The 135693-nt window shown below is 39.4% G+C and overlaps 1 protein-coding gene across 1 annotated transcript; it reads right to left on the bottom strand.

Moving 5' to 3' along the window:
* Window positions 1–16146: 16146 nt before the first annotated feature.
* On the bottom strand, window positions 16147–91242 carry mvb12bb (multivesicular body subunit 12Bb). The gene is made up of 10 exons (XM_079827431.1): window positions 91145–91242; window positions 79978–80093; window positions 71341–71448; window positions 68298–68394; window positions 67052–67181; window positions 64380–64487; window positions 50224–50318; window positions 22212–22270; window positions 21730–21789; window positions 16147–17123 (listed from the first exon to the last, which is right to left on the bottom strand). Exons 2-10 carry the CDS (start codon window positions 80086–80088, stop codon window positions 17067–17069), a joined length of 825 nt encoding a protein of 274 aa, XP_079683557.1. The 5' UTR covers window positions 80089–80093; window positions 91145–91242; the 3' UTR covers window positions 16147–17066.
* Window positions 91243–135693: the final 44451 nt, after the last annotated feature.

Genomic DNA, 135693 nt, shown 5'->3' with positions numbered 1-135693 from the left:
ATTTGATAGTTTTTATGATTACACATGGACCAATCTAAGAATAATATAAGAATTTACAGTATATTAAATAAAATATACACAAAACATATATATATATATATATATATATATATATATATATATATATATATATATATATATATATATATATATATATATATATATGTAACACACGATAGATAGATTTATGATTTAAGCTACAAGGTCTGACCACAGACCTATATATCAATGAACAGGAAGTATGTCAATACTAATGAAGTTATTAGAGCACCCCCACCTGGATCTGGACACAAGGGTCTTTGACCCGCTGCACTTTAATTTACAAACTTTTAATGGCATTTAGCTGCTTCGTTTTTTCATCTCACAAATATGATTCCCATGTACAAAATTAAACCTAAAACCAACTGACCGGTCATCAAATCAGCTTGAACCTTCAACCAAACATAATTAAGAAAAGTTTAAAAATCAGTCCTGTTCTCCGTGTGGGTTTACTCGGGGCAAGAGGAGGGAAAACAGCTCTCTGGGGGAGTGTTGGGAGTAACAAGAAAACAAGCTCCTTCTACAAAATCCCTCTCTGTAGTTGTCAGTGTTTTCCCCCTGGACCACTTTCTGAATCATAAACATCTTAACAGGGCCGGCCTCCCCCGGGAGCCCCTGAGAGTTTCCTACAAGCAGGCTCAGGAGCTGCGCTCTTATTGCATCCAGGTGGCCATGGTAAAAAGCGCTGGCCTACCATAAATGTCCCATAAAATGCAAGTGGCACCTCCAGAGGTGGATAGGGTCACTGCACCTGTCTGTGGACTGAGACTCGATGTTTCCTCTTCCGACTCCAATCTCACGCTCCCTCACTCCTGTTCTGACACTTGGTTTCTCTCTTTTATTGCCTCGTATTGGCTATCATGATTCGATAATATAATCATTATATATAATATTATATTATAAAATTACGTTATATTTACCTGAAATAATATAAAAATATATAACTTCTGTTACCCAAAGTTTTTATTCTAAAAGAACTAAACTATTATAATATAATTTTACATAATATATGAATATAATATTATTTAAATGGAATTTCAGGTTCAAATTCAATTAGTCTATATTTAGACGTGGACGAATTTAAAACTATTACTGCCATTATAATGTTTGGATTAGCCAGAACATTTTTAATATAACTCTGAAAGAAGAATGTCATACACCTCGGATGACTTGAGGGTGAGTAAATCATGGGCTAATTTTCATTTTTGGGTGAACTATCCCTTTAATGCAACGATATCAGAAGTTACCGTAATTAAATTAAGGGTAACACTTTAGTTTATGATGCAATCCTCACTATTAACTAGTTGCTTATTAGCATGCATATTACTATGATATTGGCTGTTTATTAATACTTATAAAGCACATATTAATGCTTATTCTGCATGACCATATTCTACATGCCTTAATCCTACCCAATACCTAACTTACTAACTATTAATAAACAGTAATTAGGAGTTTATGGAGGCAAAATCATATTAATAGTGAGAATTGGAGCTTTATCTAAAGTTTGACCAAATTAAGGATAATCCCTTACTTTACTTTTTCAAGGGAAAAATAATTACAGTAATTCATTACTCATGCATTACACCCAACACTGATTACTAAAAAAGTAACTATAAATTATGCATAATTACATGCAAATAACCCTAAATCAACCCTAATCCTAACCCTATAGTAAATTAATATTACACTTAAATGTATAATTACACAGACACCTTAAAATAAAGTGTAACCATAATTTAATTCACATCTACAATATTTTATTAAATAACATGCCTTTTAAAATAAAAAGTATACTAAACGTTTTGTTTATTTTATTTTTATATTACACAAAATATACACGCACATTTTTGGATAGGCATAGGTAAGGAATGAGACGTTTTGTGTTGCTGGCCCCCGAAATAACACTATTTGTATTGTGTATCAAATGATAAGCATCTACATTTTTTGGTGTTTTATAGCATATTGCTAAATCTGTAGCATGTGTCCAGTGGTGATTGGTCCATTGGGGGACCTGCATCCTTCTGGACAGGTTTAATTGGCCTTCATGCCTGGACATGGGGCCACGTTGCTTTGATCTCACTTAAAAGGAGCTAATTGATCTCTGTGTTCAAGCCATTTTGTGGTGTCCCATGGGGGAGAAAAGAGTGAACAAAAGAAACAAAGCTTCATTTTTTTTTAAGGAAATGAAAATTCAGAGGCTGAGGGAAAATGATTGGACTTTTTCTAGAGGAGAATGATGAAAAAGAATGGGTAAAAACATCAAATAGCATGTCTTGAAAGTTAAACTTTCAGACTTAGACACAGGTGGGATGGTAAGTGTGTGGGACAGCACAGCGGAGTGAACAAAAAAGAGAGAGCGAGAGAGATCACCTCACGCCTGGGCCCATTGCTCCTCAATTACTCTAATGTGACTCATATGGCCGAGGTATTCTGACAGAGAGAGAGAAAGAACCCGTGCACTTGCCTTGCTCTTTGATATCACTCTTTGCTCTGTGCCAGATCCAGACGTGACGGTTTTACGTTCCCCCCCTTGAGTCCAGTTTGAGCTTGTTAAAGGAGAAGTGCAGCGAAGACCACACGTTTCAATCTTCCTCCACGCTTCTCCTGCAACGCCATGCTCTCTTAACCTTTGATGATGTCATCAACACAGAAAAGCATGAAAATAAATGTACAGATGCTTTATGACTTGTCACAATAACCCTTGTTAAAAGTGATCGGTAAATGAGGAGTCTACGGATGTGTGTGTTGAGCAACGAAGTCCACGGCAATCATTCAGCGCTCGATCCTTACATAACTAACTTTCTGTCAAATCTTAGCCATTCAATGTTATTATAAACACTTTTTTATTTGGACAGGAAATGATGGGGGGAGAGAAAGAGAGAGAGAATGGGGAAATAGTCGCCATAAGCCACGGCTTTAACATTAGAAATAAGTTCATGCAAAAAAGTCGATAAAGAGTTTTTCCACATTGTTTTTGTATGTATAGAAAAATGTATACATAAAATATCTATCTTTATCTTTTATTTATGTTATACACAAAATGGGATTTGGGGTTTTATGGGGACTCTCCATTGACATAATGATTTTTATACTGTACAAAACTTTCATTCTATCCCCTAGATAGAATATAATAGAATTTAATAGAATAAAACTTACATAAAATATTCAGCATTTTTACATAAAAAAACAAACAAACAAAAAAAAAAAAACACATTTAGTATGATTTATAAACTGTTTTCCTTGTGGGGACCAAATGTTGTCCCTACAACATCATTTTCTCTTTGAACTCATCAAAGAATCCTGAAAAATATGAAAACTAAATAAAAAAATGAAAATAAAAAAACAGTTTTCAACATTGATAATGATTTCTGAAGGATCTTGTGACTCTTAAAACTGGAGTAATGGCTACTAAAAATTCAGCTTTGCCATCACAGTTACAAATTACGTACATTAAATCATAATAATATTTCACAATATTCCTGTCTTTACTGTATTTTTTATCAAATAAATGCAGCCTGGATGAGCACAGGGAACTTAAAAAAACAGTTACAAAAGTAACAATGAGCAATACATTTGTATATTGACCTTTGTTAAAGTTATAATAAAAATACAACTGTTCGTTGTTCATGTTAGCATGGTTCATTTAATATTATTAAAAGATACAACTTTTGATTTTAATAATGTATTAGTAAATTATAAAATGAACATTAAGATTAATAAATGCTTTAAAATTAATTTTTTCAATGCTAATTAACTAATGTAGTTACATTAACTATTAACAAATGGAACCTTACTGTAAAGTAATATTACTGACCTCAAACTTTTGTCTTTTGAACAGTAGTAACATATACAATTGAAAATCTTGGGGCATTTAGTAAGATCTTATATAATTATTTAAAACATTTAATATTTTTATGCTTTGAATGAAAATGACTACAACAACAGAAGTACTTTTTTAGGGTCAGGTCAGGTAGAAATAGCTCTTTAACGGCACATTTCTCTTTACATCTTTTGAATGTGTGCACCTGCAATTTGAAACATGAGTTAAGCCATGTTTATTTTCAGCTACACACTGACCGCATTCATCCAAACAGTGCATTGCTTTTATGATACACATCAGATTGCATGTTTCTTGAGAACCCACAAACGCGGCCTTACTACTAGAGCGCTACACACTACAAGAAGAGCTACACGATCACATGAATGTCTAATGCATATGCTAGTGCACTGCATGGAGAGTCCAACCTGTGTTTTATCAAAGGTTTAAACTCTGTAAATTTAATTATGTGTAGGTTCCTCCTCAGAGACCCTGTCCATCCGAAGGCATGAAAGACCCATCACGGGATTCCAGCTTACTCTCATGGACAAGTTTCCATGTATTCGCCTGTGTCTTACTTTGTGTGTGAGTGTCTGTGAAAAGAAAAGAGAGACTAACAAGGTTAAGTCCACGTGCCCAGCGATGGATGGCTCCCTCTGCTCTTCTCTACATTGGAAGCAGATGACTATATCAGCGGCCTACAAAAACACAGTCCTGTCCGTTCATGCACACCGAGTCTTGGTCTGACAAACCTCTCATCTCTTTCTCTCTCCGTCTTCTATAAAATAGAGAAATACAGATAGATACAGAGAGAACAAGAAACAGAAACAAACCAATTTCTCACCCTGAATGTGCTCATTGATCAACTAGACCTATATATAAGGAGTTTGTTTTCTAATTACAAGCATAAATATAGACTAGCCGAGAATAGTTCCCCTCTATATTTCATGCCAAACCATTCCCTTCAAACACACATGGATTAATCACACTAAAGGCTCTGACCAATGAGAGAGCCAGTCCTTTTCATTTTACAGTGCGGTCTCAGGATATTATTATTATTTTCCCTATCATAAAGCCATTGCACGGCTGAAAGTAAAACCATGTGAGGTGGTTGTTTGAAGAGGCAGTGATGCTGTGGGTGGGAGTTGTGGTTCTGAGAGAGACCCCATATTCAGCCCCATCTGGAGGCGAGGGTCCATGGTGAGGCAACTGTTGACTGGATTTGCCCTGCAATACGAGTGTTACATTTTCACCATAGAAAAAGGAAAACATTTTTTTGTCACGGGATCATTGACATCATAATGATGAGTACATTAAGTTATTACTTATCATCACTAGTACTCTGCAACATTGTAAACAACACTGATACATAGTTAGCCAAACATATTCGAGAAAATGTGAGATTCTTAAACGTACAGAAGCAAATCGTTGCTGCTGCGGAAAACTTGTATCCCCATATTTTGTCATTTTTATTTATTTTCATGAATCATTTCTACTGGTCAGCCTTCACACCTTTCTGTGGGTTTTGTAAAAACATAACCAATCAAAAGTATTAAAAAGAGCTTGTGACTAAACCTAGTAACTCCATTGGCTCCTTAAACTGTTGGTCAAAACCAAGCGGCAACCTCCCGCTGTTTCTCTTGAAGCCAATACGGAAGTGACATATCGTCGTTGCCCGATGAAACTCACATATGTCCAAAACGGTTACTTTTCAGGAAGTGAAAAAAACACTGTATTTCAAAAGCAGTTGAATGTAGCGTTGTCATACTTGGTACGGCATCTTTACATGTAACCATACTCTTGCCAGTGTAATGATATAATCCACATTTGACCAAAATTGAGTTTAAATGGACATACATGCATATTTTACAGTAACGGTGGTCGATACGCGTTCTTCCGATCATTAATTAGAATGGCCAAGTCGCGTTTCATATTGACAGAGGAATACGTGCTGGACATTCTCAGCCTCTGGCAAGCGGTGATAGCAGTATGAGTGAGGCATGTTCTAGTGACAATCATGACAGTAGTATTACAGGCTATAATTTGATCAGTTTGACTACGAAAAAAAAAGTTTGAATCTTATCAATGAGACCGAGTTTATTTACATACTAGCAAGCAAACTAATCTGTGAAGAGCTAGATTAGAACTAAACTGTGGAGAGCTTCAACGTCGTACTTTCGGCTATCCAGTGCTGAGCTTCGATGAAACTTCACGAGACCGGCGAGATGCTTCCACAGGGCGGGAGATACGCGGCGTGATTGACAGCTTTGACACCAAATGGATATACGTGAAAATCAGATGACATGATTTCACAACTTTTCATTGGCCATTTAGATATGTGAAGCATACTGTATACGGAAATGAACCTGGACATTCAATCCGTCGAAAAATCTCAAAATCGGCAAAATGGACATGGTTTTCATCGGACAGCGACGATATACTACAATTCATCGACTGGCCGATAGAGACAGGCTCCAGAAGGGAGCAGAATCTCATTCAGCCCCATGTTAAAATGGCGAACTTTACAGCAGATTAAAACATGTTTACAGCCTGGTACAAATAGTGGTTTTGGTCCATACGGCTAATTCTGCCCTTCATGACAACTGTGAGGGGGGTGAATTTTTTTATAACTCATTCGTTTACATTATATAAAGCATTCAAGTTCTGCATAATTAAGGGCGTGTCCACTTCGAGTGACAGGTGGATAGCCATTTATCTGCTGTCTGTTAGTCATCGCGTCACTTCAGCTCCGCCCACGTTCCACCTTTTTGCCCATTTTCTGTTATGAGTGACGCAGGATGACGCGCTGCCAAGATGGCAATGGCCATCTCGTCCATACTTTGCGCTTCAGAACGGCTCATCAGAATCCTATGGTTGACGTCACGGACACTAGCCTACTTCCATATTTTTTTGGTCAAAACCTAACTCCACTCCGCATCTATCGTGAATTAACTGCCGCACGCAGACTGTCTCTGCTTGTTTATGGTGCAAGAGTAAATAATAAAGAACTGTTTGTAGAGCATTTTCTTTACTCAAGTAACACTACACTGTATAAAGACCAGTGATGGGAATAACGGCGTTACAGATAAACGGCGTTACTAACGGAATTATTTTTTTCAGTAACGAGTAATCAAACGAATTACTGTTTCTCCCGTTACAACGCCGTTAGCGTTACTGAGGGAAAAAAATGCGGCGTTAGTCGCGTTACTATAATTGAGCTCACAGAAGCGCTTTTCATCCGAACAGGCTCTCTGTCAGTCGGACCTGCAACGTGTGTGCGTGTGCGCGCGCACCAGCCATGCGTGTTGGGGGTGGGTTGGGTGGTACACATAACTGATGATGATTGGTGGGTGGAAGACAAGGTTGAAGTTGATAGGTTGAGTTCACACCTATTTTTTTCACGGTCTATGGTTCACAGACACACACACACACACACACCTATGACGCACACGCATATGCACATTCAGCGATGGTCCAACGACTTCAAAGGTAGCTTTTCGCAAATCGCAAAAAATAAAAACCCAGGTGATAACGTGAGCTCCACTACCAAAGGAAAGTATAGTAGCCTACTGATAATATTTACACAATATTTGTCTCTCACATTGTCCCACAGCAACATTACAATAGTGCACATTAATGTACAATGTTTTATAATAATAATTTATTCGATTTAGTGTCCAATTCATTCATTTAACATATCTAATATTGGGGGCATCCAAGTTATTTGACATATTTGAACATTTGGAAAGAAAAAAAAAGTAACGCAGTAATTACTTTCCCTGGTAATTAGTTACTTTTATAATGATGTAACTCAGTTACTAACTCAGTTACTATTTGTAAGAAGTAACTAGTAACTATAACTAATTACTTTTTTAAAGTAACGTGCCCAACACTGATAAAGACTAATGTTTTATGTAGGCCTATTTGGTGAGTGGATAAGAGTGTCTTAGTCTAGCATTTGCCATCGAGTCATAGCCAGTCCTGTCACTGTTAGAGCCTGTGCGAAACACTTTGTCTTTAATAACATGAGATGTTGGCCAAATTACAGAAAAAAACTGTAAGTTGGTGAAAATGTAATGCGATGCACTTACTGTCTCAGATGCAGCCGTTCTAATGACTGACAAAACACGCATGTCCGAAATTCGCTGATAAAAAACATCTTAACTACATTTGATCTTGATTTTGGTCAAATGTTAATAATATAATGACACATGCAAGTGTCTGACTATATACACTCACCTAAAGGATTATTAGGAACACCTGTTCAATTTCTCATTAATGCAATTATCTAATCAACCAATCACATGGCAGTTGCTTCAATGCATTTAGGGGTGTGGTCCTGGTCAAGACAATCTCCTGAACTCCAAACTGAATGTCAGAATGGGAAAGAAAGTTGATTTAAGCAATTTTGAGCATGGCATGGTTGTTGGTGCCAGACGGGCCAGTCTGAGTATTTCACAATCTACTCAGTTATTGGGATTTTCACGCACAACCCTTTCTAGGGTTTACAAAGAATGGTGTGAAAAGGGAAAAACATCCAGTATGCGGCAGTCCTGTGGGCGAAAATGCCTTGTTGATGCTAGAGGTCAGAGGAGAATGGGCCGACTGATTCAAGCTGATAGAAGAGCAACTTTGACTGAAATAACCACTTGTTACAACCGAGGTATGCAGCAAAGCATTTGTGAAGCCACAACATGCACAACCTTGAGGCGGATGGGCTACAACAGCAGAAGACCCCACCAGGTACCACTCATCTCCACTACAAATAGGAAAAGAGGCTACAATTTACTCGAGCTCACCAAAATTGGACAGTTGAAGACTGGAAAAATGTTGCCTGGTCTGATGAGTCTCGATTTCTGTTGAGAAATTCAGATGGTAGATTCAGAATTCGGCGTAAACAGAATGAGAACATGGATCCATCATGCCTTGTTACCACTGTGCAGGCTAGTGGTGGTGGTGGTGTAATGGTGTGGGGGATGTTTTCTTGGCACACTTTGGGCCCCTTAGTGCCAATTGGGCATCGTTTAAATGCCACGGCCTACCTGAGCATTGTTTCTGACCATGTCCATCCCTTTATGACCATCATGTACCCATCCTCTGATGGCTACTTCCAGCAGGATAATGCACCATGTCACAAAGCTCGAATCATTTCAAAATGGCCCCCACAGTCACCAGATCTCAACCCAATAGAGCATCTTTGGGATGTGGTGGAACGGGTGCTTCATACCCTGGATGTGCATCCCACAAATCTCCATCAACTGCAAGATGCTATCCTATCAATATGGGTCAACATTTCTAAAGAATGCTTTCAGCACCTTGTTAAATCAATGCCACGTAGAATTAAATGCCACATAGAATTAAGGCAGTTCTGAAGGCGAAAGGGTTTCAAACACAGTATTAGTATGGTGTTCCTAAAAATCCTTTAGGTGAGTGTATAAAGCCACAATATCAACTTTGAAAACGCTGTTTAATTATTTAAAGAAAAAAATTCCTGAAAAGTTTTTGGAGATACAAGGTTTCCGCCCGACAGCGACAAAATATAGCCTGATTAATTCTGCAGGTCATAGAGAAGGTTAAAAAAGGTTATGATAAACTAAATTATAGGGATGCACCAATACCCTTTTTTAACATCTTAAACTCTGCAGACCCTGTACAGGATACATTGTTATGGATACATGCATCACTTTGGCATTTGTTTTACACAAAGTAACTTATTTACACTAAATTACTCTGGGACCATTTCCACCTGGATTTGGCCTACCCCAATTGAAAAGCTTCCCATATACACACAGTGGTCTAAATACAAAATATTGGTGTCATTTTACAGGAAACCCTTTGAAGTTACATAAACCACTGCTAAAAGTGATAAACATGTAAGTATATGATGTCTGTCTGAAAAAAAGAGAAAAGAAAAATGTTTGTCTGTATCATGTTGTATGTATGGGATGGAGACATACAACATGATACAGACAAACATCTTTTTACAGCTCAGACATCATATACTTACATGTTTATCACTTTTAGCAGTGGTTTATGTAACTTCAAAGGGTTTCCTGTAAAATGACACCATAAAGATTGTCCCTAATCAACAGGCCAATCAGGACCTGAATAAAAGCACACATCACGCAACCACTATTTGTCTGGTCTCCAATACGGCTTACCTGCTCTACTTACCAGTGAAATCTCCTTTTGATACTCCAGCTGTTGTTTGGAACATTATACTTACCTGATCCTACTCCGCCAACAGGTGTGTGCTCTCTCGACTCTTTGCGCACCAGTCACCACCACTATTTGTCAGTATTCATCTGCTCATTATTCTGACTGCTTCATTACTCACTTTGTTAATTCTGCATATCATCTCTATCCCGACCATGAATACTGACCCTGTGGAGCTCCCAATCTCTCTCACACTCACTCTCACACTCACTCACACTCACTCACACTCACTCTCACACTCACTCTCACACACACTCACTCACACACACATCAGCAAGTGCAATGCAAAGTGTTGAATGCAGTGGTTTAAAGCACGCTGTGACTGGACTCTTGAGCAGTGGAGACTGTTCACCGTTCTCTGGAGTGAGGAATCACGCTTCTCTGTCTGGCAATCCGATTAACAAATTTGGGTTTGGCATTTGCCAGGAGAATGGTACTTGCCTGACTGCATTGTGCCAAGTGTTAAGTTTGGTGGAGGGGGGGATTATGGTGTGGGGTTGTTTTTCAGGGGTTGGGTATGGCCCCTTAGTTCCAGTGAAAGAAACTCTTTATGCTTCAACATACCAAGACATTTTGGACAATTTCATGCTCCCAAATTTGTGGGAACAGTTTGGGGATGGCCCTTTCATGTTACAACATGACTAAGCACCAGTGCACAAAGCAAGGTCCATAAAGACATGGATGAGCGAGTTTGGTGTGGAGGAACTTGACTGGCCTACACAGAGTCCTGACCTCAACCCAATAGAACACCTTTGGGATAAATTAGAGCGAAGACTGCGAGCCAGGCCTTCTCGTCCAGCATCAGTGCCTGACCTCACAAATGTGCTTCTAGAAGAATGGTCAAAATTCCCATAAACACACTCCTAAACCTTGTGGAAAGCCTTCCCAGAAGAGTTGAATCTGTTATAGCTGCAAAGGGTGCGCTAACTCCATATTGAAATCTACGGATTAAGAATGGGAGGTCATTAAAGTTCATGTGCATGTAAAGGCAGGCGTCCCAAAACGTACGTGTGTGCGAGTAAAGTCCTGTAAGTTGTGAGGTAGGGCCTTCATTGATCAGAGTTGTTTGTTCAGCACATCCCACAGATGCTCGATTGGATTGAGATTTGAGGAATTTGGAGGTTAAGTCAACACCTTAAACTCGTTGTGCTCCTCAAACCATTCCTGATCCATTTTTGCTTTGTGGCAGGGCACATTATCCTGCTGAAAGAGGCCACAGCCACCAGGATCCGTTTCCAAGAAAGGGTGTACATCGTCTGCAACAATGCTTAGATCGTACGTGTCAAAGTAACATCCATGTGAATGACAGGACTCAAGGTTTCCCAGCAGAACATTGCCCAAAGCATCACACTGCCTCCACTGGCTTGCTTTCTTCCCATAGTGCATCCTGGTGCCATGTGTTCCACAGGTAAGCGACGCACACACACCTGGCCTTAAATAATGGTTAAATAATGATGTGATTTGAAACAGGTGATGTCAACAGGTGATTGTAATTATGATTTGGTACAAAAGCAGCATCCAAGAAAGGTCTTATCCTTTAGGAGCAAAGATGGGCCGAGGGTCGCCAGTTTGCCAACAAATACGTGAGAAAATTATTGAAATGTTTAAAAACAATGTTCCTCAAAGAAAGATAGGAAGAGATTTGGATATTTCACATTCAACAGGGCATAACATAATTAAAAGATTCAAGGAATCTGGAGGAATTTCAGTGCGTAAAGGACAAGGGCGCAAGCCTAAGCTGAACAACAGTGATTTCCGATCACTCAGGCGGCACTGCATCAAGAATCGTCATTCATCTATAAGCGATATCACCACATGGGCTCAGGACTACTTTGGCAAACCTTTGTCAAGTACCACAATACGTAGTTACATCCACAAATCGTCCCCTTGGAATTATAAGGTTCTATCTGCGTTCTGAGCAGTTTTGAGATATTGAGCTTCAAAGTTTTTGCATTACATATAGGAAAATGTATATGGGGAACAAGTTTCTTTCAAACATGAAAATAACAGGGACCCTAAATGTATTCTAAATATACAATATCAAAATCCTCTCAAAATTGTAAATGGGGATTTTTGGAATGGGTCAAATACAGATAGAACCTTCTAATTCTAAAAAAACACTTTTCGCTTAGAATTATAAGGTTCTATCTGCCAAACCATTATTTGAACATTAAATATACAAAATAATGTTGTAACAATGTCTCAACATGTGTTGGAATGTAAAATTTTATCCTTTCTTATGACATTTATTTCATATTTTTAGCACTTCCATGTATTTAGGACATTTCAAATTAAGCTAGGCAGGTCTAAATATTTTGTCCAGTGCAGATGTAAATTTTTGGTACCAATTTGGTGGGTAATTAAACACATTATTGCAGAAATTGTTCATCTTTCTTTTATTTAGACAGAAAGCAGCTACTGTAATACATCTGAGCAGGATTTTATTCCACCTAAAGTGGGCCAGGTAAAATGTCTTTCTCTCTAGACATCAGTATGGCTGAAATAACATGCTAACGTTTATTGTTGTAATTAAGACCCCGTCAATTAAACTTTTTACTATTTGACCTTTAAGGCTTAATATTGTAAAAATTAAGACATTTTAAGACTTTAAAAACTGCAAGAAAACAGACATGCTTCAGCCTGTCAAGGAAAAAGCCGGCGACACAACCTATAAAGTTGATCCTGATTGGTCCTCTTCTGTGCATTCGAAGTGCTGATTGGCTCACGCAGATAGAACCTTATAGAGCCAAGTCAGAGTTCGACTTTGTAGATAGAACCTTTTTGTTTTTCAATAAAAAGTCCCAAAATGTACACAACTTTAAAAAAAAAACATCACATAATGTAAATAAGTTGTCACAGAATAAGAATATGTGAATAACTCAATTTTGACAAAAACGTCAGATAGAACCTTATAATTCCAAGGGGACGAAATGCCAGTTAAAACTGTACTGTGCCAAAAGGAAGCCCTATGTTAACAGTGTCCAGAAGCGCCGTTGACTTCTCTGGGCTCGGAGGCATCTGGGATGGACCATCACACAGTGGAAACGTGTACTGTGGTCAGATGAATCAGTATTTCAGGTATTTTTTGGGAGGAATGGACGCTTAGTGCTCCGGACCAAAAAGAAAAGGATCATCCAGACTGTTACCAGCAACAAGTCCAAAAGCCAGGGTCTGTTATGGTATGGGGTTGTGTCAGTGCCCTTGGCAAAGGTAACTTGCACTTCTGTGAAGGCACCATTAATGCTGAAAAGTACATAGAGATTTTGGAGCATAATATGCTGCCTTCAAGAAGACATCTTTTCCAGGGACATGCATATTTCAACAAGACAATGCAAAACCACATTCTGCACACATTACAAAGTCCTGGCTGCGGAGGAAGAGGGTACGGGTACTTGACTGGCCTGCCTGCAGTCCCGATCTGTCTCCAATAGAGAATGTGTGGCACATTTTGAAGCGCAAAATGCGACAACGAAGACCCCGTACTGTTGCCCTGCACCTTAAGACTTGTTTGCAGGAAGAATGGGACAAAATTATGCCTGAAACACTTCATCACTTGGTGTCTTCAGTCCCTAAACGTCTTTTAAGTGTTGTGAAAAGGAATGGCAACATTACAAAGTGGTAAATGCTTTACTGTCCCAACTTTTTTTGAAATGTGTTGCAGGTCTGAATGACAGGAAAGGATGCATATTTACAAATGACATGAAGTTGACCAGACAAAACATGAAATATTTTTTGTTCATATTGTCTGCAATGAAATAAAAGTCAAAGTAAATTTAGAAATCACTTCTTTTTTTTTTTTTTTTGCGTTTTCCATACTGTCCCAACTTTTTCTGATTTGGGGTTGTAATATATAACAAATGCTTAATACAAAAACTAATTAAACTAATTGCTCATGTGTAATGGACAATTATATAAATATAAAATATACTGTATATATTTATAATAAATCATTGCTATAGCCAGACGATTTTGTCTTTAAAAATCTGTAGTGACCTTTAATTTGGAGCAAGAGAAACTGGGGCAGTGGCTTTAGAGCATCACACGTGTGTCACTTTGCTCACAGCTCATTGGTCCAATTTCGGTTTGAGATCTCTTAACCTGCGTCCCAATGTCCATACTATACATCCTAAATAGTATGTGATATTAGAATAAGTGTGTCCTAAAGCATAATATGTTGAAAAGACAAAAGAGTATGTCAAAAGTCTCCAGATGGTCTAATATTTCCAGTAAATTTTCGGAGTGTAGATCCGTTCACACTATAAAGCCTAATATTGCCCACAACCCATTGCGCTTTGGAGGAGGAACTACAGAACTACAAATTAGAAAAAAAAGTGTTGGACTACAAAACATGGCGGACATGCGTGACTGATGTTGAGAGGTTAAGATAAAGATTTGAGTGACTAAAAGACCTAATCAGTTTAACCTGATTAAAAATATTTATTTAATGTTATATTTCATCTGCGACAACAATATGATATACAAATGGTATAAAGATCCGTTTGGCCATTAACTTTTAAATGCATCCTTATGCATTAATTTGAGGAGAGTTCTCCACATGAAGGACCCACTACTGCATTTCTCTCCGATATGGTAGGAAATTAAATGGAAAACAGGATAGGCCAGTTTATGGTAGCAGGAATGCATGTCAGGATGCGACAGAGCTGAACCGTTAGACACAATTGTATGACATAGCCTAATAGTGTGTCCCAAAGCTTGTCTGCTCTTTTGTTACACACTCAAATGTACTTTTTCTTTACAAAAAGAGCATGTACTTTTAAGTCGGCGATTTGGGACGCAGCATAACACAGTTATGGCTATGAACACAGCTAAAAGCAGAGCCACTTTCATGGTGCCTAAAACTCAGGGTTGGCACTAACTAAACTGAAACACAACCTAAACTGGCTTCATGGTAGGCCCCTGGTCACAGATGTGACAGCGAGACATGCACCAACAATTTGTCCTCTGATATGTTGTGTGAATTGCAATATTTTATGTGCAGCTGTGCTATTGCTCTACTAATTCAAGCTTCACACTTCTGCTCTTTGTAGAATCAGTGAAGATTGACCACCAGGTGCAGTGAATATATAGTTGTGAATCCTCTGCGAATGGACTAGTCTTTCAGTTTCATTGACCCACTTTATATACATTTTATATAAAAAAACATTTTGCGGATACTTCTATTAATATTAAGGTCCTTTATGTCAAACAGTGGGGTCTTCGAGTCCAAAAGCTTGAGAACACTGCTCCAGATGTACAGTACACTCTAAAAAAAAAAAGGTTCTATATGGCACCAAAAATGGTTCTTGGCGCGTAATCATAGGGGAACCTTTTTTAGTGCTATATAGCACCAATTTTGGTGCTTCAGTGGTTCTTCAGCGGTTCTTCAGAGGTGCTATATAACACCTTAGTCAAAGAACCGGTGAAGAACCTCTGAAGAACCGCTGAAGAACCACTGAAGCACCAAAATTGGTGCTATATAGCACTAAAAAACGTTCCCCTATGATTACGCGCCAAGAACCATTTTTGGTGCCATATAGAACCTTTTTTTTTTAGAGTGTACTTACCTGACATGTCTTAGTTAGTGGATGAGTTAACTGGGAAACTAAATGTTCTACCTGCTCAAAGGAGTGTGAAGTGAGTTGACGGGAAGGACAGCTGTGAGACCGTCCTGTCTCAGCAGCTCATGATGTCTAAACGGGCCAGTGAGACAGAACCTGTGCTCTGGTGCACCGCCTGTGTGTCTCCTACAGTGTGTTACTAAAATCATCAACACACCAGTGACTCCGTCGCCCACACACTCTAGGAACCCCTATTAGTTTGCCTGGGGAAAAGAGCAAGACTGACAGGAACAAAGACAGCAAAAAATGCATCTGTGGTCACAAATAAGAAAAAAGCGTCTGGGAGAGATCAAAGTCATTAACATGATTTTTTTCTGTAAAATTAAACACAAAGGCGGGGCTCTCTGGGATTAATGGAGGTTGATGGGCTGTAATGTGGTGCCAAGAGATGTCATTGTACTTGTTGAGCTGTTCCATTAAAAAAAAGAAGACATTTTTTAGATGACTGTTATTGCAAACTACTATATTTCAAATGTACCTCAAGTTAATGAGACAGAAAACAAATTCTAGGATGAAGGCTCATAAGTGTGTGGTTAGTTGTCTCTTTTAACTGAATATTTAATATATAAACATTAAGAAAAAAAAGAAAAGAAAAACACATCTTAAATTATGTCTCGATGAGTATGTTGAGGTGCAAAGTACAAATGCAAATACTTTTTAAAATGAGTTTTCAATGCAACTTAAGTTAAGTCAACATAACTTGCATGCAGTTTTTTTTTTAGAGTGTATTCGTGTCCAATTTGACTTACTCTCCTTTAAAAGAAAAAAAATTCAAGTTTGCAGCCCCTTTAATTTGAAACAGTATACTGTATTATTTAAAATCAGGAAAAAAAAAGTTGATCATGTAAAGTCTTTATATGGCACGGCCCAGGGATGGAGAGAAGTTTTCTGCAAATAAAACTGAATGATTCACAATAAGACCAGGAACACAAAAAAGAAAAGTTTTTCTTTTGCGTACAGACAACGTTGTCAAAACTATCCCCATTCACACGGATCCGCGAAAACGACTAAAAACGCTGTATTACGCTGCCAGGCCAGTATATGCCGATGCCGTTTTGTAAAGAAACACTAGGTGCCTATAGACTGAACATGTAATACACATGCGCAAGACGTCACCGTTTTCAAATTCGTGTTTTTGAGATGATAAATGATATCAATAACTTGCACTTGGCCCCCCAAATGCAGCTGTCGTGTAAATTAATGGCCAAACCACATTAAAAGTTGTCCGTTTTTAGTTGAAAATGGTGTAGAGAAAACGGCCCCTAGGTGTGTATAAACCCTGATCTTTGGATTGTTGAGTGACATAATGTGGGCTCACTAAGCTGTTTGATTCCTTATTATCAGTGTTACTGGTGAATCTTCACTCTCTAGAGTCACTGGGTCCATGGGAAGGCTGCAGCGCTGTTTTCAGTGTTGAAACAATAGTTGTACTGTAAAACAAACAGAAAAAAAGAGATATGACTTTGGCAATTCAAAAGCAATGTTGACCATGCTATCTACAATGATAACGATATTGTGTGCGTGTTGCATTGTACTGTTTATTCCTTTTCTAGACTGAATGAAGCATAAAAGTCACCATTGCATAATTCCATCTAATATCAACTGTAACACTTTTTACTGGTATTGCCCCCTCTTACAGATCAAATTTGTCTTTACCCAGTAAATGCTGCTAAATGGCGCCCCCTTGTGTACGTGACCAAAAACACAGCCACTGAATCACGAAGGCAAACTAATGAAAATTGGGAATTACACTATATAAAAGTATGCTATATTAATCACATCTAAAACCTTATTTCACGGTGTCATTGTTACAGTGTGATTATATATTTAAGTACTGAGTGATATGAATTAACTACATGCACTTACAATAGGGTTATGGTAGGATTAGGGTTTGGTTGAGGGTAAATTGTATGTAATTATGCATAATTTACTGTTATTACTATGGTAAGTACATGTCATATGTAACAAGGCACTGTAAAATAAAGTGCTACCAACAAAAAACATCAAATAAAGGCATAATTTAATGCTTTTACTTAAAAAAAAATGGAAAATAATGCCCTTGTAAGATGTTATTCAGAGTCGCAGCACTAGGTGATGCTGGAGGATCACGCAACAACATTGTTCTTCTGTTCAGAAATCTCTCTTTCTCTCCTTTTCATCTACCTGAAGCAAAACTGCAAGTTCCACCAACATGTCACACGCCGCTTAGTTATAATAAAAAGTCACACACAACACCTAAGTAATAAATAAGCAAGTATGTGTGTGTGTGTGTGTGTGCGCGCGCGCATGTATAAATGATGGATGGAAAGGAATGGGCTGTTATCACAGAGTGCATGTATCACTGCCTGCCATTTTTACACAAGCCCGTGACAGGACAGTGACATGCGGAACATGGGCGGCAGCCTCCGAGATGAGCAGATCTTCATTTCCTGTTCCTGCTCAGAGCAGGTGAAAATATGTGACATGTTGTCTTCATTAATTCCCCCTTCATTTAAATATCTCCCCGTCTGCTCTCTGGGTGTCCTCTCAGTCTCTTTCTCCCTCACATGACCATATGTACAGTCACACACACATTATAGCATGTTATAGGTCTGGTTTAAAGATCACATATTGTGCATCTTTATAGTCCATGTTTTATCATATATTCTAGGTAGCTGAAAACACGCACACACATATACACACACACACACCCTGAATCATTAGCCTCCCTTCAATAACATTTTTCAGCTGTGCAAACTACATAAAGACGTCAGCTCAAATCACTAACTAATTAACACTTAAAAAGACACAAATTAGATATGCGTGGCTAAAAGCAATTATAATCTCTACGAGTTTTGCAAATCATTTGGGAAATGAAAAGAATGCGTAATTGCTGGAACCAACATCTTCAACAAAAAAATGGCTCAAGTGATGCTTGTTAGGGAGCGGTCTTATCGACGGACCCGATTGTGATTACGACGCTTTTCCGCAATTACATGTGCATATGTTTAATGTCACAAAATGCCTCTTTTTAATGAATGTGTTTTTAATAGAATTAGCAATCAGTCAATTACGATGTGCATCAAGGCCCCGAGCAGAGAAGTTATCATCCGGAGACTAATGAAGGAATACGTGCAGATTCCTACTGGAAATATGTATTCAGCTCCTGGCCTATAAATGCAACTGAATTATATTATATGCTCACTTAAAACTACAATTTTTCTAACATTTTACATTACAGAATCCATGTAAAATAATTACTACAGTAATAACAATTACAATTTGTGATCACAAATAGCACTACAAAATAATATGTGTACTTAAAGTGTACTGAAGAATGAACTGGTTAATATAAGGTAACTACATGGGTTAAGGTTGGGTTTAGGGGGTTAGTACCTAGTTATTACTCAGTTATTGCAATTACTATAATAAGTATTATGTACATGGGGAAAATGACTGTAAAACTAAGGCTGTAAATATTATTTAGTAATAGGTAAGTACATACACAGAGCTATAAAATAAAATAAAAAATACAAATAATACAACTTTTTTGTCACTTCATTGAAGCTGCGTACTCTATAAACACAATTATTAACATAATTCTTTCTTTTTTTGAGCTCACTTACACCACATACTGAAGAAGAAATCAATAGAAAAATCACATTAAATGTACACACACACACACACACACACACACACACACACACACACACACACACACACACACACACACACACACACACACACACACACACACACACACACACACACACACACACACACACACACACACACACACACACACACACACACACACACACACACACACACACACATACACAAACACATTTATACATTTATTCATGTATATATTGATATGTATGTATGAATATACGTGTGTGTGTGTGTGTGTAGCCTATATATGCACATACACACCACACATATATTCATACATACATATCAATATATATGTGTATATATATATATATATATATATATATATATATATATATATATATATATATATATATATATATATAAATATATATGTGTGTGTATGTGTATGTATATACACTCTTTTTTTAGTTTAGTTAGTTTATAACGTTTTATGCACATTATTTTATGCATTATATATATATGTATATATATATTTTTATATTTTTTTTATTATAATATTTTAATACATATTCATACATACATATCAATATGTATCACTGTATAAAAAAGAAATTATATATATCATTTCTTTTTTTAGTTTTGCTAAAAATGTTATATTATACATTTGTGTGTGTAGGTGTGTGCATATATATACTGTATACACACACACACACACACACACACACACACACACACACACACACACACACACACACACACACACACACACACACACACACACACACACACACACACACACACACACACACACACACACACACACACAAATGTTTATACAATATAACATAAAATAATGAACATAAAACTAAAAAAAAAAAACATTTGAAATTAATAAAATAATAATAATAATAATTTATTTCCTTTTTTTTTTTTAATGTCACAGGGTCATACACAAGCAATATATGACCAACAGTGACTGATTCGGAGCAGGAGCATCCCGGCTTGCAATTTTGACAGGGTGGCAGGGAAACCGCGTTCCAGGTCGAAGATGCGGCTGAAGAACAATAGCTGTGGATGCTCTCACACTGATTCTAATTATCAGGGCAGCGCTCCGTCTCCGTCGCCGTCAGCCCTCGCTTCTCCATTAATCTTGTGCTGTCGCCCACCTCACTAAACCCAGTGCTGTTACACTATCTCTGCTTTACTTCATCTGCGGAGCCTGCGTTAGGCTGTAATTAATGAATCCCCCCTCCCCTCGTGCTGGGTCTGCTGCTTCTAATCACAGCCTGCTTCGAGGAGAGATGCGCCATGAAAAGTGTTGATGGGGAGGGGGGTCAATGTGATAGTAAATATGTATAACTAAACAAAGAGAAACTGCCATTTTAAAACAAAATCCTGTTGTTTTCACATAATTTATTCTAGATATTCTGTAATGACTTGTAATGAAATGAAAGCCATTATCAGTCTTGCGTATCACCAAGTTCATTTTTTGGTTTGTTTTTAACAAAAATTCCCACCTATATTGCATTATTGCTGTTACTATTATTAATTTTTTTTTTTTTTTTACAATAATAATAATATTAATAATACTTTTTTGTCACTTCATTGCAGCTGCCTACACTTTCAAAATTGTCATGCAATTTTTGGAGCACACTTGCACCACATCAACATAGGAAATCAATAGGAAAATGACCAGCACATTTTCATTAAAAAATATAATAATAATAATTACTGATAATATTTATAATACAAAAAAATTACAACAACAACAACAACAATAATAATAATTAATAATAATAATAATAATAATAAACTTCATTGTCACTTAATTGCAGCTGCTACTCTATTAAGATAGATAATTATTAACATTACCCTAATTATTAACATAATTAATTATCTTTTTTTTTGGAGCTGACTTACACCACATAGCGAAGAAGAAATCCATAGGAAAATGACCTAAAATGTATTATTATTTGTATTATTGTTAATAATAATAATAATAAAAAATAAAAATAATAATAATAATAAACTTCATTGTCACTTCATTGTAGCTGCCTTCTCTATTAAGATAGATAATTATTAACATTACCCTAATTATAAACATAACTAATTATATTTATTTTTTGGAGCTGACTTGCACCACATACTGAAGAAGAAATCAATAGGAAAATTACCTAAACTGTATTATTATAATTAATAATAATAATTGTATTAATAATCCCAATAATATTGCTAAATATCAATGTATAGTCAAAACATTGTCTGCTTAGTTAGCAGTATATTGTCAGCTGATTAATTTCATCAAAAGACTGAGAGAACATCCAAAAAAGGGGTACAACACAAATGTAAAACTACATAAAACAATGTGCGCATATGTATATATATATGTTAGCTGAACTATCTGAGCACCGCAGTCTACCTGAGCATATTTGAACTTACTTCCTCCTCAATCTCTCGTGGTGATTTGATGGCAATGTTCAAGAAATGGACTGGCTCTATCTGGAAAAACAAAACAAAAACAAAAACAATGACATATGAAAACAGTCAGAGGAAACATTATGGTGGTGCACTGCTCATGGTTAAGTAAGCATGATTAAGATCTTTAATCCTCATTCTCTCTCTAACAATAAGAACAGAGCTCTTGTGACAGGGGCCAAATGGCCCTCTGTCAGCCAGCTCTGTCTGTCTGTGTGCATTCATCAGCTGCAGATCCATTACAGTAGCACTGCATCTGAGTGGGATGAGTTTGGTAGCATAAGTAGCACAGCGACAGACATCAGGATCAGCCCAACAAGACTAGCTCAATCAATGGGGCTGCACCTATCTGTTTGTCCAACCAATGAAGTGTTTAGGAAACTTGTTTGAAAAATGTAACTATTTATTATGATTATTCTTCATTATTTTCCTTTTAAAGAACTTACTTCTTCTCTGGTTGTGGAGGTAGATTTTTTGGTGATCATAAAGGGTATATCATCCATAGCTGGAAAGAGAGAACAATATATATTAAGTGATAATGAAGTGTTTATTACTGCAAAACCAACTCCAACAGGATGATTAGGACTCCACCGTGAAGTAGAGTGGTTTTGTATCATCTTCAAGAGGTTTATGTATTAAAAACGATTGCATAACGGCAACTTATTACAAAACATAAATAACTGGACATCCCTGCAGGAACCAGCCTAAGCTGGTTGGCTGGTCTTAGCAGATTTAAGATGGTCAAGCTCAGAGATGGGCACTTCCAGTCCTGGAGGGCCACTGTCCTGCAGAGTTTAGCTCCAACCCTTATCAAACACACCTGAACCAGCCAATCAATGTCTTCAGGATTACTAGAAGGCTACAGGCAGGTGAGTTTGATCGGGGTTGGAGCTAAACTCTGCAGGACAGTGGCCCTCCAGGACTGGAAGTGCCCACCCCTGTATCAAGCTGGTCTCCCAGCCTGACCAGCTAAGACCAGCCTTACCAAACCAGCCTGCTAAACCAGATATGACCAGGCTGGAAGACCAGCCAAACAGCTTTTTTTTTTTTCTCAGTAGGGATGAAACCTTTGAAACAATTATTTCATCACAGATGAACAAGATTGTGGAGACATGAAAGAGAGACATGAAGCTAGTACAGTTCAGGAAATTGTTTGCCGGTGAAATACACATTTTAACGTTCATTGTACAAAAATAATTGACATGATTGGATGGACCAATCAGAGAGCAGTATAATAAAATACCAAATACTAATAATGATAATAATAAAAACCAGTAATATTCCAAACAAACACTTTCAATATTGGGTTCTGTTCTCTATGTTCTGAAAATGCATTTGACTTAATCTAATGGTCGCAAATAGTAGGAGACTGAAAGTTCCCGAATCCCCTCGGAAACTCGCTCAGACAAAGCGAGATGAAAGCCTTTTTTATCCTCCACTGTATTTGAGTGCCCCCCCCCACCACCACCACTCGCTCTCCTCCCTCTTTCCCTGTTAATTACTCTTGATTATTCCTGATCCTGTCTTGTCAGGGAGACGTTCGACTCCAAAAACAAAGCCCCACTCGCACACGTCGAAAGAAAAAGGGGAAAGAGAGAGACAAAACATTCGCCGGATATCAATTTGCATGAAAATGAGCCAGAGTGTTCGGCTCTCGGAGAGAAAGCGAGAGCGAGAAAGAAAGAGAGAGGTGGATTGAAAGAGGACTTGCCAAGAGTGCGGTGGTATAATTAGCATTCTACCAAACAAACGAGCTTCAACAGAGCTATAATTAAGCAGGCCTGTAATTAAGTGTATGCCCTTTATCATAATGATCATGGTTAAAGCGCCTTTGATGGCTGCCAGTGGGTTATTAACGGCGTAACCCTGCGCCACACGGCGCCCACGCAAGAATCAGGGTGTCACGACTGTCAGGCTAAAGAGCGCCCCTTTGTTTATCAAATACATTAGAGCCCAAATTAACACAGGGTGACACGAGCGCACAATAGCTCCCATTGACTGAACTGAAGAAAAATGTCCGTCCCCTCAAAAAAAAAATCGGAAAGTGCCCAAGTTTGCTCATGGAAAACATATTGAGTATGGCATCTAACAGCAGCGCTATATATTTACAACAGCACATGGGATCTGCTGGAATGGAAGGAGGAAACCAGAGGACTTCATCTCATAAGTTACCTGGAGGTCGACACTGTAACATTTGCTGCTAAAGGCAGAAGGAATACCTTAAACTGTCATACGGTTTCATTACCTTGGCAAAAGCTGAATGCTTCTTTGTCCTCAACTCTTCCACAACATGTCCATTATTCTTAATGAATATCTGAACACATATAAGATGTCTTGGGGAAAAGGTGAACATGTTATAAATGGTGACAAAGTCCCCCAATCATGAGCTCAGTCCACCCTGGCAAAGGTTGGTACTGCATAATTCACGTAGCCTACTATTTGTATTTAATTAAGTGATGCTTTTTTGTATTAATTTATTCGAAAATAAAATAAAATGCAGTTCGTACATAAAATTACTTATATCTTAAATACCCCTCTTCTATGATGGGCATCATGGGCAAAATCATGGGCAAAAAGTTTTTCCACAAAGTCATGTGAAGCAACCAAAGCCCCGTTTCCACCGAAATTACCCAGAACAATTTATCCCAGGAACTCTTTTTCCCCCATGACCTGCTGCTGTCTGCGTTTCCATCGCGGTCTAAAGTAACGTGAAGATTAGTTTGTGACTTAGGACTGCACGTGACTTTCCAGAGCCCACTGGATTTTGTTCTCCGCATAAAAGCTTAATAAAGCCTGAACCTCGTCGTCGGTCCATCGGCCGTATTTTTTAAACTCCATTGTTGATTCGAATAGTAAACAACTCTTACTGCACGAAATAAAATGCTGCGTGAACTCAAAATCAGCATGTTTAGCGCCCAAGTCCCACCCACAAAAGTTCCTGAACTTTGAAAAAGTACTACTTCGCGAGCAGGGCCGTTTTGAGGGGAACATTTTTACCCGGATCTTTATTTAGACCCCGGTTCCTGCGGTCGAAACACACCAAGTACCACCCCAAAGTCCCTAGTTCCTGGGGAAAGTTCCCGTGGTGGAAACGTGGCTCAACATACAATAAACCACAAAATAAAAAAACATAATGTCAAAAACATTAGGACCTATGTTTGGTTTTCATGTTTTATGGGGACTTTCCATTGACACAATGAGTTTTATACAGTGCAAACTGTATATTTTATACCCTAACACTAAATCTATCCCTAAACTTTCGGAATAAGATTTCTGATATTGCCATCTTTGTGAGCAACCACCCACAAACACACCCATACACACACACAAACTAACTGAATCACACACACTTTAGCTGGGGGAAAAAAAACTTTTACTTTGTTACACCACATGACATTTCCAACTTTTTTGAAAATGGTAAAAAACGACAAACACGTGTAGATATCTGAGAAATCTACTTTTTACAGTTTTTACTGTTTTAAACTAGAATTTTAAAATATTTTCTTCATTCTGCATATCATTCACATTACATGGTACTTACCATGGTATCATGCCCAAAACACCCAGGGTTGTGCCATGGTACTTTTTTAATGCCAACCATATGGCTCACCCTAAGAAACATAAAACCTTTAAAGCTAAAGGAGGGCCTTGCTCATTCTGAATTATTATACAAGCTCTAAAATCAAGAGAATGATATACAAGGTTAAACTACTTCACCATAGCTATCAACGACCTACTCGAATAGCTCCTTCGGGCTTCCGTATGGATATATATTTTAACACCGTTTTGGATACTACCTTTACGGCCATTAGACAGGCCTAGGGGAATGTATCACTCGGCTCTAGAATGGACTATTGAACAACAAAGAGCTTCAAGAGGTCATTTTACCAGCAGGGCTCGGGTAATTGAAAGGAGGATGATAACGACTTGTTTCGGTCCATAAAAACAAGTGAATAAACATGTGCTAAAGCTTCACTGAACAACAGCGTGGAGGGAGAGAGCAAGGCAGGCAGGGATTGCATTTGAATCAACGTATAGTTGCTAGGAAGGCTTTGATGAATCGGGAATGCGTTGGATGGATGAAGGGGGGACTCGAAGGCCGCTGCATTCCCTTTTATTGTTCAAGCATTGCGTTTTCAATCGAGTCGGGCTTAGTATCCGCCCGCCATTCATACTGGGCCCATACTAATACACACAAGCACACGCTTTATGCACACGCTCATGGCCTGATGGTAAGATTTGGGGGCGATTGTGAGGAAAGAAAAATGGATGTGAGTTTGGGGTCATGTTGGGGAGGAGGAGTATTAAGGTAATGTTTGTCCAGACTGCTGCTGCCTGGACTGAAGTCGTAAAGGTAAAGAATGGTGCCTGGCAGATTCTACTCAAATAGGTTAGACCACAGGCAGCCTGATATATACACTCCTCTGGAAGAGCATAACTGAGATTATGGAAGCAGCTTGAAATGTCTGTAGGTACAAAAGCACCAAAACGCCAGTGTTCAGGAAATATACCCCTATAAATGCAGTGTTTTTATCAAGATTATGATCTATAACGATTTTTTTGGGGCCCATCTAGCCAATTCCCAGTAAGTACAACAGGAATCAAACCCATGACCTTGGATTTGCCCCATTACAAGCACATTTCTCTACTAGCTGAGCTACAGGACCACACTGTGACCAAAACACCTTGTGCAGGTAGAACAGAGCTCATTGATCTTTACAAGGTTGATGGACACAGATGTGCAGTTCAATGTTGCATGATATCTGTTTATTCAAAACAAATACTACAATAGGGATTTTCTGTCTGCCAATACTTGACGTGTGATTACACCTGGTACACAGGTACCATCGTGTCATTAATTGCTGATTAGATTAGTGAGTTCAGCACTGGGATCGGTTAGAGTGAGTGAATGATGAGGGTGTGCTGAAGTGAGTATGAGTGTGGCTATGAGGATCATTGCCTTATTAATAGCAGTGTCAGGTGTTGTGAAAAATTTCGGCATTGTCATCCCCACAGCCCCCGAACCCTGACGGATGGTTGCTGCAGGCAGAGAAGACTTCCCTTACATGCTTCTATGAGCTCTAATCCTTCACACTTCCATTGTTGGATGCACTGTCACACAGGACTTCCGCCAGCCACGCTCGCCACACCGACACGCACACACATCAGATTTATACGTAAGCTAATGCTAAAAGACTGACAGATGGAGGACTCGGTCAGCCAGTACAGCACAGTTCATGAAACAAAAAATAATTTCTTCCCCAGAGGAGGGGAGTGTGCAAAAGAGAAATTCTGTGAGTTTGAATTCTGTAGGGTACAGAGACCAAAACAGACACTTTGTAAACAGGTCAAAGGAAAGACCAAGTTCATTTTCATTTCAATTTCAATATGGTAAAATATGAAGTCTGATGGGGAGTGGAGTGATGCTACACTGAACCAAGGTGTCTGAGGCATGTGTTGAAACATGCTGTACAAAGGCTGATGCAGTGCGATGCCGTAGGGTATAAGAAGGGCACCTGAGAACACGTCATCAGCTTCTTTGTCTTCAGGAAGTCGCTTCCTTGAGTGTTGAAGATAGCAGTGTGTGAAGAAAGGATCGAAGGTAAGCACAATAATGGCCAGAAGACAATTCAAGCGTGTATTCCTCCGTGAATGTGTCTCTTAAAGCCTGGCGAGGGTCGCGAGCTGTGCGTTATTTGACTGGGAGTGAATGAATGTTCAGCCCTCGAGGGTGCGGGATGAATTCATTACAATGATTTCTCACTGAGAAAAAGCCACGCCAAGCCGCTGAGCTCCACGTTTGCAGAGGTAGCACACAGGCTAGAGTCGTGGGAATCTCAGATGGAGCTGGTAGAGGAGAGTGAGGGAGTTCCCCTCACCTCTCCCGCCGGCTCCATTGTCTTCGTGCCAAAAGCGGAAGCCCTATCAGTGGTTTCTTCTGCAGATTCTGATATAATAGATGTGGTGTCAGTAGAAATGGATATATTTAATATATGTGACCCTGGACCACAAAACCAGTCATTAGTCGCACAGGTATATTTGTGGCAATAGCTAACAATACATTGTAAGGGTGAAAATTATTGATTTTTCTTTTATGCCAAAAATCTATAGGATATTAAGTGAAGATGTTCCATGAAGATATTTTGTACATTTCCTACCGTAAATATATAAAACATTTATTATTAGTAGTAATATACTTTGCTAAGGACTTCATTTGGACAACTTTAAAGGCGATTTTCTCAATATTTAGATTTTTTTGCACCCTCAGATTCCAGATTTTCAAATAGTTCCCCTTCGAGGGAACTCGAACTGCGTCATCGTGACGACACTTTGGGGAACGCCCCTCGCGTAAAGCGTCTGAAGAAACTGTAAAATCAGCCCAATCCGATTGGTGTTGCGTGATGACGTCGTATGTGACGGCATACCCGGAAGATACAAAGAGACGTCTGAACGAAACAGAGATAGCTTTTTTGCTCTTCAGCGTTAGCGCTCTGTGTTACCAGTCTGAGAGTATTTGGTGTTGTTATCTACCAACGTTGTTTCACAAGCATACAGGGCTCGCGAATTCCATGGCCGGTCCCGTGCTGTTGAGGCAGCACGGTTGATCTATCATGGACTCGCAGATGGGTCTGTCAGGGGAACTTGAGAAGTGCTTATGCATCTTCTCCTTCCCGGTGACAGCTCCATTGTTCTCCTTCCCCGCGTGGAAGCCCGCGCTGCGGCTTCTTCCCCCGGGGTGGAGGACCCGATGCGTGAGCTGTCTGATTCTGAGGAATTAGATGGGCTCCGTATCGAGGCTCGCCTTTCCTAATGCAGATTCAACCTCGAGTTTCCGAGGCGGCGCGCAGGTTTGGGTCTGTTATTAGAGTGATACAACGTGACACGGTGAGAAGGGATACTGTGGGTGCGAGGCATGCAGTCAGCTCCTGAGGGGGCGGGCTGTTTTCATTCAGAAATATCTCGACGCGTACTGCCGTGCGCCTTCGGGTGTTTCAGCCTCGCGCCCGTTTGGCTTTTTTCTCGAGGGATGAAAGCCAGTTGTATTATAACGGCTTGAACCGCGTTGCTGAGGCAACGTGTGGTTTACGAGCCGTATATAATACAATTAAGCAGTATTGTCTGATAATTGTGGCTGCGTTTTATTCTGAGGAATTAAATGAAATATGATCTGACTTTGAGGAGTTAGATATTCAGCCTATTATTCAGACCATGTTCACCGTATTTGTGAAATGTGATACTGTTTGGCTTTCTTCTCGAGGGAGGAAGGCCAATTGTATTATAACTGCTTGAGCCGCGTTGCTGAGGCAACGTGTGATTTTCGAGCCGTATATAATATAATCGAACAGTATTCGCTTTCACCTTACTATGGCTGCATTTAATTCCGAGGAATTAAATTAAAATATTATCTGACTATAGGAGTTAGATGTATTTTTTACTCAGCCTATCATTCGGACCAGGTTGCACGGTTGGGTGATTATGATGACATTTAATTCTGAGGAATTGAGTGTCATGTTATCTGACTTTGTTAAGTTAGATATTTAATCAGTCTGTCGCCCAAGCGTGTTTGACTTGTCTGGATATCCATCTAAGATTGGAGGTTGCGGCCCTGTCGAGCTGCTCCCTTAGATGAGGCCCCTGCTGGCCGGCCCCCTCTCCCGGGTAGGAGCGATCGAGGTCGCCTCCCCTGAGGAGCTTTTGGGAATCGATGTTGTGCTCCCGCCGTCTAGTACGTTTCGGGCCACATCGTTTCTCAGCGCACGCGCGCTGCACCAGCCGCCTCTAGCAAGACCTGCGGCGGTCCAGCAAACGCGTACGCACACCGAAAATCTTCCTCGATTTCGCCCTGCCGGTTAGCCGCTTCAGGGGGTCGGGGAGGAGGCTCGGTTGACACCCGAGGCCGGCCTCGAGAGGCTGGTTCCCTTAGCAGATTATCTCGGCGCATGGTTATGCCTCCGAATATATCTGCATGGGCCCTGCGTACTGTAGAACGGGTTACAGGCCGCAGTTCAGTTCCCTCCCCCGAAGTCTAACGGGGTGGTCTGAATTGTGGTCGGCCCAGAGCAGGTGCGGGTAATGGAACAGGAAGTACACTCCCTGTCGGTTAAGGAGGCTTTGAACGTATTCCTCCGCCAGTCAGGGAGTCCGGGTCCTACAGCCGGTACTTCATAGTTCCTAAGAAGGATGGCCAGTTGCGTCCAACTTTAGATCGGAGGTACTTGGATCGTTCTCCGAGGAGATTCAGATTCAAGATGCTTGAGTGTCGTGGTTCAGATCCAGTCTGAGGACTGCTCTGTCACGGTGGATCTAAAGAGGACACATACTTCCATGTTCCATCCTTCTGTGTCACGGGGGATTCCTGAGGTTCGCTTTCGGGGGCGAAGCGTATCATTATCAGGTTCCTCCATTCGGGCATCACTGTACAGCAGTTTAGGACTGCTGGGACTTGCGGCAGCTGCGTCCAACAGAATTTCTCTTGGCCTGCTGCACGAGACCCCTACAGTGGTGGCTGGGAACCAGGGAGGTTTTCCTTGAGGGGAAGACCATTCTGTATGATCAGGGTAACGCGCAGATGCCTTCGTTCCCTCGTCATATGGAAGAGACCTTGGTTCCTGTCCCGGGGGCCAGTGCTGGGAGCATCATGTTGCCGGGAAACCGTTTCAACCAACGCATCCCTCACTGGTTGGGACACGGTCATGGAAGGCCGCTTTTTCAGAGGTCTGTGGGAGACCCGGCATTCTTCCTGGCACATCTACTGCCAGGAAATGCTGGCGGTCTACGAAGCTCTGAGGAGCTTCCTCCCGGACCTCCGCGGCCACCATGTCCTGATGCGGAAGTGAACCAGGGGGCTTTCCTTGAGGGGAAATTAATTCTGTATGATCAGGGTAACGCGCAGATGCCTTTGTTCCCTCGTCATATGGAAGAGACCTTGGTTCCTGTCCCGGGGGCCGGTGCTGGGAGCATCATGTTGTCGGGAAACCGTTTCAACAGACGCATCCCTCACTGGTTGGGACACGGTCATGGAAGGCCGCTTTTTCAGAGGTCTGTGGGAGACCCGGCATTTTCCTGGCACATCAACTGCCTGGAAATGCTGGTGGTCTACAAAGCTCTGAGGAGCTTTCTCCCGGACCTCCGCGGCCACCATGTCCTGATACGATCCGACAATATGTCGGCAGTATCGTATCTAAACCACCAGGGGGGCCTGAGGTCGCGCCCTCTTTGCAGACTGGCGCATCAGGTTCTCCTGTGGTCCCAGGGGAGGTTGTCATCCCTCAGGGCGATGTACATCCCCGGGGACCAAAACTAGGGAGCAGACATCCTGTCGAGGCAGGGGCTGAGGCCCGGGGAATGGCGACTGTGGCTATGTGCGAGCGGTTGGGCCCGGTGGAAGTGGATCTATTCGCGTCTCAAGAGATGTCCCACTGCCCGCTGTGGTTCTCCCTCACTCATCCGGCCCTGCTGGGGCTGGATGCCATGGCACAGATGTGGCCGAGGCTTCGTCTGTACGCTTTTCCCCCGATCACTCTGCTCCCGGGAGTACTGGAGCGTGTCCGCCGGGAGGGCATCAGCCTTCTCTTAGTAGCACCCCGGTGGCCCACTTTAGTATGGTTCTCCGACATCATCTACCTGCGGGACGGTCCCCCATGGCAGGTCTCTCTGAGGAGGGACCTGCTATCTCAGGCCGAGGGCACGATTTAAGCCTACCCCCGGCCAGAGGTGTGGGGTCTCTGGGTCTGGCCCTTGAGGGGGCCCAGTACCTAGTAGAGGGCCTGTCGGCGGGTGTCGTAGAGACCCTACTCAGCTCCAGAGCTCCTTCCAGCAGGAGGTTGTACAGCCTGAAGTGGAATATTTTCCACTTGGCGTAGAGAGCGGGAGGTGAACCCAGTTATCTGCCCGGTGGCTTCAGTGCTGGAGTTCCGTCAAGACCGCTTCTCCGCCGGTCTTTCCCCGTCCACACTTAAGGCGTATGTGGCTGCCATTTGGGCTTTCCACGCACCTCTAAGTGATGGGCCGTTGGGAAGGCACTATCTGGTTGTACGATTCCTCCGTGGGGTTCGGAGGATGAGGCCTGTGGCTCATTCCAGGGTCCCAACCTGGGACCTGGCGGTGGTGCTCGAGGGTTTGGCTGAGGCCCCCTTTGAGCCGCCGGAGTCGGCTGAGGCGAGAATACTGACCTTCAAGGTGGCTTTTTTCCTTGCTATCACTTCTCTGAGGAGAGTGGGGGACCTCCAGGCCTTGGCTATCACGCCGACTTGCCTGGAGTTTGCCCCTGGCATGGTTAAAGCCATCTTGCATCCCAGCCAGGGCTACGTGCCCAAGGTGCCATCTAAACAGGGCAAGGTCAGTGGTTCTCCAGGCATTCCATCCTCCACCTCACGTGACGGCGGAAGAGAGCAGACTTCACCTCCTCTGCCCCGTGCGGGCATTGAGGATTTATCTGGAGAAGTCTGCTCAGTGGAGAAAGTCAGACCAGCTGTTGGTGTGTTTTGGTTCACCCAAGAAAGGGCTGTCTGCGTCAAAGCAGACGATTAGTAACTGGATTGTCCAGGCTATAGCCATGGCTTATCGGGTGCGCAACCTGCCTTCACCCTTAGCCGTGAGGGCCCATTCTACCAGGAGCATGGCCTCCTCAGTAGCCCTCCTTTCTGGGGCCTCTATGCTAGACATCTGCGAGGCAGCTGGGTGGGCCACTCCTCACACCTTCATTCGTTTTTATAGTCTGCATCTCCCTGAGACGCCTGGCGCGAGAGTGCTCGCCCCCTAGTTGTGCCTGGTTCCAGCTTCACACTGGGGTGGGTATGATTGGTGCGGGATAGTTGGTACTCGTTCCCCAAAGTGTCGTCACGATGACGCAGTTCGAGTTCCCTCGAAGGGGAACGTCTCGGGTTATGACTATAACCCTTGTTCCCCGAGAAGGGGAACGAGACACTGCGTCTCGTCTCCACCCAATCATCAGAGCGCTCGCTTCATCGCAAAGAACGCTATCTCTGTTTCGTTCAGACGTCTCTTTGTATCTTCCGGGTATGCCGTCACATACGACGTCATCACGCAACACCAATTGGATTGGGCTGATTTTACAGTTTCTTCAGACGCTTTACGCGAGGGGCGTTCCCCAAAGTGTCGTCACGATGACGCAGTGTCTCGTTCCCCTTCTCGGGGAACAAGGGTTATAGTCATAACCCGAGACGTTTTCATATCCTAACAAACCATACATCAATGGAAAGCTAATTCATTTAGCTTTCATGTTCATTTTCAAAAAATTTACACTTATGACTTGACCGCTGAATACGATGAGCTGGTGAAAATTATGACTCATGCTACAGCCAGACTGGGTTTAAACTTGTCTGGCTCGAAGTGCAAGACTGTGGAAGGTTGTTTAGGCTCTGTTTACACCTGGTATTAAGTTGCATTTTGGTCGATCGGATCACAAAGAGACATATTCCCATTTACACCTGGTGTTTAAATCCGTTTCTCTTTTGTCCACTTTAAACGACTTCTGTCCTGATTTCTTATACAAAATAAGCTTGCGCAATTAACATATGAATGTGTCCGAAGACAACTGAAAAACATACAGAGAGCATCAGCTTTTGTTTCTGCTTTGACGGCCACAAGACCACGCCGAACGCTGTGAGTGTGTGTTAGAAATCAGGAATGGTGAGAGAACATTGCGTCTTCAAACCAAACTTGGGTCTACAGCCAACAAGGTTTAAATGTTTACGCATTAAGTCAGTAGGTGGAGAGTAGTAGGTTTTTGTGGCTGTTTGAACACATTCAACCACATGAGCATCTACACTATGAAAGCATTCCAGTCTAATGTGTTTTCGAATAGCTCTGGTGGTTGAAAGTGGACAAGCTCAAAATGTTTTAGACCAAGTTTACACCTGTATTTAGCGTCGTCCACTTGTGATCGTTCGACCAAAATACATCCAGGTGTAAACAATGCCTTAGATGAACGATATCTGAGGAGTCATAAGTGTGCAGCTCCGGTGAGCCTTCCCCTTCTCCCAGACCTGTCCACTGAGGTGTCAGGTTTATGGAGACATCCATACTCTGCCCGCATGGTCCATTTGGCTTCGAGTTATTCGAATCTGAGCGAGCAGGATTATGGGTCTTGGGTGGAAAGGAATTTAACAAATTACCTTTCTCCAGGGACATCCTCATCCCCGAAGGCTCCCGTTTTGCCATGTAAACCATGTCAGAGGACATCGAGGTTAGTGGGCAGAGCATATGAGGAAGCTGGGCAGACTGGTGGAACTCTGCACACTATGTAGGTTTCAAAGACCTGAATCAGGTGGAGTGTTTATATCCTAAAAGCCCGGGTATACTTCGGCCGTCCACGTTCGTGCACCATCCGCATGGCGTAATTTTCGTCATTCGGAAGGCTCGCGGCCGCCCGCGCACCCCGTTCGCGCGCAGCCCAAATTTCGAGACCGCGCGGACGGTCCGCATGCAACAGCGCATGTGCCAGCAGTACAGAAGAGTCCACTAGGTGGCAATACGCACTAGCATATACACAGTGTTCAGCCGTCGAAGAAGAGTGTGTAAAGACCGGTTTAAAAACAACACGCTTGAACAAAAAAGAGAGAATGTTTGATTCTTCAGTGTTTCTTCCAAACTATGTTGCAATGGTGGATGCACTACAGTTCTTCTCCGATCATGCCCAGTGAATGTCCCGCTGATGACAGGACTCAGTGCTGCCATCCGATGTCTGGTAGAGCATAGACACCTGTTTACTGCGCATGTGTCGAACACGATCATCCGTGCGCATCCGTTGTGTAGTATACTTTGAAAGACGCGCGGACAGGGCTGCGCGCGTGACGCGTCCGGGCGCGGTAAGTGAAGTATACCAGGGGCTTTAGGCAGAACTGCGTTTGGCCACAGATCTAGCTCTCCGTGCCACCAAGCAGGTGAGCCGCACTATTGGCCGGTCGATGGCTGCTATAGTGGAGATAGAGAGACATCTCTGGCTAAATTTGTCAGGGATCAAGGAGTCAGATAATGCTGTCCTACTTAATACCCCTGTCTCATTCTTAGGGTTGTTTGGTACTGCAGATGAAACTAAGGTGGACAGGTTTAAGGCCTGTTCACACCGGGACGATTTTCGCGCGCGTTTATCACCAACGTTTAACGCCTCATGACTAAACAAAGGGCGCCAATGTGAGTGTGCACACCGACGTGCAAAACGGCAGGCGTAAAAGCGTCAATTAAAAGAAAACGCCGCGGGTTCGTTTTTTATTTTGATGCGGCGTGTTAAAACCTGGCCGACCAATGAGATCAGCACTTTTGTTCACGTGCCTGGAGCTGCTGAAGTTACAGTAAAACAGGACTTGTATATATATATATATATGAATAATACTCACAGTTAACGTTGGTCAAAATAAAATATAGATAGATAGATACATAGATAGATAGATAGATAGATAGATAGATAGATAGATAGATAGATAGATAGATAGATAGATAGATAGATAGATAGATAGATAGATAGATAGATAGATAGATAGATAGATAGATAGATAGATAGATAGATAGATAGATAGATGATAGACAGACAGACAGACAGACAGACAGACAGACAGAGATAGATAGATAGATAGATAGATAGATAGATAGATAGATAGATAGATAGATAGATAGATAGATAGATAGATAGATAGATAGATAGATAGATAGATAGATAGATAGATAGATAGATAGATAGATAGATAGATAGATGGTGAATGATAAAGCTCATTCAGATTGATAAAAATATATAAAATAAATAGTGATAAATATAAAAGCTTATAAAATTGTATAATTTGTGCATTTATTTTTCAATTATAAATATTTTAAAAATGTTTAATAAGATGAATTTATATTATTATAATTATATATTAACAACAAGAAACAACACACATTTTATTATTAGTATTAGTAGTAGATTAATTACATTAATATAGACTTTCCCTTGTCATGTACTGTTATATTTAAACATTTTAAAATGTTACTATTATTATTATATAACAATATTTATATATGTATATTTGTGTTGTGTATCCTGAGTGAGGAACTATGTATAATTTGTATTCTATGTTGTAAAGGTGTAAGACTTAAAATCATTATTTTTCCTATATTCAGGCAATAAGTAATTAATGCTCTTTCCATACAACTATTCAGTCCTTCCCATAACTTTACCTTTTCACTCCATAACACGCATTTAATCTCCACACACCCACAGCTCACACTGACAACATCCAGCCAAACCACAGGAGAGCAACAGCCGACTGCGGTCTGAGTCACTGCAGCAGCAGGTCATGCATAAAGGACAATAGTGCAAGTGGATGTGAAAACTGGAGAAGTTGATAGGAAGGGAGGGTTCCCCAGTGGGTGTGAGCAGCAGATTAGACACAATGAATGATACACGGGATAAGTAGAAGGATCAGGGGTAAGATGGGACGCTTAAACCCTATGGATATCCCAAAAGCTCTCTCATCACACAGACTGTCTTCCAGCAGCTAACCTTCTTGCTTTTAAAGAAAAATTGTGCCTGCCGCCTGAAGACATCTTAGAGACATATTGTCGTTTATTTTGTCGCCCGGGTTTGCCATCTGTGCCATTCCAATAGAGGCTGCTGCCTAGTGAAGCCAGAGCCTGGGCGAGGAGGTCTGCCCAAGCCCCTCCAAGGCCCAGCCTGGTCATTAGTCAAATTGCCTAATGAGAGAGAATACAAATGGCCCCCTGCCCTGACAGGAGGAGTTTTGGAAGTGTCAGCGCTCCTGACCCGTGCTATGAGAACAGATGATGGCTCGCTGCTATTTTCAGCACCTTTTAATGACTCTGTCGTGGCCCTTGCCATTCCTCCTCTTTTTGTCGGATTTTCTTCTTTTATTCATTTTCCATCTTGACTTTGTATTATTGTGCATCATACTCATGCAGAAAAGATTAAAGTGAGCAGAATCAATATTTCCCTTTAGAGCAACATGGTGCCAGAACTTGCAGAACAGAAAAACTAAAAACAAATGAAATGTAGGTAAGAAGTACAACAACATAAGCTATTCTTTTGTTGTAAGACTTTTTGCTGTCATTACATACTCACGTACTCATGTCGTTTCATACCAATTTGAGCTTCTTTCTTCAGTGTAACACATTTTGAATAAACATTCAGGTTGTTGTTGTCCATGCTTTTACAACAAACATGGCCTGAGGCTTCAAACTTTAAAAAGTACACTAAAATCCTATATAGAAGTCTTATAGCTTTGTGAGAGAAACTGGAAAATCTTCCACTCCATTGGGCCGTTAACAGTTGAAAGAAAAGAAGAGTGGCCAGGATATTCTTAAAAATTCCCCTTTTGTAATGAATGGAAAGTTCTGCAGGTTTAAAACGAAACGAGGTGGAGTATGCATGAAAAGTGAATGATCGAAAGGGAGAGATTGGAGAGATAAAGGGGTGGAGGAGATGCATTAAGTTTATTTAGAAGAGAATTGTTATTTTTCCATCTGGGTGACAAGTGGCTCTTGAAATCTGGCGGTGGGTTGGGTGCCAGTAGACATCACCCACTGGGCACTGATCTATCCGTCTTCCAGAGTGAAAGAAGAGCCAACTGCTCTAACTGAATCCTGGCAATAAGCACACAGTTCAGAAATGCTTTAATGTAATGTAATCCCAGCACCTATCACTTTCAATTCCACAAGAGTGGTCAAGAAACATAAGCTCTAGATACAAAATAATATCCAAGAATGTTTTTTTTCCCTCCAAGCAATAATAAAGAGTGCATATTTACATAGAGAGAAGTACTAAATAATAAAGTATGCTTTTACAGGATGCTTACATGGTTTTGGTGTCCAGTTTTCCAAGCACCCCAGTCTATTTGAAAAGTTGGTGTGAACACGATCTGCCCTAACTTACAGAAGTGAATCGCTAATGATGTATAATGTGCGTCTTTGCATGCACCTGGACACACAAATCATAGAATAATGATTTTTCACAGCTTCTTATCTCAGAATAAATTGTCTTCAAAGAGCAAGACAAGTATTAAAAATAAATACAATAAGTGAGTAAACATAGAAAGTAAATATTAAAAAAGCAATATATAAAAAAACACAATAAAAACAAAAAACAATAACATAAAACAGACAAAAAACACAATAAAAACAAAAACAATATAAAAAAACTATAAAATAAAACAGACAAAAATAAAAACAAAATAAAAAACACAAAAACAAATTAAAATAACACAAAAAGTAAAGACAATAAAATAAAAACAGCACAATATGCAATAAAATAGAATTAAAATGTAAATAAAATAGACAACAGACAGTAAAAAACACAATCCAAAATGCAAAATAAAAATATCAACAACTATATATATATATATATTTATATAGTTTATATAGTTTATATATATATACTTTTTTCAAACAATTAATCTCGATTAATCACATCCAAAATAAAAGTTTGTTTACATAATATATTGTGTGTGTAATGTGTATAATTATTATGTAGATATACCATGTATATGTACCAATATATATATATATTGTATGCAAATATTTCTGAAATATATACATGTATGTGTGTGTATTCAAATATACATAATAATTATACACAGTAAACACACAATATACACAGTAAACACAAACTTTTGTTTTGGATGCGATTAATCGAATTGATCTGATTTGGACCAAGTGGTCTATGGATTAGTCAAGTGCACTGGAGAGATTAGTACTAGCTCTGGCATATGAGAGGTCTAGTGGTGCTGTAATTCTAGCATAGTGATCTGAGGTTGTTTTGAGACTCTGAGTAAATGAGCTCGGCCTCTCCAGAGCATGCATGAGGGGCAGAGCTGGCAACGGACCCGCCGCTAAATTGCGTGTGCCGGATGGGCCGCAGCAGAAGGCACAATTACATCAAATCCCCTCTTAATTAGCGGTTCTGTGGGTATGCTAACTCACCATGCTGGAGCAGGAGGTAGGGCGTGCTTGGAAAAGGATGTTAAACCATAAAAGAAAGAGAAGCAAATTAAGGCAAGAAAGTGGTGATAGGGTCACGCAATAGGGTCAGTGCCCGTATTTGTGGGTTGCAGTCAGAGTGAAAGCTATTTTGAGCTGAGCTAGCATCCCATACCTCCACTTAAGTTACACTAGCACTCTACAGTAGACAATCACTGGCATGGAGCCTCAATAGATCCCCTCAGAGCTGGGGAGTGTTATTAAGTTTTCCATGTTGGCGGCTGCAGGGCGATGTAAAGTGGCACCTCGGCCTGGTGAGTAATGATGTGTGCCAGGACTCAGGCAGGAGGGATGACAGCATGAGAGGCCTCGTTGGCAGCCACTGGTGCAGCCATTGGACCATTCATCATCTCTTTAAACCAATCTACCAATGCCGCACCGCCATTCCTCATTAATTATGTTAAGCATCGTAGCATTACGTTCGCAATGACATGAGGCTCAGTAGACACTGCCGCTCAGATGTGTCATTGAGAGATGAGAATATGTGCAAAAGGTTTGACAGCTGCAGTTTGGCCTAACAAACGGTGCAGCTACAAAACTGAAGCCAATTATGCTTACGAAACAATATCCATATGTCTATATATCCACTTTAGGAACTATAAAGTGCATAGAACACTGATGAATATAAACAAAACAAACAAACAAAAACATCAAAATAAAATAAAAATAAAATTTACAATATCCCAAATGTTTCCAACTATTTGTAAATCATGAGAAAATTGCTATTTTAACCAAGGAACCGGGACGTGTGAGGGAGTCGCCTGTTAATTACGTCATATCTGCGTTACCCTCAGTTTCCGGTTTTATTTAGCAGAAACGCTTTACTCTAACTGCAGTGTGCAACAAGTGTCATAGCAGCCGCCGAGCAAATGCACAGAGTAACGTCATAACATTCAACACACTCAAATGTATCTAATATGATAAACAGAGCTGCGTTTCCTCATACTCATGACCGGAAAAGCAGAAGTGGCGCCGGTGACTGTGACATAATAAAGGTCCCGCTGTTCATGAGGCGTGTGTTGTGTTCATCTCATTAACAATCGCTCCAGCTGCCTTGCTCAGCTCCTCAACACTCGGTCCTGCTCTGCTTCATACTACAGTAAAGTTAAAAATCACATCCATGAACATGATTTCTGCCCGAGTCCTATCCCGATTCTTTTCCACCGGCTGTGAGGTGAAGACCACATGTCCCAAGATTCGGCGACCTCTAGCGGATGGAAAAGTTACATAGTGGACCTTTAAGTCTGTTCATTTAAAAAAAAAAATTTTTTTACTACCAAGTAAAGGTTAGTTTAGATTGTAAAATGTCATGTGGTATGACTCAAAAGTAAAAATTATAATCTAGAATAATAGAAAAATATATAGGGATGCACCGAATGTTCGGCAACTGAAATTATTCGGCCGAAAATAGCCAAAATTGCACTTATAATAAGTTAAAAGACAGAATAAATTTTACAGAACAATGAGGATTTTGATGACGCGATCAAATATAGCAACCAGCACGTATGAGAGAGGCGCGCACGATTCTAAATGCAGCAATTCAGCACATGTCGGAAGTGTGGAAGCATCAAGCCTTATTTATACTTTCGTCTGGCTCCGCAGCGCGAGCCTCCGCTGACTGTGCGCGTGCCTCGTCCGCTTGGCACTCTCATTTTTGCCGTGCGCACCCTCGCTGACACGTCAAGTATAAACAAGGCAAGAAGGCTTTAAAGGGTTCGAGAAAGATGCAGAAATGGCCGTTTGCAGACACTGTTCTGCTGAATTGTCTAAGCACCCTCAAATGCAAGCAAGAGCACCCTCAGTTGATACTATAATAATATATTGGCAAATGCTCCAGTGCATATTTGTGTCTGTAGAACGACAAATGTATCCATTTACTACATATTTCTGCAGCGGTGACATAGTTGTTGATCTATTGTACACAATGGATTGGCCAATATGTTTTAAGTTAGTCAGACTCCACTCACTGCTCAAACCACCAGAGTTTTTATTCAGTGCTGAGTTATACAGGCTTGCAAAACCTCTCATGAACAAACAACAAAAAATGTATTATGATTTGATTATGATACCTGTAGGCATAATAGGCCAAAGATAAGATAAGATAAGATGGCCAAATAAAAATATTTTTATTTTACTTTTTTATTTTTTTATATTGTGGTTTGTTTGTATAATGTCTGCTGGAATGCTAAAAATGTTCAGTGTTAAATAAATATTTTTAAATTGTAGTTTTATAAAAATAACAAATAAAAATTTAGAAAGCAAGACAAAATAGTAAAAAAGCTCATTTATGCAATGGTTAAAAAAATTGGCAAAATAAATGGAGAAAAATAGAAAGAACGCATTCAGTATTCGGCTTCGGCCTTCGGCCAAGTGTTTTATTATTATTCGGCTTCGGCCAAGAATTTTCATTTCGGTGCATCCCTAAAAATAAACACATAAATAAATACATACAGTCCATGGCTATGACACCAAACAATAAAGAATGACCATCAATTTTGATAACACATAAAATGGCATGCTGACTACATTTATTTTGAGAGCATGGGTGTGGAAATTTGGCCAGTGTTTTAGAGAATAAACTCTTCATTCAGCTGTAGATGAGGCTCTTAATATATTTTGAGACAAAGCAGACAGCACACTTTCAAAACAGCCTTTGGGGGGCCCACTTCCCCCTTATCAGAAATGGCTCCATTCCCCGGAATCTCATTGAGAGTTTAAATCGCACTATGTATTAGGGGCTCGTTAATAACCAACTTAACGAGTCCACAGACCCATTAAAAGATCTTTAAGAGCATATTTGATCATAAATCTCCTTAACCTATATTTAATGGCTGGATTTCGAGGGAAATATTTTTATCAAGTTCTAATTAGATGTGCGATAACAAAGACTGCTGAACATGAGGGCAATGGGAAGGCTAGACAGGCCCATCTATTGAGGGCGGCCATGTTTGATAGGCTGGAGACTAATGAAGGAACAGATCTTATTCTGGGCTGGGAGATGGACGGCTGAGGAATGATACCCCGGACTGTGATTAGGCCCACAGGCACGTGGTTCTCATTAGTCTTACGATTGACTTAAATCTCCAAGAAACTTACAGGCACATTTAGAAAATAGAAGAGCACATTTATATTTGTAGCATGGATAGAAAAGAAAAAGACTAAATATTTTTCCATTGGTAATGATAAAAAGGGGATGTTAATGGAATATTAATTGTAATGATTAATGAATGAATGAATGAATGAATGAATGAATGAATGAATACATATCACATCAGTGTCTTGTGTACTTCAAATAAGCTGGGTTATTGTGTACAGCAATACTCTGTCAATTATTGTTGGATGGATGAAAAGTAAGCCAAGTAAACCTAAAAGTTAAAATTTTCATCGACCCTACAAAATTAAAATGAATAGGGTAAAACTAACATGTAAATGTAGAAGTATATGTACTCAGACAATAATTATTCGGTAACAGTTTAGAATAAGGTTTCATTAGTTAACTATTTTAGTTAACAAGAACTAAGAATGAACAATACTTCTAAAGAATTTATTCATCTTAGTTAATGTTAAATTCAACATTTACTAATACATTATTCAAATCAAAAGTTGTATTTGTTAATGTTAGTTAATTCACTGTGAACTAACATGAACAAACAATGAACGACTGTATTTTATGAACTAACATTAACAAAGATTAATAAATACACAAAAAAAATGCATTGCTCATTGTTAGTTCCTGTTAGTTAATACATTAAAAGGGATAGTTCACCCAAATATACACCTTGGATGACTTGATGGTGAGTAAATCATGGGCTAATTTTCATTTTTGGGTGAACTAACCCTTTAACTAATGTTAACAAATTAGACCTTATTGTAAAGTGTTACCAATTATTCGAAGGTGCCAGTTGCCAGCATCAAAAAAGTATATAAACTCATTAATATAGTAAAAAGTGCACATTACTAGATCACGCTACATAAGCTACATGGAACTTTCCCCAGGAACTAGGAACTTTGGGGTGGAACTCGGTGTGTTTCTACCGCAGGGGCCAGGGTCTAAAGTTCCAGGTAAAAATGTCCCCCTCAGAAAGTCCCTACTCACAAGGTAATACTTTTTCAAAGTTCAGGAACTTTCATGGGTGGGACTCAGGCGCAGAACATGCTTATTGGTTCATGGAGCATTTTGATTGGTTGACTCCACGCAGCATTTTATTTCAACCACCATTTTTAAAAGTCTGCTGCGGTGTGTACAGTAAGAGTTGTGTGCTATTCGAATCAACAATGGAGTTTAAAAAATACGGCCGATGGACCGACGACAGGGTTCAGGATTTATTACGCTTATATCCGGAGGAGGAAATCTAGCAGGAACTGGAAATTCGTGCGCAGTCCTCCGTCCCCTGACAAATTTGCCTGATCTTCACGGTACTTTAGACCGCGATGGAAACACAGATGCAAACAGGTCTGGGCGGGAAAAAGTTCCTGGGACAAATTGAGAATTTTCATCTCTCTCTGGCTATACATGTAACAGGCCTTGAAAAGGTCGAAGACCCTTGGTCTCCCCCTAAAGGAAGACGGAGTGTAAAGATTCTTAAATCTGGATTAATCCAAAAAACAAACATTTGGAAGCAACATCAGTCACACGTTTAGTGGTATATGTTATCATGCACACAAGCCAAGCAAGTTGTAAACCGACTACATTTTCCCCAGGCTCCCTCTACGTAGGCCACGGGAATAAATCATTAATGGCTTTTTTGGAAAAGAAGCTGCATGCAGTCTTTCATGCCCTGTCGCCAACCTGAAGTCCTTGGCTCCCTTTCAGAACGGTTTTATTGCCCCGAAATTGCACGGCTTAAATCGTGTACCCATCGAAAGTAAAACACAGCTGTAAATCTGGTCAATGTCTATTCCCCTCCTAGTCCCCCCACCACCACCCATCAAATATCCATACACAATTCATTTAGGGCAATTTAGTTGATGCTAAACAGAATCAAGGTGAACTTTCAATGGGCCCTCAGCTATGAGAGAGGAGGAGCAGAAAAATGGTGGCCTAGCTTTGGGGGGTTTTAATCAACTAGCTCCTCAAGGCTAGCCATCCAGCCATGGAGCAGCCGCACTTAGCAGATGAGTTTTTGTGTCGCTAGCCCGAGTGCGTGTTCTCTAATCCTTCAGCCTAAAGTGTTTTGGTATTGTAAAATATGGCCACACGGGTGGAGAGAGCTGCTGGGCTACACAAGATTAGAGTCACGATTAAAAGCCTATGGGATCCTCCTCGACTGCCAAGCGCTAGCTGGAGCGCTAGTCACGGCGCAGTCTGCACCCGGAGATAAGATGGAACTTTTGTTTGAAACCTGATGAGAGGCTTCCTAATGAAAGTGCTGGCCCAAAAATAATCTTTTTTCTCTGTGTTAGTCAATCAAAAAAACAGTGTGGTCGGGGATGGCAAAAAAAAGAAGAAAAAAGTGGGGAAAAAGAGAAGTCATTTTGCATAATCAGTGGGCACCATCTGGAACAATTAACGAAATTCCACAGAACTCGGAGGATCAGTCATATTGGCTTATTAAAGATCCTGAATTATAGGAGCAATAAATCCGTGGAAAAATGAAGCGTACCCCGGCCTGTCATCACTATTTTAACTTCAAATACGCACAAATATTCGATAAGGCTGAAAGAAGAGATTAATATATGCAAATTAAGTCAAGCATTTTAAACCCCCCCCCCCAACAACTGTCTGCCATTTTTTTCCTGTCTCTTATTACGAGCCTTTATGTTTTATTCATACACCAGCTCACCTGTCATTTCATAAGCTCTAATATTATGGGGGTATTATTAAAGTGCGTAAAGTGGCGCTTTAATTGGAAAGCTCTGTTGCATTTTCCAATTATTTGGAGCAAATTAAAAGCAGATGCACATACTTTAATAAGGGGACTAATATCAGTTCCGGAAAATCAAAAATCATCGGCACTTGCTGTGATATTTTGCAAAAGGTAATACTGAAACACTTTTCATCTCTCTCTCCAATCACCTCTTAACTGATCTCCCTTTAATGCACTAAGGAATAATTGATTGGCATTATATATTATATTTAATAAAAGGCGTTGTCATCCTTTTTTGATTAACGTAATAGATATGTTAATGCAAGTTAACTAGAGGATATTGGATATCTTATTACGAGTATTTCCTATTTTTTATAGACATGGATGAAAATAAAAAAAGTGGCAAAAGTCAAGCTTCTAACCACATATGATACTTACAAAAGACATTATCAATACAATGTTCCCATTTAGAGAATCACACACCGCTCATTTCTGAGACTAAGTATTACTTCATTAATACTCCCCAAAAAAGAATGTATTCAAATCCGTCACCTCACAGATGTTGCAAACGGACTCTTTTTCACACTGATTCCTTCGCTAATTAGGAAATATTTCTTTCAACCCATCAAGCTAAATGAAAAATAAATGACACCAAAAATCTGCTCAGCTTCAAAGAGGCGGTGGTGAAACAAAGTAAGAGGTTGAGAAGTCTAGAAAGACCCAACTTGTTAAAACGAGCGTGGACTGTCAAGTGTATGAAGGTTGCCAAATCTATGTGAATGAGTTTTTAATACTCTGGTAATAAATGTCAAAGCACCTCCACCTCAAATCCACACATAATGTGGCTGACGATGACAGATTCCCCGACATGTCGAGTCTCCTACGCTGGGATAGTCTTTAATGCGCTGGTCCTTTTTTTTTTTTTTGCATGTGTGTGTTTTGTTGGGAAGTGACGGAAGGTTTAATCAAGAAAGCAGGCAATTCATCAATCCTGAAAAGGCTGGTGTTAAGAGCCTGACAGAGCGCACATGGTTTTAGCCCAGCTCGAACCTGGCCAGCTGTCAACATCCACACACATACATATATGCGCATATGCGTGCATGCGGAGTCCCCGACGATTAAGGTAAATCCAGCTGTCTGTTCGAAACCCCACATTTGCTCCTCAGGTCATGACTCAATTAATGAAGAAATTCAAATAAGATTCTAAACAACAACAAAATCAATAATAATAGTGGATGTATATAAAAAAAAAACTATAATTATTCAAAATATTTATTCTAATAAATAAATTATATAATGTATAATTTTATATAAAATATATCCAATTATAATATATAGTTACAATTAAATCTTATAAAATATTTTGTATAATACTAGATGAGGCTAAAGGCGCACCAGGGTAAAAGCCACATTTGACTTTATTCTTTTTTAAATCAATAGATGGCACAAAAATTCAGCTCAGAACATTTCTTAACAACCGCTTTGGATGAGGCACATGGAAATTTGGCTGATCCTTGATGCGATTGCGGACTGCAACACAAAGATGATTCTGCGGTAAATGTAATATTTTTTTTTAATTCTGTTGATTTATGTAGCAAATGAGAATCTATAAAATGATTGACTATCTTTTGAGACAAAGGTCTTCTTAATGATTTTCATTTTTGTTCAAGTAATTAAAGCAACAGATTATCAATAACGGAAGAATATGTAAAAGTTTGGTATTTGGGGTTAAAAGGCACAATAATTAACATGATAATAAACAGCTGGCTGATGATATGGTAGATTCAGATGGTAAATATCATATATCAAGTTGGGTGTCCGCCTCAGAAATAAACCATATGATGAAATCATCATATTTTAAAAAAATATGATGTTAATCATATCATATAATAAAATATTATTTGTTACAACTGTAAAGCTATATTAATATAATTTTGTTTCTGTACTTTTATTAGTCAAAATAAACTGAAATAGAACACACTTTGCTAAAGTGATTGGTTTGAACAAGTATTAACTTAGACATCACATTATTTTAGATAGTACTTTGTGCCTTTTGCCCCATGCTTGCCCTTATAAGATCTTTAAATAACAAACAAACAAACAAACAAACAAATAAACCACTTTTATGATGTATTTTCACACAAAATCTGTTGCTCCAATGCTTAATAAAAACACAAAATCTACATTCATACACTATGGAAGTAGTGAAAACAAGCAAATTTTTCTTAAGCTGCGCCTTTAGCCCCGTTGTACCCGTCCTTCGGATGAGACGTTAAACCGAGGTCCTGACTCTCTGTGGTCATTAAAAATCCCAGGATGTCCTTCGATAAAGAGTAGGGGTGTAACCCCGGCATCCTGGCCAAAAAAAATTGTGCCCATTGGCCCCTGGCCTCCTAATCATCCCCATATATACATACGATTGGTATCATTCCTCAGTCTCCTCTCCACCAATCAGCTGGTGTGTGGTGGGCGTACTGGCGCAATATGGCTGCCGTCGCATCATCCAGGTGGATGCTGCACATTGGTGGTGGTTGAGGAGATTCCCCCCTTCTATGTAAAAGCGCTTTGAGTGAGTGCCTAGAAAAGCGCTATATAAATGTAATTAATTATTATTATTATTATTGTAAAAGATGTTAATGATTTTAACAGTAAATGCTATGGTAAAAAAGTGTTAATTGGTTAACAGGACACTTCCTTAAACGGTGAATAACTGTAATACATCTAACCTTACATTTAATGCAATTTTCCAGTTAAATACTGTTACATTTATAAGTAATTATATAATTTACAGCAAAACAATAAAACTTAAATTGACATTTACAGAATTCCCCGTATGACACTTCACATTTTATACTTCACAAATAACAGTTTCTTAGTTTTGTTATGTAGGCTACATTAGGGTTTTATGTTTAAAAAAAAGTGGTAAAGCTTATGGAAAACTGTTGACCAGTGTTCTGTACATAATATAGCATAAAACAAAATAAGACCCAACTTTGGGTCAATCTGTTGTCACATTAAAGGGTTAGCTCACCCAAAAATGAAAATTCTGTCATTAATTACTTTCCCTCATGTCGTTCGACACCCGTAAGACCTCCATTCAGCTTCGGAACACAACTGAAGATATTTTAGTTGAAATCCGATGGCTCGGAAAGGCCTCCATTGGCACAATGCACTGTACACTCTCAAGACCCTTAAAAGGTACTAAAGACGTCGTTACAAAGTCCATCTCACTTCAGTGGTTCTACAACACATTTTATGAATCGACGAGAATAGTTTTTGTGCACAAAAAAAACCTAAATAACGACTTATATAGTGATGACCGATTTCAAAACACTGCATCATGAAAAAACTCATTCAACGGTTTGGAACGCCAAAGTCACGTGATTTCAGCAGTTTGGCGGTTTGACACGCGATCCGAATCATGAATCGATTCACTGATTCATAACGCTTCGAAGCTTCATGATGCAATGTTTTGAAATCGGTTGAAGTTTGAAGTCGAACGACATGAGGGTAAGTAATTAATGACAGAATTTTCATTTTTGGGTGAACTAACCCTTTAAGTATGCGACTCTCATCATTTTGGTGGTTGTCAGTGTATTACAAAGGTACAAACCAGATATAAGTACTTCAATATGCTGGTATATTAACATTATATCAGTTAATGAAATACGGTTTCTTATTGTAAATTTAAGATAAATCTGCTAAAGCTAAAATATTGCTACCATATTTTTTAACTGTAAATTACGGTAACATAAATTTCAGAGATTTTTTTACAGTGTACACATACACCAACACACACACAAACACACACACACACACACACACACACACACACACACACACACACACACACACACACACACACACACACACACACACACACACACACACACACACACACACACACACACACACACACACACACACACACACGTATATCTTATTTATCTATAAGATATTTGCCTAAAAATCTACATTGTCAGAGCTGTGGCATTGTGGTTTGTGTAAATGCTCCAGAAATGTTGATTCACACTCCCTCTCTACTATTTTCCATTCAATAAAAATACCAAAATATCCACTCTATAACTAGACCACATACTGAACTCGTCTGTAAACATAGTTACTGACGGTTACAGAGACGTTGCTAAAGGAGGATCAATAGAACACACTACTTGTGGTGACAGAGTGATGATTGGTGGCAGAGCGTGTGTCTGCCTGTCAGTCAAATTGCATTACCATGGCGACAGGGAACCAGAATGCATCAGCCTTCGTGCTGACAGAACCTTTCCCTTCTCTTTGGCCTCACTTGAGAACAAGTCAATCTTCTGTCACTTTAACCACGTCAAAGGCAAGTGGCAGAGTTTAATGTGTCAGTCACTTATTTTAACCACTGAAACCTTGATATGATCAGCGCGCCTGTAATCATGCAATTACAGTATGCATAAAATCTATAGGTCGGTGTTAAAATAAAAAATGCACTCTTTTTTCTTTTAGAACGGACACACAGTTCAATCAAGTTCTATTTTTTCCCTCCAGATCTCCATGTGGAGACATAAGTGGAATTTTCCTCACATTAAGCTACTAAAACAAAAATTTGAAAAACAAAATCACATTGACAGGTGCAGTTAGTGATATAGAATATGAACTGCACAGTTTAGCATTAATACATGTAACTGAATAACCTTATTCCCATAAGGATATGCACATGTATACAAATGTATATATATATATATATATATATATATATATATATATATATATATATATATATATATATATATATATATATATATATATATATATATATATATATATATATATATATATATATATATATATATATATATATATATATATCAATCAAAAAAATATGTATATGTATTACTTAAAGCCTTTATGTATAATGGATTATAAAAGGTATTCATAATGTATGTTATAATGCATTATATATTTCCATAAATAACTGAAATCAAAGTTAAAATGCATTATAATAATATGTGCAGATTCCACGTTACAGCTGAGATTGGTTGTTGGTCATGTATTTTAATGCATTCTACTTTCTAAAGGCGTAACATAAGTATTAATATATAATAACAGTGGTTACAATTATTCATGAGACCATACAATGCATTATAATGTGAATTACAAGGCATTATTCATGCATTAAAAATACTTTTATAATGCATTATAAAAAAAAGTGTTACCGAAATATCTGTGGCTGGTAAATTCACACCACAGGTGTGACCAAATGCTACTTTTGGACCTGGATGTACCTCAGTACAGGAATTTATTCATCTGTACTATAGATTGGCTCATCCTCACCACATGGTGTCTCTCTCCAGCCAGAAAAAAGCACACAAGCATGCCTTCACAGCCCAAACTCAGAGTTATATTTTGGACTTGAAAGACAGGTCTGCAGGATGGAGATGGTCAGTGGGATTTCCTGAAGCACCCAAATCTCATTCTCCTAATGTTTGCATAGAAGTGCACACGTCACGGTGTGACTGTGTCGTTTTCACCCAAATTTTAGCAATAATCCTAGGGATGTCATGTCAAAAGTTAATTCCAGTCAATGGAAGGTTGTGTCTGTAAACTCCAACAAAGTGTTGACACAATGAATGTTGAACTCTCGAGATAAGATAAGTTACATTGTAGAGGGACTGACCTGATTTGGTGTAGATGTTGTAGATTTGGTGTTCATAATCTGGCCTGACGATGTTCTTTTTAGTAGGACTGGAGACCGGAGACTCAGGGAATTGTCTAGGAAAGAGAGGCAAAACTCAATAACAATGAGCAAAGATAGGAAATAATGAAATCATGATTCTAGAAGGAGATCTCACAAACGTTTTGCTTTCTAGAATTTCAGTGTTCACTGATAGGACTGTTTATTTGCACATGCTGCCTGTGGAATTATAAAGGAATTTTGTAAGTCAGGCAACAACGCAAACACATCCCGCAAAATCTGTCATGAATGCAATTTACACAGTGCAGTTCAAAGTGTCTTCAAAGTGCTAAGTTGTGAACAATGCATCAAACTGCTGAGATCTGGCATACTTTACTGGGACTACATCACTGCAACACTGCAATTCACACCTTAATCAGCTCTTTAAAAAGCTCTTTAAAGTGCTATAATATAAATATATTATCAATGTAACAGGAATCATTGATGGTGGGTCGCCATCTTTAACTACTGTGAATCACTGACTCCATCTGATCATTAACCTCCCATTTTCTCTCCCATGTCTGTGGCTCTTAGGTGCCTGTGAGCGGTTGTCATGGAGTCATGGTAATAAGAAGGGTTTCCTAAGCCAGTATTGTATAAGACACACACACACACACACACACACACACACACACACACACACAACCACGTTGGATGAATCTACGCCTAAAAACCTATCACATATTTCGGATATTGCCATCTTTGTGCAGACATTTTGTCCTCATAACGTAGAGTTTACCAGGACCACTCACAAACACACACTAGTGATGGGAAGTCTAATTCTTTTCTGCGAACTGGTTCTCTCGGACAGTTCGTTTCAATGAACCGGTTCAAAAACCGATTCTCCAGTTTGCTAACATAATCACACAATGATGTCACATATACGCAATTCTATTATTAAAGCACCAAATAATGATGTGAAACGTGGATGCTTTACATGTCTAAAGCATATAGTGAATAAACTAGTCCTTAATCAACTCACCTTTTTACATAAAGAGAAACCATAAAACATTTATTTCGCCCCTCAAGTTAACTGCTCATTCCCGCATATGTTCGCATCAGCAGCTCATTGGTTCTTTGCGGACATGCCCAAGTCAGAACTATTTCCTCTAGTTCGGTGTACTCGAGAACTGTTGTAACTATTAACCGACTCGAGAGAGAACTGCAATGTACTGCTGTAGACTCGAGAACTGTTGTAACTATTAACCGACTCGAGAGAGAACTGCAATGTACTGCTGAAGACTCGAGAACTACTACCATCGGAACACTGTTATATTTCCAATACCTTTTATTTGTTATACTTTATGCGGTAACACTTTATTTTACAGTGTCCTTGTTACATATGCTACATGTACTTACCATAGTAATAACAACTAAGCATGCAACTAATCCTTAACCAAACCCTAATCCCACCCTAACCTTATACTAAGTACATGTTTTTAATTACTATTACTCAGTACTTAAATATACACCGATCAGGCATACCATTTGGCATAACATAACAAGTGAAGTGAATAACACGGATTATCTCTTCATCACGGCACCTGTTAGTGGGTGGGATATATTAGGCAGCAAGTGAACATTTTGTCCTCAATGTTTATGTGTTAGAAGCAGGAAAAATTGGGCAAATGTAAGGATTTGAGCAAGTTTCACAAGGGCCAAATTGTGATGATTAGACGAGTGGGTCAGAGCATCTCCAAAACTGCAGCTCTTGTGGGGTGTTCCCGGTCTGCAGTGGTCAGTATCTATCAAAAGTGGTCCAAGGAAGGAACAGTGGTGAACCAGCGACAGGGCGGCCAAGGCTCCTTGATGAATGCGGGGAGCAAAGGCTGGCCCGTGTGATCCGATCAAACAAATGAGCTACTGTAGCTCAAATTGCTCAAGAAGTCAATGCTGGTTCTGATAGAAAGGTGTCAGAATACACAGTTCATCGCAGTTTGTTGCGAATGGGAACAAACAAGTTAGATCCATGGAGGCCCCACCTCGGAACTTACAGGACTTAAAAGATCTGCTGCTAACATCTTGGAGCCAGATACCACAGCACACCTTCAGGGGTCTAGTGGAGTCCACACCTTGACGGGTCAGGGCTGTTTTGGCAGCAAAAAGGGGACCAACACAATATTAGGTCATAATGTTATGCCTGATCAGTGTATAATTACACTGTAACAATGACACCTTAAAGGGGCACTTCAGCGGTGGGAAGATGAATGTGTATTTAAACTGGGTCATTTATGTAGTAGAAATGTGAAATTATTTTTGAATTTGGTGCCTTCTAGACCGAGAAAAGACGATGTATTTTTGTCTCATGTGGATGAAAGACAACAACTCCCAGAATGCACTTGCTTCACTGCCCTACGAGGCCACTCCCAAAGACACGGCTACTGGTTATCACTTGCCCACCATGACACCGCCCCACCATCGTTTTGATATTCATAGTAATAAAACAATTTCGTTCAGTTAGAGAACAGACACTACAATTAAAAACTGAACGTGTCTTTTCAATAAAGTGTGAGTGAGCCGAACGAAAGTCACGACACAAATGCAGATTTCATTCGTCACGAGAGCGAAGAGTTGAGCAGAGCTGATGTAAGCGCGGCAGTCATTCACGGCGCGTGTCCAGCCTGCCGCATTATCAGATCATGCCTATGGAAGCTTAAAGCTACACTGTGTAACTTTTTAGTTTATTCTTAGCTAAAAACACTTAGTTCTTTCAAAAATATATGTGCTCATTAATGTATATTTACTTCTTCCAAGTAATAAAGTATTCTCGAAAGTTTATAATATGCCACTGAAAATACATACGGGTAAGGGGTTCGACTGCGGGTCGCCATGTTGCCCCTCCATCTTGAAAGTACATTAGCCAAAGAGGGACATACCCGTAAATTCAAGCTTCGCCTTTCGCGTTTTAACACTCAATGGCATCGTGTCGAATATGGACGAGGTCGAACTGGAAGCCATGTTAATCTTGGACTAAATCGGCCACCGTAGGAGTTAAAACGAAATCGGAATTGAGAGGAACAGAAACTAAAATTCTCTGGATGGTCATATACCTTTGCACCACTAGATGGGGGAAAATATCACACAGTGTAGCTTTAACTTTCATAGGAATTAATATTAAAGTTGAAACACTCACTTTGCTCCGCACTGCTCAGTTATGAATGCCCGAGCCGAGCGGCAGCGGCTATGCGCATTTACATTCTGTGAGTGAGATTCCACCCATATGGGCGGGTTGATAACATGCGGAACAGCTCCCTCTACTGGCTGTAGTCTATAGCCTCTGGCCAGAAAATCCTCTGATGACGCAAAATGACGATATTTGCGTCATCGGAGGATTTTTTCCAGAAATGTCTCAGGGACATGAGGGGGGAAAGTACGATAATTCGAAAAAACTACTGGGTTTCTACTGATACAAAGCTTAATGCTAAATTGCTGAAGTAACCCTTTAAAGTAAAGTGTAACCCTTTATGTTTTTCAGCACATCAGTAATACACAGTTAGCATCTCTCTCTCTCTCTCTCTCTCTCTCTCTCTCTCTCTCTATCTCTCTCACCTCATCAGTCCAAGAAATGTGTCTGTGGTTAGGTTACTAGAGTCACCCTGCGTGAACAGCTAAAGTGTTGGACTTTTTCATTTTCTTGGAGTATCACACTGGATTCCTTTTATACCATAGGAGTGCCAATGAATATAATAATGTTATGGTAACAATGCTAAAAACATTCTGCAAACCAAACTATCTGATCAAAATCCAACCAACAATTCACAATAATAAAATGTGATGAATATAACTATGTAAATAACAACAGTAGTAGTAGTAGTAATAATAAATAATATTTATAAATAATAATAATAATATAATTATTAATAATAATAATAATACTAAAAATAAAAAAATATTATTATTATTAATTAAATATTTTATATTTTATAATACAATGCTTGTATTTAAATATACTAAATAGACTAAACTAAATCTAAAATACTTTAAATTTTAAAATGAACAACACTACTACTACTACTACAACTACTACAAAAACAACATTTATAACATATTCTACATATACTATATTCTACATTAAGACAAAAAAAAAAAAAAAACCTTTTGCATATAAACTAAAGAAGCCTCTGCTGGTCTCAAGTCAAACTGCTTAACCATATCAAAGTTTTGGGGAAGAGCAAAAATAGCGTGCGCTGCACTTCATGGACAGTTTGAACTTGCTCTCCTCATCAATCAGGCGCTGGTGAATTACACTCTCTGACTCACTCACGGGAATCAATAAATTCAGTGCCGCGCTGCCTGAGTCTCTCTGCATCAGGAGCGCTGCATAATTCTGCTTTAGACATGCTTTGAAGACCAAATGAGCATCTCCAACAGGTTACAGGATGCATCAGATGCATTAAAGTCAGACGGAGTCATGTTTGGAAGAAGATTAGGAGCAAAGTGACACCGCCAAGGGGAGTAAGATGTCATTTAGGCGGCGGGAGAATCTAGAGTTTGAGAGTAAGTTAGGAAGCTAAGTGCAGAAGTGGATGTTGGAAAAGCTTCTGAAATGTGATATCAATGCAAAGCAGGAGATGCCTAGATGTTGAAAATGGAGGAGGGATATTTCTGAAATAACTAGATGAAATGGTTGAAGTGCCTGGGCCGGGCAAAGTATATGCAAATGCAAATCTGGTTGGTTACTTTGTGGTAGAAATCCGCTATGCAAAGGCAAATGCCAAATTAGCAAAACACAGTCATCTATCGTTTCTGGAAACACTTTTTTTTTTTTAAGTCAAACACTCTGTCCACCAGAGATCAACTGTACATATTCATCCGAATAAATGAATGGAAATTGTGGGTCAGCTCAAGTTTTCAACTCACGGGTAAACTGAAGACAGGTCTGCCGTGAGTGGCTACTCTGCATTTCTATCAGGTGTGATGAGATAAATAAATGCAGTAATTTCTATCAGGGGCAATAAAACATGCTTCCTGACAGCCTGTGGTATTTATGAACTGAAGCCTGCAACTCAGATTTATTTCTCTCGATGGGGCCGACTTCTCCCTGTTCATCTGCATCAGCATTTGCCCGTGTTCAATTCGGCCCAATGGTGAATTTTTAAAAGGTTGGCATCAATCTTGTGGAACCGATTGCCACATTTAATGAAGACTTCCCTTCGTTTGCAAAGGTTGACTCGAACGCAGGGGGGAGAGAAAGCCGGGGACATGGCTCTACGCGCATCCAGACATTTCACAAACAGCCATAAACTGAAAGGAGATGGTCCGGATGCTCTTTCGTCGAAACTGGCCTCAACTACCCCAGCCACTGGAGCAAGCCAAAACAATAGCGAATGATACAGAGCGATACAGAAAATGGAAATGAGATATATTCAGTGAAAAGCCTGTTTACGACACACAAATCTATTTGGACGTAAAACATCACCAATTTGATAAGGTCAAAAAAGAGATAAGAGTTGGTATTTAGAAAAGTGACCATCTTAAGATTATCTAACATCTTGTATGTTTAAAATATGGTATTTATATAGAGCAACTTATTGTGCCAGTGTTAAAGCACCCATCTCCAAAACTTTTTGTCTCTGAGCCACCTCTCAAAAAGTGAAATAAAATGTATGCTTGAATCAATATAAGTTGCAGGAGCAAGCGTTTTCCTATCTTCAGAGCTGTCAAACAGTCTAACCATACTCAATCCCAATTCTCTGCTTTTAACATTTTAGGGTACATTGGGTTCGGGTAGCATATGGCATATCAATTACACATCTAATTCTTAAAATATAAACATGGCTACATAATCAACGGCAGCGCGAGGCTTGCATTACGTTGGCCACTGGAGTTTTGAGTACAATTAATCATCATTCAAACCCATCAGAGCCACAGTGACACAAATCCCAATTTTGAATATCTAATTATACCATAATACCTCCCAGAATTAAAACAGAACTGGGATTAGGATGTAAACAATTGCAACATTTAGCTTGCACACAACAACATGCCTTTAAAAGAAAGGGAGAAAGCCTCAAACGGTTTCTGTATCTTATGACATTTTAGATGTTCAACACTCTCCACTTAGATCTGGGGATGCCAACGAGGCCAAGAAAGACCGGAGTCTGAAGACAGACGAAGGTCTCGAGACACAAACAGAGGACAGCTGATGGTCGATTCCTAATGAGGCCAAATGGAAGACAAGTGGACACAAAGACAAGCGCTCAAGAATATCACAATGCCTGGTAGGTGGAGGAAGAGGCTTGACTTGGGATGAAGGACTGGACAAATTAGAGGAGACAGGCACATACGAGCCGCGTAGGTAGACTAAAAGACTGAATTGTGCTCAGACTAACACTAATGATGAAACACAATTTCATGTGCTTTAAAACTGTTGCATGAACCAGGGCTGCCACAGTGTTTACAGGCAGAGCAAAATTACAGCCCGGAAAATTTCGAGGAGGCTCGTAAAGGAGCCAATTAGTCAGAGTAATCTCAATATCAAAAGCCCAATCCCACATGCAGGAATCTCCACGGGTGGCTGATGAGAAACTCAAGAAGGCATCAGCGTAGAAGCGGAAGCACGAGTCCGTCTCGGGGAGGAGACGTCTAGAACATCTGTCACACTGTGGACAAATTTGCCAAAGCCTTCGGTGAGGCAAAGACTGGGATACAAACTATATATAAAAATAATACGCCGCGAACTGAGAGGAATCTGGAAGCCGGTGTTTTGACACTCATCCGAGATCCTCGATGACAACACCTCAGCGCTCGCTCCGAGCAGGCAGCCCACACAACCTACGGCTTGTAGACAGCTGCTTTCTGCAGTGGCGGCTTTCCCGCTTGTCATTACCCCACTTAAAGTTCCATGTCAGTTGTGGAGAAGGAAGAATCTTGAAGAATTCCGCAGCGGAATATGGGAGTGTAGAATCTCTAAAGAGCCACAGATCTTTGCTGATGATTCTATTGTTTGTGGCACTGCTCAGTTTGAGTTTACTTGATGTGTATGGAAATTTGCACGCTTTTTAGGGCTTTCCAGGAAAGGGAACACAGAAAAGTGTCTGGAAAACACATTTGAGGATGGTGTCACAACAGATCTTGTAGAGGGCCTGCCTTCCACGAGAACTGGTAGATCAGCCATTGTTAGGAGAGCTGATGTTGAGTAGGTGACACGGAGGTCACCGAAACCAACAAAGAGCGGAAACATTGACACCCGTCCATCAGTTCTACTTTTACGCTGCATTATTATTATTTTTTTTATTATCACCTTTGTCTTTGCTTTTTTTTTTTAGATCACAACTTTAATTTTTGTAATCTTGGCAATAGATGAGTTAACTAAAATAAAATACACTTTTACTTGAGATCTTTAATTATAAAATTAACTTTTTTTTTAAATGGAATAAAATAAAATACAATTTTAATAGTAGACCCAATAGCAGTGTTTAATACACAGGCCAGTTTACAACTAAAAGATACAATCAATAAATGATATACTGATCGTGTACTAATGGTTTGTTCAACATTTGTTCATGATTAACCATTGTTTATTGAGATAATGATACTAAATCTATGTATAGTCATGTTTTGTTCATCATTAACTCATAACTTATAAGTGACTTATAACTGAATGTTATTATAAAGTGTTACCACCTTTTTGAAGTAATGTTTTAAAGTTCTTGCAAAGCTGCCAGTGTGGCTGTATATTTACTGACCTCTAGTAGTGAATCAGTGGAGTGAATCATGGGACAGCATAAAAAATATCCCCCTGCTCACAATGGGGAATATGCTTGACCTTTACATTTATATTGTTCAGCTTTTGGATATAAAAACTTTCCCTGCCTTACTGTATATGGCCCTATCATTCAGAAAGAAATGCCTGAAACCTTGATTCTATGAAGAAAAAGAGAAACCGAAATATTAGCACAAGGCAACTTTATGTTCTCTGACAATCTAGAGGTCAGATATCAGAGCGAGAGATGACACTTTTATCAGGACGACAAATGGCACCAAAGAGGGAAGAAAAAGATCTGCTGTAGACTTTAAAGAGCTCACCCTGAAGAACAACAGCCCTGAAATCTATGGTTCGGGAACTGGATTGACTGGGCCTAGTTTGAATGAAATGGGGGTCACAAAGTTGACACCAGTCAATTTGATGCCAGATATAATATTCAGAGTACAATGCTATCACCTAAAGAATAAGACTATCAGTAATAATACAATGTTGCACATTTTATGTTCATAAGCATTATAATAAATTAGAGGTCGACCGATTCATCGGTTTGGAACAATCGGTTATCGGCAAAAATCCATTTGTAACATTAGGTTAATAAATGCAGTGGAAGTATTGTTCATTGTTAGTATGTTAATTTCAACATTAAATTGAGTTTGAATTTTTATTTTTATCTGTTAACCTTGGTTAATGCACAACAAACTAACATGAATGATCAAGGTACAGTTGTATTGCTCATATTAATACATGCTGTAAAAATGTATATTGCATAATGCTTGTAGTTCATGTAAGCTAATAGATCCTTGTCAAATGGGACTTGCAAAGTGTTACCTATGAAATTTACATGCATGTTTCTAGGTTATAGCCAAAGAAACACATTTGACCTGTAATATTTTAATGTTTAAATATTTTGTTGAAGAATTTGTTCTGTTAGAACTTCTCATTTTAAAATATTAATATTCATATTTATATTTGTTTTTAATTTAGCACATTTTCATGGATCAGTACTGCTTTTTATTTTATTCATTGTAATAAAGTTCATCACTGTTTTACTTGTTATGTTTTTGTAATCCAGTATCCATTTTAAAAACTATCGGTTGATTTATCGATATGCATTTAATCTCAATGAAAAAGTGGAGAAATGGGGGGAAAAACACATTCATGGAAATGCTTTGAAATTTCAAACAGGCAGCAAGGGAAACTGAGATTTGAACAACTTTACACTCAGTAGTCTGCAAACACAGTGATTAGTGTCCTTGTAGCCTGAGGCAAAAAGGTTTATTTGCAGAACCACCAGAATTCAAAGTTAAAGGGGTCATTAAACATTTATTCCTTATTGACTATGTTTAAAACATCTTTCCTATAACTGTAAAAGGCATTTAAATTTGAGGGCGTCTTAAAAGAGTCATACAAAACAGTAAACATTGATGGGCCCGCAGAGTTTGTGTGAAATGAGGCGAGAGCAGCATTAAACCTTGTAATGCGACACGTGCACCCAGGCTTCCTATTCTAAAGCCACTATTATGCCAATTTTGAAAACATATTCTCATGCTTTTAATACCATTTTTGGTTCATCACAGAGGGGAAAAAGTATATTACATATTTGATTTTGAATAAATTAAATAAAATCCTAAAAATACCAATCAAATCATTTGGTGGACTATATTTAACACATTTTTAATGACTTTGGCTTACTTAGGTATTATTTATTAATTATTGCTGTCAAATCTATTAATTATGTATAATTTTAGGTATTTTGTTATGTGCTTTTGTCGTTGTCATTGCACTGATGTTGGACAAAAGGCCTGGATGGCAGTCTTCGCTCTAATTCATCATAAAGGTGTTCTATCGGGTTGAGGTCAGGACTCTGTGCAGGCCAGTCAAGTTCCTCTACACCAAACTCACTCATCCACGTATTTATGGACATTGCTTTGTGCACTGGTGCGCAGTCATGTTGGAACAGGAAGGGGCCATCCCCAAACTGTTCCCACAAAGCTGGGAGCATGAAACTGTCCAAAATGTCTTGGTATGCTGAAGCATTAAGAGTTTCTTTCACTGGAACTAAGGGGCCAAGCCCAACCCCTGAAAAACAACCCCAGACCATAATGCCCCCTCCACCAAACTTTACACTTGGCACAATGCAGTCAGGCAAGTACTGCCAAACCCATCGGATTGCCAGACAGAGAAGGGTGTTTCGTCACTCAAGTCCAGTGGCGGTGTGCTTTACGCCACTGCATCCAACGCTTAGCATTGCGCTTGGTGATGTAAGGATTGGATGCAGCTGCTCGGCCATGGAAACCCATTCCATGAATCTCTCTATGCACTGTTCTTGAGCTAATCTGAAGCCACACAAAGTTTGACAAGGCACCATTTATAATTATTGTAAGGTAAGTTTTTTATCTACTATCATCTACTTAAATTTTTTTTTGCTTTGTTTCAATTATCGAAAATAACTAAATTAATAATAAAAAAAAAAATAGTTTTAGTTTACCATAACAACATTGTGTCACAGCCTTGAACATGATTTGCTACATTCTATTGTTAGCCAGAAGTGGTATTAAACTTTTAGAAAGGACTATAAATTAACTCAAAGCTAATGGACATGGACTAAAAGCCACAAAAGTGTTAATCTGTAGCAAATACGTACAATTCAAGTGGAAGCTAGCCGGAAAACATCTTCAATAAAGCACCTGGTTACCTCTTGTGCCTTTTAACCAAGTTCTTTTTCACAGATTCACAGATTGCAGTTGGACATTCACACAGACTTAAGAGCATGAAAAGTAATAACACCAAAGTGCACAGTCTGTGATCACAGCAGGTATCGGAGTGGGGAGGCGTGGATCCTCGCTTGGAGGTACAATTTATTATTCTCCAACTTGAAAAGTGGCTTCAAAAGAGTGAAGAATTAACAGGGTGAGACGGAAGTGTGTGAAAGTGTGGGACTGGATGTAGGATGACTCAGAGACATCAAACGCTTCTTCCCTATAGCTGCCCCTTCCAAAAAAATACACAGCACAAAGGGCTTTATTCAAGCCACAAATCCACGTTATAGGTTTCAGAGGTTGGTCTTGTGCAAAGGTTCAAAGAGCAAAACTTCAGACAATATTTCAAGTGGAGCCCACTGTAAAATCTTATGCTCATCGCTGGATGAAAGCAAACAATGATCACAGAGAATTTATGTGAGAATTGGCATAAAAGTCAGATTCAACACCATATTTAATTTGAAGTGAACAAAACTGAAGGAAAAAGATAAAGTTCTTTAAATGTTGTACAGAACTGTTGGCTAACTGTGTGTTTGATCATTCACCTGACGATACACTGAAAATGTGTTTTGTTCACTGAAATTTGTAGAAAGACAAAAGTCAGAGTTCAGAGCCCTCCCCTCGGACAGCACGTCTCATTTTTTGTAAGAGTGAACTCGTGAATTACAGATGCAATGGAAATGAAATACAGATGAAATACAGATGCATTACTCCAGTCTTCTGTCTAGACAGAAAATATGTTGAAATATTTTTTTTTTCATTTACAATAAAAATTAGGGATGGGCAACAGTGGTCGAGTAATCGAGTACTCGAACGTAACAGCGATCATCGATCATGAGAACGATGATCGCCCTGACTTTAAAAAAAAATATTTGTCTCTTTTTTATTGGTTATTGCGTCATTTTGCGCGGTACCGGAGGTCTGATTGGTTAGCGTTATACAGCACGCCTCCTGACCGCGGCGAAATAAAGTGAAACTGAGGCGTGCAGCACTGCAGTGATGTCTGGAATCACTGTGATCATTAAATGGTTAGTGCAAGATGTGCAGCGCCAATGAGAACACGATGGAAATAGAATGCTGTAAACTGTGCTTAGTTCCCCATGTATCAGCTGATCCATAGAGAAACTAGCGAGAACACTCAGACTAGCGCGTGAAGTTCATGTGCGCATTCGCGTCCTTTTCTGCAGATGCACGTTGTAAGATTACTTTTATGTTGTCTATATCTGATTAATCTAATATAAGAAGCGTTTGGTTGAGCTTAATAAGCTAGCAAAGCGCAACGCTCAAACGCATATTTCATGCTCGACATGATGGTTTAGAGACAGTCATATTCTTTTAGATAGGCTATTTCTTTCTCAGAATCTTTGATATTAGTAATGCAGCAGTGCTATACTGTTCTCATATTTTTTAACAGTAGGCTAGACCTAGTTTATTTAAAGTTGTTTTTCGTTATGAGTTTGAAAACGCGCAGTGATGTCTGTAAACGCTTCGATCATGAATAATACAATTAAGTGCATTATGTGCAGAGTCAATCTGTCAAAGCATTATAATGAGAACACGATTTTAATAAAATGTTGTTTCTGTGTGCTTTCGTTGTCCGTGTATCAGCGTTGTTAAGGGAAGAGCGAATACAAAATGTTCCGTTTCAAACCCTTCGCCTGTCAAATCTAGCACGCTGAAGTTCACGTGCGCATTCACGTCCTTTTGTGTTGATTTAGGCCTATGTCGTAATAGGTTCATAATAATCTTCATATTAAAATTGATATAGGGTGCGTTTGGTTGAGTTTATTAACCAGCTAGCAAGCTCTGCAGGGTGGTGTTATTTCACAGTTTCAGCTCAAAGGCAATGCTCGATATTACTGTCCATGGAGCGGACCTGTTTACATTTCACTGCCAGTTGTATATTGTGTATATAACTGTGTATGTGACAAATAAAACTCTTGAATCTTGAATCTACTGACTAGATTATTTGAGACGGTGATTTTATAAAGATGTTTGTTTTTCAAAGACATTAATGCATCATAATCTAGCAGTTATTTTTTGTTTTATATGTTCATGTTTTCATATACCTGTTTTCATGTCACGTTTGTATTTGTCAACAACCATTTTCATAACAGTATTTTCATTATCTCAATGACGGACATGCCCCGCCCCCTGCACATGCCCCGCCCCCGAGTACTCGAGTACTCGTTTTTGAGACCTACCGATGATCGAAATGAGAAATTGACAAAAATGCCCATCCCTAATAAAAATAGCAAAGTTGCATGTACAAAATACAATCATATTGTACAATTACTTTCAAATATATATGAATTCAGTTTAAAGCACTTTCATAATTGAATAATAAAAAAGAAAAATGTGCATCGCCTTCTTGCTCTACCCAAAGTGATTTGAACGCACTGACTGACATCACAAATATAACTTCACAACTTGTACAACAAACTTCCCAGGAGGATTTGAGTGCACCAAAAGGCTCTTTGAAAGGAATGGCGTACAAAATTATGCTGCTTTTCCAGCATAAATACAAATAAAGATACGTTTAAAATGGCAGATGAGGGGATTATTATGAATAAACACATACTTCAGTCAATACCTAAAAGTATCAAGGGTTTCAAAGTTACCAAATATTTGTGTGTGCTATGCATTTATTGTGCATTAATTAAGCATATTTTTATGTTTATTGCTATCTCACTGATATAGCTTAGCAACATGCTAACAACAAAATGTATTGAAATCAATTAATCAGTCCAATTTGTGTGGCGAACAGAGTTGCTGCCTATGTAGGGTGTTCCAGATCAGTCACTTTCGGTTCCATGGTTCTTTAGATGATGACTAGGTTTTAGAACAGATCGAATGAGTTGTCAACTTACTGACCAACAACTAAAACTTCTGAAGTAGAAAATACTAAACAGACTATATCATCTCTCAAATCCCCATAATTTGTTCAGTAGCAAGCTCTTGAGGTAAAAGCACTGAACTGGCAACCTTGTTGTCAAGGTACTGACATATAAAGTGGCTAAAGCTTGCAGAAATAAAACTCCATCTAAGCTTTATGTGCACTATGACTCCAGTGCCAGGACCCTCGTGGCCTTCTGGCGTGCTCAAATCTAGCACTTTCAGTTGGCACCATCCACATGCCCCCAACAACCTCTCTGCTCTACTAACCATTGAAGGGGAGCAGTGATTGTTTATTTACTATTTACAGAGGAAAAACCCCACTACTTCCTGCTCATAAATAATTGACATGTTTGAGTTGGATGAGGTACAAAGTCACACTCCCTCTCTGTCTTCTTCCCTTCAGGCTGTGTGTTTATGTGCATGGCTGCTGGGCAGACTGTGTGTTTGTGTTGTGTGTCAGAGCAGACAACAGACTGAGCTCTCCTCATGGCAGTCTTTCTGCTTTTTTGTCCGTGCTGGACTCCAGGTTATCAATGAAAACACACTGAGTTATCTTATGCTCCATTCTGTTAAACTCGAAAAGGTGGAATTTCCAACTTCCTACACACATAGAAACTTAATTTTACAGATTGTTGGAATATCCCACATCCGATGAGACCCAATGACAATGAACAAATTCTCCTCATGTGTTAAAATAGGCTATACAGTATATGTATTCTTGTGAAGTGTCTTACCTGACAACACCATGAGCAGTTGTAGAGGAAGAGGTTGTTTTGTGCACTGTGTCCTGCGACTTAGTGACTTTTCCCAGCTGATACCAAATCCCCAAATTATTCAGCTCTCTGTGGACAAACCCAGATTGTTTCATAATCAAGAACATTTCAAAATTATTTCAAGTCTCAGAATAGAATTAAACAGAATTGTATTGATAACAATGGAATGTATACAGGCTTTGTCTTGGCGGACTAGATGTGCTATACTGCTGCTGGCATGAGTGAAGGCTACTGCCAAAACATACACATAAATGGTGGCACTAATAAACAAGAAAATTATGGAGAACCCCCAGAGCAGATTTAGGCAGGTGGTGCTGGGGAAGGTGGGGATCTAGGAAAACTCCCATGGCGCAGTGCAGATTTGAGCCGGATCAGGGCGGAAATAAATAGGTTAAATTGAGCAAAAATATGGATTGGCCAAAGCAGCTGGCTTTAGGAGAATTATCAGATAAGCAGTAGAGTCGAGAGTGAGGCGTACTGACTACGAGCTGACTGACAAGACGATGGCGGAAGATTTGGTTTCAAAGCAAAATGTAAAAGCACCTATTTGGCAATATTTTGGATTTAATAGGGAACCTGTAAACATTAATGAGGCAATCTGTAAACTTTGCCCGATGAAGGTGGCAACAGAATTCAGAATTCCGGCTTACCTCCGGAGGTAACACTTCTATTTTACCCACGCATCTTCAAGCGCACCCCAAGAATGAGGCTGCCGTGCTTATTCGTTTAGTTAATAAAGCCGTCTTATTCCTTTTGTTAACCCGTAGAGGTCAAAATACTCTGTTGATTTTGGTCATACAGGCAAGTGTTATACATCATTATAAAATTTTAAGTTTCTATTTTTATTTGTGTACACCCACAATAAAAACAAAATGTTGTGCTTTTTGCAAAATAAAGAAAACAAAAATGATGCGCGTTCTGCCGCCTCTCTCAATAAAATACATTCTGATACTTGTCAGAAAATTAACTGTAACTTAGTGAATACTTGTCACACAAACACGAGACATATGTCTAAAGAAACGTTGAAATGTCAGGTTTTAAATAATGTAAATCAATCCAAAAACAAATATTCTGTTTATGTAATCTGTTTGAAAAGAGAGAGATGTCAGTTGTTCGCAAGCGGCTCATTATCTGCTAATGCGGTCATGCCCACGGAGAGAGTGTTCTTTTCAAAGGCAAATTCTGACGCGGTCTATGTGCGTATCCCAGCCTGCATCAACTCCAAAAAACATCATGTTTAGTGAGATTCATGTAGGCTTCTTTACATCGTTTTGAGACGCGGTGAGGAATAATCCTGGAATAATTTACCTCAGAAGAAAAGCTGTTTAATTTCTAAGAGCAACGGATCCAGTCAAGGATTGTGAGGTAAGTTTATTCTGTTAGTGTCTGGGAATATTAAACCGCAAACGACAGTTTAAATATGAAGCCTGCATGTCTCTGTGTGACGTATTAAACTGCAGATTATAATACAGCTCTATAACATAACAAATACGCTACATAAATTGTCATAGATGTGGGACTGTTTAAACAAGATTTCTTTTGCCTGTTTTGGACAGATTATGAAGTGTTTACTGTAAAATAGCCTAGTGTCACATCAATAGAGCTTTTGTTCACAAAATTCTGCTCAAAAAATACAGTACCAGTCAAAAGTTTGGACACATTACTATTCGAATGAATGTTTTTGAAAGAAGTATATTGTGCTCATAAAGCATGCATTTATTTGACAAAAAAAAATAAAATTAAATAATGGTTTTCTATTTTAATATACTATAAAATAGTAAAATATTTTTTTTTGTGTCTTCTTCATCTGTGTTTTGATCAGGAGATTCTGTACTCATTTAGAAGATGTGTAATAGTGCCCCTTAGCATATAACAGTGAAAACACTGAAATGCCGGAAAATTCTGTTTGGCAGGGAAGCGTTTCTCACAAATAACGGAAAATTCTGTGTTTGCAGAGGAAAGAGTTAATGTTAGGTGTGATTAATCATGATTAATTCCAGAAACGTGTGATTAATTTGTTATTTTTTTATTGATTTACAGCCCTATATATATATATATATATATATATATATATATATATATATACTGATCAAATAAATGCAGCATTGATGAGCATAATAGAGTTCAAAAACATGTTACTGACTGATTTGTTACCCAAACTTTTGAGCAGCAGTGTATAAACCTGCTGTGTGAGCCCCAAAGCCAAAATACTTGCTCAGTCTATATGGTATGAAACATATAAAATTCCCATTCAAACACTAACATTTGTAAGAGATATCAGGGGTGGCTTTAAAAGCTGTTGGAAAAGCAGCACCAGTAAAGCAAGTGCCCATAATGCCTGTAGCAGGCCGCAGGCACTGAGGGGCACTAGAGGAAACAGGAGCCGGTCAAAAAGCAAAAAAAAAAAAAAACACAGACACACCAGAAGAACAATCCTATTCAGTAAAAAAAAAAAGACGATTCAGACAGCATAATAAACATGGCTCCAGGATATTTACTTTTACTTTTTTTTACCATCAGAGGGAATAGTGACCAAAACATCTACATCAAACACACACAAATAATTATCAAAAAAAACATGTCATGTTTGTGATATCAACTGACTCAATTTATCCAAATATAAGATATCTTACCCTATAAATGTATAATTAGCTAGGCTGTGCTTTGATTTCCCCTGTATAACCACATCGCATATAGCCATATCGGTGCTGTTCCTGGGGACCAACTTCACACACAGCCTCTCCTTCCTTAAAGCCTGCTCCTCTGAGAGAGAAAGAGATATAACAGTCATAACATAAACAGTCCTAATTATGTCTTTCATTTATCAGCAGTCGAACTACATTTACACCAGAGTCCAAATGTGCCTTTATATGCCACAGTCCCATAGACCCATAACTAAAACCTACATTACGCAAACATATTGCCTGACCTATTTGTCCTTGGGAAGCCTTATAAACAATGACACCACAATCTAACTACATATTATATATATAAACTACCTATTTCCTAACAGTTTATTCAGACAGACAAGCTAAATATATATATGCATTAATATTTGAACACCTTATAAATGCAACGTATATGTGCCTTCAGCCTCAAAACATCATATAAGTATATGAAAGCCCATCATAATTGCATAAAAATGTCTTTGGGTGCTAGAGGGGAATCTTCTGTGTCAAGTGTGTAAGAAGGATATAAGGGACTTGACTGAGAGTGAAATGGCAATATAGTGGCTGAGGCATCTATTAAACATGGTTTTACTACAATAAAGTGGCACATTAAAACCAGCGCCCAATGAGACTCCATCTTCTTTTTAGTCGTTCCTCCAGAACCCGCTACCAGACTCGGCCATATTACTCCTGAGCCCATCCCATTCGTTTTGAGGCGGCGCTGGGGCGAGGGCCGTGTAAATGCAATAATAATGAAAATAATAAACATGCTGCCCTCACTCCCAATGCCAAAATAATATTGCGGCGTTCTCAAAGGCGCGGTGAGAGGAGAAGAGAGAAGACGAGAAGGGGAGAAATACATAGCACTCAAAAAGCACTAAAGCATCAAGGGAATGCATTTCATTAATATTAGATAACCACCATCCACTCCCGCTCTGCACAAATAAATACATAAATAAATAAGCACATCATAAAGAAAAGCTGGGTTCTGGCAGAGATAAACAATGACTCATCGTTCTCTTCTCCACCTACCTTCGGGGCAAAATGTTTATTTTACTCTCTCGCACTATCATAAATTAAGCTAAACCTGAGCCCATGAAACATTCACATTCACAACCTCTGGAGAAGCGCTCCCTCAGGATGACTACAGAGAAGAGAGAAAGAAGGAAAGCAAAAAAGAAAAAGTCTATTTTTGAAGGAAACTGCTTACGGGTATCCGTGGTGTCTTGGATCGGAGTGAAGCCCTCTGGCAAACAGTCCTTCAAGTCAATCAACTTCATGTCCACGGCCACGTTGCATAATTGCTTCTGCCACAAAATTTAGTGATATAATAAGGATTATATGAGTTTAAACCATTATAAAAATGAGCCTGTTCAATAAAAGCACTTCGCAGGGTTAAAATTACGTCTGGAAGCGGGCAGCTTTCAATTATGCATGATTCGTACCTACAATGAAAGGCCGCTGTAGTATTTTGCAGACGCACACACACACCATTTTTTTGAATCGCTGCCCTCTTTTAAGCATGCGATCACCTGTGTGCTAGCCATCATCTTCAGACATGGCAGCCCAGCGCTAGGGCCAGTCGGTGGCAGGCCAAATTGCTTGTGCTTCAGAACAGGGAGTACTTGAAAACAATCAGGAGCTGTTTAGTTGACATTTTCAAGCATGACTTTTTCCCTCAGCCTTCCAAGCCTGGACTCATTATGGTTCCATTTTTCGCAGTAATAAATAGCAATAATCCAGCAAAAGCCCTGAAAGAGTGCAGCTAGCATACCGTGACGTGATGAGTCCGACATTCTGGATGGCGTCGCTACTATTACCCGGCAGTTATTACCACTACAGACCATTTTTATTCATAGTTCTGACTTGAGGGTACGAATATGGATGAATGCTATTACTATGCATGAGACATGTTTTTCTTTTTTTCTTTTTAACACTTTTTTTTTTTTAATAAAAGACACGGGAGAGATTTTTTCCCATCAGGACCTGACAAAGGGCCATCTACCTCCAACCCTGAGTATGATAAATCACAAACTGTTTACTTCCCACCACATAATTCACTGGCTAATTCTGTAGAATCTGTTTTTGTCATAGACAATTACAGTGGGGGCCACTTTGACTGACAGACAAAATAGCCTTTGTTGATGGCGCTGCCATGTTTTATTAGCGTCAGGGACTTCAAAACAGTGCAGACACACATTTTAAGACTTCATGCTGGAGAGGTGGCAGAGGGGACTGATGTGCTACATACTAAAACTGCAGATCTCATTTAACTTGATCAACAGGCAGGAATTGTCCTGGGTAAACCAGCCACAGTGGATTGCAATGTCATCTCTGAAACTCGTAATATGGAGCTTAGAAGATGTACAGTCGTTTTCCTGCAATGATAACAATATAGCATCTTAAAAAGTAGGGTGGGACTTGAATTCACAAAACGAATGCGAGTTTGCTAAAGCGATGGCCCTGTTTCCACCTGGTCGGGACACATTCTACAAATGTCAAATGTTAATATCAGCAGGAAATCACTATCTGGCTGTTGGTTAACACCATTATTGGGGGTAAGTAATGCATGTTATGTAATCAGATTACTTTTTCAAGTAACTATTAAAATAACACAATGTCTTTGCTGCTGACCTTTGATGATCCAATTTAACCATACGAATAAGCAAAAATTACTTTAACATCACATTTTTCTTTTTTTTTTTATTATTGCTGAAGTAAGAGTGTTGGGCTGCATCCAACATCGCATACTTCCCAACTATATAGTAGGCAAAAAATGGTATGTGAATTTGTTAAAGACCCCTTAATATGATGATCATAATTGCAAAACACATGCTGCTATTGAGGTGGGATACAGGTTAGGGACAGGTTTGGTTGTATGGGTAGTGTAAGGGTAGGTTAAGGTGTAAGGGAAGGGTCGGCAGTATAATAATAGATGTATTTACAGAAATGAATTAGGGTTGTAATTACATGCAGGTATTTTTAAAAGTATAAGTACAAGGTAAAAACATGTATGTACACAACAAGTGCATTTTATCAAATGATTAATTGAAACGTTAGTACATACCAGGTAAAGACACCTAATATAAATTGGAGCTATATATTTTATAGACATATAAATTAATTTTGTTTAAGATAGTTTGTTCCTTGTGGCCCCTGGACATCTGTCTGAAAACCCTTGGAATAGAGAAGAAAACAAACAACAAGATTTTGATACATGAAATGAAAACGTTTTAAAATTATTCCTTCATTAATCAGTGAAAGGGATTTTGTGGCAACAGTGCGCATTAAAGGAAAAAGCAGATGCACTGGTGAGATGCAACACTGAATAACAATGACCCACCAAAACAAGCCTATTAGCCACAGCCTATTTTTGTCATCCTCACAAACACTACAAGCAAACCTATCAGCAGGTTAAACCCAATTATGAACGCAAGCTAAGTTTCTTTCAATACATAATTTTAAGGGATTTTAATCCTAGACAGAGATAAAGTATAGAATGAAGACATGCTACGCCTTGCCTTTGGAGGAACAATAAAGGTAGGGCAACTCAACTTTGCATTGTTCACCTTAAATGAAGACCGATAACCTAAACAGCATGACTGGGCCACCTGTTTCACTTTCGAGACAGATACCTGCACATAAAAAGACACTCATTCTCAATTTAGCTCAGCTGAATAGGACGGAAATGTTCAAATAGTTCCAATTCACAGAGGAATATTTTAAAATAGGTGCACCTTTAGCAGGCATATTGGGTGGCTGTTTGATGTGTCATATTTCATAAGCAAGAATCCCCAAAACCAAAAGTTTGACATTTTTTGGATGCTTTCTCCATCTTTGATGAATAGCTAGGAGGTATTCAAACTGTCTATTGGGACCAGGTTAATTGAACCAAATTAAACCATAAACTACTATCGTGGAGAGTTGCGTTTATGAATAATCATAAACCAAATTCCTTTGGGAGAGCTGGAGATCATCAACAAATTTTCAAATGCAAGCATGCATCACACATCAAGTGAGAAAAAAAACAACCTCAAACCATTCTAAATGCAGAGTAGTATTTGCATTCGGTTTAGATACTTCACTTTAAAGGACGGAGCCTATTTTGAAGGAGTTTGTGATCAAAGATCTGCGCACAACCCTAATGAGGGATGGACTGAAGCAAACGGGGCAAACGCACTTTATGACGGCGTGTGAAAAAACTGGAGAAAAACTTGCAATGAGCATGTTAAAACATACACGTTTTCACTTACATTTTTGGACGTGGCAGCTCGGGTGAAGCAGAGATAGCGTGTGACCTTGGATTTGAATATGCTGTCCTTCCACAGGTTGGCGTCGAAGCCATCTGTTGTTTGTGCAACCTACGTGAAAAGAAAAAAAAAATACACGGAGAGGAGAATGTGAGATCGAGTTAATGTATGGACGATGTGCGTGTTTCCTTTTTTGCCCTACTTGGCTTAATTAAGGCTTGCTTGAGCTTTCACTCCATCTCATTAGAGCCCTACGCAAGTGGAGAAGAATCCTTAGCCTCCTAAAAAGGGTAAAAATACCACCGACCCCTCATGGGACAACAAGGATGAGACAAGACCTCACAAAGAAGGCCTTTGAACAAGCTAAATGAGACTTCATTGTGCTCTGCAGAGATCAAGCAGTTGCCTTTCTGAAATACAATAAAAACAATGGCAGTCACGATTTAGGAATTTGGATGGATGTTGAATTAGAATTGCAATGGTAGGAAGTGGAAATTACTAAATTGCAACACAATGAAATTCAATAATCACTAGAGTCCAGCAAAATTGTGACAAAATTGTGATAAGTGGAATATAATTTTATAATAGCTGTTATATATTTACTTTAAAATATAGACAGTATAAGTCAAATAGTGTCAAATCAACATAGCAATCAAAACCACAAAATGGCCACCACATTGTTGTAAACTAAACTATATATAATATAATATAATTCATATAATATAATAATATAATGAAGCATTCTTGTGACATTTAATACAAATAAATGATATATGCATTTTTCGATTCATTAAAATAAAAAATGATATAATAATTTATATTGAAACTTATAATGGGTCTATAGATTATATTTCATACATTAATTAACATCACATATTGTTTCTAGAAATACCTCATATGTTATGTGTATGATAACATGTTTATGGGTTTTTCATACTGAAAAATCGAATGTACCATCATTAATTAATATACGAGTTGTATTTCTAAATAGGATTTAAGAAAGTACAATTCTACGTCCTGTTTGCTACCTTAATTCAACTTTAATTCAGAAATCGACTTGAATAGCTATTCTCAATTCAGTTCTGAATGGTGCACAACTTAAGTGATCTCTTGTGAAGTCTTGACAGGCATATATTAAGCTTTCAGAAAGGACAGACAACCTGACAGGTAAACAGACAGAGGAAGACAGACTGGTGGACAGAGACAGCAAGAGTGTAGTGGAGCTACAGCGTCCGCAGGCGTTGGCTAGGACCAAAGCTCTCAGGAGGAGTCTATACATCAACCACAATATCCTCCGCTCCTTCCCGTCTCCCTCCTCCCTTTACAAGACAACCCGTCCTGGACACTTTTTCCAGGTCAGTGCCCCGCTCCTCCTGACAGCGTAAACAAAGAGCCGGAGCTGTGAAGCCCAAAGTCAAACAGGGAGGAACCAGGCACCAAAGGAGTCAGTATGCCACCATGCAGCCAGGGCAGGCAACGCAGCCTGAATGTGGAAACAGTTGCCAAGCATTGGGACTAGTAGAGGGAGGGGAGACATCTCTACTTCTCCAGAAAAAAAACCTTTGAAACAATCGAAAGACGCTTAAATACAAGTCTTCAGTGTATTGTGGTTTGCTGTCTGCTGATGTATAATTGCGTCTGTTTAGAGGTTGTTGATAAAGTTCAGAAGCCTAGCTAAACTAACCACAATTTTTGTTCATATTTAGTAAATAAATAAACAGATTTGTTTAAAAGTTGTGTGATGCTCGACGCTTGTTAAAACTAGCTCTTAAAAACAAACAAATCTTTCAGTTTTCGTTTATATCTGGTTGTGTGAAGGTTGTTGCGTTTGCGCAAATAAAACAACATCATTTCATCTTTCTGTCTTGATAACCGAGCTTGATAAAACCATAGCTACTAAAACAAATCTTTCATTTATTGTTTTTATTTGGTTGTGTTAAGGTTGCTAATAAATAAACATTCTTGTTTGCATAAACAAAGTAAAAGAGTTGCATGTTGCTGGATACTTAAGTACTGTTAGAAGCTGTTGACAATAATGCAGAAATTCAAACACTTGCTAAAGCTAGCTACTGAAAATAAGAAATATCTATCAGCTTTTGTTTATATATGGTTGTAAAAAAGGCAGTTACGTTTGTTTTTGTGTACAAAGCAAGACAAATAATTGCTGTTTGAGGCTGTTGATAAACCGAGTGCAAATTATTCAAAGTTCAGAACACTTGCTAAAGCTAGCAGCTAGCCTATAAACAACACATCATTTAAGTTTATTTTATATTTGGTTGCATAACATTTTTTAATAAATAAGCATGTTCATTTGTACAAACAAAGTGAGATAGTTGCGTTGATTGACAGAAGCTAATAATTTCAAATGATCTTAGTTTGAACACTTGCTAAAGCTAGCAGCTAAAAACAAACACATCATATAGCCTACGTTTCTTTATATTTGGCTGCATACCATTTTTTTTTAAAATAAATAAGCATGTTAATTTGTGAAAACAAAGTGAGATAGTTGCATTAAGCTAATAATTTCAAATAGTCTTAGTTTGAACACTTGCTAAAGCTAGAAGCTAAAAACAAAAACATCACTTAACCTCTTAACTGTCACCCCCTTTTTGAGAATAGTCATGAAAATGCACTATCCAAACTTACATGGCTGTAATTCAAGAATGCTTTGGAATATATATGCCTAAATTTGGTCTTGTTTTAAAGAAGACACTCAGCAGATTATTGCTGAAGTGAAAGCTATGAAAAAGTTATGGAAGTTAAAATTTACTGTAAATGAAATATACTGTACAAAATATTTTTTCTTTTATACAAAATATATATTTTACAAAATAACATTTTACTCTAAAATTACTATAAAATCAAAGCCATATGTCTAACCAAGTTGTGTTCCAGATTTGAAGTTGATATCACAAAAATTGAAGTCCACATGAGATTTTGTATAGGCGCACATTCCATTGATCGTTTTAAAAAAAATGCATTTTCTTGTAAATTTCTGTTCAAATATCACTTCCATCACAAAACAGTCACCTAATATGGAACCTAAAGACAGACCTTTCCGATGATATGTGTTTTGTCAAGATTAGAAAATATTTGATTATAAAGTAGTTCAAATACATTTTGTAATATGAAACATGACACCGCCCACTAGGGGGAGGAGCCCGGTAGAAGGTAGAAGACGTTGGTATCGCAACGTTTGATTTCTGACGGTAACAGTTAAGGGGGTTAAGTTTTTTTTTATATTTGGCTGAATTACATTCTTTTATATAAATAAGCATGTTCATTTGTGCAAACAAAGTAAGATAGTTGCATTGATTGGCAGAAGCTAATCATTTCAAATGGTTATAGTTCGAACACTTGCTAAAGCTAGCAGCTAAAAACAAAAAAGTACAATTTAAAGATTTTTTTTTTATATGTGGTTGTTTAAAAGCTGTTAATATGTTGGAAAGAGGAGCACTGTAAGGAGCTATTGATAATCAGTTTAGAATTAGAATCAAATCTCAGAAAACTTGCTAAAACTAGATCTAAAAAACAACAAACATATCTATCAGTTTTAGTTTAAATCTGTTTTTTTTTTTAAGTTTGTTAAATGACGGTTGATAATCAGAGTTTAATACAGTCAAAGCTTTAAGAAAACTGGCTACATCAAATCTTTAAATGTTCTTATATATTTAGTTGTAAGGTTGTTAATACATAACTGTGTTTGTTTGTGCAAACAAAGTAAAACAGTTGCATCCTGCTGCGTGTGACGGAGGGAAAGGCCAAGCGGAACAGGGCCTCTGAGAACACGTTGGTGCCATGTGGCGTACACCGGATCCTCAGCGCCAGTGGGCAGAGCCCCAGCACCGTGCCAACCCACAGACAACCCGCCGGAGACGGCAACAGTTGGGGACTGGTGGGTGGGGCGGGAAGTGTGAGAGAGAGAAGAAAGAAAACGGAGGGAGAAGAGGAAAGCGGAGAGGAAGAACCCTAGCTGCCCGTAAGCTTAACACAGGGTTGTTTTATACAGTGTTTGCTTTGTGCTTTGTTTTATTCACAAAACTTCCCCACTCTCTTTCCGCCCTGGTTCTTTTCTCAGTCTTTTTGAGGCACACCCACATACACAACAGATACACACACACACAAAACATTTTCCTAGAGGCCATTGATACTGTTGTCCTAGTTTCCCCTCTCAGCGCTCTGGGATTGCTGAGAGTTGCAGAAGCGCTGAAGAACCAGCCACCCTTGTGTCAGTGCCATCTGAGTCCTAAACAAACACAGGGCACTGGTGCCAAGCTCTGTTGGAGGCCTCATCTGAAAGAGTTGTTAAAATCTATCCTCAGGATATAAGGATTCACGGCTCAGAGCCGGCCAGAGGAAGAGCTGAAATAAAACCAAACCTTGTCAATAAATAATGTTTGTGCCTTCAGGGAAGGGAAGTAAAAAAAACACACAATTTCTAATTTTTAAATATTACATTTTACACAGTACAATAAGGCTCTTGCAAGTTGAAAACTGAATCCAAATGCAGATGTATTTATGAAGAACTATCCAGAATATTAACCACAAAAAAATGGACACTGAACAATGCCTGATATAGGATAAGACTAGAGAATAAACTGAAGTGTTTGAATAAACTGAAGATAAAGGGCAAACAAACTAGATGGAATGAAAAACAAATGATAACCAGTCACAGAATACAACTAATCAACTAAACTAGGCTTAACGTCTCGGTTACTAAACGTAACCTCGGTTCCCAGAGAGAAGGGAATGAGTATTGCGTAAGTTAGATTACGCTAAGGGAAAAACTCCTTTTCTCGAGAATACTGAAGCCAAAATTATCCTTATAATTTTATATATGTAAAACGCAGTGCAGCTGCACAGCAGACCACAGCAGAGCTTACTAGCGTGCTGATTGGCTGTGCTGCGGCAACTGCACGAACCTATGGCGGGGCGGCTGAGACGCACGAACCAACCAGGTTGCTTCGCGCCCTAGTGCGTCAGAGCCCGCCAAAATGGGCGTGGCCTTGGCCTCTTTACGCCATAGGATTCAGGTTAAATTGACTGAAGCGATCGCCTGATCTAAGCACAAAAGCACGGTGGGTTACACAATATTCGTTCCCTTCTCTCAGGGAACTGAGGTTACGTTTAGTAACCGAGACATTTCCTTTCGAGAGTACTTCCGTATTGTGCAAGTTAGCTTAAGTTTTGAGAACCCAATTTAAAATGCTGTGCGTGCTTATAAACTCCGCCCCATACTATGGCCTATAAAATGGCGTTTGTGTGCAGGCGTGCGTGCTTTATAACAGGCTCATTGACTACAATATTGACATCTCCAGCCACCTGAATAGAGGGGACTGAGAAGTGTAAAGAGAGTCTGTGGTGGTAATCCGGCTGCGGCGGGACTTAAACACTGTCTCTTTCATCCTGTGGTCAGGAAGGCTTTGGAGGCTCGGGGTTCAACACAATCTTGGGTCGAGGTTCTCTTCGCTCTGGTTGTCCTTGGTGGCTCGCAGAACGTGAACGGTGGCGAGTCTTTGTCACTGAGCACGGCTGGAAGGTCGGCAGCGCTGCCTTTGAAGGCTGAGGGGGCGGCGCTCTCGTGTTGCGGCCCGAAGCACAGCTGAAGCGCTCTGGGAGAAAATGGCACATGGCTTGTGACGCCTTCGGTGCTTCTGTGAAGCGCTCAGCAAACCCTTTCACCGCTGGACCAAACAGGCCAGTGATGGAAATTGGAGAATCCAGGAAGGAGGCCTTATCTGCGTCCTTCATGTCCGTAAGGGTCAGCCAGAGATGGCGCTCTAGCACAGTCAGGTTCGCCATGCTTCTACCGATCGCACGGCCAGTGATTTTCAATGGCGCTGCGCAGGTCTCTGAATGCCTCAGGATCAGGGCCAGACTCATCCAGAGAACGGAGAAGTTTGGCCTGAAACACTTGAAGGACAGCCATCGCGTGAAGAGCCGAAGCAGCCTGGCCGGCAGAGGTGTATGCTCGACCAGCGAGAGCTGACGTAGTGCGGCAGGGCTTAGATGGGTGCGTCGCTTTTGGCTGCCATCCTCTGGCGGACAGAGGTGGAAAGAGTAACAAAATATTCTACTCAAGTAAAAGTATTATTACTTCAAAGAAATCTTACTTAAGTACAAGTAAAAGTACCGGTCTAAAAATTTACTCAAGTAAAAGTAAAAAGTAGTTCATTTAAAATGTCCTCAGAGTAAAAGTTACTGAATTACTTTTTTAACAGCAGGGGTGGGGAATCTCCTGTGTAGGGTTGTAATAGAATGAGGTTTTCACGATATGAAAACATCAGAGTTTCACAGCATCACAGTATTAAACAATTATTTAATAAATAAACTGTATTATTAAATTATGGTTATTATTATCACCAGTTAAATTGGCATTAAATTAATGAAAACTGATTTTTTTTTTTTTTGGTTGAACAAATGCTTTATTATAACAAACTTGAAACCATTTGTTTTGTTTATTAAAATTTCAATAAAACATGTCTAATCAACCAAATTCAATAAATGGTTATGAATTAGATTAACAACTTATTTTTATCATTAACTTATTAAAATGTTTAAGAATCCTATGAATTTTTTTCTTTTATGATTTTTATACAAATATATGACCAAAACGGTGGTAATTAAATAAAATGTAACAAACTTTTATCCTTCAATTTTTTGGCAAAGCGCTGCAAAACAGAGATTATCTAAAACTTATATTTTGATGTGTTTTAGTGAAGAGCTACTTCTTTGAAAACCTGTTTCACAGTGTATTTGATTGTTTTTTAAAATGTTCATGTGTCGAAATATGGTTTGTGAGACGTTAAAACACCACGAGCATCGCGTAACGTTACTTGAGTATGTAGTAGACGAAACGGCGCTGCTCATCACAGAACAAGCAGATCATTTATTTAGCTCTACCGTTGATGTAATCATTCATCCATCAGTTTGCTTGTTTTACGTGATATCTGCGTTATACTGTAAATTAAATGTCGTGACTGGATTCCAGGATTCCCTCTGCATCACAGAAATCACTCGGCCTTAAGTTAAAAACATACCTTTATCTGCACAGAGGGATGGTGTTCCCGAACATGTTCTATGCGTTTCCTCATTTGCATCAACATTTTTTGTAACTTTGATAGCCTATCCTCTAGGACAACACCACGTTATTTATTTCTATATCCAAAGTATTCCCAGTCTAACTAACTGGTTCACGACGGCGTTTCGCTTTCAGCTGGATCTGCATCACTGACATGTCTTGTCCGTCTCCATCGTTTTGTGATTTTTGCGCGTTCTCCCGCCCTTCAGTTCAATGCAGTCATTTCCGGATCGCTTTTTCCCCACTTTCGTATTATTTATTTATTTTACTCAGTAACGGATGTGGTTTAAAATGTAGCGAAGTACAATACTTAAAACAAAACATACTTAAGTAAAAGTAAAATTACAGATTTTTAAAACTACTTAAAAAAGTAGAAGTACACAGAAAAACTACTCAATTACAGTAACGCAAGTAAATGTAATTCGTTACTTTCCACCTCTGCTGGCGGAGGGCGGGCAAAGATGTGAGGCGACCGCTTCCTCAAGAGGAGTAAACTAAATACCCAAAACCAGAACACACTGTAATATATTACATTTAACAAGAAAATACATTTAATTGTGTTGCAAAATTATTATAAGTGAAACATGTAAATTACCTTGTGATTTGTAGTTGAAAAGCAAATAAATATGGGTATGTTTCTTAAAAAAAGAGTATGTTTCTACTTATTTTTTCCTATAATTTTATGATTTTTAAAAAAATAAGTAAATATGCTACAGTAAAAAAAGGGGAAAAAAGCACAATAATACTATAAAATGTATTTTTTGGAAGTACAAAAATATGGATTACTGTTTAATTTACTGCAAAGATTTATATTACTTTTAACAAGACAATTAATATACTTTAACAGTACAGTATTGTACTAGGACATTCCCAGATGTCCCTGCATGACAAATTACATTTGATTATTATTTAAATACCTAAATTTCTTGTCTTGCAATTCTGACTACTCACAATCGAGTTTATATCACATTCTGGGGAAAAAAAGTAAAAATTGCGAGATAAATCACATTTCTGACTTTTTTTCGCAATTAAGACTTTTTTTCTCAGAATTGTGAGATATAAACTCACAATTGCGAGAAAATGTCAGAATTTTGAGATATTTTGTCTCAGAATTGAACTCATAGAAAAAGAAAAAAGAAAAAAGAGAAAAAAAACTATAGCGAGATATAAACTCAAATGATATAATATGAGAATAATGTGAGATGGTGGTCCAGTGGGTTAAACCATGGAACTGATACACAGAAGGTTGCTGGTTCAATCCCAGCGGTCACCACCAGTGTGTCCTTGAGCAAGGCACTTTACTCCATGTTGCTCCAGGGGGATTGTCCCTGTAATAAGGGCACTGTAAGTCGCTTTGGATAAAAGCGTCTGCCAAATATGTAAATATAGTATATCATTTGTGTAACTTTTTTCTTGTGACTTCAAATTTATATCTTGCAATTCTGACTTTACTAGCAATTAATTGCGATTCTTGCCATTACAAACAAATTTGAATTGCAACATTCTTATTTTTAGATTGTAGGTTCTAAATCACATACTGTATATTTTTGCAAACTCACAATATAGTAGTCTGCTGGAGGTTCTTTCTTGGATGCCAGCACACCAATATCAGAGATGGATTCAGACTGTAGCTCTGTTTCAGCACTGGAGATGTTCTGAAGATCTGCCATGCTTTCTGCGCAAGAGAAATAAAAGTTAAAATACACTTACAATAGTTTATTTTTATAGCAAAAAAATTCTCACACATCCCACTAACACACAGTGTGGGCAGGCCCGGATTAAGAACACGTACAACAAACCCAAGGGCCCCATAGTAGCCGATCTTGGTGCCACAACGTTTTCTACCACAGAAATAATTAGTATTTTTAAAAAACAAAATCTTCAAAGCACAGAGATACAATGAGTATATACTGTCTGAATTTTAATAGCATAAATGCATTAACTCCAGATATGAGGCCAAAGCAAGCAGGTTTCCAGAAACAGCAACAACTTTTGAGCATATACAACTGCCTTAAGGAGTTCCAATTTTGAGCTATTTTGGGGGGTTTGGGGGGCATGGTATTTCTATAATTCTCCTCATTTCCATCACTCTTTCACTCTTTCTTTTTCTCTCAGTCTCCTTCTCTTGCCCTGTCTCTTCCCCTCCTAAAGCTGAGCTCTGGCTGATAGTATTTTCATTGTTTAACATTTCTATCCTAAAATAACTGTCAAATATAAACTGTTTAGTTTAGCTACTTACATCTCGCACCGTTTACTGAAGCGTCGCGCAAATTCGCACTCAGCAGCTTCTGTGGACATAAAGCCCGCCTACTTTAATTTGATTGGTCATCTCAAATATTTTGACATTGACGAGCGGTGACAGACTGCAGGCAGGGCAGCTCAGATGAGAAGATATCCTTGCAGCACAAACGTACTGTTTATACTCTATTAGTCCATTATTTTACGACATTTATTATGTACACCTCGGAAAAATACCGAGGTCCGGACCTCAGTGACCTCATACCTTGCTACGGCCATGATTACAGTTGTGTAGGCAGCCTATAGTTTACCTCAACGCTTCACTCTAACGTTACATGATCAGAGCTTTTCAGTCTGGTTCAGCTAGTTTCGCCACAGAGCCTTTACTGTACACATGATGTTGCGCTTGTATTAAATTCAAATGGATAAAGCAACTGCCTGGCGCTCTTTAACACTTCAATAGAGCAGCGAAAGCACCAAACAAGTTCATCAGCGCTGTGCATGAGACGATCCAGCTGCGACTGCTGGATGCGCACGTGGTTTAATGCCGTTTCATTATCGTTTGTTCCCATTCACTAGTCAAACAGCACTAATTTCATTTTTTCTATGTTCTACTGTAAAGGCAGCCACATTCCTTTAATGGAGTGTTTATTTACACCAAGTGCAAATAGCGCGTCTTGTTGGCAAGCGCTATTTCCACTAGCTCCGCCCAACAATGCCTGGTTGGACCACACAAGTTTAAAAAAGACGTGCATATTTCAATGTCTTCAGTGGTGTAGTCAGTAGAGCGTAAGGCTCATAGAACTAGGTTTTGATGCAATCGACCCGTGTTCAAATCCGCCTTTTGCTGAATTTGCTCTCCTCCCTTTTCCCATCACATATCACATCGGAAAGGCATTTACTTTCAATAAAAATGTAGTACATTTTCTAAAAGTGTAAATAAAGTGTCTAACGAAATATTTAATAATAATAAAAGTAGGCCTATTTATTGGGTAGGGTTAGGGGTAGGGTGTAGGGAGTTTTTTTTTTGTCCCATTAAGGTGGCATTCATTTAATCATTTTAATAAATATAATATAATTTACACTCTGTTATTATTGCATACTGTTAAAGGGATAGTTCACCCAAAAATGAAAATTCTGTCATCATTTACTCACCCTCAAGTTGTTCCAAACCTATATGAGTTTCTTTGTTCTGCTGAACACAACATTAGATATTTTGAAGAATGATTGTAACCAAGCAGATAGAGCAACCATTGACTACCATAGTAGGGAATAAATACTATGGTAGTCAATGGTTGCTCTATCTGCTTTGTTACAAACATTCTTCAAAATATCTTCTTTTGTGTTGAGCAGAACAAAGAAACTCATACAGGTTTGGAACAACTTGAGTGTGAGTAAATGATGACAAAATTGTAATTTTTGGTTGAACTATCCCTTTAATGTACAACAATACTGAGGTGGAAATAATACATATCTATCTGCCAAAATAAAGTATAAATAGCTTCTAATTACCATTTACACATATTGCAAAGAACTGCTATTTTACATGGTGTAAACAGAATATATCACTCACTATTTTTACTTAGTGTAAATAGCTTCGCTAAGAAAATGCTGCTATTGTCACTTAGTGTAAATACCATCTATTGCTAAGAAAATATTCTATTTTCACTTAGTGTAAATATAATATAGTTGCTATTTACACTTGGTGCATCCTGTTAATGTAAATGGTATGTATCTAGTATGTATATGCCAAAATAAACACAAACACATCGGCTCCAGGAGGTTAATAAAGGCCTTCTGAAGCGAAGCGATGCGTTTGTGTAAGAAAAAATATCCATATTTAAAATTTTACAAACTGTAATCTCTAACTTACGCTAACTGTTGTACACGTGTTCACGAGAGACTGGCATTCCAGCGTATGATGTAGAATGCAGGCGTAGCGTAAGTGCAGAGGATAGAGCAAAACAAAACTTGGTTCTCGCAAGAACTAGCATATTCTCACCAGAGCACCCTATGCTGGAACGCCAGTCTCTCCTGAACCTGTGTACAACAGTTAGCGGAAGTTAGAGATTACAGTTTGTAAAGTTTTTTAAATATGGATATTTTTCTTACACAAACGCATCGTTTTACTTCAGAAGGCCTTTATTAACCCCCTGGACCCAGATATTCACTGCCATTATAAAGCTTAGAAGAGCCAGGACATTTTTTAATATAACTCTGATTGTATTCGTCTGAAAGAAGAATGTCATATACACCTAGGATGACTTGAGTGTAAATCATTCATTTGTGGGTGAACAATCCCTTTAAAGGCCATTTTGCTAGCAGTGAAGTACCCCTTTAAGCAACTCATTTTATTTTGATATTAAAACAATCTATAAAGTATATTAGACTCTATTTGTATTTCCAAGCCTTTGCCTTTCTGCTTGACGTAACTAGGTGGCATTGGCAATCAGTGCAGCTTCTCAATGCTCTACAGTATTGAAAATAGGTTTGGCAGACAAAGAACACAGACCCACACACATATGCACAGGTGGAAACAAAGACACAGCTTGAGATATAAAGATATAAATATATCAAAATAAACTCTCTGATGAAGGCTTTTCAGTACTGGACTAAACTCTCAGTGTCAGTAAGCTGAATGATAGTCATTGTGCTAATAGCTAGGCGTATGAGTCTCCTAAAACCAGAGAAACAATCATGCAGCAGGTCTCGTTTGTACACTAAATAAGCAGCGCAGACACAGACAATAATACTGCTGAGGGCCCAATTAGCAGGATAATTAATTACCGCAAACCTTTTTTCCCCTGTAATGAGCTCCAGATATATGGAGTGGGCTGACATTATGTTCTGAACTGTTTCAGATGAAATGGTTTTAGTGGCGGTTGTATATAAAAATGAGGGATCTTCATTCTCACATTAAAGAGTGGGAGTAAACTTTTCACTGTGTAAATGCCACCAGCAAATCTCTGGAAATGAGGCAGTGCTTGCAATAGTTATGGCCACTTCCCTATTCGGTATCGTCTTATACATTTATTGAGATGTTAAAGCATTACAGAATGCTGTTTAAAATGAATTTACTAAAAATGAATTGTGCCTGCTGACAATGTTATTTATTTGCACACGCTGTCTGTGCAATTGTAGCGCCCAATTCACTAAATGAATTGCGTAAATCAGGTGTGCAAATGCATCCACAAAATAAGAATAAAAACATCTAAAACAGCTTTTTAAAATGTCAGAAACGTGCTTGTCTACACTGCACTATTATGTGCTAATTTACATAGAAAGGACATACTTTATTTAAATGCTATTTAAAGGGATAGTCCACCCAAAATGAAAATTATAATTTAACCATTTAATGCTATGCAACACAAAAGAAGATTATTTTGAAAAATGGCAGTATTTTTCTCCCATATAATGAAAGTTAATGGGGTCCAATATTTTTTCAGGTTTGGAAAAACATAAGGGTGAGTAAATGATGACAGAATTGTTTTTGAATAAACTACTACTTTACAGTGCATTTAAAGGGTTAGTTCACCCAAAAATTAAAATTAGCCAATGATTTACTCACCCTCAAGTCATCCTAGGTGTAAATGACATTCTTCTTTCAGACGAATACAGTCGGAGTTATATAAAAAAATGTCCAGGCGCTTCCAAGCTTTATAATGGCAGTGAATGGGAAGTCCATAAAAGTGCTCCACACGGCTCCAGGAAAAAGCCTTCTAGTGCCTTATAGTGTCCTTTGTGAACATGTTCTGCATTTATTTTCCTCAGGTTTTTCTTGAAAATCGTATTTGAATGTGCGGCAACGTCTCGGTTACGTATGTAACCCTCGTTCCCTTTCAGTCAGTACACTACGAGTTACGTCAGTTACTGACGAAATGGGGGTTTCGCTTAGAAGCCAATCGCCTTTGAGAGCTACAAAACGAGCCAATGGCATGTAATTGCCATTGGTCTGTGGAATTTGTATAATGCAACCCCGCCCCACCGCGTGGGTATAAAGGGCGTTGCATTGCACACTCGCATTATGTTTTCCTGCTGAAGAGACGAGGCATTAGCGCCTGGCCGTTCCAGCGGTACAGTGGTAGTGGCATGGGGACGTAATGTCTTCGTTCCCTTCCTTCAGGGAACGAGGGTAACATACGTAACCGAGACGTTCCCTTTCAGTCAGTACACTACGAGTTACGTCAGTTACTGACGAAATGGGGGTCCAAATTCAATCTCGCCAGGACGGCTGTCTTCCAGCGTCCTGCGCTGACCCGAGATCCCTGATGTGAGTCTGAGCACGAACAAGGGACTGGGCTCAACGCCAATACCAAGGTACACTGGGAAGCATATCCCATGTGGAGAAATGCAACACAATGCCTTCCCGAAGGGAGGACTTAAGAAAACACACATGACCCCCGTAGGGACTACATATGGAAAAACACTGAGGTATCCAGCCGCAGGTGGAAAATTTCAACCCCAGGTGTCTTGCCAAGGGAAGACACAAGCTCGAAGAGACTTACAGTGGAAATGCACATGTGGGGGTTGCCCAAAGGGGGAACCATGCACATGGAGGCACCTAGCCGGAACACGAGGGCTGACCAACCAGGCATGCACTCTGGTGTCGGCATTAAAAGTGCTGGAGGAACTCAGGGCCTGCTGAGAAGCTCACCTGAGTGGAGATGCGCACGCATCCAGTCCGAGGAGTGGAATGACGCAGCAAGCGATGACACCTGAACCTGTCCAGTTACTGGCCACTTGGGGCGAGTACACAAGAGGACACAGGCTCCACTCTGAGATTATAGAATATCGAGAATGTGTTGGGTGTCACCCAGCCTGTAGCTCTACAAATGTCTGTCAGAGAGGCGCCATGTGCTAGAGCCCAAGTGGAAGCAACACTCCTAGTGGAGTGTGCTCTTACCCCAAGGGGGCACGGCATGCCTTGAACCTGGTGTGCCAGGACAATGGCGTCCACTATCCAGTGAAACAACCTCTGCTTGGAGAGAGCCTTCCCTTTCTGCTGCCCTTCATAACAGACAAAGAGCTGGTCTGAGGTCCTGAAACACTGCGTCCGGTCTACGTAAGCGCGAAGGGCGCATACTGGACAGAGCAGTGCCAAGGCTGGGTCTGCCTCCTCCACAGGCAGCGCTTGCAGGTTCACCACCTGATCCCTGAAAGGAGTGGTGGGAAACTTGGGCACGTATCCAGGCCGGGATGATAGAACCACTGCAAGATCCCAAGAGGGCATCTGAGGAGGGCGAGGCGGATTTAGTCTCCTCGCCTCCCTCAGGAACCCGCTAACCAGGTCGTGCTGTCCAACCATTTTAGAGTTCACCAGGTCATGGTGAGCCGAAATAGCAGCTACATAAACCTTCAGGGTGGAGGGAGACAGCCTTCGCTCCAACCCTTCTTGGAGGAAGGAGAGCACGGACCCGATAGGGCATTTCCTGGAGTCTTCTCGCCGAGAAGAGCACCAGGTGACGAAGAGGTTCCACTTCAACGCATAGGCCTGTCTGGTAGACGAGGCCCTAGCGGAAGTGATGGTAGCCGCCAACTGAGGTGGCAGGGTACTCAAACCTGCCACGTCCCATCCAGGTCCCACACGTGTAGGTTCCAAAGATCAGGAGATCGTAGAAACGGTCTGTGTCGAGGAAGAATGGAGACATGAAAGTCCAAAGGGCGAATGCATTCGAAAATGCGTTTGGCTGTCAACATCTTGAATGGAAGCCTGTGCAGGGTTCAGTTCAAGACGCGCAGGTCCAGGATCGGTCGTAACCCACCAATTTTCTTGGGTACAATGAAGTAAGTAGAAGCCTGGAGGCAGCAGCTGGCCGCAGGGGCAGAATATGCTTGATCGCCTCAGTCTGCTTCTGTGCTGCCGAGAACTGCTGGGCAAATTCCTCGACCGCCCCGCCGAATAGCCCGGCCTGGGAAATGGGAGAATTGAGGAACCGGGTCCGCTCAGATTCTCTCATATCAGCCAGGTTGAGCCATAGGTGGCGCTCCTGGACCACCGAAGTGGACACCACCTGACCGAGAGAGCGCGCAGTCACCTTCGACGCTCGTAGAGCGAGTTCGGTGGCCGCACGCAACTCTTGCATGAGTGCAGGGTCAGCGTTACCCTCGTGCATGTCTCTGAGTACCTTGGCCTGGTAGACCTGAAGGATGGCCATTGCATGCAGGGCGGACACGGCTTGTCCCACGGCTCTGTAGGTCTTCGCCACCAGAGTAGACGTAAACCTACAGGACTTTGGACGGGTGCTTAGGGTCACCACGCCAGGTTGAAGCGCTCTGCGGGCAAAGCTGCATCGCGACAGAGCGTTCAACCGGGGGGACCCCAGTGTACCCTTTCTCCATGCCCCCATCGAGAGCAACGAAGGCGGAGGGAGATGCCGAGCAATCGCGAAAGGTCAGGGGAGACCTCCACGATTGCGACACCTCCTCATGCACTTCCGGGAAGAAGGGCACTGGGGGTTGGCGGGCGCCTTCAGCATGGGCCGCCCCGAAATACAAATCGTCCAGCCTCGAACGCTCGGGACATGGCGGAGGGTTCCACACAAGCCCAAGGCTCTCGGCTGCCCAGGAAAGCATGGCTGTAAGCTCCGGATCAGACTCGGGCAATGCAGGAGCTCCCGAAGGAGGCAGCCTAGCTGAATCCTCATCTCCGGAGGAGTCCAGCCCACCTTGTGATGTGGTGAGAGACAAAGCGTTATCCGCCGGTGCACCAAATGACACACTGGGCCCAGCCCGGGAAACACCAGCGCCATCATCTGGCAACACCACAGGTTGCGGTGTGATAGAAGGGGGTGTGGCCCAAGGAATGTTCGTCGGGTTGGCCCACACTGTCACCCTGACCACCAGCCAAAGTATCTCCTCTCGCGGAGGAGCTAGATTGGGGTGTGGTAGAGGGGACTCTCCCTCCTTTACGTAGATCACTGAGTCTCGATCTCAACACTGCGATGGTCATGTCCCCGCAGTGGGAACATGACGCATCCACGAACGCGCACTCAGCATGCACGAGGCCCAAGCACGCCAAACAACGTTCGTGCCCGTCAAACGGACTAACTAGTCTCCCACACCCAGGAACAGAGCACGGGCGAGACATCTTGAAAAAGACGTGCCACGTGCAGCTCTTTTAGAGAGGAGTCTGTACTCTGTAGAAATGCTGAAGTGCCCAGGGAGAACACACACACTGTGCGGATCACTGCACAGATCGACTGGAATGCGGAACTCGCTGGAACACGCCGTCACACCAACACTCTGGAGAGAAGCTCGTCTTGAAGAGATATACAACGCTCAGCCAAGTGATACTCGGCTCTGAAGCAGAAACATAATGCGAGTGTGCAATGCAACGCCCTTTATACCCACGCGGTGGGGCGGGGTTGCATTATGCAAATTCCGCAGACCCATGGCATTTTCATGCCATTGGCTCGTTTTGTAGATCTCAAAGGCGATCGGCTTCTAAGCGAAACCCCCATTTCGTCAGTAACTGACGTAACTCGTTGTGTACTGACTGAAAGGGAACTATAGTTGCCTCTGGGCAAATATGTTGTATGCACCCCTTCAATGTCAAATTTGAATAGGAGGAGAACATTTGGCATCTAACTCAAAATAACTGCTTTCAACAGATCAATCTTTATTCATAAACAAATGTATTATGTATAAAAGTCAAAGAACATTCGATGAAAACTCAAAAAAGCTGCATCTATCTTATAATCTTTTGAATATGAAAATACAACAAAAAACAAATACATTTGTCTTAAAGTGGTGGAACATAGTGCAGAACAAAGTGCAGCCATTAAGTTGCCCTAACAGGGCATTGTGTATCAAAAAGTTAAATGAAAATAAATAAATAGAACGACAAAAAATCTGTCCCATAGTATTCAATGGCTGACTGTAGTAGGTGATTTCATATAATAATGTAAATCTAAACTCATTACTTGCCTGAATTCCCACATTATAATGGAATTGTAAGCTACTAGTCATAAAAAGAATTAGGGTCCTTGACCGATAAGAATGAAACGCATCTATTCCAAACTGGATGAAGGGTCCTCAATATCCTGGCCCTTACAAGACATAATATCATAAAATATTATATTTTTTCCCTATCGAATTAAAGTCTACTGTACAATAGAGATGTCAGTTAAAGTGTTAAGTTATGTTTTAGGTGGGATATTATGAAAGCAAAAAGCACTAAACAAGACCAAAAATCTTGATTTATTAACCTGTTAACACAGTATACCCCATTTCCCATTATATGTACTTCCAAGTAATTTGCCCACCGGCAACTATAGTTGCAGCTTCGACTTTTGACTAAGTATACAAAAAACTATAGATCTGTTGTAAGATTTGTCTTGTTTGGATAATTCTAGAGACCTTCACGATTATGTAGATATATATATATATATATATATATATATATATATATATATATATATATATATATATATATATATATATATATATATATATATATATATATATATATATATATATATATATATATATATATGTCAATGAAAAATACTTTTTAGTAACATGAAAATAACCTTTCTTTGGGAGGGTTTGCCTTCGCTAAACTTCCTGGAAGTAGGGATAGGAAGTTGGCAGCCTCATGTGACAGGAAGGAAGTTAATACCTGTTTTTCCCCCTTGAAATCCTTTATTTGGTTGTTTGCTTGCGTGTCATTGAGAAATAAAACATGGACAATATCTAGAAAAATACTTACAAAAGGAAAATGACGAATATACAATGCGGCAACTTTAGTTGCCCGTGGGCTTAAATGGGTTCTGGTTAAAATCCGTTGCAGGTGGTTTATATACAACACGCAGGCGTTTTGTGTTGAAATGCCACACACAAACATGGCGCAACTGTCTAAATCACCTCTAAGACTAAGAACTAAATAGATAAATGTTGTGGTACACCTTTAAGGCTTTGAATTATAATAGGCCTACGTTAAGACCCAGTGGACCCAACACAAATGACCTGAGATGGAGTAGCAATACAAACATAATTAGGCTCTGCCAAGTGAAGTCTCTCTAAACAACAAGCCAAGACGATCAGATATTTTCTAGGAAATCTAGATCAATCGTTGTCTATTTTTGTCCCAAGATGCTTCAGCCTAATGTGTACGCATGGATCACCAAGGATTAGTGACTAGCCTATGTGGAGGGTCCTTTGCCCTTTTATTAAATTACGTTTAAAGCAACCTACTGGAGTAAATGACACAGTTATTGCATTCAATCTAAATGTTTACCGAATTTATTGCAATTATGGTTATTAAATCTACAGGATTTACTGAGGCAGTGGAGGGTCTGTGTATAAAAAGTCTGTCGGAGGGACTTATTAAGGAGAACCGAGGACGGCAAATTAGCTTATGGAGGGAGAATGATTTCTTTCTTGTGTTAATTTGTACACTAATCAATGCAGCCTTTTCCTAACTGTGCTGGGCTATTTGATTGTAAAGCAACTTTAATTGAAAAATTGAGGCCAGGCTGTCGAGACTGGGGGCGACTTTCTGTGGCACTAATGATGCACACTCATCTTATAGTGTCTTTATGTTAAAGATCAAAGAGAATGGAGTGGATCCAGCTTGCATTGCGACAGATGAAGGGGAATTAGTGAAAGCAACAGACCACACATTTGAGGACACCATCAAGCCACTGCCTGTCATTAAACAGAATGAACGGTCATCGCGAAATCTACCTACTTGTGAACACTACTCATCATTCTTACATAGGATGAATAACAACTAAATACTATTTACCTGACAGCATTACTAAAGCATTGAGTCTAAAACAGTTGATTTATTTTAGACTGAGTTGTTAGTTATGGATGAAAGTGGCTGTTTTGATTTCATGTGAACTTTTTACATAGTGTAATTTCAGTTTGCCTGTCTAAAAAAGAATGTCTGTATCAAAGCTCCATAAAGAAAGAATGTAAAACATGCCATAGATAGGCCTATATGTAAATCATTAATGTATCAAGATCACTGAATCACAGAAATCATAATAACAATAATACACATAAAACATGTCAGTGGTCACATTTGATTCACCGACTCTTATTCTAATTGAGCAACTGAATTATTATTTTTTTCTTCATTCTGGAGATTCTCATTGATCTATCCAAAAACTAAAATAGCCTAGCCTACATGTGCTTACTTTGCTAGGGGTAAAATACCTTTAGCTAACGAAATGGGCAAACAGCAGTGTTACTATTATCATCATATTATTTTGATATTCATATCTTTGTTTTATACGTTTTCAAAGATTTTAATCAATATGAGTCAGCCTAGAAAACTCTGTTGTACAGAGTTATAAACAGTTTAAAAATATGTCCAGTTGGTTAAGCCTAGGCCGAATTGTAAACAAAGGCATCAACGTTATCTCTGTCACAGTAATGTCAACACAAGTTATTTTAATATTATTTGCATCTTTTTATCTGCACGCGATTTACTCGAGCTGAAAGATTAAGCTGTGAATTCAATTCGAACATTTTGCTTACCTGAGGAGGGAACCAAATACCGCAGATGCGTAGCCTGTACCTATATCTACTGAAATAACAAACTCAACCTTACATTGTCCTTCCGCGATTAGTCATGTAGGCTACTATAAATGTGACAAATTATTAACTAGGTCTGTGGAGGTAAGGATCAAGAGTGACACCTGTTGTATATTTCTTACCTAACAAAACGTCTTTTAATTTAATTTAACCTAACCTAACCTAACCTAATATATATATATATATATATATATATATATATATATATATATATATATATATATATATATATATATATATATATATATATATATATATATATATATATATATATATATATATATATATATATATATATATATATAGCCTATTCATTATATAGCCTACACTACTTAAGCACATTTAATCTTATATTGCTCTGATATGATATATTATATGAACAGTATTTCAAGAAAAAAACTGCTTTGTATTTACTGTGTAAAATGTGAAATTAAGAGGTTTATCAGATAAAATATTACTGAAATGGTCATTCTAAAAATGATTTCCTTAATCATCTTACACATTGTTATTACTAGTCCTACTGTTATTACGTTAACGTGCAATGTGTGTAATATGCACATTATAAAATAGCTTACTTGTCCATGCATGCCTCACATAAAAATGTCACTTTATTTAACACACTCAGTTTGCTTTTCATGTTTATTGGGACATTCCATAGACATAATGATTTTTCTACGGTACAAACTGTATATTTTATCCTCTAACCCGACACCTACCCATCACAGAAAACTTTCTGCACTTTTAGATTTATATTTTTCTCATGGGGACCAAAATATGTCCCCACAAGGGCAAGGAGTTCGGATATTGCCATCTTTGTAGGGAAATTTTGTTCCAGTAACATAGAGTTTACCTGGATTACATACACACACACACACACGCACACACACACACACGCACACAGGGGGGGTTTTGTGAAATGTGGGGACATTCCATAGGCATAATGGTTTTCATACTGTACAAACCGTATTTTCTATCCCCCTACACTGCCCCTACCCCTAAACCTACCCATTACAGGAGACTGTGCAGTTTACTTTCTGTGAAAAAACCTTGTTCTGTATGATTTATAAGCATTTTGAAAAGTGAGGACATGGGGAATGTCCTCATATTTCACCCTCTTTTTGTAATACCATGTCATTATACACATTTGTGTCCTGATATTTCACAAAAACATGCCCACACGCACACACACACACAAACCTTTTATATCATAAGGATGACTTTCAATAGATGTAATGGTTTTTATACTGTATAAACTGTATATTTTATCCCTAACCCTAACCCTAAGCACAACCCTCACAGAAAACATTCAGCATTTAAAAAAAAAAAAAAAAAAAAAAAAAAATAATGGTATAATTTACAAGCTGTTTTCCTCATGGGGACCAAAAATATCACCACAAGATCAAACATTTCTGGTATATTCTCGTGGGGACATTTCAACACTAATCATTCATTAAAATTCAATTCAATTAAAAGACACAAATCATATTTGTATTCATTAAATAAAGGTAAGAAATGTACTACATTCCAGAAAATAAATACCCCACAATATCATCCTTGCATAGTGGAAGATGAATAATCTGTGTACACGTGGAGGGAGGCTCATATACCCTCGTGAAGCACAGCGAGGTGGAACAGATTACGCCACAGCCAATTGCGTGGCATAAGAATAAATCAGTCTGCATCGTCTAATAGCAGTCGCACAGTGGCATAATCCTGATGGATTTGACTCTGTCATTCCCTTGAAATAAGTTTCAGAGCGAAAGAACACAGAAACAACAGCAAAAAGCATCTGTTATCAACCCAGTGTTCTGCTGGAGCTAATAACGCACAATAAGATCAAACGCACAGGAACTAAACAAGATTTAATGAACATAATAAGGTAATGAGACCTCTTACGCTCATCATCATTCATGAAAAACTGACAATGAATCAATGCCCATGGCCCAGAGCAGGCGCCCGCCACTAGTGTACACTACAGACGTGTCAATGAGAGACTAATGGATGCCATCTCAACTGAGACTTGCTGTGTCAGTTTGGCTCGCAACCAAACCGCCCAAAAGCTGGAGAAAGACGCGTGGCAGATAACGAGAGCGCTACATGTGTTTCATGTCAGAGTGGGTATACAGCGCAGAGGCACGTCAGGTCACGCTGAAGCAGTGCCACCTGCTAAGTGTCTCTATGCGTAGTGTGATATAATGAGCCTTTGTCAATATTTCCAAGCCTGTCGAGATGCTAAAGAAACACGCAGCCACCCTGAAACAATGCGGCACAGTAATACATCGTACACAGTAAAAGGTATTCCGTTGCTACTTTTACGGTACAGGAGCTAACACAGGCTGTCAAGCGATATCTCACGCACTTTCTGCAGTACAAACATCTCCACTAACTCCCCGAGCTGTTCTCCTTCATCCTGCTGTGTTATAGTGTCAGCTGAACTTCTCAATGTCACACCTGACTCTCCTGACAAGGTGGAAAAAAAAAGACTACAAGCTTTCCTCTAACACCTCAGCTAGATTTCACAGACAGGCTGAAGTTGATGAAATAAAACATGGAGTGTGGAGAGATGTTTTCAGAAGGAAGGAGGAATGTGGGGAAGTGGCACACCTGTTAAAGTAATGGTCTAATTATGGAAAAGGTGGTGAAGCACTCAGCGCGAAACAGTCAGCGATCAGCATTCTCACACTAACTGTGAAAGCCGTCAGCCATTATGGGCTGGTTTTAATGCGCGCCCCGACGCATGCTGGGGATTTGCGGGTAAGATGAATGATGCCCGCATGTGTGAAAGCATGTGTGTGTGTGTGATGGGGGTGGAGATGGTCCGCTGAGCGATGCAGATGGTACATGGGAGGGGGGATCATTAGATATGAGGGTGCTTTGTTTGCAGCGCTGCATTTCTTACATTCCAATAAACCGCCTCTTCAGGTCCAGTAAATGCCACCCGTACAGTTCACTTGCATGGCCCTAAACTTCCTACAAAAGACCTTGTCAAAGGTATTGGATAATAAGGAGTTGCAAAATTCATATAATGCTGTTTAAATGTCACGGGGCTCTAAAAAAAACAATGAAATGGCATGTTTGCATATAAAGCATTTGCTGTGGGAATCTGTGCCTTTAGAAAGTTCCTAGATTTCTGCAGAATGGGAATGCCCATCATGCACAAATTTAACATGCCATGTTAAAAATAAATGTTTGTTTTAAAATATTTTGGTATAATTTGATAATGTTCTTCGTTACTAATAAGACCCAGACAGCAACATAGTGTCGGCCCAGATTTAGCCCACATCATGTGGATTCCACACGTATTAACACCATTTTGCTGTCTGGGGAGTATTAACCAGTATCCAGAAGAATCGTCTCAGGTTACGACTATAACCATAGTTCCCTGAGAAGGGAACAAAACACTGCGTCCACTAGGGACAGCTTTGGGAACGCCCACAGCGTGATAGCGTCTGATGCACGTATGTCAACTCAGCCAATGGCGAGAGTGAGCGTCACTGGCGGGTGACGTCACGTCCAGGAAAGGATAAATATACATCCGGTCCGATCGCACTTCAGCTAAACTGCCGAAGCAAGGGATCACAGGGATGCAGGGAGTATGGCAAAGGGACGCAGTGTTTCGTTCCCTTCTCAGGGAACTATGGTTATAGTCATAACCTGAGACGTTCCCTTTTGAGGGAACTTCACACTGCGTGGGAACGAAACACCAAAACGCCATAATACCAAATGCCTGTCGTGTGAAACTGTGGCACATTCAAGACAGGAGCACTGAAGAACCTGGAGCACATTCCAGGTCAAGATCATAGTATCTCACGAACGTAAGAGGCGAGGACCAACAGGCTGCATCGCAGACTTCTTTGAGGGAAACCCCCGATACTAAGGCCTTAGAGGCCGCCATACTCCTAGTAGAGTGGGCTTTGACAGCTAAGGGACACTGCTGATCAGAAGACCCATAAGCCAGTGAGATAGCCTCGACTATCCACTTGCTCATTGTATGTTTGGACGCAGGGAGACCCCTGTTCTGAGGTCCAAACAAACAAACAATTGATCCGCTTTCCTCCACAGGGCAGCTCTGTGGACGTAAGCATCCAGTGCTCGCACTGGACATATAAGGTTCAATCTTTCCTGGTCTGGATTAACAAATGGAGGAGGACAGAGAGCCTGCAGCACTATAGGCTGTGGAACATTGGTTAACACCTTCGGAACATACCCTAATCTAGGGTAAAGGAAAGCTTTAACCATCCCTGGTGCAAACTCCAAGCACGAAGGGGATATTGATAAGGCCTGAAGGTCTCCTACTCTCTTAATAGAAGAGATGGCAAGAAGGAAGATGGTTTTCAGAGTCAGAAACTTTTCTGAGATGATGTCAAGTGGCTCGAACGGAGCCGCAGATAAACCTTCCAACACTATAGCCAAATCCCAAGTAGGAACTCTAGTGCGCACCGCAGGCCTCAGCCTCTTAGTGCCACGAAGGAAACGAGTTACCAACGGGTTCCTCCCCACAGTAATACCATCCACATGGGCATGGTAAGCAGAAATAGATGAAACATACACCTTTAGTGTAGCAGGGGTCAACCCAGAAGAGAATCGCTCTTGTAAAAAATCTAGCACTGAACCAACAGGGCAGTTGACTGGATCTAACTGTCGTTCTTGACACCAAGAAGTGAACAACCTCCACTTCAGGGCATATAGTCTCCTCGTGGATGGAGCTCTGGAGCTAAGAATGGTCTCCACTACCTCGGTAGAGAGACCAGACTCTATGAGCTCGGCCCCCTCAGCGGCCAAACCCATAGGTTCCACATTTCTGGGCGGGGGTGAAATATTGAGCCCTCCGCCTGAGATAGAAGATCCCTCCTTATCGGAATCTTCCAAGGTGAGCCATCGAGCAGTGTTACAAGGTTCGAGAACCAAATCCGGCTCGGCCAGTAAGGAGCTACTAGCAGTAGACTTATCCCCTCCCGGCGAACTTTCTCCAGAACTCCCTGGAGCAGAACAACTGGGGGAAATGCGTACAGACGCCGCCTCGGCCACGTCTGTACCATGGCATCCAGTCCCAGAGGAGCTGGATGAGTCAAAGAGAACCAGAGTGGACAGTGCGTCGTATTCTGAGACGCAAACAGATCCACCTCTGCCTGGCTGTGAGTCAAAGAGAACCAGAGTGGACAGTGCGTCGTATTCTGAGACGCAAACAGATCCACTTCTGCCTGGCCGTAAATCTCCCAAATGAGCTTCACCACCTCGGGGTGAAGTCTCCATTCCCCTGGCCTCAGCCCCTGTCTCGACAGGATGTCCGCTCCTATATTCTGGGCCCCCGGGATAAAGATTGCTCTCAAGGAGAGTAACTTCCCCAGAGACCACAGGAGGATCTGGTGCGCTAGCTTGCACAGTGGGTGCGAACGCAGACCCCCCTGGCGATTTACATAGGCAACCACCGATGTGTTGTCCGTACGGACCAACACATGATGGCCCCTCAGGTCCGGGAGGAAGAACTTCAATGCATTGAAGACTGCCATCATCTCCAGGCAGTTGATGTGCCACGAAAGATGATGGTCCCCCCACAGACCCTGAGCTGAGCGGCCTTCCATTACCGTTCCCCAGCCCGTGAGAGAGGCATCTGTCGTCAGGGTGACTCGACGACATAGTGCCCCCAACACCGGACCCTGGGACAGGAACCAGGCTTTCTTCCATATGACCAAGGCGCGGAGACACCGCCACGTGATCTTGATCATACGAAAAGGGTTCCCCCTCGGGGAAAACCCTCTGGTCCTGAGCCACCACTGTAAGGGCCTCATGTACAGCAGGCCAAAAGGAATCACATTGGACGCCGCTGCCATTAACCCCAGCAACTTTTGAAACTTCTTGACAGTGAATGACTGGCCTAGTTTGACTCTCTTTACAGCTGACAGAATCGCAGCAATGCGCGTGGGTGAAAGCACTGCCCGCATTGCTACGGAATCCCAAACCACGCCTAGAAAAGTGGTCCTCTGTACTGGAGAAAGCACACTCTTCTTCGCGTTCAGCCTCAACCCCAACTTTTGAATATGCGCGAGGACGACATCTCAATGCCGAACCGCCATCTCCTGCGACTGCCAGAATCAGCCAGTCGTCTATATAGTTCAGAATGCGTATGCCCTGCAGCCTGAGCGGGGCCAGAGCTGCATCTACCCATTTCGTGAACGTGCGGGATGAGAGAGCTAGACCAAATGGAAGAACCCGATACTGGTACGCTTTGCCCCCGAAAGCGAACCTCAGGAACTTCCTGTGTTGTGGAAGGATGGAGACATGGAAGTATGTGTCCTTCAGATCTATTGTGACAAACCAATCCTCGGATCTGATTTGGGTCACAATCTGACTTAGCGTCAGCATCTTGAATTTTAGTTTTCTGACTGTACAATTCAGACGACGAAGATCTAATATGGGGCGCAACCCTCCATCCTTTTTTGGAACTAAGAAGTACCGGCTGTAAAAACCCGACTCTCTGTTCTGTACAGGGACCTGTTCTATAGCCTCCTTTTTTAACAAGGTTTCTACTTCCTGTTCCATTATCAGAGCCTGCTCGGGAAGTACTGATGTTACCAGCACTCCGTTGAAACGAGGTGGGTGGAACCCAAACTGAATTCTGTACCCCTTTTCTACTGTCTGCAGGACCCATAGCGATATATTTGGTAGACGTTTCCATTCTGCCAGAAAATCTACTAAGGGAACCAGCCTCTCGAGGCTGGTCTCTGATATTTCCACTGCAACCATCTCGGCGGCCTGAAGCGTACTGGCAGCACCTAACCAATCTGGCTGCGTTTCTAACCTCCTTGGAGGCTGCGAGTGTGACACCTTGTCCTGTGGACGCCGAGTCACGAGCTCGCTGGAAACCGCTGCGCCCCGAAGCACCAAGGGTGGCAGGGTTGGCAGAACGGTCCCCTGAGGGCAAAAAGTGGAGTGGGCACCGTATACTGAGGTGAACACCAATCCATCCCGCGGGGGGGCGCCCTCGGAGGCCTGACGCTGCTGGCGTCAGGACCTCTTTTGGCCTGAAGCCTTCTTCGCCTGAAGCACGACCCTCAGGTCGGTCTTCGGCTTAGAAGGCTTCGGCTGAGAGTGCCGACCTGGCTCACCGTATCTCTGAGGTGGAGCACGAGATGCGACACTCTCTTTTTGCTGCTGCCTGTATGAAGAGCCAGACTGCTGGGGCTGCTCACGCCCAGCAGCCCCAGAGGGTTGGTGGCGGCGCGGGAGATATTTTTTAAAAGCCTCCGCTTGCTTTTTATTCTCCTGAAATCTGTCGACGACTTCATTTACAGCGTCGCCGAACAGACCAGCGGGTTCAACTGGTGCATCAAGGAGAAAAGCCCTGTCTTTGTCTTTAATGTCAGACAAATTGAGCCACAGATGTCTCTCTGTTGCCAAGGCTGCCATAGACCGCCCAATAGCTTTAGCGGTCTCCTTGGTGGCTCTCAGAGATAAATCTGTGGCCCGACGCAGTTCGCGCACTGCCTCAGGGCTCACTGTTTCACCGCCATCCAAATCCCCCAGCAGTTCAGCCTGGTACGCTTGCAAAATACTCATTGAATGCAAACACGCACCAGCCTGCCCTGCTGCCGTGTACGCTTTCCCCACTAGCCCTGATGTTGTCTTTAATGGTTTAGTGGGGAGCATGGGGGCCTTCAGGGACGATGCAGACGCAGGGGACAGATAACTCGCAAGCGTCTGATCCACTTTAGGCATCGCCCCATAACCATATTCTTTCAGCCCCCTTATATCACTGTATGTTTTTACTTGAGGGCTGAAAAGACGTGATGAATATGGTTTCTTCCATGATCTACACAGCTCACTGTGTAAATCAGGAAAGAAAGGAAGACCCTGTGGTGAAGGTGACACATTTGACGTCAAAAAGCGCTCGTCTAATATGCTTTTCGGACGAGCGCCTTGTTTCTCGGCTGGCCAATCAATATTTAACTTCGCCACAGCGCAAGTAATCACCTCCACCAGCTCTTCGTGTGCGGGGGAAAGAGATGGCGAATCATCTTCCCCCAATCCGACGCTCAACACATCCACCTCCTCAGAGCTGGAGTGTTGAAGCGACGGGCTCTCACTCTGGGCGGAAGAAGCCGCAGCGCGGGTGAGGGCAGAGAAAGAGCGCTCGCGCTCGTCTCAAACCCCGCCGAGAGATCCATCTGCGATCCCCATGATGTCCTTCTCCGCTGTGCCTCGGCAGCAGCGGGTCCAGAACCAAAGGGAACGCGATCCTGATCACCCTTCTCAAAGAGTGACAGGCGGGAGCGGAGCATGCGAAGCGGCAGCTTCTCACAATGCTCACAGTCAGCCCCCTCGAAGGCTGACAGAGCATGCTCCACTCCCAAACACATCACACACAAATCATGTGTATCTCCACCCGTAAGGAAACGGGGACACGGAGGAGTACACTGTTTGAATACTGATGCATTCGCCATTTTTAAACTGATAATTATTGTGCTTTTGACGGACAACAATAAATAGACAGAGACAGTTTTTACACAGATCGCTTAGCTGAGGTAGAAAAGCTGAAGTGCGATCGGACCGGATGTATATTTATCCTTTCCTGGACGTGACGTCACCCGCCCGTGACGCTCACTCTCGCCATTGGCTGAGTTGACATACGTGCATCAGACGCTATCACGCTGTGGGCGTTCCCAAAGCTGTCCCTAGTGGACGCAGTGTGAAGTTCCCTCGAAAGGGAACTCCATGTGTATTGCAAACTGATATGTGACCCTCACTCACAAAGACAATATATGTGACCCTGGAACACAAAGCCAGTCATAAGTGTCAATTTCTTGAAATTGAACACATTAAATACGCTTTCCATTGATGTATGGTTTGTTAGGATAGGACAATATTTGGCCGAGATACGACTATTTGAAAATTCTCAATAATCTGAGGGTGCAAAAAAATCTAAATATTGAGAAAATCACCTTTAAAGTTGTCCAAATGAAGTCCTTAGCAAAGCATATTACTTCTAATAATAATATTTTTATATATTTACAGTAGGACATTTACAAAATATCTTCATGGAACATGCTCTTTACTTAATATCCTAATGATTTTTGGCATAAAAGAAAAATCGATAATTTTGACCCATACAATGTTGGCTATTGCCACAAATAAACCCACGTGACTTAAGAATGGTTTTGTGGTCCAGGGTCACATATGTCAATATACTTTACGTATATATGGTGTTTATACATAAAAAAAGAATATAAAATATAAATATAAAATTATATAAAAAGAAAAATAATGCAAAATATAAAAGAAAAGAAATGAATGATAAAACTGTTTTGACTCAATAAACAGAATGAGGTGTATTTTTAGTATTATTTTTTTATTTAATTTTTTACAAACCATGTGCTTCTTAGTATTAATACATTCTGATATTTAAGACATTTTTGTTCACTTTTATATGATGAAAAATGTTGGTACTTTGTTTGCTCACCACATGATAAAAAGTCAAATATGGGTCCTGAAGGATACAGGTAATATGTATATATATACACAGTAGGAGCAGAAACTCACTGGTGAATAATCTTAAATCATTTCATAACTTTATTGCATGTTTTCCAGCAGCTATGTTTAGGGAATGTTTGATGCTGTCAAGCCGTAAGAAAAGCATTTGAAAAAGGCTGAAAATGCCTCTCCTCCATATGTGTGGGAAAGAAAGGTCATTGGCTGTGTTTTCTAATTTACCAACACTTGTCTGGGGACCTGCAGAGATGGAGATTTCTTTGTTACCAGGCAGTGTAATAATATCCTTATCTCGACCTGGGAAATCTACAGAAGCCCTGGTGACCTCCGTCTCCACGCTCAAGCCATTACTTGCGGAAGAGTGAAAAATCCGCCACGCTCGCTTCAAATATGATCCCCTCCTCGCTCCCTTGTCCCCCCTTTTACTAGCAAGCATATGAAAAGGCCCTGTGTCTCTTGAATAGCTTATAATAACGTGTTTTAAGAAGCGCAGCCTTACTGCACCCAGAGGATGCAGCCAAGGGCCTGGATGTAATATCCATGTATTTTCTGCAAGTAATTAAAGGTCAGTTTGGGTTAGGCTACAGTTGCCTGGCTGGAGAGAAGCACTCCTGCTCTCTTTTGCCTCTCATCAGCTGTGATGCTTTGCCAAATGTGATTACGTCTTTTTTTAAGCCATCTGTTTTCTTGGCACTACCATTGCATAAGATAAAAACGTACCCTTATTACCATTATCGAAAACACCATCAAAACTCCATTTCCTTTAATCAGGCGAGCTATGGTGTTCATTTCAGCGCTAATGTTATAATGCTTAAGGAGACTAAACGGTTTGAATGCTATTGCAAAATGATTCAATTACATTTATCAGGACTCCACTCGAATCAAAATTAATGCAGACTCAACCTCGCATAATATTTCCTGACATCCTCATTGCTTGATCTTAACCCGAGTTAACAAGGTCAGGTTTGCGACCCTGACTCCAGCAGAGGCCACTGATACTCTTTTGCTGATAGATTCAACTGCCAACCTTGCCTCGGTCACACGCACAGTGACACGGACACATCGCAGGCGCAGAACCCACGTATCCGCACACACACACATACGCACACGCACTCTCGGGCTCCAGCGTCTGGCAGGAGGTCTGGCTCGCTTCGACTGGCTGCGCCTCGCTGCCCTTGTGCAGCGGTGTGCCAGTTGTGCCTCCCCCCCATTGCTGCGAACGCCACCATCTGGTGAGCCACGTGGACATCATAATCTCCCCTTAATTACATTAGCGCCGCAATCAGTTACTGCATTACAAGGCCCGGCGAAGAGCTTTTAAATCTTGGAGGAAATCATAAATAATTGCACTAAGTACCCGGCGCCAGATGTGCGTGCCAACTTGGCGGGCATGAGATAAATAGTCGCCCCTGCCGATGACGCTGTTCAATATTGGTGGTTTTTTTTGGACGATGTCATCTTTTTTAGCCTTTGCTCTCTTTGCTCTCTCTCTCCCTTCATCATCCCATAGTCCTCTTGGCTCTCCTCTCTGCCGCTGGCATAAGGAATAGCAAGCGCTTATCGTCCATTACCATTACACTGCTGGACCTGTTGCTGCAGTTTTGCAGCTCAGTGAAGAGTGGTCATCCGGACATGATCAAATATCGGACCTGTAACGGTTGCTTCTTTGCTCGTGGATAAAGTTATGTGTGGGAAAATCGCATTATCTCATTCTGTCATCTGTCATTAATCTGAATGAATACATCAAACGTGATTTCAAGCATCGCTGCCTTGTCTTGCACCTCATCCTGTGGAGCTTTGTGTTGGTTTATCTCATGATCTAAATGTTTAGAAGTCTAAATGCTTAGATGGATAGGAAACGCCAGTTAAAGCCACAATGATGGTCTCTTTAACGTATTTTGTTGACCATAAGTAATGTTGCACCTACATGTCTACCAACTCTCATTAGAGTATTAGTAGACTGGTAGTGTTATGGTTAGAATAGTAGTCAGTAGAATGTCTGTTGGAGGATAATTATAATAAAGAGTTAGCAGATATTAAGCAGACAGTCTACTAATACTCTAATGAGAGTTAGTTGACATGTAGTTGCAAAGTTACTTATAGTCAACAGAATCTTCGAAAGGGACCATCAAAATAAAGTGTTACCCAGATATTTTCTTCTGTATTGTGATGTACATCCAAGTGTAATGGATTATTGGGAAAGAAAGAGTGTAAAAGGCGGGGACTTGATTCTATGCATCAGTTGTTGATTGGATTTTGAGATGTAGGCGTTGCACAGATGAACGCAAGTGTGCAGAGGCGGCAGGGTTTAAATGGACTAAATGATTAGAGAAGTCTTGCATACATCACTAGTTTTCCCCGGAAGGTCCAGTTAGGAATTTTGATCAAGCATTACAAGGTTAAAGAGAAACATATGCACGGATGAATTGTTCACAATGAGATCTATAATGTGCATTTAGAACCCAGAAAGCAGTTTTGCATTTAAAACACGTCTAATAGCTGTCCAAATACAGTCCTGTCGTCTAAGCTAACGTCTGACGTCTAAGCTAAAGACGTCTAAGTTAAAACAATGTGAAATTTGGGCTGTCAGTGAAAATTTAATAGACGTCTAACCATAGCCCAAGAATAGACTGGTCATCTAGAACAAAAAAAACGAATGTCAAAGAAATGAAAGCTTTAGCATAAGTTCTGCCGGGAAGACTTTATTGTCACGTCACTTCAACTTTTTATCTATCCAATCACATTCTAATACTTGGGTATAAAAGATCGGTAACTACTCATGTCTGAGTTCGCAGATGCTGGCGCTCCAATTCACCGCCATCCTCCCCACTACCTCCAAGTCAAATCCTTCCCTACATCCACCCCACCACCACCAGGATGGTCCCTTAGGCAGGATATGCAGAGTCCGGACCCAGATTGCGAGCCACGGACGGGGCCTATGCCAAAGTACTTTATTGCTTGCTGGGTTGTTAATAAATGGATAATTGTCACAGTATTTATTCTCCCGAGTGTTTCTGGTAGAAATGAAACCAAACACCTTGTAATCACTGTTGACTTTGCTTCATACATCTTACATACACAAGCTATTTCGGCGAAAATGACATCTAACCAAAAGGTTATTTTGGCTGGAAGGGGATACCATAGCCGGTCTATAGTTAACTGAGATGGTGAAATGACAGCTATTGCTTGCTGGGAAATTAGATGGGGTAAACTTTAATTTCATGTTGGTTTCAGGCATTTCTTGGCCTCATTTATTAACCCTCTGGGGTATTTCATTTATGGGTCACACTCAGGACCTTCGGGTCAAAAATGATTAAGATCAGGATTAAGATCAAAAAGATTTGAGTAAAATCAATTAAATATATTTTTGTTCAATAATATTTTTTCTTTTCTTTTTTGGTGTTTTGAGATAATTTTATGATTTAAAATGGCCTTCTTCCCATAGTGCATCCTGGTGCCATGTGTTCCCCAGGTAAGCGACGCACACGCACAGGGCCATTAACGAGATGTAAAAGAAAATGTGATTCATCAGACCAGGCCACCTTCTTCCATTGCTCCGTGGTCCAGTTCTGATGCTCACGTGCCCACTGTTGCCGCTTTTGGTGGTGAACAGGTCAGCATGGGCACACTGACTGGTCTGCGGCTATGCAGCCCCATACGCAACAAACTGCGATACAATGTGTATTCTGACACCTTTCTATCAGTACCAGCATTAACTTCTTGAGCAATTTGAGCTACAGTAGCTCGTCTGTTTGATCAGACCACACGGGCCAGCCTCCGCTCCCCATGTGCATGGGTAATTCATATATGTTATATTGTACTACAGCAGTATGTCTTACTTGCTCACAGCAGCAAATCTTGTATGTATTGGCAGTGACAAGTCCCATACTTGCTCTGCAGCAGCAGCAGCAATAACCAACAGCAGCAGAAATAACAGCAGTGTAACAGATCTATTCTGACAAAGACCAAATATATCAACATTGTCATACCCATTACCATGCCAAAACACTCTGAGAGTTGATATGACAGAAATATATATACAAAAAATGCAAATAAAATGCAAACTTAATTTAGAGGTGTACTGTAGCAAAAAAAGATGTGCTACATTGACAAATGGTCAATTATCCTGTAAACAATTGTCTTTTCTAATTGCTTTCTTATCGTTTAGTTTGCTAATTGCTCAGATTAAGGACAAATATCCGAATGTGCCACTTGTCATTTTTAAAGTCCTCATGAACTATAATGTCTGGCAAGAAGAGGCAGCACGGAGAATGATTCATTGGCCCCGAATCGACTCATTCACAATTATTCGCTTATTGTGAAAACACAAACGACTGTAGCATTCATCATATTCAAATGAGGCAATAAAATAAATGATGCCTGTGTTTTGGTATAAAGGAGCAGACTGCCTTTGGCATTTGTGAGCGTAAAGAAAGAAAGAAAGAAAGAAAGAAAGGAGCTGTAAATGATATTGCAGGCTCCTCTGGTACTGTCTCTGTGATGGAGAAAGCGATGTTGACCTGTATCATGCTCATTTTCATCACTAGAGCAATATGGCTCTCAATTATGAAACTGATTATAATTCACTGTTAATTTAATTCAGCACTTTTTTTCACCATGATGACTCAGAACTTAATTCTGTATATTTAGCCGTGTGTATGTCGAGTATGTACAGTGTGTGTGCCTGTGTGTGTGTGACAACAGGCACTTTACCTCCTCTCATTTGCTTTCATTCCAAGCAGACCCTTGTTAGAACAAAAACCAGAGGGGGTTGACGAAGGAGAATTCCAGGTATTGACTAAATATATCTTTTCATTTATCATAATTTCTCCTTCCCACTTTGTCGCAGCTTCACTGTTTAAGGAAGATGGATGACACAAGATGTTGTCTTGCCTTTCAGACTCTTTCTGCTTGGGTAAGTGTGTCCAATGCGGAATTATTTTGCCAGTTTATTACTCTCCAGTAAGCGGCTGTCACTGTGTTCCCACTCTTGTCACTTCCTGTTCAAGCCTGTGTACGGGCTTATCTGAGTGCCGTCAGCTGTCAGATGGCTTGTCAGCCATTGTGGGTCTATAGAATCATAGCTGCAGTTGATCCCAATTGTAAATCAGCATTTAAATGGAGCGCACTTTTTAAATATTTGTGTTTTTCTGGTCTCCTGAGCCTCATACACTCAGGCTATGTGCTTATGAAAATAGACAGTTATTTTTAGCGAACACTAAAATCAATAATTCTCATCTATCAAGATACCGGAGCGTGTAGAGGTGGATGTTTAATAGCTTTGTGCTGCTGGTGTATTGTAAACTAATATTATTGATTTGAAAATGCGGCATGTTCAGGTGTCAATCATAAATGACATCAGAGATGAATGGGAAAGTGAATATCACCACTGAGATGCCATAAAAACTGTATTTTTACTGAGTTATACTATAGCTAAGATTTGGTATCAACATATAACATTTACACCTGGGCATGTCATTAATTTTTTACAGATCAGATGCCAATCTGACAATGAAAACACCAAATTTCATCAAAGATGGAGAGCAACTTTTGAGAAAAAGAATACTTTAGCATACTTTTAAACAGAGTATTATTATGGAAATAATATACTTTAAAAGAGGTTAAGTGCAAACTGAATGTAATTTTTTGTACATTTAATTTCATGTTAGTTATAATCAAAGGAAAATGTATTAGTTTGTATTGCATTATACAAACTATTGTAAATGTATTATAGTATTATAGTTATATAATTCCTATTAAATGTAATTAGCTGAACTTAAAAGTACTTTTTTGACCCACTTAAGTGGGGCTTAATGTCATTTTTATTGAAACTTTGGCCCCACTTTATATTAGGTGGTCTTAAGTACTATGTACTTACATTAAAAAATAAGTACAATGTACTTACTGTGTTCAAATTATATTGCAAAACAGGATTAGCCCTAACCCTTTGCTGATATTGAGATGGGATACGGGTAGAGTTAGGGACAGGTGTGGTGGTATGGGTAAGTTTAAGGGTTAGGTGTAATTGAAGTGTAATAACAAAGTAACTACAGAAATTAATTACAGACGTAATTACATGCAGGTATTTTTTTTAATGTAAGTACAATGTAAAAACATATATGTACACAATAAGTGCATTGTATCAAATGATTAATTAAAATGTTAGTACATAGTAGTTAAGGCCACCTAATATAGAGTGGGTCCAAAACTTTTTTTAATAATGTTTCCTGGGTGCACTTATAATGTTAGTATGATTTTTACATCAAAAATGGTCATAATTTAGAAATAAAAGGCATTTTTTCATATACCCTGATTTTAGCCTCTGATTTGAACGCTCTGTTTTAAGGGGCGTGTCTGCTGTGAGACTTCAGTGTAAACGCCCACTGCTGTGATTGGCCGACATCTTTGCATATAAAACAGCTAAGTATTACATGTGGAACTATCTCAAAAATATTTAGCACGTTTTTACTATTACAGCTTTCAAGGATCACTAATTGTGAAAAGTGTTGATTATAGCATTATATTTAGATTTTGGCATGAAAAGTTGCAGTGATGAGCATTGTAGCCAATCACATGTTAAGCGTATAATACAATGATCTTGTCATTGTTGAAAATAATTAACCACATTCCCGGTATTAGGCTCCTTTGGAAGGTAAATTTATTTTTATTCCATTAATCCTGTATTGCTCTTCTCTCCTCGTCATCTCACTAACACGCAGTGGGCGGGGCCAAAGTTGCAAGGATGAAGTAGGTGTTGATTTTCTTCTGCAGAAGATGTCTATCACCTATCTACATAGATAGGCACATTCCACAACAAGTCCTCCGCTGGGCATGGTTACGATAAAAGCTGTTTTTGAACTAACAAGGACTTTTTCAGTTTTGAAACTTACACAATATTCTTATAGTATGATGACCTCTGACAAAAGAAAATTTGATTTCAGTTCAGGACTCCTTTCAATTGATTTTATTGAAACATTGATTTTAAATATAATATAAACTTTAAATGTATCAAATAACATACTACACTTATAATTACGATCAAGTTTTTTACATGTGATTTAGTATGTTAGTCAACACATCAAAATAAGTGTACTTTAAAGAATGACAAAATATTAAAAACAATGATTTAAAAACTTTAAAGTAAAATTTGATATTACTGATCCTAAAGTATAACTTGATATTTTTACTAAGTGTAAATAGTTCTGTCATGAAAATTTAGATGATGCAGGCTGATTTTGCTTGCAATGAGCCAATGAGCTCACTGCTCAAACTTCAAATACTCTTCTAAAGGGACCAATAAAATAAAGTGTTACCCAGATCTTTCCTTCTGTATTGTGATGTACATCCAAGTGTAACGGGAAAGAAAGAGTGTAAAAGGCGGGGACTTGATTCTATGCATCAGTTGTTGATTGGATTTTGAGATGTAGGCGTTGCACAGATGAACGCAAGCGTGCAGAGGCGGCAGGGTTTAAATGGACTAAATGATTAGAGAAGTCTTGCATACATCACTAGTTTTCCCTGGAAGGTCCAGTTAGGATTTTTGATCAAGCATTACAAGGTTAAAGAGAAACATATGCACGGATGAATTGTTCACAATAAGATCTATAATATGCATTAAGAACACTGCAAGCAATTTTGCATTTAAAAGGCGTCTAATAGCCATCCAAATACAGCCCTGTCATCTAAGCTAACGTCTGACGTCTAAGCTAAAGTGTACATAGTTCTGTCATGAAAATTTAGAAGATGCAGGCTGATTCTGCTTGCAATCACATCGCTCTCTATATTCCCGCTGTATCAATAGCCAATGAGCTCACTGCTCAAACTTCAAATACTCTGTCAGAATTTGCCTTAGCTGTGCAGTGTGCTATCAGAAACCCTCCCCCTTCCCTAGCTCCACCTGTATAGATCTGCTATGGGTAATTCATGTATGCTATATTGTACATCAGCTCTGCAGCAGCAGCAGCAATAACAGCAGCAGCAGTGTAACAGATCTATTCCGCCAAGACCAAACACATCAACATACGCATACGCATTACTATGCCAAACACTCGAAAGTTGTCATGACAGAAACATAGTCATATATGTACTCTCTTGACTTAAGTGTCCTTTGATCTCATTAATATTATGTTATCTGCAGGTACATATTTTTACAAACAGACTTTTACAATTTAAAGTACACTACAAGTGCACATTCAAATCTTTTTCACAAATCTGATAAACCCGAGAATATGATGATCTAAAAATACTTTACACATCTGTGCTTCTATGCTTGAATTATGTATAACGTTGAGTCTGAAAACTGCAATGTTGCCCTTAAAACCCTCCAGTGTCCCCCGTACTCTTTCGCCCTGTGCCACAAGGGCAGCCATTAATATCACAGGGGGACGATTCCCCTGGTACTGTGACTTATGAGAGGGGGTCTTGCTCGCTACTATGACACAGACCCTGGAGTGGAGAGTTGTGGAAAACGCTGACTTCCTCATAAACCAGACATGAACCCCAACCATCTGCTCCAGCGCTAGTTACCTTCAACTACTGGTCTTACTGCTATCACCTGTAATACTTCATCACAGAGCAGCTCTACAGTCAGCAGTTCACTGCTTTCAACTTTTATTTGAACTTCTAGCATTTTTTGGAGTGCACCTGTTTCTCTCAGAAGGTCAGTATCTACAGCGGTTAGCATGTGGATTACAAAGTTGCGGGATATAAAGTTTAACATTTAGCACTTGGTTCTACAGCAAAAAGTGATCCTTCAGAAATTATTCTAATATGCTGATTTGGTGCTCAATAATTATTATTATTATCAATGTTGAAAATAGTTGTGCTGTTTAATATCTTTGTGGAAACTAATACATGTTTTTTTGATCAGGATTATTTGATGAAAGTCAATGAACAGCACATTTTACAACAGTATATACCACAATTATAATTTATACCACAATATAAATATATATATATAAATACAGAAATGTGGGAAAGAAAATGTGTTTTTACTGTGCTTAATAACCATATGTTTAGGATTGCCACCTCAGAAGTCTTGGATGAAAATGACCCAATTAACTCAAATTGGCAACCAGTCCAGGGTATTTGTCAATGAAAATTTTACTTTATTGTATCTCATAACTCTGCCAAAGTGCAATCTATTACGGAATCAAACAGCGGTAACATTTGGTTGCAATAAATCTATCAGCAAAACAGAGACAAACAAATGTTGAATGAAAACAAACTACTATTAAAGAGGTTCTACATTTGCCAGAGGTTCAAATGTTTAGTGACTGCATGTGCACCAATAAACTCAAAAGGAACTTTGTTCTTTTTTTATGATATAGCACTACCACAAACTCTATAACATTAAGACTCTTTTTACGGTACAAAATTACAAAATTGGTCTTTATACATAAAGTATATACAGTATATATATATATATATATATATATATATATATATATACAGTATATATATATATATATATATATATATATATATATATATATATATATATATATATATATATATATATATATATATATATATATATACTGTATATATATATAACTTTTTTATAATAACCAATTTGTACTTTTGTGCCGTTAAAAATGCTTAATGTTATGGAGTTTAATTTTTGTTCTGTTCAATTGATGACTTCATACCTATTTTTTTTTATTCAGACAAGTCACATCTGTGTTTTTACTTTACATTTTTTAAAATTATATTTATTTTTATTTTCTTTATTGCAAAAATAAAAATAAAATTAAAAAATGAACATTTTGAAAATAAATGATTAGTAGTTTTATTTCTTTATAGTTTCTTTCATTTTTTTAGTTTAATTGATAATTTCATACATATGTTTTGGATTCAGACAAATGTCACATCTATATGGGGTATTTGTTTTGGGATATATATATATATATATATATATATATATATATATATATATATATATATATATATATATATATATATATATATATATATATATATATATATATATATATATATATATATATATATATAATGTATATATATATAAAATGTACAACTATAGCCTATAGGTTAAAGATCCTTTTTTTTCTGTTATTATAAAATCCAACTTGATTTTGACTTCACATAGCATATAATCTCCATCACACACGACAGGAACGATCACAAATAGTCTGTCAATTAAGATTCCATTTAAGCACTAACAATGCAATCTAAACTCATGGACAAACTCACACACAAACATTCACACACATACACATAAATCCACCCACTCACACTATCCGTAACCCCCTTCCCAAACTCGCCCAATATCTTCCCCTCGGCATTGTGTTATTTCCATTATTATTAATATCTGCCAGCTTAATTTTCAGCCCTGTCATAACGTGACAGCCTAAATGACTAGAGACAATCGCTTATTGATAACTTTCCCAGCAAACCTGCCACTGGAGCCAGCTGATCGGGCTGCTCTCTCACGCTGCGGGCGTCTCACATGGTTGAGATAATGGGCCACTGCTCCCATGCTGAAACAGATTGAATGTGCAGTCAGTCACTGTCTTACTGAATCATACTCCAGTCTATCAGACAGACAGACTCGGATTATCATTTTACAGAGGTGGGGGGAGAAAGAGAGCGAGGGTTAGGGAGAGAGACAAAGATACCGTGTGTTATGTCATTCAATTTTGTGCTCATCCTGGTTTCACATTTAAGCACGAGACATCAGAATGAAGGCGTCCCCCGTGTTAACCAAGATTCCGATATTCGATATTCAATTCTGGCTCCAAATTCTTGATTTGTGATGAATGTCTTCCTCTGTCAAGTGCTCCGTCACTCACATCGTCGGAGAAATCTCTATTATGATAGCAGACATTGCTTCACTACTCTGTCAAAATCAAAGTTAACAGATCGGGTGTCAATAGGACACCATGCATCCGCTCACTCACTCAGTGTCAAACCTGAGAGCCTGTATGACACATAGACAGACGTTTCTACAACTATACAGGTCCAAAAGTGTCAGTCTCAGCAGTAGTCTCCTGGACTGGACTGGTAATGGACCGGTTTCTGCTGGTCTCAGGACTGAGGTGATGCACCTTCTGCCCTGACAACTTTCACTGAAAAAAAGAGAGAAAGTGCTGACTTTATAAAACATAAATAAACAGATAAACAAAGAGACAGACTCAGTCTTAGCTGAAATCCAAGGGGAAGTTTTTGAAAGTTTTACCACACCACAGAGCGAAGTGATTAATAATACATTAGGATTACAGATCCAGACTGAATGCAAGATATATGAGATAGAAAAAAGAACAAAGAATGCTATAGATTTATATTAATGTGTGTGTATATATACAGCAGCTGGACGTTTGGAGGACCACCGTTGTACTTTACTGTCTGTCAGTCGCTTCATTATGAAAGAGGGAGGCTTTTCATTTGAGGGAGTAGAGAGGAGCTATGAGAGGGAAGTAATTGGCACGGAGGTGTAAAATTTCCCCTGTTCGATGCCAGCTGGTTAAAATATGGATGGTGTTGTTTGGGTTTGTTGGCTTCTGTTGGATTCTGCTGAGGGTGTGCATATTACTCTGACCTTTTAGAACACACTGGAGAAGTAAACCAAACTTTGCAATGATGGTTTTTCTTGTGGTATGAAGAAGTTTTTTTGTACAGGTTTTGTGAGATCTGACTTTTGGTAGCTGCTCAGTGAAGCTCCAGGTTTCAAGATCTTTACAAGATCTCTACAACGCCATAGAGAGCAACCTACAAAAATGCTGAGCTGCTTTTAGAAAAGTTTTGTCAAAATGATTTAGCATGATTCATACCATGAATTGCATATTAGACATTGCACAGTGTAATTTTATTTTTTTTCAAAGACTTTCATTTTTGTTCTGTTCAACTGATGATTTAATAAATGTTTTATTCAGACAAAAGTCAGATCTTTGTGTTTTTACTTTGCATTTGTATTTATTTTTATTTTCTTTATTGCAAAAAAAAATTTTTTTTTCAATTGATGATTTCATACATATTTTTTGGGGATCTTAATGGGGTATTTGATTTAAAAAATATATATATTTTTTTTAATTAGTTTTTTTATTTTCTTCATGACAAAAAAATGACAGTACTTTTAATTTTTTTTTTATGAAATTCTGTCACATATTATACACTGAACAAAATTATAAACGCAACACTTTTGTTTTTGCCCCCATTTTTCATGAGCTGAACTCAAAGATCTAAGACTTTTTTTTCACAAATCTGTCTAAATCTGTGTTAGTGAGCACTTCTCCTTTGCCGAGATAATTTATCCACCTCACAGGTGTGGCATATCAAGATTAGACAGCATGATTATTGCACACGTGCGCCTTAGGCTGGCCACAAAAAAAGGCCACTCTAAAATGTGCAGTTTTACTTTACTTTACTGGTCCCGGGGGGTACAAAAAAAATAAAAATAATCTGGTGCGACCACCATTTGCCTCACGCAGTGCAACACATTTCCTTCGCATAGAGTTGATCAGGTTGTTGATTGTGGGCTGTGGAAAGTTGGTCCACTCCTTTTCAATGGCTTTGCGAAGTTGCTGGATATTGGCAGGAACTGGAACACGCTGTTGTATACTTCGATCCAGATCATCCCAAACATGCTCAATGGGTGACATGTCCGTTGAGTAGCCTATGCTGGCCATGCAAGAACTTGAATGTTTTCAGCTTCCCGGAATTGTGTACAAATCCTTGCAACATGGGGCTGTGCATTATCTTAGATCTTTGAGTTCAGCTCATGAAAACGGGGGGCAAAAACAAAAGTGTTGTGTTTATAATTTTGTTCAGTGTTTATACAGTGGTATGAAAAAGTATGTGAACCGCTTGCAGAATCTGTGAAAATGGGAATCATTTTAACTAAATAAGAGGGATCATACAAAATGCATGTTATTTTTTATTTAGTACTGTCCTGAATAAGATATTTGACATAAAAAATGTTTACATGTACTCCACAAGACAAAAAATAGCTGAATTTATTAAAATAACCATGATAAAAAGTTTATGAACCATTGATTCTCAGTGCTGTGTGTCATTCCCTTGATGATCCATGGCTGTTTTTTTGTTTTGTGATGGTTGTTCATGAGTCCCTTGTTTGTCCTGAGCAGTTAAACTGCCCAATGGTCTTCAGAAAAATCCTCCAGGTCCTGCACATTCTTCAGTTTTCCAGCCTATTTTTCATATTTGAACCCTCTCCAGCAATGACTGTATAATTTTAAGATCCATCTTTTCACACTGAGGACAATTGAGGGACTCAAACACAACTACTAAAAAAAGGTTCAAACATTCACTCCACAAGACAAAAAAATAGCTGAATTTATTAAAATAACCATGATAAAAAGTTTATGAACCATTGATTCTCAGTGCTGTGTGTCATTCCCTTGATGATCCATGGCTGTTTTTTTGTTTTGTGATGGTTGTTCATGAGTCCCTTGTTTGTCCTGAGCAGTTAAACTGCCCAATGGTCTTCAGAAAAATCCTCCAGGTCCTGCACATTCTTCAGTTTTCCAGCCTCTTTTTCATATTTGAACCCTCTCCAGCAATGACTGTATGATTTTAAGATCCATCTTTTCACACTGAGGACAATTGAGGGACTCAAACACAACTACTAAAAAAAGGTTCAAACATTCACTGATGCTACAGAAGGAAACGCAATGCATTAAGAGCTGGGGGGTGAAAACTTTTGAACAGGATAAAGATGTCCAAATTTTTCTAATTTTGTTTAAATAAAAAACATTTTCATTTAGTACTGCCCTTCAGAAGCAACAGAAGATACTTGCATGTTTCCCGGAAGACAAATTAAGTACAATTTACCTTGATTTTCAAATTCAATAGGTTTTCACCCCCGGCTCTTAATGCATTGTGTTTCCTTCCGAAGCATCAGTGAATGTTTGAACTTTTTTTAGTAGTTGTGTTTGAGTCTCTCAATTGTCCTCAGTGTGAAAAGATGGATCTTAAAATCATACAGTCATTGCAGGAGAGGGTTCAAATATGAAAAAGAGGCTGGAAAACTGAAGAATGTGCAGGACCTGGAGGATTTTTCTGAAGAACATTGGGCAGTTTAACTGCTCAGGACAAACAAGGCACAAAACAAAAAAACAGCCGTGGATCATTCAGGGAATGACACACAGCACTGAGAATCAATGGTTCATAAACTTTTTATCAGGGTTATTTTAATAAATTCAGCAATTTTTTGGTCTTGTGGACTATATGTAAATATTTTTTATGTAAAATATCTTATTTAGGAAAGTACTAAATAAAAAATAACATGCATTTTGTATGATCCCTTTTATTTAGTTAAAATTATTCCCATTTTCACAGATTCTGCAAGCGGTTCACATACTTTTTCATGCCACTGTATACATTTATATTAGTGGTGTCAAATCGATCGAAAATAAAAGTTCATGTTTACATTATATAAGTGTGTGTGTGTACTGTGTATAATAACACCCTCATCCATCTATATATTTATATTAAATAATAATTTATATGTATATATAAATATATATACACAGTACACACACACACACACACACACACACACACACACACACACACACACACACACACACACACACACACACACACACACACACACACACACACACACACACACACACACACACACACACACACACACACACACACACACACACATATATATATGTATATATAAATATATATACACAGTACACACACACACACACACATATATATATATATATATACTGTATATATATATATATATATATATATATATATATATATATATATATATATATATATATATATATATATATATATATATATATATATATATATATATATATATATATATAATGTAGTAAAAATTTCTTTAGCATGAATCGTATAGCTATAAATGCCTTTATGTTATATCATGGTGGGTGGTTTCTTCTTCGACCCAGATGACACCACTAAACACTTTCCTTGTGCATTGGCTAGCTTTGTCACACCATTACACTAATCTTCATCTGCTTGATTTGATTCTCTCCTAGACATCCCTTTAAGTCTTGCATAAATGCATAGATAGCAAAATTATTAAATTAAAGGGAAGGTCCTTGACGTTGCTCACTGTCGCCTTAAATCATGCATGAACGTGATAATTATCCAGGCAAGGCTAAGAAGGGCCCATCACAACTGCTTTAAATCCAATAAACGTCCTGACCCGATCATTAGAATTGACCATCTATCAGGACCATCGAGTTGCACGTTGTCGTTAGCCGCCGCTTATAATCCCTCTTGATCAGCACTAATTACAGATAGCGGGAGAAAGTAACCAATATTTTCAGTCGGCGAGCCACAAGAGACATGGATGTTTTTGGTTTTGACTTCAGGTTGGAGATAATAATGATGGCGAACACATTTTTAAACTCTTTAGCTTGAAATAAGAAGGTACACTGTGGTGCTCATATGGATTCAGGTGACAGCAGCTTGGCAGAATGTCTTTGTTCACAGAGAAGATGACTTCCTCTGCCTTGAATACAGTTCTCTTTCAACGTGAAAAAAGAATCTGTCGTGATCATTTTGGATGTGAAACAGAGAAGTAAAAAATAAAGAAAAAGAAAAAAAAAAAAAAGTCTGCAAAATTTGAAATATATTCCAGATGGTATTGCATGTATTCACATCTAGCACATATTTACTGAACAGTAAAATTCTTACAGTATCAAAACAAAACATTTAGATTTATGTCACACTATATTGTGTGGAGAGAAATCATTTAAAGATGCATATTTTTTAAGTATTTTACCCTCATATTTTTTTCATAATTATTTTTAATTGTACTTATATTTAAAATACTATTAAATGTATTTAACAAATATAATATAAATATATATTTTTGTCTTTATGGTTAAAATGAAAATAAAAAATGTTTTGAGAAAATATGTTTAAAGTCTTTTACACTTTCAAACAATCAGACGTGGGTCACCTAAAGAGGACAGACATGTTGAGATCACATGAGCAGCTGAATACTGGATTTAAAAAAAATTATGAAGCAAAATACGACTCTTAAAACATGAAAATGTCAGCTATACAAAAAGTAGAGGGTGTGAACTTGGACATTTCCTGTCCAATAAATTGCTCATCCATACAGAGTGCAAAGGACCTGATAGTAGAGTTCAGAACTGCGTGATGTAACAATATTCCAAACCTAATAAGATATAATTACCTCAAATCTCAAAAAATGCCAGGTCAAAGACTATAACAGCTAACCTGTTGACCTCAAAGTATAGCTATAACACTTGAATGAACCTGAATATAGAGGTTTTAGGGACTGCGTGTGACCTAGACCCTGATAGACCACCTAATTAACTTCACCAATTATAATCCTGAGAGCTGGAAGGGTGAACATACAAACAAACTGTGGTTTCCATAATGATTCCTTCAGAGATGGAGGCTGACATTGTATGTTAACAATCCTGCGGGTTTGGCTTTTGCCTCGATGGCTGGCACCCCTAGGCCTCGCAATGCAAACAACAACAGAAAACAACAGGAACAGCTGCAAGAACAACAACAACAAAGACGTGTCCCCATTTACCCTTCAGCTGGATTTGTGAGCTCGCTGCTTCAATGCCATTAGCATCGGATCCCAGCCATTCTTTTTAACATTTGTGGGTGACAATATTCCACACAGCGCTGGCTCTAGTTATAAACCAGAGAGAGCAAAGGAACCAAGAACAAAAGGGCCGAGATTTGTGTGGAGGATGAGTAGGGCCACCAAACTGGCTGCCTTCACACAGCGAATTCCCTGCCAGCACAGGCTGTCCGACCTTGGTTTATTGGCTCTTCTTTGGGCTTGCGGTCACATTAGATACACAGCCGTTCTGCCGCAAACACCCGGAGGAATGCATGGGTGGCGCACAACGGGATTCTGCACACAATCCGGCTTTCATTTCACACGAGGGCACAAATCCCTGTTCGTCTCAGCCTCCTTTCCTTCATAATCACATAATAAAAGCTATGAAATCATACACAGGCAAAACTTGTTTCATTATGCGACTTTATTTTTATTGATCACCAGAACGTGGAACTCTTAACCTCATTTATTTTGGCTGTGCGGTTCATCTCAAATTGTCCACACATGCGACTCAAACAGATGTCAGATGGGCTTTAACTCACACAGATCAACCTGGAGTGGAAAGAGAGACTCCAAGTGGGGAAAAGAGTCAGGTAAGAACGGTGTGAAACAGGAAACAATGGTCACGCCATGTCTGGGACTTCATAGAGAACCCCCCTGAGGCTTTCGGATTGTGAAAATCCACATCTCTCTCGTTCTCCTTTCTTCTTCTCTCCCCTCTTCCTTAGAAACACTTAGGCAGCACACTATTCTTCTCCAGGCTTTGAGCATTGTTCACGTTCTTTCTGCCTAACGCTTGAAAGCACCCCATTTTTCACTCCACTTCCTCGTGGGACCCCAGCCCAGAGAGCAGCATGCAGAGGATATGTTTTATTGGATTGTTGCTGACAAATAAATCTAAATATGTATTTTGGTCATGTTTGCAGGCAGGCGGTGTCCTTAGGGGGTAGAGGTGGGTGATTATCAGCCATAAATAAAAGTAGCAGGTCATTCACATGTGCATACTCTTAAAAGCAAAGAGTAAGACCGGAAGAGATAGAGAGATTTAGAGGGGGACATTTTTTTTTCTTCTATTGGTGTATTCAAAATACTTTGCTGTATGAGCTCAGTAACAATATTGTAAGTTGCTGTAAATAATCAATTTAAACGGTTAATAAAAATAAATAATTTGTCATAATTTACTCACCCTCATGACGTTTCAAATCCATATAGAGCACAAAGGGAGATATTTAGCAGAATGCTCTTGTTTTATACAATTAAAGTGAATGGGGACTGGGGCTGTCCTGACAAAAAATAGCCATAACAATAGTCCAAATGACTTGTGTGCAATGCTTCAAACCTTCTAAACCCATAAATGAATGTTTGTGTGATAAACAGACCTCTTTGTCAGTCTTAAATCAAATTTCTGCCATGGAAACTCTTGGAGAGTAATGAGTAATGAGTATGACAATGTTAATGTGTTTGGTCTTGTTGGAATAAATCCAACCCGATCTCACCACAATTCATACATATTTTATGGGTGGCTAATTCATACGAATTTGTACAACCTCACTCGTACGATTTTTGCTAAATCCTACATATTTGACGAGTTGCACAATTCGTACCTCCCCTTAACCCCACCACTAACCCTACCCGTCACTGGGGTTTAGACAAATCGTACAAATTTGTACGAGTGAGGTCGTACAAATTCGTACGAATTAGCCACCTCGTAAAATACGTACAAACTGGTCATGAGTTGGCATTGAATAAATCTTACATGCTGCTGCTGCTTTTATTGCTGCTGTTGGTTTTTGCTGCTATTGCAGAGCAAGTACGGAACTTGCCACTGCCAATACAGACAGTATGCTGCTATGAGCATGTAAGACATGCTGCTGCTGTACAAGCATACATGAATCATCCCCGTTGCAGATCTATACAAGTGGAGCTGGGGAAGAGGGAGAGTTCTGAATTGGAATGTTGAGCAGTGAGCTCATTGGCTACCAATACAGTGGGAGCCAATCAGTTGTGCCCTATAGAGAATGATGTGATTGCAAGAAGTTTGGGTTAAGGACTTATGAGCCTGTGCCATCTAGAGTTTCATGACAGAACTTTGTATTTCTGTTTGTGTATATTCAAATGTGGTGTGAAGAAAAAGCATGGAATATCATTGATTCTTGCATGGTTCTTTGTTATGAGATATACTCTAAAACAAGAAAAAAGACATATTGCAAGATATTTAACATTACAATTAGGAGAAATATGAATGCAATTGTGAGATATTAAGTCATATTGTAAGATATAAAGTCACAATTATGAGACACAAAGATGCAGTTTGATAAGTCATGTCATATAAAATTGCATTGCTAGGTAGCACCATGGTTGAGCATATGGGTCATTGATAAATAAATATTTTCAAAACCGATGTAATGCATATTTCTGAGACATGAACAATGTTTAAACAAGTTTCAGTTGTTAAATTAAATTTCAAAGTGTTTCAATTCATTTTTTGTCTGTTTTTATGTTAGGCGGTACAACCAAAGAGTTGTATGTATATACCATCCTGATCTCACGGAGATTCATACGTATTTTATGAGGTGGCTAATTTGTACGAATCGAGTGAGGTCGTACGAATTCATACGAGTGAGGTCGTACGAATTCATACAGATAAGCCACCTCATACAAATACGTATGAATTGGTCGTTAGAGAGCGTTGCATGCTGTAGTTGTACCACCTGACATGGAAAGTGTACTAACCTACCCATACTTGAAATTAGCAGTTTTTACCAGTATTTGATAGAGATCCACAAACCTTTTCACTCTGCCATAAGGACAATTGGGTTCTTCTGGATGATGCATTATAATGTTTATTACCTGTTATTAACTGTTATTACCTTGTCAATGCAAAATAATAGAGCCATGTTTGCAGTTCTGCCACTCTGAAATTTGAGAATATACAAATTGCTGGACAAACGTTTCTCAATTATTTTAGCAGCTTTAAGACTACTGATATTTATCAAATTTGTTTATATGAAAGATTTTCAAACCTAAGTGATGCCATAGTGTTTAGTTTTTAATCTTTTATTATTAAGCCACCATTTTAAGTAGTTTTCTTAGTGTTCATTTGTTCGGCCAGTTGCACCACCTGACATTTTGGGGGTTTAAAATAACAAAACATAAAAAAATATGTATTATTTAAATGTACTAAAAATGAATTCAAACTAAATAGGTATCATAGAATAAAGTGAAATATGAATTATTATTTTAAAAGGAAATAATGCACTTGGACACAAAAATATATACATTTTTTTTTTTTTTATCTCAACTGCTATTGTTCCCCATTCACTTTTAGTATATGGCAAAATTGCCAGGATATTCTAACTTCTCCTTTTGTGATCCACAGATGATAAAAAATATTTGAGGTGTGCCACAGCATGGAGGTGAGTAAATTATGACATTTGCAATTTTTATTAGTACTCAATTACTTTAATTAGGAGTAATTATTCTTTTAGTCGACCTATTGCCGGAATGATGCAGCAAACAGTACCAGGATGGTGTAAAACTGACCAAGACCCCTCTTTAACACCATGTTAGTCCAGGCATATTTCTCCTAACTTCTTTCCCAAGCTTAAATCTTAATTCAGTGTCAATTCAGTCCCATCGAATCACAGAGGAAGAGATGACCAAAACATAGAACAAACGTACCCGAGGGAGGGAACAGGAAACTGGGGCAGGTCATACGAGTGACAGGCACATATAATATACATACTTGAGTAGATAAAAGTCAGCAGCGTATTGAGGCCTGCCAGCCCGACACAAATCAAGCTGTCCATTACAGGAGGCCCTTGCAGGTCACGCTCTTAATGAAATGGTCTGGGCCTGCTGACGGGGCTGAAAGAAAGTCAATGGGAGACGCTGGGCAGCGGCACGCCTTTGTGATTGACACATCCTGAGCCACCGGCCCATCCGGCGTGTCAGAGAGGAACGGCGGCGTGGCCTTGACTGGACGTCCCCTATCAGCGTGTCACAGGGTGGGGATGGGACTGTAAATTATGGCTGCTTTGTTCGTGAGCGCTAAATGTTAAGTTTGGCCTGATATATGAGGGTAGGGATAACAAATGAAGATCTCCAGCTTGTTCCCTACCTAGTTAAATGTATTAATATACGTTATATGTCATTTCATACACGCAATATCAATCGCGCTTTTTATACACCACAATTACAGTTGTCTCCCGCGCGGCAGGTTGAAACACGCCACGCGTATCACGTATTCACCGGCGCTGCAACGCAATTGGCACAATACGGAAAAAGTCTGCTAAGTTTTCAATCTGAGATGGGCGCTTTGAAGGTAGACAAAACTGCAGGGAATAAAAGCGGGGGCCTTCGGCAAGCTGCACTTCTGAAGGCTGGCGCGTTTCTCCAGCTGCCTGGCTTGACAAGCGAGCTCTTCCACGGCGGCGCTGAATTATATCTGTGTGTCTAATTATGTCTTTTCAACTACTCACAATGAAAGACTGTGTGCCTTCTACTCGCGTGGAGTAGGACAGCGGGTGGAAGTGCCGCCCGAAAAGAACACACTCCCGTGCTTCTGACATAGATACCTGTCTGTGTGTCAACATAGCACATTGCATGACGTCCCAGCACCCTAATGAAAGAGATCTGTGCGAGAAGCTGCCATTCTGTTGTTGTTTATTATATATATATATATATATATATATATATATATATATATATATATATATATATATATATATATATATATATATATATATATATATATATATATATATATATATATATATATAGTATATTTTTTACAAGAGCAGTGATTTTTTTCTTTTCAAATCACTATTTAAAGACAATTATCTTTCATTTGGTGTGTCTTTGTTAAGATCTCACTGGTTTTTCTAAACAAAAAGCTGTTTTACACAATTATTTAGGAGACGACATTTGTCGAAATTCACGATATATTCTTTACTGTTTTTTAGTTGAATAAAAAAAACTAGTAGCTGAATTAAAAAAAACCCAGACATATTCTCTTCTTCTAACTGTATGTTCTTCTTTCTCTCGTTCCTTCAGACGGAGGCTGGTATCACTCGTGCACCAAAGCGGTCACAAGGGGGTAGCATTGACACAGCTCTGCGAGGCTCTCTGGCTGAAGACATGCTGTGGGACAAACTGCCTTTGATGTAATTGAGGTCTCAGACCTTTTACGAGAGCATATATTGGTTTGTACGTGAAAATGTTCAAGGAACAATGGATTTCCATAAGTGGATGTAAAATTGTGTTTGGAACTCACCTCTGCATGCTAACCGCTTCTCTAAACAATAACAAAAAATGGCTGCACGGGCACCGGGTCTCGTAATTTCTCCGGGGCCGTGCTGAGGAAATGAAAGAGACTAAAGCATTAGGATTAAATAGGTGACTAAAAGATTCAGACACACTCGCTTATGTGTGCTGCATCCCCGTTGAGTCATCAAAATAAACATGCAGATTTTCATGAAGTCAAACTGTTTAAAGGAGGAGGGGGAAAACAGAGTTTAGGAGCAAAGAAATCTGTCAGTGTTTGCCAGAAAATATAAATTATTTTAATGGGGAAATTCCTTTACTGAAAGGGGGGGTTAAAAAACCTGACATGAATGTAGATTTTGAACCCGGCCACATGGGGAGAGCAAAATCAGTAGGAAGAGGTAAACATGTTTTTGGATGGGCATGTGTTAACCTCCACAGACCCAAATAAAGCACTGCAAACACACAGTACAATTATTACTTCATTAATATACTAATTAAGCTTTGCTAATCATTAATCATATTAGAAGTCACCTAATAAGCATTTGGGTCTATTTATCTTATCATCCAAAGCGATACTTTAAAGCAGAGTAACACCGCAGGCTCATAAATAAAGGTTACGCATTTACATATTCAGTTTATCATGAATATTGCATACACTGTACATAAAAATTCAAATACACTCTTTATGAAATATGATCTAGCAACCAGCGAGAAATGATACACGCTGTCCGTTCACATTATTCAATGTTCCTTATTAACTCCCTTTGTTGATGAATAAAGAATGAAAGATATTTGACCCGGTTTATTAATATAGCTTCCGAAGCCATCCATATTTCCAGGTTTATTGTGTGACAAGCATAGCGTTTAAATAAATATTTTAGAAATTGTTTATATATTATCAATTTGCAAATGCCTCGCTAATCGGAAATTGAAAAATTGGTTTGATAGGGGAAGTGGAGCACGGTCACATGGTACAAGAGTGGTGACCCAATGGAATGCCACCTCACCTTACCTCTGCCAGCTGTGACTTAATTATACCATCTCTCTGTCTGCTGATTAACTATATTCATTATTAATCTGAGGGGTAACTATAGCAGAGGCACAGGGGGTGGAAGATGACACAGACTTGAGAGATGGTGTGTTTCTCCCCAGAGGTAAGTTGACTGACACTCTGTATAATGTAACATGAACAGATATAGTATGTCATGTACAACAGATAACATATCTTTGCACATTTGTGTTGTCATTTTCAAGGAAAATGGATTATTCAGAAAGCGCCTTCTTTTGGAATATTATAGCAATTTGAATGCCATTTTAACAGTGTGTTTTTGTTTAGCCCTATTAAAATAACACACACACACACACACACACACACACACACACACACACACACACACACACACACACACACACACACACACACACACACACACACACACACACACACACACACACACACACACACACACACACACACACACACACACACACACACACACACACACACACACACACACACACACACACACACACACACACACAATTTTGTTTTGCTATCTAAGTGAGGACATTCCATTAGGCGTAATAGTTTTTATACTGTAAAAACTGTACATTCTATCCCCCTACCCCCACCCCTAAACCTATAGTCATCACAGGAAACATTATGCATTTTTGAATTTTTTATAAAATATTGTTTAGTATGTTTTTAAAGTTATTTTAAATATGAGGACATATGAAATGTCCTCATATTTCATGTTTACGTCGTAATACCAGTGTAATACCTGTGTCATTATACAAATGTATGCTCTCATTAATCACAAAAACAAAAACAAACACACACACACACACACACACACACATATATATATATATATATATATGTGTGTGTGTGTGTGTGTGTGTGTGTGTGTGTGATACATGCACAAATGTATTAACAATTAGTAAATAAAATGAAATTAAATTGAAATATTTGCCATTTATAAATTTTATTTAAAATCATCCATTTGTGAATTAGCTTCACAGTTCCGTCCTGAGTGAAATGGAATAAGCCTCTTTTTAACTTAAAAAAAATATATATATTATTTAGGGACAAGTTTACAGTTTATGTCAAGGTAGGTGCTTCTATCAGTGTTATTCACATATTATTTCCCTCTGATTTTAGGGATAACTTATGGGTAGGTTAGGTTTAGGGGTAGGAATATAGTTAGGATTAAAGTTTTGAACAGGAATGTGGTTCTAGGATCAACAAAATTATATTGACCCAGGAATGCGTCTAACTCTGCAAATTCAGGACGTGATATATGCATATATACAATAATGTTTAAACAATTATTTATTAAAATAATACATATTTTTTAATATTTGTAATTTATTTACAATATTATTTAATTCAAGACCAGCAAATTGGGAATTAGCTTCACACTTCCAATGCCAAAACCCCAATATCATTGTTCCGAAACACATCTGTCCTCCTGAGTGAAATGGAAAATCCTCTGTTTAGATAATCTTCACAGCTTAAGCCAAGAACGAGTGTGTGATCTCCAAATGTATTCAGCAGGGGGAGAGAAAATGACCTGGGTTTGGTGGAGAGGAACTAATCTGTGCAGGCCTGACACAGGACAGGAGAGGCCTCTTACAGTTATTATGATGTGTCGCCTCAAGTTAGAAGAGAACAGGGCATGATGGCCGGAGAGGAAGCCGTGTGTGTGGGGAAATACTGGAGGTCAGGGCAGGGAATGAGGGAATGCAGCCATAGGCACCTGCAGTCTGGCTGATTTCTAACCAAGGGGAGCTGGAGAGGAAGTGTAATGCAGGAACAAGGCTTTTTATATAAAGACCAGACCTTTTTACAATCAGAGCTGGCAACTACAACATATTATTTAACAAAAAGTAAAAAAAAGAAAGAAATAATAATTATTATTATTATCATCATCATCATTATCATTAGTATTATATAAATATAAATATGATTAGTATTGTTTGTTGTTTTTTACTGGCTATAAAATGATTATGATGATAAGTCTATACTGATATTTTTTCACTGCATGCTTGCATAGCAGAACCTTTTACAACCATCGTTGGCAACTACAACATATTATTTAAAGGGGCTATATGTAAGAATTTGCATGTATTAATAGCTTTTTTCATTGCCAATGTTTGAACAATTGTAACACAAAAATAAAAAAGACCTTCGCCGAATTCCTATGAAATCCTGTAGACTGGTTTTTATGTGAAGGACTTGGGACGTTTATGTCGGGAAAATCAAAAGGATGTGATGTTTACGTGTGCTCCCGAGAGACTCTTCCTTGCTATGACACATGAAATGAATGCTTACACATTGTTCCGCATAATGCCAAAAGAGCTTTTATGTACTGTAATGTCAATGTGTCATGCACAGGAAAGGGATTAATTCAAACTATAGTCTCACATAGTCAGATCTATATAGTCTATAGTCTCAAATATACTTTATAATCAAATTCACACAACAGAGTCATTTTAATTACCTCATCTGTCGACATGATGCTGTGCTTTGAATTGCAGAGCTTGTGAAAACATATCCACTTGGTTATGATCAGATGCTTTCTTAACTGCTGCTCTCTCTTGTACGTTACATGTGCATGAGTATGAGCACGAGCAATACGTTGCTGGCTGTAGTTCACTTAATGGCCACTGGTGTCGCAAATAACGAGGGTTTATGACTTATACATAAATGCATATATTTATACATTATACATATAGCCTCTTTAAAGGGATAGTTCACCCAAAAATGTAAGTTATCCCATAATTTACTCACCCTCAAGCCATCCTAGGGTATATTACATTCCTCTGTTAGACGAATATAATCGGAGTTATATTAAAAAATGTCCTGACTATATAATGGCAGTGAATGGAAGACCAAAAAAGTGCATCCATTATAAAATTAATCCACACGGCTCTGGGGGGTTAATAAAGGCCTCCTGAAGCGAATCGATGGGTTTGTGTAAGAAAAATATCCATATATAACACATTATAAAATAAAATATCTAGCTTTTGGTATTCAACTTACGAAGAAAGTGTAGCGCCTCTCACAGTTCAAAATGTTTATGCTACGTCCGACGTCAGAGTCGCGCAGTTACGCTTTTTTACACTACGTCCGACGTCGTTGGCGCACCTGATATGCTTTTTTACACTACGTCCAACGTCATCGTTGCGGCAGTTATGCCTTTTTACACTACGTCCGACGTCATTGGTGCACCTGATATGCTTTTTTACACTACGTCCGACGTCATCTTCGCGCCACTTACGCTTTTTTACACTACGTTCGACGTCATTGGTGCGCCTGTTATGCTTTTTTACACTACGCCCGACGTCATCGTCGTGCCAGTTATGCTTTTTTACACTACATCCAATGTCAACGTCGCGCCAGTTATGTTTTTTTACACTATGTCCAACGTCATTGGTGCCCCTTTTATGCTTTTTTACACTACGTCCGACGTCATCATCGCGCCAGTTACGTTTTTTTTACACTACGTCCGACGTCAACGGCGCGCCAGTTATGATTTTTTACACTACGTCCGACGTCATTGGTGCACCTGTTATGCTTTTTTACACTACGTCCGACATCATCGTCGCACCAGTTACGCTTTTTTACACTACGTCCGACGTCAACGTCGCGCCAGTTACGATTTGTTACACTACGTCCGACGTCAACATCGCGCCAGTTACGATTTTTTACACTATGTCCGACGTCATTGTTGTACCTGTTATGCTTTTTACACTACGTCCGACGTCATCGTCGCACCAGTTACGCTTTTTTGCACTACGTCCGACGTCAACGTCGCGCCAGTTACGATTTGTTACACTACGTCCGACGTCATTGTCGCGGCAGTCACGTTTTTTTACACTATGTCCGACGTCGCGCCAGTTGCGATTTTTTACACTACGTCCGACGTCATTGGTGCACCTGTTATGCTTTTTTACACTACGTCCGACATCATCATCGCTCCAGTTACGCTTTTTTACACTACGTCCGACGTCAACGTCGCGGCAGTTACGATTTGTTACACTACGTCCGACGTCATTGTCGCGGCAGTTACGTTTTTTTACACTACGTCCGACGTCAACGTCGTGCCAGTTACACTTTTTTTCACTACGTCCGACATCATCGACAGTTGTGCTGTTTTACACTACATCCGACATCGTTGACGCACCTGTTACGCTTTTTTACACTATGTCTGATGCCATCGTTGTGCCAGTTATGCTTTTTCCGTAAGTTGAATACGGAAGGCAGCCCGCCAGAAGCTAGATATTTTTCTTTATCACGTGTTAAATATGTATATTTTTTACAAAAACCCATTGATTTTCTTTAGAAGGCCTTTATTAACTCCCTGGAGCCATATGGGTTACTTTTATAATGGATGGATACACTTTTTTGGGCTGCCATTTACTGCTATTGTAATGCTTGGAAGAGCCAGTACATATGTGAATATAACTCAGATTGTATTTGTCTGAAAGAAGAATGCCATGTCATGGGCTTATTTTTGGATGAACTCTCCCTCTGAGGCAGGGGTAAAACATAAATTAATAATGATAATAATAATAATAATAATAATAATAATAATAATAATAATAATAATAATAATAATAATAATAATAATAATAATAATAATAATACTAATAATAATAATAATATATATATGAATTTCATTTCTGTAACTCAAAATCTTTTTTATAAAAGTATTTTTTTTATTTGTATTTATTGTTATTATGATGAGAAGTACATACTTTTTTTACACTGTATGCTTGCATAGCACTTCCATCACTGTCTCTCATCTGTCTGTTTGCTTTGTCAAGCAGCGTTACAGTTGCACTGTCAAACAGACAACTCAGATAAGCTCTCATGGTCAACACCCGCAATCCATTCTTCAGACACTTGATTTAAGACACTTGATTTGAGAAACTCAGCAAAACATAAACACAGCCTCACTCTTGCTCTCTCTCTCTCTCTCTCTCTCTCTCTCTCTCTCTCTCTCTCTCGCCGTCCCTCACTTCCTGTGACACCCATCCATATCATTCTGCTACGCACATTTTGGCATACGGAGCCAAAACGTCAAAAGCGAGGACGTCACGTTTTGACAGAAACTAGCCCGGACACAATACCCTGTGCAAGCACAATCATCTAATGCTGTGAGCCGCGCTTTTACGGCCTTGTTAAGTGAAGTCTCTCTGGAGGCAGGGCAGATGACACACGCGTGGGGAGCGGAGTGTGTGATCTAACATAGAGCAGGACCAATGGCTGAACTGCTGGGGGAGGAAGGGACGGGCCTGCGTGCTGTCACGGGGCGTTTGTTGACCTTTGAGTGAATGGTGCTCAGAGGAGGCTAAATGACAGGATGAGTGGAGACTCTTGTGAGTGGGCGGTGCTCTTCTGCACACACTACTACAATGCATTCAGCTTTTATAAGTCACAATATCTGACGCTTTATGGGGTTTTTATGTTGGGTTTCCATGTTTTATGGGGACTTTCCATAGACATAATGATTTTACAATACAAACGGCATACTATATCCCCCTTCATTAACCTTACCCCTAAACCTACCCATCACAGAAGACGTTTTTGCATTTTTACATTAAAAAAAAAAAAATTAGTATGATGTATAGGCTGTTTTCCTCATGGGGAACAAAACAATTGTTTTTATATTATATTGCCATCTTTGTGGCGATATTTTAGGGAATACCTGTACCCCCCCACACACACAAACACACATATATATATATTTTGTGTGTGTGTGTGTGTGTGTGTGTGTGTGTGTGTGTTACAAAACATTTTGTATTTCAAATGAATGCTGTTCTGTTCTTTTAAGCTTTCTATTCATCAAAAATGTATCACAAATATGTGTGCTGCTTAAAAACATTGATAATAATAAGAAATGCTTCTTAAGCACCAAATCAGAATGATTTCTGAAGGATCATGTGACACTGAAGACTGTCATTGAAGTAATGATGCTGAAAATTCAGCTTTGTCATCACAGGAATAAAAAACATTCTAATATTCAAAATAAGAAATACAAAATGTGAAATTACTTTCACATTATTACAGTTTTTAATGTATTTTTGACCAAATAATTGATGTAAGCAGGATAAGTCTTTCTTACATAACCAGAGAGAAGCCTTTTTCACCGGAAGGTCCAGTTATGAAATTTTTATTAAATATTACGAGACCAAAACATAAATTTTAAAATATGAAACAAATGCATGGATGCATTGTTTACAATATGATCTATGAATAAGATCTATGACATTCATTTAGAAAACAGACAGGGTGAATTTTTGTCATGCCAAATTTAATAAATACACTGTAGAATATTCCAGTGTGATCACCACTCTCTTAAACTGTGTCATATCCATTCAGCCATTGTGTGCACAGAAGTCATCCCTACACATGCGTCTCATGGGATCCCCTCTGTTCTGTGGGTGTCAAGGTGTGAGCACTTAAGTAGTGAGTGGGACAGTGTGGCCTATTTGCTGCTTACTCTCCAACTGAACACAGAGAGAGATAGGGGGGAGAGGAAAGGTGCTCTGACATTATTGAGTATAACCCTGCCTCTACCTCCTCCCAAAAATGATGATTGATTACCCCATTACGGCCCTGCATTACCCCTACAACTAAACTCTCTTTTCGCTCATGTTCTGTGCTACACTACAGCACAGTGAGGAGCAGTGTAAGGTCCGGAGGTGATGGGGGGACATTTAAAAAGGATTGTTTTTCACTGGACTATGTGTGGTATCCTATAAGGAAATACAATCCATAAAAGGTTGCATTTTTTTTATTTTTGGCTTTGGAAAAAAATTCTAAAAATATTTTGGATGACATAGCAATTGTTAAAAAACTAAAAAGAAAAATCACATATAAACCAGATACCAGTGTCATTTTAGTATCATTAAGATACTATTAGTTTGTATTGATATTAGTTTTCATTGACATTTTATTGATTGTATTGATAATCTTTTATGTTTAACTGATATTTTGAATATTTTGCTATGTTAAACATACAAAACTGTTGTGTGCGAACATATTTTTAAATTTTGGAAAACATATGTGCATTGTTTGAATACTAAACAGATAGATCACACATGAACTAGATGTTACCAGTGCTATTTTAGTATCATTGAGCTACTAAACTATTATAGTTTTTATTCATATTCATATATTTTGAATCAGTTTTTATATATATAATTTCAGTTAAATGTTATTTTATTTTTTTATTTAAAGTAACAAACTTTTTTAGTTGTAGTTATTTTAGTTCAAGTTAAACTAAATGAAAAATGTTGCTTTGGAAATTAGATGATAATTGTATATATTTATTTTATTTCAGTTAACATTTATTTTATTTCAAGTAATGAGCTTTTTTTATGTTTTTAGTTTTAGTTAACTAAAAGTTTTAGTTTAGTTTTAGTTAGCTAACTCTGGATGTTACTAATGAAGAAAAAAGGTAAGTGTCACTAAAAAGTGTGAAACACTGGGTGTGGTTTGCATCTAGGGTCCAAACAGCCAATCATACGTTTGCTTTCAAATACACACTTGCCCACTGGTAAAGTCTGTCTTAGTGTCATTATGCAGCTATCTTGGCTAAAGAGTCACATTTAATCTTCCGTAAATGGTTCACTCTCAGAAATAAAATGTGCAAAAATGGTACCTTTAGGGGAACAACAGCTTGTCACTGGGGCAGTACCCTTAAAAGTATATCTTTGTACCTTATTTGCCCCTAAAAGGTTCATAATAAGGTACATATTGATACTCTTAACTTACTAATTTGCACCATTTAGGGGTAAATAAGGTATTTCATTTTAAGGGTACTGGCCTAGTGACAAGCTTTTTCAAAAGATACACATTTTTTCTGAGAGTGTTGGTTTTTCCTAGATGCATCCCTGTTTTATAATGTATGGAAATAGGGTTAGAATTCCCATTGCTTTCTATACGCATACTGTTTAACATACTTAGCATACAGAGATCTAAGCTCTTCCTTTGAGGGTGCTGATTCTTCCTGTTTCCCTCTCTAGTCTGCTGGCAAGTCCCTAGGGCTCGGTGGGAAAGTGCAGGTAGAGACGGATGGTGCTCCTGCTTGGCCTGGTAAAGATGGGAGGTGTGGCCCCCACAGTGGGGACACATGCACTGAGCTGCTCACTAGGGAGCACAGTCGGGCCCCTACACCTGCATGAGCATCCATCTCTGTAACCCAAAGAGATTAATGGAGAGAAAGCCCTCCGAAAACACATAGCAACCAGAATCCGCAGGGTACAAGCAAAAGTTGCTTTAGTGAATCACTTTTTAAAGACAAACTCACTCAGGTGTCCTCTGTTGTCACAATGCGTAACCTTCACCAGCAGTTTAAGGAAGGGACGTAACCCTAACCACTTTTGATTTTAAACTCATTAACCTTTAATGTTTGATGTAATACCCTAATAGCACTTCACAGTATTTCCAAATGTGTAATCTGTCCAGAAAAGTCTTCTTCCCTTCTCCTTCTGTACAAAGTCCATGATAGAAAACCCAGTTTTGGACCTTTATTTTATCAAAATGATGTGATCTTTGGATTGCCCTTTGTCTTGGAGGAAAAATGAATTCTCATTTGCATTAGCGCGTCTAAATGTCAAGCTCAGATATTTTGTTAGACATTAGTGAAGCTGGCAGCCACAGGAGCAGGATAATTGCACACAGCCTTCTGCAGGGATTTACATAATTTCAGACAGCAATTAAAGAATCCTTGGGAATTTCATTCCTGGCCTGCGTCTCACTCTCTGTGTCTCTTTATTTATTTCTCTCTCTCTCTCTCTTTCTCTCTCTCTCTCTCTCTCTCTCTCTCTCTCTCTTTCTCTCTCTCTCTCTCTCTCTCGATCTCTTGCTCTCTGATCTCCCGCCCCCCCCAGCACCTACACCAGTACAAAAGGAGCATTCGTTTACATTAAGCTCCATGCTCCGTGCTGTTCATTTGCATGAAATTAAAGGTTTTCATGATCTTGAACAGCAGGGTAACATTTAGAATGCTGTTTTAAAGCTTTCACCTTGGAATAATAAAATGCCTCTCTCTCTCCCCCCCTCTCCCTCCCTCTCACTCTCGGGCTGAAAGGAGCTGCTTGTTTCCTCCACGCGGTAACCTTTCACACTTCACAATAGTCATTTGCAATATTGCACTTTGAATTAGGAGTGAGAAAACTTTCATTTACATGCACATTCTTGCAAGACCCAATGTGAAATAGTCTTTATCTCGTGTCACCATTAATATTGTGTTTCAGCATTAGTAGTGAATATCAATTCACAAACCTATTTTTGCCAGTAGAGTTTATTTCTAAAGGACTGTTGAAAAGTAACCAGCTCTGCATTTGAATATGTATATGTTTCTATCTATCTATCTATCTATCTATCTATCTATCTATCTATCTATCTATCTATCTATCTATCTATCTATCTATCTATCTATCTATCTATCTATCTATCTATCTATCTATCTATCTATCTATCTATCTATCTATCTATCTATCTATCTATCTATCTATCTATCTATCTATCTATCTATCTATCTATCTATGCCACTAGAGCTTCAAATTATTTTCAGTTCAAATAGTTTTTGTTTCAAAATTCAAAATCAATTAGCCAATGTCTTGGTATTTCTAGTTGTGGTTCAGTTATATACATTTCTTTGAATTTCAATTCATTAAATGCATTTTGCCAATGATTATTACATATTCGGGTCTTTAGCGACCCAGATCTATATCGAACACGGATGGATCTCTACCTGTCGCGAAAATATAAAACTCTCCTGATAAAAGAGTAACAATTACAGAAGAATAAAATCAATTATATTTTGTTACCTTTTGGTGCTTGGATAGGTTCAGTTTGAGCGGCTGTTTTAAACCATCATCACTATCCTCGTCAGAGCTATTTACTGTAAAACATATTCTCAAAACAATCATTTTCAACATCTTCAAAATCAATATTTTGATTGCTGACAGCTTCTTCACCAGAAGTGAAAGAGATACTAATGCATTGATGACTGCGTTCTTCAGTAAATTGCTGAGCCATTTCAAGTTTTGCTGATGATATTTCCTATTCTTTTGTTTTCTGCCTGCAGTAACTATGAGTGAAACATCACTTCTTCATAGTGTATCAGACATTGTCAACTTGTGGAATAAAGGTGAATTGTACAGTCATCAAAGATTCAATTATTGGGTCGTTATACAATTAAAGCTACACTGTGTAACTTTTTTAGTTTATTCTTAGCTAAAAACACTTAGTTCTTTCAAAAATATATGTGCTCATTAATGTATATTTACTTCTTTCAAGTACTAAAGTATTCTCGTAAGTTTGATTACGAATGCGGGTCGCCATGTTGCCTCTCCATCTTGAAAGTACATTAGCCAAAGAGGGACATACCCGTAAATTCAAGCTTCGCCTTTCGCGTTTTAACACTCGATGGCATCGTGTCGAATGTGGACGAGGTCGAACTGGAAGCCATGTTAATCTTGGACTAAATCGCCCCCCGTAGGAGTTAAAACGAAATCGGAATTGAGAGGAACAGAAACTAAAATTCACTGGATGGTCATATACCTTTTCACCACTAGATGAGGGAAAATATCACACAGTGTAGCTTTAAAAAAAATAATAATAATGGGAAAACAGACATTCTTTTATAAACGTATCATTTTTTTCTTGTTATATTGTTTAGAATGAAATGATTAAGGAATAATAAGAAGGTTGATGTCTAACTTTAAAATATAAATGAGCAGGAGGATAGTGAATGATGTCCCGGGTCACTAAAGACTAAAGACTAAGACTTTTTTATATTTCATTTTTAATCACAATTCTGTGTTCTTACAACCTTCAAATTTAGCAACTGAATTTTAAAATTAGGAATTTAGGAAAAGGCGTTCTTAATTTGATTCTGGACAGAATCCATGTTTTCAATTCATCCCCCACAGATCTGTGTACAAAAACTGAAATTTCGACCAAAACATCTATTGCCTGTCCAAGCACTTGTCACAGCTGAAGCGCTGAATAAATTTGTTTGAAACGGCCCTCAATTCAGTGAATAAGCACAGCTGAATATTTATACAGCAAAGACCTTGTGTGTAAATAACAGGGCTGAGGTGTCAAAAAAGCAGGCACACAATTTGAATAGATAATGTTATAATATTATAATCTCAGCGACCCTACTGGCACAGATAAAAACATCAGGGAGAGATGTGTTCTGGTGTGAAGATACTGCCCGCCTAACTAATGCTCTCCAGAGCAGTGCTTTAATTAAGTCCCTATAGGTTCCAGTCTAGCTGATTAAAATAAGCACTTGTGGAGGCTTTCCTCACACAAAGCCGTCTTCCATGAACTGTTTTCTGCCTCCTTTTCTCAGGACCAAGGGTTAAGAAGTACCGCTGTTGGGTAGACATTGAAAAATCACGCTGAGATTTTCCACGGAGGGACGAGGCGGTGCTGTTTCTTAGAATATAATCACATTTAAAGGTACTTTGGATACCCCGCTTCTTATTGGACACCCTGGGAAATTACCAGTGTGGTGGGATTGGTCGTTGTGTGAAAACCCACCGGACTTAAATTACAACACTGGAGCTTGTGCAATTGCCCGGCTATTGTTGGTGTGAAAAAGATGACACATTTGTTAAGCTTCATTGAGCAGAGGGATTACTTATATTGAAGCTTTCTTTGAAAAGGAGATTCCAATACACACACTTTACATACCGCATTTCCTCGCTTCCTTAAGGCATCACAGGACACTTTTTGCACGCGTGTGAGCTTTGCCTGTGAAATAAATTGTGACAGTAACTCAATATGAAGTGAAATGGCTGAGAAAGCCCCGAGTTCACTTGCGCTGACAGTGCTGTTTAATTCCATCTCGTGCCGGCCCTGACATTTCTGCTGCCACTAAATATTAAACATGTATACCCCTTTCATTTGCATCCGGTAATGAGTATGAAGACAGCACCCAACTGGTCAAGCCTATGCTAGCACACTGGCTCCCATAAAGTCACATGCCACAGAGATAGAGGGAGAGCGAGCGAGTGAGCGAGAGATTTTTCTCTGTGACCTCTGGGTTGACATTTTGCCTGCTTTTACACACATGTCTCCCCTAAAGCTTGAAGATACACACTGCTCTGT

This window comes from Gobio gobio, assembly GCF_949357685.1.
Source record: "Gobio gobio genome assembly, chromosome: 10".
Lineage (NCBI taxonomy): Eukaryota > Metazoa > Chordata > Actinopteri > Cypriniformes > Gobionidae > Gobio > Gobio gobio.
The sequence above is the reverse complement of the archived record's forward strand: the minus strand, read 5'-3'. Positions and strand labels throughout refer to the sequence as shown.

What these genes read in the sequence shown, in the direction of transcription:
- mvb12bb (XM_079827431.1), bottom strand. Translation starts at nt 80,088, where the DNA reads ATGGCAGATCTTCAGAACATCTCCAGTGCTGAAACAGAGCTACAGTCT. An exon ending in ACTGCTCATGGTGTTGTCAG is followed by an intron (nt 50,319 to 64,379) that starts GTAAGACACTTC and finishes TCTCTTTCCTAG; the next exon opens with ACAATTCCCTGAGTCTCCGG. An exon ending in CCTCCACAACCAGAGAAGAA is followed by an intron (nt 21,790 to 22,211) that starts GTAAGTTCTTTA and finishes TTGTTTTTCCAG; the next exon opens with ATAGAGCCAGTCCATTTCTT.